Source organism: Lutjanus erythropterus, chromosome 9, assembly GCF_056507025.1.
Source record: "Lutjanus erythropterus isolate fLutEry1 chromosome 9, fLutEry1.hap2, whole genome shotgun sequence".
Classification (NCBI taxonomy): Eukaryota; Metazoa; Chordata; class Actinopteri; order Lutjaniformes; family Lutjanidae; genus Lutjanus; species Lutjanus erythropterus.
The window spans coordinates 34,707,501-34,825,541 of record NC_139325.1 but is presented as its reverse complement, the minus strand read 5'-3'; the positions used below and the strand labels follow the sequence as shown (position 1 = coordinate 34,825,541).

The 118,041-nt window shown below is 42.0% G+C and overlaps 9 protein-coding genes and 1 long non-coding RNA gene across 17 annotated transcripts in view; 3 read left to right on the top strand and 7 right to left on the bottom strand.

The window, feature by feature from the left end:
* Positions 1-404: 404 nt before the first annotated feature.
* LOC146321989 (thioredoxin-interacting protein-like) lies at positions 405-6,401 on the bottom strand. Of its 2 annotated transcripts, none has more exons than XM_084727368.1 (7): positions 5,567-6,401; positions 4,371-4,446; positions 4,075-4,282; positions 2,557-2,802; positions 2,296-2,442; positions 1,594-1,905; positions 405-727 (listed from the first exon to the last, which is right to left on the bottom strand). In XM_084727368.1, exons 1-7 carry the CDS (start codon positions 5,835-5,837, stop codon positions 680-682), a joined length of 1,308 nt encoding a protein of 435 aa, XP_084583494.1. In that variant the 5' UTR covers positions 5,838-6,401; the 3' UTR covers positions 405-679. The 2 variants fall into 2 exon arrangements, with proteins under 2 accessions (XP_084583494.1, XP_084583493.1); XM_084727367.1 differs by having other exon boundaries at positions 2,557-2,769; positions 4,135-4,282; positions 5,567-6,392.
* Positions 6,402-8,576: 2,175 nt separating this feature from the next.
* Positions 8,577-19,739, bottom strand: bnipl (BCL2 interacting protein like). Of its 3 annotated transcripts, none has more exons than XM_084727371.1 (10): positions 19,394-19,739; positions 15,266-15,346; positions 14,364-14,431; positions 13,757-14,011; positions 12,964-13,152; positions 10,629-10,731; positions 9,793-9,924; positions 9,547-9,633; positions 9,035-9,133; positions 8,577-8,891 (listed from the first exon to the last, which is right to left on the bottom strand). In XM_084727371.1, exons 1-10 carry the CDS (start codon positions 19,423-19,425, stop codon positions 8,867-8,869), a joined length of 1,071 nt encoding a protein of 356 aa, XP_084583497.1. In that variant the 5' UTR covers positions 19,426-19,739; the 3' UTR covers positions 8,577-8,866. The 3 variants fall into 3 exon arrangements, with proteins under 3 accessions (XP_084583497.1, XP_084583498.1, XP_084583499.1); XM_084727372.1 differs by lacking the exon at positions 19,394-19,739 and adding an exon at positions 16,834-17,354; XM_084727373.1 differs by lacking the exon at positions 19,394-19,739 and adding an exon at positions 16,452-16,496.
* A 1,689-nt stretch (positions 19,740-21,428) lies between these two features.
* prune1 (prune exopolyphosphatase 1) lies at positions 21,429-28,572 on the bottom strand. 2 transcript variants are annotated; one of them, XM_084727363.1, is made up of 10 exons: positions 28,334-28,572; positions 27,122-27,555; positions 26,892-26,999; positions 26,614-26,816; positions 26,305-26,489; positions 26,044-26,202; positions 25,008-25,099; positions 23,956-24,114; positions 23,781-23,871; positions 21,429-21,993 (listed from the first exon to the last, which is right to left on the bottom strand). In XM_084727363.1, exons 2-10 carry the CDS (start codon positions 27,146-27,148, stop codon positions 21,743-21,745), a joined length of 1,275 nt encoding a protein of 424 aa, XP_084583489.1. In that variant the 5' UTR covers positions 27,149-27,555; positions 28,334-28,572; the 3' UTR covers positions 21,429-21,742. The 2 variants fall into 2 exon arrangements, with proteins under 2 accessions (XP_084583489.1, XP_084583488.1); XM_084727362.1 differs by lacking the exon at positions 27,122-27,555 and having other exon boundaries at positions 28,334-28,571.
* Positions 28,573-29,973: 1,401 nt separating this feature from the next.
* myo1eb (myosin IEb) lies at positions 29,974-52,804 on the bottom strand. Its single transcript, XM_084727340.1, has 27 exons — positions 52,539-52,804; positions 47,748-47,885; positions 47,057-47,146; positions 46,081-46,175; positions 45,730-45,817; positions 44,351-44,440; positions 44,104-44,235; positions 43,795-43,929; positions 43,583-43,715; positions 43,021-43,217; positions 42,764-42,844; positions 41,741-41,827; positions 41,407-41,493; positions 41,050-41,217; positions 40,809-40,894; positions 40,647-40,728; positions 39,755-39,960; positions 39,532-39,676; positions 38,215-38,329; positions 37,943-38,112; positions 36,186-36,331; positions 35,461-35,607; positions 34,049-34,206; positions 33,597-33,671; positions 33,328-33,517; positions 32,002-32,177; positions 29,974-31,711 (listed from the first exon to the last, which is right to left on the bottom strand). Exons 1-27 carry the CDS (start codon positions 52,539-52,541, stop codon positions 31,635-31,637), a joined length of 3,297 nt encoding a protein of 1,098 aa, XP_084583466.1. The 5' UTR covers positions 52,542-52,804; the 3' UTR covers positions 29,974-31,634.
* Positions 52,805-54,572: 1,768 nt separating this feature from the next.
* pi4kb (phosphatidylinositol 4-kinase, catalytic, beta) lies at positions 54,573-65,671 on the bottom strand. 2 transcript variants are annotated; one of them, XM_084727343.1, is made up of 13 exons: positions 65,524-65,671; positions 63,479-64,153; positions 62,310-62,675; positions 61,265-61,309; positions 60,339-60,566; positions 59,584-59,811; positions 58,944-59,053; positions 58,635-58,739; positions 58,185-58,308; positions 57,066-57,331; positions 56,844-56,976; positions 55,911-56,031; positions 54,573-55,322 (listed from the first exon to the last, which is right to left on the bottom strand). In XM_084727343.1, the coding sequence occupies exons 2-13, from the start codon at positions 64,124-64,126 to the stop codon at positions 55,141-55,143; spliced, it is 2,556 nt and encodes an 851-aa protein (XP_084583469.1). In that variant the 5' UTR covers positions 64,127-64,153; positions 65,524-65,671; the 3' UTR covers positions 54,573-55,140. The 2 variants fall into 2 exon arrangements, with proteins under 2 accessions (XP_084583469.1, XP_084583468.1); XM_084727342.1 differs by lacking the exon at positions 61,265-61,309.
* Positions 65,672-66,055: 384 nt separating this feature from the next.
* Positions 66,056-66,724, top strand: LOC146321984 (uncharacterized). The gene is made up of 2 exons (XR_014771415.1): positions 66,056-66,559; positions 66,612-66,724. It is a non-coding gene; the product is annotated as an uncharacterized LOC146321984 (long non-coding RNA).
* selenbp1 (selenium binding protein 1) lies at positions 66,612-80,495 on the bottom strand. Its single transcript, XM_084727324.1, has 12 exons — positions 80,392-80,495; positions 76,897-76,950; positions 76,397-76,509; positions 75,896-76,081; positions 72,621-72,741; positions 72,263-72,445; positions 69,773-69,954; positions 69,524-69,602; positions 69,004-69,125; positions 68,829-68,921; positions 68,496-68,614; positions 66,612-67,589 (listed from the first exon to the last, which is right to left on the bottom strand). The coding sequence occupies exons 1-12, from the start codon at positions 80,393-80,395 to the stop codon at positions 67,427-67,429; spliced, it is 1,419 nt and encodes a 472-aa protein (XP_084583450.1). The 5' UTR covers positions 80,396-80,495; the 3' UTR covers positions 66,612-67,426.
* Positions 80,496-84,315: 3,820 nt separating this feature from the next.
* pogzb (pogo transposable element derived with ZNF domain b) lies at positions 84,316-99,376 on the bottom strand. Of its 3 annotated transcripts, none has more exons than XM_084727320.1 (18): positions 99,236-99,376; positions 99,019-99,096; positions 96,769-97,016; positions 96,470-96,554; positions 96,190-96,372; positions 95,966-96,106; positions 94,740-94,971; positions 94,402-94,571; positions 94,177-94,277; positions 93,951-94,097; positions 92,706-92,840; positions 92,366-92,565; positions 91,669-91,818; positions 91,355-91,417; positions 91,112-91,230; positions 87,658-89,295; positions 87,355-87,391; positions 84,316-87,144 (listed from the first exon to the last, which is right to left on the bottom strand). In XM_084727320.1, the coding sequence occupies exons 1-18, from the start codon at positions 99,348-99,350 to the stop codon at positions 85,209-85,211; spliced, it is 5,778 nt and encodes a 1,925-aa protein (XP_084583446.1). In that variant the 5' UTR covers positions 99,351-99,376; the 3' UTR covers positions 84,316-85,208. The 3 variants fall into 3 exon arrangements, with proteins under 3 accessions (XP_084583446.1, XP_084583447.1, XP_084583448.1); XM_084727321.1 differs by having other exon boundaries at positions 94,740-94,947; XM_084727322.1 differs by having other exon boundaries at positions 94,740-94,947; positions 95,993-96,106.
* A 4,699-nt stretch (positions 99,377-104,075) lies between these two features.
* Positions 104,076-110,919, top strand: crdhl (cone RDH-like). The gene is made up of 7 exons (XM_084727323.1): positions 104,076-104,263; positions 106,111-106,245; positions 106,834-107,025; positions 107,110-107,271; positions 107,362-107,481; positions 108,529-108,733; positions 109,701-110,919. The coding sequence occupies exons 1-7, from the start codon at positions 104,113-104,115 to the stop codon at positions 109,804-109,806; spliced, it is 1,071 nt and encodes a 356-aa protein (XP_084583449.1). The 5' UTR covers positions 104,076-104,112; the 3' UTR covers positions 109,807-110,919.
* A 1,960-nt stretch (positions 110,920-112,879) lies between these two features.
* Positions 112,880-118,041, top strand: part of LOC146321980 (pleckstrin homology domain-containing family O member 1-like) — a 13,202-nt gene continuing 8,040 nt past the window's right edge. Inside the window, exons 1-2 of the mRNA XM_084727319.1 lie at positions 112,880-113,185; positions 114,781-114,927. Of these exons, the coding sequence (XP_084583445.1) occupies positions 113,159-113,185; positions 114,781-114,927 (174 nt within the window). The 5' untranslated portion in view covers positions 112,880-113,158. The remainder of the gene's footprint in view (positions 113,186-114,780; positions 114,928-118,041) is intronic.

Here is a 118,041-nt window from a genome sequence, read left to right as displayed (position 1 = left end):
TTATCAGCAGTTTAATGTAGGAACTATTTAATTTCTAACAGAATAAAAGTAGTTCCAGTAGAAAGAAAAGTACATGACTTTACTGTTCTTGTACTTGAAGTAAACTTTTATAAACTAAAATGCTGGACAGTTCAGTCCCAGTAAGTATTTAAGAACACTCACAAATAATCAAGTACACTGATATTAGTATACTTCCTTTATAAAATACACTTTACAGTTGTGTTCTTGAAGTACACTTCTTTATTCTGTGATGACACCCACCTGTCAATCAAAGCAGTTTTTTTCTGTAGCAGACTCTAAACTTGTTTATCTGACTGGTGGAGCCTCATGTGGACGTTAGAGGAACTGCAGCTTTACTGCTGCGTTTAGTTACAGTGGGATAAAACACGCTGACGGCAACAAGATTTAAAATCGCGTTAAACAGATTTATTGTTTGAGTATAAAAATAAACAACTGCTCTTATTTACATCATATACAAACTGTCGCCTCTGCATCTATAAAAAACAAACAAACATGAATATATGTATAAAAAAAACCTCTCTTCTTCTGTTTTAAGTGCCACAACATGCTGAGTCATTGTCAGAAAACTGCTGAATCCGTGTCACGGAGCTCGTTGCTGCGGTCCGAAGGAGATCAGCTTCGGCAGGTTTCAGCTCCGTCGAGGGACAGGACGTCCTCCTCAGAAGACTTGAACCACCTGAGGAGGGTTACCAGAGTCCTGATCCACCTGAAGACAAGAAGAAGGAGACAAAGCTGAAGGTTAGATGATAAAAGTCCGTCTGTTGTTGTTTGATCTGATATCAGGTCGTCTTCTCATCTCACTCAGTGTTTTTGTTCTGATTATTCTTTCTTTCTTTCTTCTTATGTTTCTCTGCTCAAAGTGTTTGTTGTGAGACGCAGTTTCACCAAAATCCTCAGGTTGGTTGTAAATTCCAGCTACGACTCAGGCAACAAAAATGACACTCGCTGACCTGAAGGTGGCGCTGTAACAAACAAGTTTATGTTTTTGTAATTATCTTGAAAACTGTTTGAATCAGAATTCTTTCACCATTTTAATTCATGTGCATCTTTTCTCTGTTAGTCTTCTGCTTTAAAAATGTTTCTCAGTTTAATGAAAATCCTACTTTCATCAACTCCTCTCAGATCATTGGTCCTTTACTCATCTAAAGTTATCAAAGGAATTTTGATTCATCGATCAGTTTGGACTTTATGAGCTGATCAGTTTGTACTGAAATGACTCATTTTATAAAATGTGTAGAAGTAACTGTAATGTAACATGAACATATTAAAGCGCAGTGTGTTTCACCTCTAGAGGGCGCCACAAATGTAAAAAGTTTTATATCTTCTAATTGGCTCCATGTTTTCATGAGAAAATTGTTTTGCATGATCTCTGTTCAGGACTCAGTTGATTAATTTTGGTAATAATTGATCAAAGTGGGCGGGATTTATTACAACAAATGTCGTCAACACATCAGCTGAACTGTGAGTAATGTTCGTCTCACTGTGACCTGTACTTGTTTCATATAAACATCCAGATATTTGTCATCCGTCTGTCAGATGGACTGAACCCGACTACTTTGTGGCATCTCTCACCTCGCTGTAGGCGGGGGGAGGGGGATAGTACACTTGGGGCGCCCTCATGAAGAGGCCACCGTCTTCGTCGTCATCGTCCTCGCCGCCGTCGTAGTCGTGCAGCAGTGGGGTGCGGGGCCCGTCGACCCGCAGGTCCCTGTGGATGTTGCTGTAGCTGGGCGGGGCCGAGGGGAAGGACGACCAGCTGCCCAGGGACTCGGCCTGGCTGCTCATGCTGCTCGTCCTGCTGCCGACGCCGCTGAACGGGATCGTGCCGATGACCAGGGGAAGCTCCAGAGCCAGCCGCTCGCTGCCCGGGATGTGCAGGTAGATCTGCGGGGGAGGGGACGAGGGCGGGGTTAATAATAAGATAATAATCGTCTCATTAATTATTTTTTATCTTGTGTTTCCTGATTGATCGCAGGACGAGCCCGCAGACATATGCTGTAAAAGAAGACATTTGAGGACGCCATCTTGGACTCTGATCAACATTTTCTGACATTTTATGGATCAAATAACTGATCGATTAGTGGAAAAATTATTGCCAGATTGATCACTAGTTGATAAATAGGTCAAAACATGTGAGAACAGGTGGAGCACATGGACCACCTGTTCTCACGTTTGGGCCTATTTTTCAATTGACAAGATCGATTAATTGATTGACTATTGACAGAGAAATGCTCATTAGTAGGTAGATCACTGCTGATGTCATCTGTGACTCACCCTGAGGGCGTAGTCCACCTTGATGATGTCACAGCCGAGCAGCGACGGCTTCAGTTTGGGGACTCTGATGGTTTTCCCCTGCCACATGTCGCACATCCCCGAGATGATGTGGTTCCCTCGAACCGCAGACAGCTTCTCACAGAGCTCCTGGACACCACAGAGGACAGAGGATACATGTCAGAGGACAGAGGACACATAACACAGGACAGAGCCTCCGTTCCAGCCACAGACAGGTTTGGTGGACAGGAAACGGTGTGTCACCTTGGTGCGTCCGTTGGCGACGTATGAGTGTTTGGCGATGATGGCGGCCTTGGGAACCACGATACGTGAGCAGGTGTTCTCGAACTTGGCATTGATGTTGATGTCTTCGCCCTCGCAGAAACCCTTCCTGTCGATCTGAGCACTGATGGTCACCTGACCGTCAGGGATGAACATACAGGTGACCTTCTTCTGTTTGGACGCTGCAGCTGGAGCCTGATGGAGGACAGAGACAGACAGAGACAGCTGCTCAGTAACTGCTCACAACACAGCAAGTTGTAAAATAGAATTAAACTATTTTTTATAATTGATTGATCGTTAAAGTAATTTTTCATGCAAACTGTCAGAAATTTCTCCCTTCATTTATTATCACATTAAACTGATTTTTTTTTTGTGTTTCAGACAAAAGGAGACATTTAAAGATGGACATTTTTTCACTATTTAATGACATTTTATAGACGCTGCAGCCTGAGATTTAACCTGATGATTAAGTGTAGTGTTTGATATTACTGATAATAAATAAAATGTTTGACAGTAAAAACTGTCCACAGGCAATTTAATCTGCACAGTGAACAAAAAAAAACTACGTTTCCACACTGAAACGTTTGGGGTATGAACAGTATGTATGTGTGTGTGTAGAATTCTTCAAGTTAACATGTTCAGCATCAATAAACTGTTTCAGTCAGATCGATTTGATTGATTGATTTACGTGTTTTGACCTCCAAGTTGAAAAAAAGACAAACTAAATTAAACTAAACCTAAAGTTATCCTGTCAAACAATGGAAAAAAATCTTTCTGATTATTTTTCCGTTAGTCAGATAATCAATGAATCAGCACAGATCAGCTGCTGTGGGATCTCTGCAGCATGCTGACACATCATGGTGACAAATCTCTGACAGGAAAAATAAGTTCATGAACGCTGACGCAGCAGCTGAAACTGACGACTCAAGAAAATAAATCTAAAAAAATGATGATTCTGCAAATATGTGTGTTAATAAGATAATAAGTGTGATCATGTGTTGTTTTCCCTTCCTGTCGGACAGGAAACAGATGTTATAGAAGACAAACATCACTCTCTGCAAACCAAACTTGAGTTGTTGTGTGACTCCAGTGTTTTAAAGGGTTCGTTCAGATTCACTGAAATCTCACAACAACACAAACACACTAACAGATGGAGGCAGCAGCAGACCAACAACTCCTGTGTTCTCTGAGATAAAATCACTGATTTTATGAATGGAGTTTGGTTGGTTTGTAGAGAGTGATGTTTGTCTTATATAACGGTGGTTTCCTGTCAGAAAAGTCTGTCTGACAGAAAGATAAAGAGGTGAAAATATTCTAAATATAGTGTACACCTATACTGGTGTGTAAAATCTGTGTTCCTGCTGACCCTGTCCACAGCAGGAACACAGATTAACTTCCTCCACTGGTTCTCCTGCTGCTTCTCCAAACTGACCTTCATCTACCGAAGGTAAAACACTGACTGTGGAGAAGAACCTCATAGAACCACACTGCAGAAAACACAGACTGTCCCTTTAAAGTGTTGGGGTGTGTGTGTGTGTGTGTGTGTGTTTGTTTTAGTACCAGCAGGTCGGGTCGGTTGACATCCAGCGGCTCCTCCACATCAAACTCCCTCTCACACTGCAAAGCATGCTGGGAAGGCCTGTCCAGCACCGCCTGCACGTAGTAACGGACGTAACCGAACTTTCCTTTGTAGGACGACACGAGACGCCTGAAAGCAGAGCGGAGGGTCAGCTCCCGTGATCTGATCTATAATCAATAAGTGATGGGTCGTGTGTAATCAATGGGCCTCAACTCACCCAGGTGAAGGCAGCTCGAAGCCAAACTGGAAGCAGTAAGTTTTACCAGCCTGCAGCAGGAAGCAGCCGTCTGAGTCTGAGGACAGAGACACACGCAGGACACGAGTCACATGACCTGCTGCTGTCCTCCATCATCCTTCACATCATACATCACTTTGTTCTTACATCATTTTAATTATGATTTCATGTCTGCTATTACGACATTAAATTAGAAAATACTGGATTCTGATTAGTCAATTAGAGAAGGGCTGTTATTTCTGGATGACAGACCGTTGCTATGGAAACAGTTCTGACAGAGACTCTGAGAGAGCAATAAAATCATTTTTAAATGAATAAAATCATTTAAAATTAATGTTCTGTGTCAAATAACTGATTTTTTGTAGTAGTCATATAATTAGGCAAGGTGATCATTTATAGATAAAAAATTAATCGATTAGTTGAGCAAATAACTGTTACTGGAAAGACATGAAAAAGAGGTCCAATCAGGAGGAGCGATCAGTGCGCTCCACATTTCCACATGTTGGGACTATTTTTGAAATAATAAGACTGTGATCAATTTTTCAACATTTTCTGACATTTTATGGATCAAACAACTGACGTTGAAAACAAGTGGAGGACTGTTTTCATGTTTGGACCTATTTTTCAAATAATAAGATTGTGACAGGATTAATTTTTCAGCATTTTTAAAATGTTAAAAATTATTTGAAGTTGTGAATTCTTTCTGACTCAGGTTTAGAAATTAAAAACAGTAAACTAAAATAAATTAGATATATTTCATATTTATAAATCCTTAAAAAACATACTTTTGCTCAAACAAAGGAATTATAGTGCTGATTTGATCATTCAAATTTTTTTCTTTTGGTACTTTGTCCCACTTCTCCAGAATGAGTGATAATTGATATATTTTTAAAGAAATTTTGGTTTCATATAAACATTTATTTTGCTCTATTTGCGTTGTTTGTTTTTTAAGCTATTAATAATTATTAAAAACATCACTGATTGTAAAATACTTACATATATTTTTCTCTAAAGTCTACATTCTAGGTAATTAATTGAGAAACTGATCAACAGATTAATCAATAAAGAAAACTACTGTCAAAGGACAGACTTGATAAATGGGTCCAAACATGCTGATCCTGACAGGGTTAATAGATTATTGATTGATAGATGATGATGTTAAGGCTCCTTCTGTGTACCTTTACTCAGCACCTCCTCCAGCCGCAGATCCTCCTCATACTTCAGGTACTCCACCTCTTGGCTGCGGGTCTTGCGGTTCTTCCCACCGCGGTAGTCGACGCGGGCGCAGCCGGCGGCGGTGACTCTGAGGCGGGTCACCCTGCAGGGCTGAGCCGCCTCCAGCTCCACGGAGCCGGACAGTTTGTCCCCGCTGCTGTAGAACGACCTGCTGGGGTCCGAGAACCGCAACTGGAACACCGCGAGGTTCTTCACCGGAGACACGACCATCATGGGACCGGGACTGGGACTGGGGCCGTTACTGGAACTGAGTACTATAAAAAACAAAGTGTAATCTCATGCATTTATTAAACATAAATCAGATTTAGACGGACGTTAAACGGAGCTTTAACGTGTCTGTTAGTCGGTGGTGTCGGTGTTTGTCTCAGTACAACAGCCTGAGGACAGTTTTATACCGGTGTCCCGGTGTCCCGTTACCTTTCAGCAAGCAGCATGTGCTCGTAGTGTGGACATACTGAACCTCTGGATGACGGGACTCTCTGATTGGTCAGCACGAACTGTTTGGGTGAAGGCAGCCAATTAGAGAGCGGAGAGGACGCGTGGACAGCTCGTGCCGCGGGGAGGCGGGGCTTGTCGCTGGCGGGCCATAAATGAGAGGCAGCAGTGAACAGTAGAGTCATCAGAGTGAGAATAGAAACAGATTTACTGTACAGCTGCTGGTCGACAACAATAACACACTGTCAGGGACAAGTGGACACACTATTAATAAAAATATCTGGTATTCATATCTGTTTGTGTGTCACATGTATCTGAGAAATTAACTCAGATTAATTCTCCAATTTGTTTCTCTCTTCCAGACAGTTTGACATTCATTTAATTCTTAACACTTTACTGTGATGCCTGAAGACAGCAGCACTGAAAACTAATGTTAGCATTAAAAACTAATGTTGGCACTGAAAACTAATGTTAGCATTAAAAACTAATGTTGGCACTGAAAACTAATGTTAGCATTAAAAACTGTTAGCATTAAAAACTAATGTCAGCACTGAAAACTAATATTAGCATTAAAAACTAATGTTAGCACTAAAAAGTACTGTTAGCATTAAAAACTAATGTTAGCACTAAAAAGTAATGTTAGCATTAAAAACTAATATTAGCACTGAAAAATAATGTTAGCACTGAAAACTAATGTTAGCATTGAAAACTAATGTTAGCATTAAAAACTAATGTTAGCATTGGAAAGTAATGTTAGCATTTAAAAAAAAAAAAAAATCTTGATCAGACCAAAATGGTGTCGATGTTGACATATGATCCAAAAGCCAATGGTGCATCTATGTCTATGACCTATGACCTGTTAGCTTTAGCCTCAGTCTGTTAGCATGATACCATGACCTGTTAGCCAATGGGGACATTTTCAACCAGCTACTGGGAATGAGACTCAACAATTAACTGTCTTTGTGGTGTGTTTACAAACAGCTCGGACAAATCGTACTGATTCTGCCTTTAAGCATGAAAGTTAATTCTTTATTTTGGAAATTGTGGTTAAATGTAGTTTGTAGAACGATTCTCGCCTGCGGCACATTTGCTGCGTGTCATCCCCTCTCTCTCTCCCTCCCCCTTTCCTGCCATGTTTTCAGCTTTCCTATCTGAATAAAGGCAAAAAGCCCCAAAAATGATCTTTAAAAAAGTGTCCAAATATCTGAAATCTGAAAAAATATAAAGTCTTAATCTGAAGAGCTGAGAAAACAAAATATTAAAACATATTCAAGATTCACTGAGAGAGGAGGATTTAAAAACATTTTTTAAAAACTACTCTAAAATAAATGTGAGCATGAATGAATGAACTCTGGAGGATTGTGAGGACTGTTGTGAGGACAGAGCGTCCTCTGCTGGACTGATGAGGAGCTGCTCTCACCTCAGTCATCAGACAGAGACGTTCACTCTGATCCTGAGTTCAATAATCTGACTGCATTAACCTGAGAAAAGTCAGTGAGTTTACAGGATTTCAGATGCATCCAACACAAACCTGTATCTCTCTAAGATAAAGCTGAATTTTACTGAACTGTAGTGAAGTGATCACCCTGATTCTTCCTGGTTTTAAAAACATTCCTGAATGAAGAGAAACTGACCTGGAAACAGCTGCTGTCACACCAGAACATGTTGTGACGTAAAGAGCAGCTTAGATTTTACAGGTTTTGTTGTTGGCATTATTATTAAAAAAATTATTAAATTAAAAACATAAAAAAAATGTTAGCATTAAAAACATTAACGTAAACCAAAACATGTCATTTTTGTACTTAAAGGATAAATTTTCACCAAAAAATGGAATTATTGTTTTTTGGTAGGACATGATTTGTCCCAGTTCTTAAGAATGAGTGACATAAAGATGTGAGTTCAGAAGATCTGGATGGCCCCCTGGTGGCTGGCTGCAGTTTAGGTTATAAGCCCCACCCCCTCCATGTTAGCAGATGGGACATGGACCAAACTAAAAAACAGTAACATCAAGTTGTTACGTCGTTCTTTTCACGCTGATGTTTGTTCAAGTGTTTATTTTTCTCATCAGTTTGGTTTTAATTAGTTTTAGAGTGAAGAGTGAAGTTAAGACTGAAGTGAAGTGGAAAAACAAGCAGGTGTGGTTTAGTGAAGAAAGTTTGATTGGTGCTTTTATTACAGGTACATGTTAACGCGACAGGTTTGTTCAGTGTGCTGGTACGTTTAAAAAACCTTCGACTTCTGTACACAAATACAAATTGAGACGGAGGTGAAGAAGAAACCCAAACTCCAAGACTTTCAATATTTACATGATTCAGCAGTTTGGACAGTGTTGCATTCAGGGTCCCTGCGTGTATCTACAGTCCTGAATCAGTTTCAGTTTTCTGCAGCAGCTTCACATCAGATTTAAAATGAGACGTTTGTTCCCACCCACATGTGTGAGGACTGCTGGGAAATTAGCAGCACTTCAACATTTCAACCACGTTTAGCTCAGAAACAGCTTGTTGCATGTGATTTGAAGAGGAGGAGGAGGAGGAGGAAGGTGGTTCGAGGGCCTCACAGATCATCATGAGTCAAACAAGAGTGGTGACGGGAGCAGAACGAAAATTAAACTCTGCACTTTAAAGAAGTGAGTGTGAAGCTGCAGGAGAACCAGGCGTTGAAAAGTCCCTCCCCTGATTCAAAGACAGAATAAATAAAGCTTGTTTCTGTACAGAAGGAGGTCAAAGGTCATCAGGCTGAGATGCTCATGGTGACCTTTGACCTTTATGGTGCATCCAGTCAGTGACCTCGGTGACAGTCTGTGATCGTCATCTGTTCAACTTCTCATCAAAGCTGCACAAACACAAGAGACAAGAGACGGTCAATGTAACCCAACAGGAGCTGTGAAGAGTGGAGTGAAGTGAGCGATAGAACAGAGAGAGCTGGAGTCAACGATCAGTAGAACTCCAGTAGAGTCAGTACAATGAGGTTCTTACTGGCGTATAGCGTCTGGGATCTGCAGTCTGTCTGTGGGAATGAACTGGGACAGCTGCTGCAGACTCTGGATGAACCGAATCTTCCTGCTGAACTTCTCACTGTGGACAACAGAAACTTTATGACGACATTCTGCTGAGTTTCACGCTAATCGCTTGGTGTTAGCTGGTTGCTAACAGATTAGCCCCCTTAACATTTTCACAGGTGTTGCGGCTGTGGAGCCACCTCTGGACACGGGTCATAGTTTGCAGTGTTTGCTGGTGACTGCTCACCTGTTACCAGGTGTAACTGGACAGGTGTTTGCTGGTGACTGGGCTGCTCAGGTGTTTCCATCTGATAAACTAATTCTTTAAAGCTGGTTGGCAGGTTGCTGCTCAGGTGTCTGCAGTAGTTGTTGGTTCATTTCCAGGTGGTTGCCGACTGGTTGCTATGGTTACCTAGATAAACAGGTGTGTGTGTGTGTGTGTGTGTGTGTGTGTGTGTGTGTGTGTGTGTGTGTGTGTGTGTGGCTGACCTGATGAAGGGTTTGACCAGAGTGATGAGGGCTTTGATGTACCAGGCAGGATGGACGACCAGCAACCCCTTCAGGTCCTTCTTCAGCCTGAACACACAGGACACACAAATAACACCTGCGTTGCCATGGAAACCAGGTGTGCTCTCTGATAACTTCTCTCTCTACTGACATTTCCAGGCTAAAACATCAGGTGGTGGCTGATAGCTCCACCCCCCTGCGCTGTCCTGGTGAATGAAGCTATCGTACCTGCGGTCGATGGAGGTGTAGCACTGATGGAGCCATTTGATGGCCGGCAGTTTGTTTCTGGGAGCCATGGCACACAGGTAGACCAGCAGGTAGTTCTCTGAGACCATCAGGTCCAACGTTCCCACAATGTACCTGCAGGAGGACACACACACACACACAAACAAAGTGTCAGAGGTCACTGCGTAGAGTTCAGATGTCCTCCAGGAAACACATGGTGAAGCACCTACTGCAATCAGATCCAACCAGCCGAGATGAGTAAAGTTTTTATTGTGTGACATCAGTTTTCTTTAAGATGCTGAGAGAACGTATAGAAATATACCTTCAACTACAAACACAGTACAGAACATCAGAACATCAGACACACATTAGACAACTGTCAGCGTCTTTCTGTCCTCATCCCAACAAATAAACTAACTACAGCAGTGTGATGGTCCTGTAACTGAGCTTCCTGGGTTCTACAGGGTTCTCCTGGGTTCTCCTGGGTTCAACTGTATAAACTAAATAAGGAAACAATAAACAGGACAATAAGTCTAAACTTCTCCATTTATACATTATTTATTTATTTAGAACATTTTGTTTTTTATTTGGAATATTTTGTTATTCATGTATTTTGGACATTTTATTATTTATTTAGAACATTTTAGAACCTCATGTTCATTATTTTTTACAGACAGAGTTTTTGAGGTGTTCTGAACGTTGTTTTCAGACCAGCACTCGTTCTTTCTGTGTTCACACACGTGAACGATCCAGTTTAATCTTAGAATCTAGTTTTTCATGTGTCACTCAGGAGCATCATGTGCTTATAAAAATGTTCCTCATCAAACAAACAAACTCACCTGAACAGGTTCTCCATGACGTAGTCATAGTCCTCCACCGTGTTCTCCGGCAGGTAGCAGGACGTGAACAGGATGATGGCGTTCATCTCATCTCCATAGTAACCTGACAACCAATCGGACACACAGAGGAGAGTCACAGTTTGACTTCATGAGCCACAAAAGACTTGATTTTAGTTCCAACAACAAGAACTTGTAATAAAGTAATAAATGTAGTTCCAGCTGTTTGAACAGAGACGAGCCAATCACAACATGTCATTTTAACATCACTACACTGAGAACGTTTGTCACAATAAAAGACTCCTGAATTAGACTTCCTGTTTTTGTTGTACAGACTGTGGACATGTTTGTTGTGTTTGTTGTGTTTGTGTGATGAAGTGATGAAGTCACAGTCAGTGTGTGCTGTGATCTGAGCTGCTGACTCGGACACAGTTTGATGAGTTTTATTTACTTTCTGTTTAGTTTGAATGATGTTTGTTTCATGACGATCTGTGAGGTATAATGAATAATTAATAATAAAAAGTTCAGCAGCTCAGACACTCTGCTGCTTCTAAAATCTTGTATTTTCCTTCATTTTATACACAATATTATACACTATTTTTTATTTACAGTCTCTCAATGGGTTTTATTTTCTATCTTATTCATTCTATTTGTGTATTTAACTTATTGTTTAATCTTACTTTTACCAGTATTATTAAGTGGGTTTTGTCCCTGTGAAGATGTATTATATTCTATGTTCTTCACATGTGGGTTTAATTATGTTCATTTTGTCTTTTCATGTGAAGAACTTGGTGCATTCAGTTTCTTTGGGCTGCACTTCTTGTCTGAAAGATGCTCTACAAATGATGTTTATTATTATTATCAATAAAATCCAAAATAATATCTGAGACAGCAGTGGGCTTAATATGTATAAAATCATTATTTGTAGGTTATTTTAAATTAGAAGATGGCTGACCTGAATCCAAACCCCTAAATTTCAACTAAAATTAGGTTTTTTTTCTTTTAAAGAAAAAAGATCTTTTTGATTTTTTTGAAAGTGAAGCTGAAAAATAAAACATTTTGTATTTTTTTTTGTAAATCATGAATCTTTTTGTAAAAATGTTTGCATGTCACAACAGAATCAGAGTAAGTTTGAGTTTGGCTGACTGTCATGTTACATCACATGCAGCTCGTATGCAGCTGTGCGTCTGCAGCAGCCAAAATACGTTGATCAGAACGGCAGCAGATTGTGTGTATTTGCACCAGATGTGAGTTCTGTTTTCTGCTACAGCCACAAAATAAACTTTACACAGTCAACATTTAAACAACGATGTTCTACACATTATCTGATTTTATCGTGTGTGTGTGTGTTCCCTGTATTTTTCCTGGCTGAGAATAAACATGAATGTGTTTCTTTCCTGTGTTTTTTCATGGAGGTTCTGGTTAAATTTGAAAGTATATAACTGCTGTTTACTCAGGTGACTTGACTGCAGGATAACATTCAGGTGTTTTCGGCCAAGACGTTGGGATTCTGTCTTCAGGTTGTCTCCAGTTGCGTCCTGCTCACAGCACATCCTGCTTGTCGTCATCACATAGTCGAGTTTGTTCGGTTGAGAAATGGACGACGAAAGACTGACTGCAAAGAGCTCTACGACTTTCAGAACCGACTTTATGAGGAGAACTGTAAAAAAGATGCCATGCGGTGCTGCTGCCTTCACTGTCGGAGCTTCTTGTTTGAATATCATTGAACATTTTCAAAACTAACATCAAAACACAGCTCACTGGGAAGGTTACTTTTTAAATGCAACACAGATCACTTTTTAAAGATGTTATGTGAATAATGTAACTAATGTAATTAGCAAACTTTTGTGTGTTATTGTAGAAAATGTAGCTTTTTATGTGTAAAACTGTTCAGAATTAGTTAAACAAGCTGATCAGCATTCCTGAAATCGGCTCTCAGTTATCTAAAACTGTCAGAAGTGAAACAGTCCCCATCGAAGATGTTTGACTGGTGACAGGATTGTTTCAGTAATGACAGAGGAAACAATTAATCCTTGATTTGGTAGAAATAAGTATGTTTCACTCAAATCCAAAGTATTTTAAAAGTAGTAAACCTCACGTCTAAAATCGGCACTGCTGAGGAGTGAGAGACGGTTAGTTTAGAACTAAAACAGCTGAACTATGAATCCTTTTGTAAAAAGTAAATAAATAACGTTTGTACATCATGATTTAAACAAATGAATCTGAGTCCTTGTATCAGACCCCTGGGGGGTCCATGGACCAGTATTTGAGAACCTCAGGTACAGTTAAGTTTTCTCTGATTGGATGGAACAGTGTGCTCTTCTCAGTGACCTCTGACCTCCGTGTGACAGGACCTGCAGGTACGGCTCCAGGACGCTCATGTTGACGTGATATTCATGTCCGGAGATGCAGAACCTCCTCCAACGGCGCCCCCTGCTGTCCACCTGGTCCAGCTCCATCAGGCCCTCTGACTGCTCCACTGGGCTCCTGGCCACGGCCCCGGCCCTCGCCATCCTGGGGAGGTCATCTGTCAGAGAGAGGTCAAAGGTCAGGTTTATGTCCTGTGGATCAGGGTTCAGTCCAACTCCATGCAGACGACTCACAGCTCAGAAATGAGTGATCAGGGTTAAAGTCACAGTCCTTCGGATTTCAGACCTGATTGACTGAACCACACCTGTGGTTAAAATCAGAATATCAGCTGGTTTAATGCTGCCTTCAAGCAGTGTCAGAATAATGGGAAAAATGAGCTCTCAACCAGGAATATTCACAGAAAGTCTGCCAAAACTTTGGCAGACAGCTACTGAGTTGTTGTTTGGATAAACTGTTGAAATTATGACTCTTTATAATATAATAATTATTAATCTGAAAAATTTATAAATTTGACTTTATCTCATATTTATGACGTTTTATATCATCATTTGGACTTTTTATATCATCATTTTGACTCACCATGGGGATATTTTATTCTTTTACCGATGTGCTTCTATAGTTTACAGTGCAGCCAAACAATCTACAGAGGTCAGCTGATAAAAACTGGAGCCTCCATCTGATTTGGACGCTGACAGTAGTTTTACGCAGTAAAAGCAGCTGTTTGTGATGCTGAGCAGCAGGACGTGTGCAGCCTGTCTCACCCTCCCACTCCAGCTCGTGCGTGCTGTCCGGCAGAGTTCCCGTCTCACTGCCCGACGGCGTCTCCAGGGCCTCCAGGTTGATGTCGAGTGACAGCGTCTCATCCGGTGTCGCCGACAGCGCGGCGGCGGAAAAGCCGTCGTTGCTCGGGTCCTGAGAGTCTCTGCGGCTCAGAGTGAGATTGAGAGACGGCGCCACCAGACGCTTCTTGGTTCCACTCCCAACTGTTCCAGATAGGGCGAGGCTGGTGGGCGGGGCTGAGGGGAGGTGAGGGGTTAGGGTGACACAAGCAGAGGACAGAGTGATGAGGTAAGGTCAAAGGTCACACAGAGACGGTTGTCAGGTTTACTTCATGGTCAGGTTTGGTTCTAGTTCCATTATGTTGCAGAGAAGTCAGACATCAGTACGGCTGAAATCTCCAAAACTCTGCAGCTGAAACCAAAACTACGAGGATGATAAACAGAACTACAGGCGAGAGGAGGAATATGGAGTTTCAATTTGGGGTGAACTGTCCCTCTAATTCAAATGGGCTGAATGAAATCCCAGCATGCATCAGTTAAAGACTGAAACAGACGTCAGAAAAACAAAAAAAGGAGTTCTGAGGGTCACCTGGCCGCTGCTCGCTGCCTGACGGGCTTTCTGCCTCCTCTGGATTCCCACAATCCTCTGGGAGAGGCCTGAAACATGAAATATGAGAGTCAGCAGTTTGTTTTAAAGGATTATTACACAGATTTTACATTACAAAATGTCAAAGAGACACAAGAACTGAGGAGGCAGCACAGAGACGTTTTCATCTCTGATCACCGTCAGAACGGATCAGAAGAACACAGAGTTTATGTTTCTGAGATCAGAGGAGACACATTCAGAGCAACAGAGTGTGTGTGTGTGAGAGAGAGTGTGTGTGTGTGTGAGAGAGAGTGTTTTCACCTTGCAGCTACAGAAGCTGAGGTAAGAACAAACAGTTTTTTTGCTGCTTCAGTCTGATGATGAGTGATCTCGTGTGTCCAGACCCTCCAGGATCTTACAGACTGTTTTTGGGACTGTTGAAGCTTAAAACGTCTGATTTCACTGCAGTTTTTCTAAAAACAAAATGTGTGTTGGGATGTTTTTAGTAATGGATTTGCAGGACAAAGTGAAAACTGAAAAAAAAAAAAAGTTGAGATTTGTTCATATAATTCTTTAAAACTCAAAAGTAACCTGATCCAGAACAAAACACTGTGTTCTGTTTGTTCTTCCTAAATTTACCAAAAAGACTCATTATCACAAAAATCTGCTTCATTTGTAAATGAAGAAAGTCACCTGGGCTTTTTTTCACAAAGAAGAAAAATCTTTTTGGAGCTCAAAGTCAAAAACAAAATGATAAAATATGAAGGTGGACAGAACGTTGATAAATGTCACTAAACATAAACTCTGTGTTCTCTTCAGTACAGGTGGTCCTGGAGGGACTGAAGAACCCGCTGTGTGTTCTGACAGAACATAAACAGGAACATGTTGTCGTTCAGTGTGTTCACCTGGGGAAGCCGTCGTCCTGCCACTCCTCCCTCAGCTCCATGTCCTGGATGTTGGGGGGACCCGAGGCCCCTACAGGAGCCCTGCAGGGACAAACACAATAAAAATCACCACCTGAACAGCACATTGATCAGGAGGCTCTCAGAGGATGATAACTAAAGCTGCAACGTGGAGGACAGAGAATTATTTTAAAAATGACTTTTCAGTTTTCAGTCAAACTTTATCAGGATGAAGCTTCTTCAACATGAAGATCTGCTGCTTTTCTTTCTTTTAACAAGAGACGAACTGAACAAACGGGTGAGTGAACTCAAACCTGCAAATATCATCATCAGCAGTTTGATCTCCAACTGACAGAAAAATATCTGATTCAAAGAAGAAAATCTGTGCATGGGACAGAAAGTCATGATGTCAGAGTGTGGTGAGACCTGATTGGTCCACAGAGTTCAACCAGCCAGTTTAAATAATGTCTGTCTCATTATACGACCTGATGAAGGTCGTCATACCGAAACTGAAATGTTGTTACTGATTAAATTTCACAGCGTGAGTCTGTTTGTCCTGGAAAACATCAGATGGAAAAGAAGATAAAGTTCTCAGTTCAAGTAAAAGTGCATCATCAGTTCATCACGTTTCATGTGTCAAATATTCGTCTGTAATAATACATGAAGTAAAGGACACGTCTGAACTACTAAAGTACACACATGGAGTAAATCTACTTAGCAGAGGTGGGAAGTAACAGATACTCAGTTACTGTACTTCAGTAGAGTTTTCAGGTATCTGAGTATTTATTTTTCTGACAACTTTTAACTTTTACTCCTTACGAACTGAAAACAAAACGATGTAAAGACATAACCATACAAAAAAAACGTAAGACAATGAAACATACACGACAAAACAGAAACGATGTGAGTAAAAAAATGATATAAAAGACGTAACAAGACAAAAATACGGTAAAAGATATAAGACAAAAAACGCAACAAGAACAAAAAAGATGTAAAAGACGTAACAAGATGAAAATGACATAAGAGACATGAGAATGTGAGACAGAGACTGAGACTCTGTGGTGGAGAAAAGCTTCAGGTTCAGTTGTCTTTGGACAGAAACAGTCAGTAGAAATGTCCTTCAGAGGACAACTTTTTACTTTCATTCTTTGAGGATATTTCAGAGCCTGAACTTTTTCACTTTTACCACCTGTGTTACTCAGCTGAGTGATCAGAGCTCAGTTTTCATGTTTTCATCACAGGAACCTGAAGGACTCTCAGACCGACAGTCAGCAGACTGGAACTGGAACAACTGCTGAATCAACACACTGAACACAACACAGGTGGATTACTACACCTGAGAGGACGCTGCGTTCACTGACATCCAGATTCAGTCTGACCTCTACGTGTTTATAATCCTCAATCTTAATTTAAACATCATCAGATTATTATTTAAATTTGTCCCCACAACACCATGAATACCACACACACACACACACACACACACACCAAACTCCATTCACTTTTCTGTCATTTTAATCTTCTTCCTGCTTTTCCTGTTCAACAGAAGTATGCAGTCGCATGACTCTCACCTGTCATCTGTTGGCAGGTAACACGCTTCACTTCAGCATACAGTCGATCCAGCGAGCAGCTCGTCAGTCCAAAAAAATCTGAATCTGATCAGACTGAACAAACTTGCCTGACTGCTCTGATTCACACAGACGCACCTGAGCAGGTGAGGAGGGGCGGGGCTCCATTGGTCCTCTGTTTGTTGTTACTGAAGCAGAGACGCGTTATCTGACACACCCACCCAGGTAACCACACCTGTGTGTCTGTTCAGGTGAGAGGGGTTTATGTTTCACTGTGGTGCCTTCAGGGTCTGACTGGGAAAATACACAACTCATATCTGTCCAGGTCAGGGTTTTTCAGCAGGTTCCAGGTGTCCTTGAGGTGCTTGAGGATCCCAGGGTTTGTTAGAGGCACTAAGAAGTTCTTCAAGGACCTCTCAAAGAGGTTCCAGGTGTGCCTTAAGGAGACCTGAAATGAATATGGAGTTCTTGCCAGGCTTCTTTAGCAGGGTCCAGAGGGGGTTGAGGCGGTTTTAAAGTTCTTGAAAAGAAAAACTCTAAGAGTGCTCGCTGAGATTCCAGGGGTGCTGGAAGGGGATCCAAGATGTACACTGGGGCCTCTTAACAAGGGTTTAAGGGGTTTGTTAGATGGTTCCAGGATGAACTGACAAGGATCCAGAAGTGCTTGAAGAGGTTCCAGGGTTCCTGAGAGTAACTCTGAGGTTCTTAGAGGAGGTTCCACTGTTGGTTGAATAGGTTTCAAAGTTCTTACAGACAGTCCAGGGGTGTGTAAGGAGGCCTAGAGAGTGCGGAGGAGTACCAGGTGTTCTTCAGGGTATTACAGGTGTGACTGGAGTGTTTCCAGGGGAGTTTAAGGATGATTCAAGGATAATCCAGGTGTGCTTGGAGAGGATCATTTCACTCCTGTTCCTATAGATCTGCACCATTAGTCCATTAAATGATTCATCGTCGTTTTTCTCACCAGTCGACACATCTGTAATAGTTTGTTGAGATAATTTTCTTTTCCTCTGATTTGTCATTATTTGGTTGCGTGAAAATTAAATGTTTACAATGGATGATATTAAATTATTAATTATTAATTAATTAACTATTATTCACTACTATATTTTACTTTTTGTGATACAGTATTTGGGGCGATTTATGAAACAGGTTGAAGTTAATTTTCTAAACTAAACATCATTAGTTGCTAAAACATTTTCAAAACAAGTTTCAGTTGGGTATAAAACTCAGAAATTTATTGCAGTCAGCTGCCTTGAAATTTTGAGTTTTGTCAACTTTTTGACAGTTTTTTAACATAGACATATATACACAGACGCCACATTGAGCGCTGAATCATACGTTGACATCGGCGCCATGTTGGATGTGGCAAGAGTGAACAGAGAAGATGCCTCATTCATTCATGCAGAGTGGCAACACATGGACAAAGCTGTGCAAGACCATTCACACACACACACACACACACACACACACACACACACACTATAGTTGTATAGTTGCACAGATATATGTATGTATATATGTTCATCAGTCACTGAATATCAAAATGATTAATCAAAATCAGTTAAATGTAAACGTTCGTGCTCTTAAAATCACTTTGTAGAAAGGCGCTTTATGATGTTTGGTCCATTTCCTTGCATTAGTTTACGGGGCAGATCTGCCACATCCAATATGGCTGACACGCTGACGTATCGCAGCAACGGGCCAACCCGCTCAGTGAGGCATCTATGTTTATATGTCTATGTTTTTTACAGTGTAAATTGTGTCTGAATAACCTGACCTGACCAGTTAACTGCTAACATTAGCAGCGCTGTGTCTCAGCTTACATCACGTTTACGTGCTCAGAGAACGCGTTCAGTGAGCTGCGTCTTACGTTGTTGCACATTGTTCATCTTATTACATCTTTTAGGGTTTTCTTCTGTCTTGTTGCGTCTTAACGTTGTATTTTGTCTTGTTTCACCTTTTCTTTTTGTATTTAAGGTCTTTTGTCTTAATAATTCACCTCAAAGTCATTCAAACTAAAGTGACGAGCCTGTTTAGAAAATGTGAGGAGGAGAAAGTTCAGATATTTATGTTCAAATTTCAAAAAAATAAATCCTCAAGTAAGTACAGATACCTAAAAACTCTACTTAAATTCCCTGGTGGGAACAATGATAATCAGATTCAGAGGTAATATGATAACAAGTGGATAAATTTATATAATCTGACGTTTACATTCAGTCTTCTGACGGGAACGTGATGTTGATATGAGTTTGACTCATCTGTATGAGATGAGCTGTGGTTGCCATGGTAACAGCAGCTTCCTGTGTGAGAACCTGAACTCAGGTTCATACAACACCTGATCTGGTCTGATCCAGGAGACAGGAAGTCAGCTCACATCACTTCCTGCTGACCAGAGACATTCAAACAGCGACCCCTTCACTGACCATCGGGAAGAAAGAACACCAAAAACACTGAAACTAAACTTCCTCTTTCTGCTGCAACAGGAAAGACACACACACACAAACACACACACAAACACACACACACACAGAAATGTGTGTGATGTGTGAATTATTAACTGTACCTGTCGTCGGTGTGTCTGGCGGGGGAACTCATGATGTCACAGTGATGTCACGGCGTGTTCTGACCAGCATGTGTGAGTGTCCAGACGTCCGTGAGTCTCCCTCTCTCCCTCTTCTCTCTCTCTCTCTTACTCTCTCTCTCTCTGTGGGAGTTCCCACTCTGGCTCAATGGGACTCGCCCTCTCTCTCTCTGTCCAACAGGTTCGGCTGCATTTCACCACAGAGCTGCTCTCTGATTGGTTGACGCTCACCTGCTCTGTGCAGACAGGTGAGGCAGCAGGTCAGCTTCACTCTAACTTTATTAATAGGAACCAATCAGCTGCTGAGGCTATTTAAAGCAGGATGAAGTGCTGGGAGTCCTCAGGGTCCTACTGCCTACCCCTAATATACATACATATATATACATACATATACATATTTATGTATACATACATATATACACACACACACATACATATATATATATATATATATATATATATATATATATATATATATATATATATATAAATTCCCCCCAAACAGTTTTTAGGAGTTCTGAGGAGGTTTGAGAGAGCTGCTTCAGCGCCTGTAGACAACAGATGAGCTCACAAAAAAAACAACAAAATACAACAACAAAAAACTTAACACTTAAAAATAAAGAAAACAAACTCATCGGTTCCTCTTGTCATTTCCTGTTGCTGCAAACGCATCACTTCCTGTCTATTTCACAATAAAATCTCTCCACTGGTTCACAGTCTGTTCCTTAAAAGACTTATTGTGAAACATCAACAGGAAGTGTCGAATTTGGAGCGAGTCTGTAGAGGAAGTGACATCTCATGCAGATGTCATGTGACTTGTAACTGTAACCTGCAACTATTATTTCAAAGGACGAACACTGCACCTCAGTGGATCATCAGGTCAGACACAGACACACATGATCCAGATAATAACAACAATTTTAATGCTAATAATAACAATGCTAACAACAACAATAATAATAATAATAATAATGATAATAAAAACTGTGATATTTTTTTCCCAGTTTGGTGTCACTGAAGCAGATCCTAACTTTTGGCATCTCTAACTGTCTGATCTCAGGTTGGGAAATCTTAAACAGTCAACCCAACATGTCTTATCAACTTTTATTGTTACTTAGCAACCAACACTTTTTTTCTCACCTCACTGAGCAAAAACAGTTTTGTAGCCGTTGGTTTTTTAAACATACCTACAAATACATTGACATATATACAAAAAAATGGAGCAACTGAACTTGAAGACAGCTGAGCTGGAGGTGTCGTAACATCTGTAGAGAAATCCACAGATGTTTTCTTTCGGTGAATTTACAACAACCAACGTTAACTCAGGAGATAAAAGACAGAAAGTGGACAGAGACAGCAGACACAGTGTCCACCATGTCCACTGTGTCAAAGAGATAAAAGAGCAGCCATACAGATTAAACAAGGAAGCTAACACTACTGTTAGCTACTGTCAATTAACACTGCCATTAGCTACTGTTAGCTAACACTACTGTTAGCTACTGTCAATTAACACTACCATTAGCTACTGTTAGCTAACACTACTGTTAGCTACTGTCAATTAACACTACCATTAGATACTGTTAGCTAACACTACTGTTAGCTTCTCCTACAGGTATGACAGTTAAAGAACAGTTGAAGTTCAAAGAGTTTATTTCTGATTTTGAGAAGTTAACATGTTTATGTGTAATATAGTTAATATCTGTAATGACTTTTTTCCTTAAACAGACCATAACTCTAATCACCATGGTTACCAAACAGTTAAAACAGGAGCTGACAGTCGGAACGTTTCTGTATTTAAGGTGTTCACACTGATCCAGATCAGGCGTGAACTCCACGTTCTCTCTGCAGTATTTTAGATAAAAACTGAACAGTTTGGTGTAGAGACGCTTCTGACTGAAGATTCAGGCTCAGTTCAGTCTGTTCAACACATTTAGTGACTGTTTCACACAACAAACTGATTAATTAAAGAAAACTTTTAAATCAAATATTTTTCTGTGAAGACAAAAACAAATCCAACTTCAATTTTTGTAAACTTTATTTAGTTGACAGTTTTTACACTGTTTCAGATTGTCTCTGAGTTTGCAGAGGAAGTTTTATTTTGAAGGGCTGACCTCCAGCTGCTCCTCCAGCTGCTGTTTTTGATCAGATAATAAAACTGTGTCTGGTTCTTTCTGTCTTGACTGCAGGAAGTGATGTCAGACTGGACATGATTAAAGTTCCTCTGTGTGTCTGTGGTACCTTCATCGTCCTCGCTCTCTCTGACGGACGGACAGACACACAGACGTACGTCTTCGCAGGCATCCTGATGACTGACGGCACAGAGGTCAGAGGTCAGTTCGCTGCTCTGTCGGCCATCTTGCTGAACTTCTCCTCCAGGTCATGGGCGCTGATGTGCGGCAGGCCGTCGTCCAGAGGACAGCCCTCCACCAGACTGTTCATCGGAGTCGGAGGGACCCGAGACTCCTCCTCCTCCTCCTCCATGTCTCCAAGGCGACCGTCTCCCAGGCAACTGTCTCCCTCCCGCTCCTTCAGGAAGTCCTTAACGATGGGGAGGAGCTTCTTACGAGACGCCAGAGAGTTTCCTTTAAACAGAGACACCAAATTCATTAATGATGTGTTTTTATTATGATGTTGGATTCTCTCGTTTTTCTATCCCAGATCACAATGATCTGTTTTTTCAGATAATTGTCAGACAGGATCACATCAAAATCAGATCAGAATCAGATCAGAATCACAGAATCTGGATCTGCAGTCATCGGCTTTGCCTCCATCTGTCAGTCACAGTAATATTTCATTAACAGACGGAAAAACAGAAGTGTCAGTTTGCATATTATTATTATTATTACTGTTATTATTTTTATTTTATATTATTGTTATTGTTATTACCATTATATATTTTACTAATTAATCAAACATCTTTCTGGATTAAAAGAATGTCAAACAGAACACATACTGTTTTTTTTTTTTTAAATCGATTTAACGACCCTCAGTAAAACAATGATTCCTAAAACTTTTTATTTTCTTTAACATGAACATTTCTCTAACTGAAAATATGAGTTTATTGATTAATGGTTTAACACAGATTGGGCAGTTTTACATGCTGTGTGTTACTTTAACATGCAATCATTGAATAAAAGAATGATTAAATTTGTGTGATGTGTCCAACGTGTCTCTAATCCACCTTCAATCCTGATGAGTCCATTTGCCCACTGGGATCAACATTATCCTGATTTTTAATATTCGAGTCCAGAACGGATCAGGATCACATCTCCTGGTTTTCAAATACCAAAATTCTGAGACTTGATCCTGTCTGGATCCTCCTGATGTGAATTAAAAGTTTTGAAATACTGCCCCCTGGTGTTCTGGAGTAGGATCAGATTGTTGTTGTGTTTGAATGATGTGTCAGCAGACTGAGTAACTAGTTTATTGATCATTTTGTTTTTGTCTCTCCACTGCAGTAATGTGCTTTTTTTTGGCTTCAGTTCATGTTGTTGTGAAGGTTTGGAGATGCTGTGGGATTGTGGGTAAGGAGAGATCTCCTTACAGAGAGATGGAGGGAGGAGAAAGGGACAGTGAGGTTGAGGACACCGTCCAACAAATGTGCAGATCCAGAGCGCATCAAAGTGGTTGATAGAGCCAGTTAATATATTTATTAATTTTGATGTAAGCATTATCGCCCCCTGCTGGTCAGGCCTCACTGGGAAACGCCTGCAGGATACTGAACGCTCACTAAAAGGAAGTGAAGGAAAGACAGAAAAGAAAGAAAGGAAGACGGCAGGAGAGAAAGAATAATTCAAACAAAAACAATGGTGCTCCACAGCGGGCGAAGCTGCTTTGACTCCTGATGAGTCTGAAACAAAAACATTTCAAAAGGTCCAAATAAAACAAAGACAAACCATCATATAATCATAAAAATATTTATGTATATATTCCCTCTATGTGTCGTGACACTCACTGACCTGTTGGAGCATCAAGTTTTAGTAATTATCTCAAAAACAGCTAGGAGCCAAAGTTTGTCATAACTTGACTCCTGAGCGTCTGGTCGTCTGATCTGAACCTGTTTGGACCCGTTAGAACCTGCTGCTGTTAAAACGTTTCCAGTTGCTGTTAATGTGCTGGTGAACCTAAATTCAGCTCCACACAACGTCACCAAGAGTTTCTTCAGACAGTAGCAGTGCTGCGTTGAACACGCCGTGGTGAACACATGAGCGCTGCAACGCCACTTCAAATACGGCGGCATTTACACACACGTCACTGCTGATTGGAGAACTTCAGTGGTACACCCACCAAACCAGAGGGCACGTACATCAAAGCGAGTTACACCCCGTTCTGAGAAAACGTGTCATTCCGTCTGGACTGTGAAGTTTACCTTGCTGATAGGCTCTGATGTGAGGGTGGGGGCTGCTGATTGGACAGAGGCTGAGGGCGGGGTTACGGGCCTGTTCCAGGCAGAGGCTCACCTGTTGAGGAAGGACATCTGAGTTGTCATGGCAACACAAACTGATAAAAAACAACATCGGTGAGCGTGGGTGTGCAGTGTGTACCTCGTCCCTGCAGATGGCGCTGTGGCTGAAGACGGCAAGCTCTCTGATTGGCTCTTTGCTTTCAGTGAAGGAGATGGTCATCAGCAGCAGGAGGTCGAATCCAAACTTCAGACAGAAAGCTGAAAGCTCCACCTCCAACTCCACCCTCTGCAGGAAGTCCTGACACACACACACACACACACACACACACACACACACACACACACACACACACACTGCATTCAGTGATGTCCTATACTTCCCAAAATGCCCTGTGAGCTGATCTTAAAGGTAAAATCTGTCACACAGAACACACGAGTTCTCCTGTTGCAAGACCTGTTGTTCCTCTTGCACCAGTGATGTCACAGTGATGTCACAGTGATGTCTGTGTTGGATTTCTTGTCTCCTCCTCTGGGTAGCCAGGGGGCATTAGGTGAACATTTTTGTCACGTAACTCTAAGCTCTGACGAACACAGCAACAGCTACAGGCTGTAGGGTCGAGACACGCCCTCATGGGCACACGCACTGCATCCTGGGACATGTAGGCAGTGCTGCGTAGCTCAGTGAGCACATCTACCGTCAGCACTGACTGGACGGACACATGAGAAGAAGTAAAATTGCCCTATAAGGCTGCTGCCTGAGCTGTGCCTGTCAGACAGAGTTCTGGGCTGCAGCTTTCTGTCGCCACCTGCTGTCCCACCAACGTCACTGCAGCTGATCTGAGCTCACAGCTGATTGGTCAGCAGCAGTGTGTGGTACAGGATAGTACAGTGTAGCACAGTGTGTAGTACAGTGCGTAGTACAGTACATGATACAGTGTGTAGCACAGTGTGAAGTACAGTGTGTAGTACAATGTAGTACAGTGTGTAGTACAGTGTGTGGTACAGGATAGTACAGTGTAGCACAGTGTGTAGTACAGTGTGTAGTACAGTGTAGTACAGTGTAGTACAGTATGCAGTACAGTGTGTAGTACAGTGTAGTACAGTGTGTAGCACAGTGTGTAGTATACTGTGTAGTACAATGTAGTACAGTGTGTAGTACAGTGTATAGTACAGTGTATAATACTGACTGACCTGCAGGTTGATGTACAGAACAGAGACGGCGAGATTCAAACTTCCTGAAACAGATTTCATGTCCTTCAACAGCATCTGTTCAGTATTCAGACCTGAGGACAAAATACTGCAATTAACACTAAAGGTAATACAACTCATACCCCAAATACTGCAAATAATCCTACAATACTTCAGTCATTATCTTGAAAATACTGTCATCAACACTAAAAGATAACACCATGCTAAATACTATTGATGAGTTTGTGTTTCTGTCCTGATCAAGTTGTCTTTAAAATAACAAATTTAAATTCTGTATGAAAGTAAAATCACATATTGTGATGATACTGAGAGTTCTTGTCCATTTGATCCAAAGGTACTTCCATGTACTGCAGTAAAGAGCTCAGCAATGAGGTTCAAGAATAGAAATAGAGACTAGAGGATTTAGATTATTAGTCATAATGTCGTCACCATCACAGGTGAAATGGTGGTTTATCCTCCTGTAGACAACACGTCTGTCTGATATCAACCTTGTTTTAAGAAAAATGCATTTTACTTGTGACATCATGGAGAAGTACTACACTGCCCACCATCCTAAAGTGTGACAGTGACATCTCTGATTGGTGGAGCTCACTGTTACCATAGAAATATTCAGTGAACCCACAAATGTGTAGCTCTCAGTGTAACTCTGATTTAACCCCGTCTGTCCTGTCCTGACTGTTAACTCTGTGAGCGAGGCGGCTAACAGTTTAGCCTGAAGCCTCGTTTTGATCTGCTGATAAAGTTACTGCATCACACTATTCATACAAACTCAACACTTCCTGTTTCCATTTCAAATTAAAAGTCCTGTGGACGCTTTCATTTCTTAAAAAGGCTTTTATTGTGAAATATGTGCTGAAATGTGTAGAAAACTTCCACTTTCCACTAAAGTCCACTTTAATTCATGGTTCTCTTTATGTTCTACTCAAGAGCAGCTGCAACACCTAGTGGTAAAGTTCAGTATTACACGAGCCCGACCCTCCTGCAGTAACACTTGAAACCACAGATTTCTGGGACTCACCTGAGACGTCAAACTTGGCGTCCTGCAGAGTCTGGAAGAGAGCGCCTCTCGGTGGCAGAGCAGGGAAACGACTCTCCAACGCTGCAGCAAACTGAGCATCTTTAGGCGTCACTTTACCTGCTGAGGGCGCCATGTCGACACAGTCCAGCACCACCGCCGCTACACACAGTACACGCACAGTACATAGTGTAGAGTACACCTAGATTACACACAGTTCACACACTACAAACAGAGTGTATTCAGGTGTGTTATGGTGTTTACCATAAAGCAGTTCAGCGACCTGCTGGTCCAGGATTTCCGGAGCTTTCTGGATGATGCGTTCTGTTACCAAGGTAGCACAGGATCCCACTGTCTCCACGGTAACAGGACAGGACAGGGAGGGTTCTCTCTCCAACAGGTGATGATCGATCACCTCTACCACTGCCCCCTCCAGGTCACTGTCTGAACTGACAGACAGATACAGGCTGATGAGAGAGATGTGGCTACCTGTCAGATGTTTGTGGCTGCTTGTCAAGTGTATTTAGCTACATGTCAGATGTTTGTGGCTACTTGTCAAGTGTTTGTGGCTACCTGGGCAGGACATTGTGGTCAACCAGCGTGAGCCGCAGCCGGCCAGCTCGCTGCAGTGCTCGCAGGTCAATCTGGTCTCTGAAGAGCAGCAGATCTGGAGACAAACCGACCTGTCTCAGCAGGAAGACGTTATCTGAACGCAGCACCAGGTCTGACTGACGGATGTTCAGCAGAGGGAGAGCGAGGATCTCACTCTGTACAGTCTGAGAGAGAGAGACACATTGATCCAGAGATCAACTCTGTGGACAAACACCAGCTCTGATTGGTCAGAGGCTCACCTTGGACAGGAAGTAGGCGTAGGTCAGAGCACACACCATTGAGTCCACATCACAGGCTTCATTCCCCAGAACAACATGGAATCCTGAACCAGCTTGATCCCTGTTCAGCTGGACGACATTTAAAGTTTTAAATATTATACAACAAAACACTGTATATTAAAACATTGTTTTTTTTAAACAAAGTGTGTGTGCTCATGTTCAGGAAGTGACAGAGGTCTGAAATATGTCACCTGTAGATTCAGTGATGTTGGGTTCATCCACTCTGATGGAGACACGCTCAAAGGACCCTTTAATTTTTACTACATAACAACCCTGATTATTGATCATCAAGACATATTTGATCAACTGATTTGGGCTCCTACTACTATTGTCAAAACTATCTATGTAACGGTAAATATCAATACTGAATATTGGAATGCTTTTAATACTAATTTTTCACAGTATTGATACTCCAGTATCCTCTCACTGACTCATTGTACTGTGTTCTTCTCATCACTTGTCTCTACAGCTGCAGTTAACCATTATTTTCATCGTCAGTTGATCTGTCAAATATTTTGTGGATCAATCAATTAATAGTTGTTTGGTATTGATCAGTGTTTCCCAAAGTCCAAGATGACCTCCTCAAATGTCTTGTTTTGTCCACAACTCACAGATATTCAGTTTACTGTCAGAGAGGAGTAAAGAAACCAGAAAATATTCCCATTTAAGAAGCTGAAATCAGAGAATTAGGACTTTTTGTTCTTAAAGAGATTACTCAAACCAATTAATCAATGATAAAAATAGGTGGCAATTAATAATTAATAATTGCAGCTCTACAGGTACCATTTTCACTAAATCTTGTCATGATGTAGCCTAACCTTAATTTATCCATGAAATTGATACTGTGTTGTAATGAAACTGGAAATTCCAGTATGTGAGAACGTTAACTGGTGACAGCTAAACACTGGAACAATTTTCATATTTTATGAATTTAAAGAATTTGTTTTGACCGTCAGTCAAATCAGAGTGGTCATTTTCACCCAAAAAAATGGGGCGGGGCGTGACGCAGAAGTACAGTGCAATATTTAAGTTGAATAAACTTTATGAACATCTGACGAAAAACATGTAAGAGAAAACTGCCTAAACATGTTTTTTTCTCCTCGTTAATTTGAAAATGTTTGATTGTTTTGTTCTCTAACCACAACTTTACTTTGAAAGATGTAAATGACCGGAAGTCAGTAACGTAGCAACATCCTTACCCTGTAAACAACAGTTTAAAATTGTCTGAGCTAACATGCTAACACAGCCTGCCAAGCTAGCTGAGGCTAACTGCAGCTGATAAAACACACATCCAACCTCTGTGTGTGTGTGTGTGTGTGTGTGTGTGTGTGTGTGTGTGTGTGTGTGTGTGTGTGTGTGTGTGTGTGTGTGTCTGTGTGTGTGTCTGTGTGTGTGTGTGTTACCTGCACAGCTTGGCGGCAGCTCGACAGAAACTCCTCCATCTTCTGTTAGCTGTTAGCCGTTACTCGCTAACTCCGCCGCTCCTCTAACCGGTTAACGGCTCCGGTAAACGGTGACAGCCGACAGGCTCACTGTCTCTCTCTCTCTCTGTCTCTCTGTCTCTGTCTCTCTTTCTCTCTCACACACACACACATAGATACAACGTGTGACAGTCACCGTGAACGCATGACTGTTGAGACTGACTGCGGGTAAGAGGTCAGGACGCGTTCAAGGTACTCTGAAAACGTCGTAGAAACGCGTTGTCACTGCTGGTAAACAATCAGACCAGGGATCTGCAACCTCAGACTCCAGAGCCGGATATGGCTCGTTAGCTCTTCTCCAGTGGCTCCTTGAGGCTTTGGCATTAAATTATATTGAAATGAATAATGGTTATTTTTAAAAACATTTTCATTGTAATTTATAATTGTCGGCCTATGAAATAGTTGAGATGACTCAAAATTTCAAGGCAACATACTGCAATACATGTTTGAGTCAACTCAAACTCTCAAGTTTTGAAAAAAAAATAGCCAAATACTTATCTTTAGTTGAGATAATTAATTTTTCTTCTTTAGATAAACTTAAATCTTTGAGTTTTAGAAACTCAAAAATTTTGTTGTTTGTAAAACTCAAAGATTAAAGTGTACCTAAGGAAGAAAAGTCAATTATCTCAACTAAAGTTTGTTTCAAACCATAAGAGTTTGAGTTGGCCTCAAAACTCAAAAATCTACTGCAGTCATCTTGCATTTACGACACCAAATTTAAAAAAAATAATAATATTTTGCCACCTAAAATGTGCATCATAGCCTGCATCTGTGGCTCGGGTCAGTGCCTTTTCCTCTAAATTTTGATGGTGGTTTGTCTTCTTGATTTCTTCTCTTTTCTATGGATGCCAAAGAAGTCTTAAGGGCAAAGAGAGTTGTGGCTCCAGACAGATTTCTTTTTGCTCTTTTTGGCCCAAAATGGCTCTTGTGGTCGTAAAGGTTGCAGACCCCTGAATCAGACGGATCCAGAAAATGTCTGAAACAGTATGGAAGCCCATTTCTACCAAATAAAGAGAAAATATCTCTGTAGTAATTCATACTTATGAGATAAAAGTCATAATTATAAGATTAAAGTCATCATCATAAGATAGACAAAAGAGGTCTATATAAATTATAGTGCAGGATGATGACAAAAAAAATGTTTTATTATTTAGAGAATTAATTTTTAACTCAACTAAACGATCTGCATTGTTGCAAGGCAAAGTTGAAGTAAATAAAGTCGTTTTATAAGAAATGTCATCATTCTTCAGAATTAAAGTCATAATTTTATTTGAAAAAGTCACAAAAGGACGTTTTAGTTGGCCTACTTAATTGAAGAGAAAATTGTTTATCATTATTATTAGTATTATTATTATTATCATCATCATCATCATCATCATCATCATCATTATTATTATTATTATTATTATTTAATCTAAAAGTAAAACTTCATTCTGTAAATGTCAGATTCTTTCTTCTCAACAGTGGCTCTGAATACTGAGTGAAAAAATACGGATCACATAATCACATGCTTAAATTGAAAGAATGCCACATTTCCGTTGGCATATGAAGGCAGCACGATCCTCTGGGTAATGTAGTTTCCTTTATTCCAGTCATCGGCGTGTTTTCCAGCCATAAAATGTTTTAGATAACAACCAGCTGCTCATTTCAGGCCATATTAAATTTGTTATTTTCAGGACAGATTAAAAAGTCAGTTTTATAAACAGGTAATTGCAGTTTAAGACATTTGATGAAAAAATATTCAACTTGAGTGAAAAATTTACGTCTATCACGGGACATTTGCTGAGTGTGGTGTGTCAAAGGCCGGGGTGGGGCTGATGCACACATCCAATAGACAGCTGCTGAGAGCCACAGGGCTCTGGGCAGCTAACAGTAGCCACACTAACTGCAGTCTAACCAAAGCTAGCAGCTAACATATAGCAGCTACACAAACAGCAGGTTAACCAAAGCTAGCAGCTAACAGTCACCACACTAACAGCAGGCAAACCAAAGCTAGCAGCTAGCATATAGTAGCCACACTAAAAGCAGGCTAACTAAAGGTAGCAGCTAACACATGATAGCCATACTAATATCAGGTTAACTACAGCTGGCAGCTAACAGTAGCCACACTAGAAGCAGGCTAAGTAAAGCTAGCAGCTAACACATGATAGCCATACTAACATTAGGCAAACCAAAGCTAGCAGCTAACAATATTCACACTAACAGCAGGCTAACCAAAGCTAGCAGCTAACAGTAGCCACACTAGCATCAGGCTAACAAAAGCTAGTAGCTAACATATAGTAGCCACGCTAACAACAGGCTAACTAAAGCTAGCAGCTAACATTCATGTTCAGACGTCCATACAAGACAAACAGACATAAAAAATAGACAGGACTTGTTTGAGAATAAAAATGGCTACAGAAAAATATTTCATAGTAAAAAATAGTTTAATCACATGTATATTTTATTTTATTTTTCCTCCTAATTTTTATCCATGTTTCAATCAGAGAGCTAAAACCCACAGATTTTTCAGCTGTGACATTCAGTCACATTTTATACGTTCAGAAGAATAAAAGAGATTTATTTTAGATTTTAAAGTTCCAGTGTGACATTTAGTTTCTGCTCATCATCTCGTTCCTTCTCTTCTCCAACACTGCAGACAGTTTAACAGCTCATATCTCTTTAGATGATATTTGTTTGCTTTGTTGTTTGTTGTTTATTCTATCAACACTTTCATATTGCGGCTGTAATAAACACTGTAACCTGTAGGAGGCACTGGACACTGAAATTCTTAATCTTGTTTCCATGGTAACACTATGTAAAGTTTGATCTAAGTGCTGCCTTAAAACCACCACAGATAATAAGACGCACTGAAATCACAAGGAGACGTTTAAACTGACGCTACACAGCGTTATGGGGACACTTAACCGAACTGTATGCAACAGTCATCTGACTGTGTACAGTGTCATGGGGACTTTTAACTAAACTGTAAACAGCATTATGGAGACACAGACACTTTAGGTCCAAGAGTCAGCAGGTAGGACCACCAGACCCTGACCTCTGACAAATGGGGACGATGCAGACTGACAGCTGTTGTCACTCTGACTGAAATATATGTGTTTGTTTATGGATAAACGAATCATTCATCAGCTTCCGGTTTCATGTCAGCTGATGCCCGGTGACCTCTGACCCCAGCTGCAACTGCAGGTCGGTGACCTCTGACCTATTCGGAGGGATCGGAGGTCTAGATCTTCTCCACATAGTTTCCAGGGAACATCCCCTCTCTGCCACGCAACCGACCAAACCACCATCCAGACGGATCTGCAGAACATACAGAAACAGAGGCTGACTCCAGGGACAAAACAAGAGCTGTGATTGGTCCATTTGGTCTGCTTTTTGACATAAAAGCAAAATCTGCAGTATGCCAAAAATACCTGCAGGTCAGACTTTTTTGGAAAAAAATCTCCAGTATGTATGTTAGCTAAGATTCTAATTCCACAGACTGACAGGACAAGCTGCAGTAGTAGCAGTAGTATTAACAGTAGCAGTAACAGTACTAGTACTAGCAGTAGTGGCAGTAACAGCAGTACTGACAGCAGTGTTAGCAGTACCTTCAGTGAGTATCTCGATGACATCATCAGTGTTGAAGCTGAGCTCATCAGTGTCCTGGGCATCGTAGGCGTACAGAGCTCTGCACTGTGGAGACCGAGGCTTCGGTTTGGGAGCCGGTTTGGGTCGACCTGCTCCAGGAACAGGCTTCACCTCCTTCGACCGCCGCCGCTGAAGCCTGCAGGCAACACACAGGGATTACAGTACCGTTTACAGTGATGAAGAGAACAGTGTGGAGAACCGTAACCACATATAACACTGTTCTTTAGAGCTCTGATATGACTGCAGAGCTGCTGGTTCCAGCCCCAGGACAGCTGGGTCTGCTGTTGACATGCTCATTATGAGGACGTTGAACCTGACCAGACAGCCTTACAGGGACATTTAACCTGACTGTGTGCAGCGTTACAGAGACATTTAACCTGACTGTGTGCAGCGTTACAGGAACATTTAACCTGACTGTGTGCAGCATTACAGAGACATTTAACCTGACTGTGTACAGCGTTACAGTGACACGGTGTTACAGGGACATTTAACCTGACTGTGTGCCGCGTTACAGTGACACAGCATTACAGGGACATTTAACCTGACTGTGTGCAGCGTTACAGAGACATTTAACCTGACTGTGTGCAGCGTTACAGAGACATTTAACCTGACTGTGTGCAGCGTTACAGTGACACGGTGTTACAGGGACATTTAACCTGACTGTGTGCAGCGTTACAGGGACACAGCGTTACAGGGACATTTAACCTGACTGTGTGCAGCGTTACAGGGACACAGCGTTACAGGGACATTTAACCTGACTGTGTGCAGCGTTACAGGGACATTTAACCTGACTGTGTGCAGCGTTACAGGGACACAGCGTTACAGGGACATTTAACCTGACTGTGTGCAGTGTTACAGGGACACAGCGTTACAGGGACATTTAACCTGACTGTGTGCAGCGTTACAGGGACACAGCGTTACAGGGACATTTAACCTGACTGTGTGCAGTGTTACAGGGACATTTAACCTGACTGTGTGCAGTGTTACAGGGACACGGCGTTACAGGGACATTTTCAATCCAGGGATCAGCAGGTAGTTACTGGTTAAACTGGTAACATAATGTGACTGTAATACTGGTTACACTGGTTACTGGTTATACTAGCTACATCACCATTAGTGGTTATACTGGTTATACTGGTGACACTGGTCATACTGTTTATATTAATATTACCAGTTGTACTGGTTATACTGGTTAGACCGATGACACTGGCTACTTTTGTATGACACTAATGTTACTGGTCATACTGGTTATAGTACTGTTATATTACTGGTTTTACTGCTCTCACCCAGCGGCGCCCTGGTCAGGCACGGCCATGAAGCCCATGTCATGGTGTTGGGGGGACCGGTTGTCACGGCGATGCTGGCTCTGAAGGCGGGTCAGACTGGGCTGCTCCATGCTGGACTGCTGCCTCAACAGGGAGCCTCTGGAGGAGGTGGAGCCTCCTCTGGGAGCCCCGCCCCCTCTGGAGCGTGGAGCTGAAGAAAAAGAAAAATTAAAAACCAAAACTTGCTCAGATAGTGACGCTCTGACATCTGAAGGGTTCTTCTCTGGTACCTGAGTTGTAATGGCTGGTGGGCGGAGCCTGGTTTCCCATGTAACGACTCTTACGGTTGTCCTTCCTCGTCGGTCCTACAAATTAGGAAGGACCAAGGTTATGGTAGTGAACTAAAACTGAAAGAATATTGTGTACTTACAAAATAAACTAAAATATTAAATCATAATTTTAAATAATGAAACAAAAATACACAAAAAATGACAACCCCTCCCCACCCCCATATTATTAAAAAAGTTAAACTGAAACCAAAACTACTAACTAAGCTAAAACTGAACTTTTTTTTAAACAGTAAAAACTAAACTGAACTGAGCAAAACCTCTGAAAACTAACTGAAACTAAACTGAAATAAAAACTAAAATTAAAAACTAAAGAAAAATAAAAACTAATGAACTATAAAACTCTGGTGAAGACAAGCACACGGAAACATGTGGCCGGTCCTGTCAGAACTTACTGGAGTTTTTGGGCAGACCCGGTCCGATGGAGACCTGTAGAACCTTTCCACTGGGCTTCAGGATGGCTTCGTCCCCCTGGCCCACCTGGAACTGGATCTGTCTGGACCCTGAGGAGCTGAACGGACCCCAGCCGCCCTTCTTCACCTTAAACTCCAGGCTGGAGGACAGAGACACAACATTTTATTTAATTAGTTTAAGAAAAACATCATAGCTGTCTGATGTGTTTTTAGGGTCTGTGTCTTTTTTCTTTCATGGAAAGGATTTATTAAATCAGGATTTATTTGGTGATGTGCATCAAAATCCAAGTGGTGGCTGACTACACCGGGTTGTCACGAATAATGGTTCACTGTCCTTAAATCACTTCTTGAATCACTGGAAGTGCTGTTGCCTTTGAGTAACACAACATGACATTATAACAGTGAGATTGTTCAAATATGATAACAACAACACTGAAGTATAAATGTGTTAAAGAGGATTTTCACCTGTTGAAATTAAACTTTGCCCCAAAACAAGTGCTGTGATGGAAAAACAGGTCATATAAAAAGCAACATACAGCAAACTAAATTCAACTTCATATTACATATAAAACCTGTGTGGGGATTTCATTGGCCATATGAAGCACCAGTCATCAGCACAGTCTGTTCTGATTGGCTGCATTTTATGCAGGACTCCAATTGGCTATTATAGGCTGTGGACAGGACACGGAAGCTCCTATTGGCTCAAACGAGGCACACAGGAGAGAGTTAAGACTTCTGCTGGCTCTTTGTTGCAGTTTGTGGATATTTATCCTATGTTTTTGGACTGAACATGTAAATAAACATAAATATGTATATATTAATATGAAAATGACAATATGAACATGTTAATATGAAAATGGAATTATGATTATGTAAATATGAATATGTCAATATGAATATGTTTTTGTCAGAATATTATCAACCGGTGGATTACAGGAGTCCTGACAGTAAGTTCCCTTCGTGTTGTAATTGTTTGCTGGTTGGTGGAGCTGATTGTTCCTGCTGCTGTGATTGTATCTGACACCACACAAGAATCTCAGCTTTCTAACAGTACGTCTCATTAGTAAACTCAACTCAAACTTTATTTATATAGCACATTTCATACACAAGGCAACACAATGTGCTTTACATTAAACAAGTGTAAAGTACTTTTTTATTTTGATATATGCAGAATTTTTGTTGGAATATTTTTGATCTTTTGGTTACTTTGTTTTCGAAATGGTTGTCATCATTGGAAACACAAGAATTTCAGTTTTCTAACAGTATGTACATCAATTTAGTCAACAACATTTAAATATGCAAACATTAGGTAAGTTATAAGGCATCAGATGAAGGAAATACTTGTATGTATTTTTTTTATATTTTAGTAAAACAAAAGTAGTTATGGTACTCACAGGTTGTTGAATTTAAGCGGCAGTTTCTTCTGAGTTTTCTCCTGGTAACGTTTGACCAGCAGACTGAGGAACTCTGTCTTAAAGACACTCTGAAGAACGCTGTCGTACTCCTCCTCGTGGATGATGAAGATGTCGTCCTGCAGAGTGCTGACAGAGAGACAGACAGGTAGAGAGAGAGACAGGCATGAACATGAAGTCAGACAGACAGAGAGACAATCAGACAGATGTAGAAAGACAAGAGCCCTTTCCATATGTCCTGGTCCTGGTTCTAGTTCTGCTTCTGTTCTTAGTTCTAGTACCAATTACAAATCTAATTTAAGCTCAGGTCAAATCAATTTTATTAGCATGGCAATTTTCATGCAGAGCAGGTCTCACTAGTACTCTTTCTAATATTATTTACTGAGACCCAACAATTCTCAGTTGGTCCTGGTTGTAGTTCTAGTTGTGGTCAGGCCCTTTTCCATCAAATTAGCTCTGGTTCTTGAACTGGTTCCATTCAAGATTCTTAGAACCTTGGTGTTACCCAGTCAAACCAAGCCTGCAATTCCAGTTTTGAGTGGAACAATTGTAATCAAGGATGTCTTCAACAGAGGGCGCTGCACAAAAACCTTTAAAATATGACATGCCCACTTTGATTCCCAAAGAAAACCTGCTATTTCTTGATTCTGGTTTGAGTTCTAGCTGCGGTTTTATTTGTGGTTCTAATTCTGGTCCTGGTGGTGTACCTCAGGGAAACAGACTGGATCTTGTTGAGCTCAATCTTCCTCTTGAGAACCTCCTGGATCTGACCCTTATCTGGACCCTGCTTCACCTTCTCTCGACCAATCAGGTACAGGAACTTCGGGGTCAGGATGAGGTCTCGCTTCACGGTCTGTGGAAAAACAGACCCACAACCAGAGAGTTCAGTCAGAACCTGGATCTGGTGAATGGTGAATTCCCCCACTTTAACCATCCCCCTTGTTTCAGAGTCTCTCTCTCAGTTTGAGGCACCAATCAGAGAGCTGCATGGGAATAACATAAAACCTCATAAAAAACTATTAGCAGAGCAGAAAACAAAGGACACATCAGTGTGTTGTTCTTGGCATGGTGGTTGTGGAAGACTCGTGATCATATTACGCAGGCCAGATCTTTAATTTGATATGTTGGGATTAGGGTGAGGTACCAAAACCTGGTCCCAGTTCCTATTTGACCAGTATTTACTTGATCAAATCACAACATATATTGCGGAGTTTCAGTGCCACATGCTAGAGCTGCAGATTGAGATAATTGCCCTCCAGTGTGGATGTTATAAACACATGATCAACCCAGTAGTTAACATTACAGCTCTGGGAGAAAGAAGCCTTCTGTTTACGAACAGTTACCTTAAACAGGAAAAAACAGTAGGCAGGACGTCCAACAAATCTACAACAAAACCAGTTCATGTAAAGCAGGGATGCATCTGATGATGCATGGGACAGACTCGAAAGCAGAGTGATGTACTCTGTTTGACTGCTTGTTTGACCCCATGTCAAACAGATGAGCTGGCACTGTGGCCGTCCTTGACCCCGGTGATGGCCCTGTGTGGACATCAGCGTATCACAAGTCCATGCAACCACTGCATTAAAACAAACTGTAATACGTCTGTGCATGTGTAGAATCCATCTTCCAGGCAGACTCCAGAAAGTAGTCTAAAATGAACTACTATGTGTCTGTTTGGGAGTATAATCCAGGCTTAAACTTCATTGATGCTTCACCATACTGCTTCCTGGACCAATCTGAATCTTGTCTTACTGAATGATGGCGAAATCATTTTGGTTCTGCACTTCCTCCCTGGTTGAACTTCGCCTGCAGTCAATCCTTTGGGGTTGTTCGAGTCCTGATGCTGCAGAATTTCTCTCATGACATAGAGATACTGTGGGAGGGCAGCTACAGTGTGTTCCTCCTTCTGTAGAGATCTAAGCTTCTAAAGCTACAAGGGAGATCCAGCCACCAGTGAAGGGAGCTGCTGATCATTCTCTCCATCATCTCCACAGCTGTCAGTGGTACCATATAGACCAGAAGAGGTCATATGACATGACGCTATTTTGGTTCAAAGTTCATTCATTTTGGCACAAAGTTTTGCCTGCCTCTTCCACACTGGTGATCTGAACCTCAAATTCCTGGATGGTTGACTGATCAACAGGTGTATCTCAAAGACTGAAGGTCTGATTTACTTGGCCTGAAGCTCCTCTTTGCTCAAGTAATGAAACAATTGGCTCAATAAACCCAATAAACCATGTTCTCTGACCTGGCCAGCATAAATCTCATGATATATTTGTGAAACATGGTCATTACAGCTTAAGTTTTGACATACAATGATATTCTGAGATGAGTTCTAGCACTCTTCCATTTTCCATGATGGTAAACACTGATGACCTGGAGGAGGAAGGGCAACTGTTTGAAATGAGACAAAAGATCAGTAAGATTTATTGTGGGACTGTAGGTTGTTTCTGGTGTTTTTTACCCTGAATCTTCGGTCAAATTTCACCACGACGTCTGCAAAGTCGATCCTCTCTCGGCGGCCGACGAACTGCCTGATCTCTGGATGGTTGTCTGTCCCGATGTAGTCACCCACAAAGTTCCTGTTGATGCTGTTCCTGCGGCGCTCCTTCTTGTTCAGCAGGACATCAGAGGCTGGAAACAGAACATCACTCAGCACTGAAGACATCAAGTCCGAGACCCACAACACAAGCCAAATGGTGCTTCATTAACCCACTTCTGTGATGGCAGTCTTACCTTCCTCCCTCATCTTGACGTACTTGCGGACAGCGATGTGTTTACGCCACGCCTTCTGGATGACCCGAGCATAACCGTTATACTTCCTCTCCCTCATCTCCTCCAACAAGAAGAGCTGCAGCGAAGAAACAACACAGAGATGAACCTCAGTTAGTGTCTGCAGATGAGAGCATCTTGTACACATCTAGTCCCTCCAGAACATTGTCTGGACCTCCCTGCAACACAGTTTCAAGTCTTCATCCAGAACTCACCTCAGTCACCTGCCCCCTCAACATCTTGGCATGGGATTGGTCAGAACTTGAATTTGTCATCCCCTACAAATACCTGGTATCTGGCTCAACAGTTCACTCTCTCTCTTTTAAATGCACATCAAGACGCTGCTCTCGAAGTCGGAGCAAGAATTGGTTTTCTGCACTGTAACAAAGCATCTTTCAACCACTCTGCAAAGCACACCCTGGTAAAGATGGCAACTGACCCTTCAATTTCTCCTGGTTCCTGTGCTTAGATCTGCTCTGTACTCGGGTCATCCACATGGAGAAGCAAGCCACATTTAAAGATATTGCTGGGGGACCCATAAAAATGACGTATATTCACATCTTAAATTGGCAAATATTAGCAAAATTCTTGCTAACTAGCTAGCTAATCTAAATCAATCATTAGCTGACATTAGCTCACTTAAGGCGTCACTTTTACAGGAAAAGGAGAAAATCAAAAAACAGGGCGGGACTTAGCAAGGGTCACTTCTTCCAGTGTTGGATTGTGATGATACACTCTACAGGTCTGCCTCCAAAAATCTTTTCAATAAACCGTACAAAGCTTTGTCGCCGGTGTCCCTGTCACTCATCACTGTAACCTGTCATTTCTAATCAAATGGCTATCTTTCCAACATTAACTACAATTTATGTTTTATACGTTTCAGTTGTATGGTCATTCCTAATGTCTGCCCTTCCATTGGCTGTTTCTCATTCCAGTTTGTTGCTCCCAGCCACTTGAACCAGTTTAAAAGATGCTAAATCTACACCCTCATTCTGTTAACTCACTACAAGTGACAGTGTCTGATCACAGCCCCTGCTTCTGAATTTCCTGTCTGGAACACATGATAGATGTCTGTTGTTGTCTATACTGAACATATTGTGATGATGTGATACTGGTCTCTTGCACTAGCTGTATCTTTGTTTTACTGTCTTGTATTGACTTGCCTCCTGTCACTGCCTCTCGCTCAGGTCGTCACTGTAGACGAAAACTGACAATTTGACAACAGGAACTTTATTTTGAAAGTCCCTAAGTCCCTTCCTGTGTGTGTTCAGTATTTCGTACCGACTCTGGGGCTTTGATGAAGACTTTGGTCTTGCCCAGCTGGAACTGGTCCTGGTCCATGTGGACGGAGTTGAGGAGATGCAGGACTCCCTGGCGCTGCTCGCCCCTCCACTGAGGCCAGGTCTCCTTCGTCAGGATGGCGTACCTGCGGGACACACGTATCTGTTAGCGTACAAGAAGCAGCAGGACAGTTGAAATGATATGACTCTGTTTGACCTCTGACCTCTGCAGGAACTTGTTGAAGACCCGTCTGTAGGCGTATCCGGCTCGGCGGACCCTGATGTTTTCTCGGAGGCCAAGGTATTCCACCTGGTGTTTGACCCGGTTGTCCTCCCAGTCCCGGGGACGTTTGGTCTCGTTGGGTTTGATGCAGCGGATGTAGTGAGGGGTGCATTTCATCAGAGTCTGGACCAGACTGTTGGCTTGTTTCTAAAGGGGGGATCAATCCTGTCACAATCTTGTCAGATGAAAAATACTTGTTACAGGAAAGACCTAGAAAATAGACTTACGTCCATGTGCTCCACGTTTGGACCTATTTTTCAAGTCTTTCCTGTAACTATTATTTTCATTATCAATTAATTTGTCGATCATCTTGATTAATCGATTAGTTGTTTGGTCCATAAAACTTCTGAAAATGGTGAAAAATTCCAATCTGTGTTTTCCACATTTTACTTTTGTACTTTGAGGACATTTCAGAGCCTGAACTTCACACTTTTACTGCAGTAAACAAGTTAAGTCAGTATTTCTACTCTTCTCTGTCTTTCAAACATGCTGTTTTTGTAGATTTATACATGATCACTGATGCACATGCTTTAATTTTGGCTCGTTTCAGGTCATGTGACCACTGTTCCTACAGTGACAAGTTTACACATATTAGTCAACTATAACTGACCACATGATCAAATGTTGGACTGACTCGATGAACGGATGCTGATGTGACACACTGATAGGCTTGTTAGCGCCCCCTGCTGGCTGCAGAATTAATTACAGCCTCAGTGTGAACAGACATTATCCTGATCATTCAGTCCAACCTGCAGTAGAGCTAAACATGAACAGTTTGTCCTAAAGGTGGCGCTACAGGAGTGATCACCTGTTAATCATCAGGTCTCTCTCACCTTGATCTTACTGCTGGCGGTGCTCGGACGCCCTCTCTTCTCAGCCTCCAGGTTCTCAGGGAACAGAGCTCTGATGAACGGACTGACCACAAACACACCGCAGACAGGTTTCATTGTGAGGTCATCACTAGGTCATCACAAACAAACACACAGAGTACTTACAACTCACTGCCCTGCATGAGCTCGATGATGTCATTAAACAACACGTCCCTGTTCCTCTCGCAGAACCCGTCAACATCATACGACACCTGAACACACAGACAGACAGGTGAACAGGTAAACAGCTGAACACCTGAGCAGGTGTGTAGTTGTATAGGAGCACAGGAGGCTTACAGGTGTACAGTTCTACCTGTACAGGTGTACAGGTAGACAGATGTAAAGGTAGACAGGTGTACAGGTGTACCTTCCCAGCATAGTGGTGGATGATGAATCCTCTGTTCCAGCTGCTGAAGTGTTCATGTGATCCGATCTGTCCCTGAAGTTTCTGCAGCAGCGTCTGATCGGCTCCTTCACCTTTAGCGTGCATCGTAGCGCACACATCGTCCAGGATGCTCATCAGCCCTGGAGGATTCTGGGAAACAGACACAGATGATTGAGTCAGAGATGATGTCATGTTTACACACAAACAAAGCTGATTTTGATGTTCAGTCATTGATAAACATCATTATTGATTATCTTGTTTTTAACAAACTGAATTTTTCACACTGTGGAACAACAAATATGTGTTGTTGTTTTTCTGCTCACTGATTGGTTGACTCACCACTTTGGACTCGATGAGGTCACAGACCACCTTGTTGTTGAAATAGTCAATGGGCGTCCATTTGATCCCCTCTTGAACATATTCTTCCTGCAGAGACACAAGAACACATTCAGCTTCTTATTTAAATATTTTACTTTTGTGACAGAAACAAAAACTGATAGGAAACAGAAAAGGAGACGCCGTGTCTTGTGACGGCCCCAGGGCCTTGGTCCTTCAGTGGTACTGTGCGTGTGCTCTGTGTCTTGCAAGTCTTCAGTCGGGTGGAGCTTGCACGTCATCAAGTAACTATAAAAAATGTGTAACATGGTCATGTCACACTGTGATGATGTCGCACCTGTTCAGCCTTCAGTGTGAGCTCGATGAAAATCTGCTGCAGCTTCTCGTTGACAAAGTTGATGCAAAACTGCTCAAAGCCGTTTCTCTGAAACAGAAGAGACAGAAGTTACTCAACACATAATCAGACTCATGTAGTCAATCAATCAATCAAAAAATTACTTTAATGATTAATTTCTTGCCTTCAACCTGCTCCTTCTACTTCTACTAAATTCCTACATTTCCCAGAATACCATTCAACAACCCTCAAAGGAGGAGCAGGAACCTGTGTGTGTGTGTGTGTGTGTGTGTGTGTGTGTGTGTGTGAGCTTAAACAAGAATTAATAGTATTTTGTAAGTTTGTGAAATAAAGTTTAAAAGTAATCAAATGAGTGACTTCAGTGTCATATGTAGCGTGGGAATCTGAGTTTGATAGTCAAACAGACACACCAAATCAATACATTCTAAAGTATTTAGATGATACAGGCTGACCCTCAGCTGCACCAAAGTGCCGTGGACAAAGTGTTTGAGTGGAGTGATGATAATGCTCTTGAGATAAAGATAATATTATAATTATATGCTGCATGCATTTACCCACAAACCGAGGAACACAAGCATCACTGCAGTGAAATGGAAACAGTACTATATTAATAACTGAAAGCTGCTTCTCGAATCATTAAAGTAAATCAATAAAAAACACTTAGACATCAACACAACACAATAAAGAAATCACCTGGGAAGCTCACACTGCTCAACAACATTTAAAAGATTTTAAACATTTCCATGTGTGCATTTATCAGACTGGTAACTTCAGGTTTTTGAGGAGCCCTAAATCTTTTTATAAACTCAGCTAAAGTGAATTTGTTCATAAATGTTTCAGACTTCACAAACATGAGAACTTTTTCTCACTTTTTCATGGGCGTTGTCTGATGGTTGAGACTGTTTTGACTGTTCAGAATCAGGTTGATGTTCAGTGTTAGAAAACTTATCATGTCAGTGAGGCTCAAGTTTAAATGTGTGTGTGTGTGTGTGTGGGCATTTATACCTGGAAGATCTCAAAGCCATAGATGTCCAGGACGCCGATGTTGAGCTCCTCCTGGTCTTTCTGCATGGCTTTATTAATACACTGTCACACACACACACACACACACACACACACACACACACACACACACACACACACACACACACACACACACACATTAATAAAGAATAAACTGAATTGTAAAAGAAGGAGTGTGTGTTTGTGTGTGTGTGTGTGTGTGTGTGTGTGTGTGTGTGTGTGTGTGCGTGTGGACTGACGTCGACGAGGAAGTCGAACAGGCGGGTGTACAGGGCTTTGGACAGGGCGTCTCTGGAGAAACAGGCCTGCTCGGTGTTCAGGGTGACGGAGATGGACTCTGTCTTGCCTCCCCACTTACTGTCCATGACCCTGCTGGTCAGTTTACTGCAGAGACCATCCTGAGAGATTCCTAACAGGAAGGCTGGGAACGCCAGGACTGACAGAGGACACATACAGACAGTTTGACCATCAACAAATCAAAATCAGCTTTATTAAAGTCCCTCTTTATGTTTCTGTGCTGAGTCCTGGCAGAGGGATTCATCCTCTAGGTTAGATGTTGACCAATTTCACTCTCAACCAAAGTCAGAAAATATTTGTCTGCATCTGAAGCAGTGATCCATCATGAGAAGAGAGGACAGGATCAGGAGTGAAAGACATAAGGAGTGAGGATGAGGAGAAGGATGGATGGTCATCAGAGGTGGTGAATGATATCCCTGGAAGTTTAGTTATGTGACCCCACATTATTCACCCCTCGTATTAAACAGTATGGTGCTGTATTGTGTATATTGTGTAGTATCTCACAGTCCTGGCTTTCGACCACAGCATAGTTGTTTTCCTCTCTGAAGCCGATGTTTCCCAGATGAAGAATTCCTGCAACAAGCTGAAGAACTGAATCCTGATCCTCCAAAGACAGACCCACTACTGACATCGCCCCCTGAAAGACAGACAGACAGTCAGTCAGTCAGTCAGTCAATCAGTCAGTCAGCCAGACGGACAGACAGCCAGACACTGACCATAGTATCAGAGAACTCCTTCTTGTCGTTGACGTCCTCTACGGTGTAGGTTCCCGATTGGTTGAGGTAGAAGTAGTAGTCAGGGGTTGTGACCCCGAGGTTTTCCCTCTGCTCCCTACTTGCCCCTTCCAACAGCTGATGACAAAGGTCAAAGGTCACAGAGAGGTCAGGGGCAGTATGTCTATTAAAGACTTTTGCTTGTTTTACACAAATGAGCGCAGGTTCGGAGAGTAAAGTACTTGTTGCAGTACATATCTCAGTGCCTGGTAGTGAATACTGCAGTATTAATTGTGGTACATATCTTAGTACCTGGTAGTAGATGTGAAAGTTTCTCTCTCCAGGATTCTGTGAAACTACTCGACTTTTCTCCAACAGAAAGTTGGAGATCTTTCCTCCATCAGGAGCTCCACCTCGACTGAACTGAATCTCAAAGTATTTACCCTGACAGGAGGAGGAGCACACAGCGTACATGTGTTAGTACTAAACTGTATACTAGTACTGTACTATATGTTTTAAACGGCACCAATAACCATGTCATTATTGTATTTATACTCACAAATCTGCTGGAGTTGTTGTTTCGGACAGTCTTGGCGTTACCAAAGGCCTCCAGCAGAGGGTTGGACTGCAGGATGATGTCTTTAACATGCTACACACACACACACACACACACACACACACACACACACACACACACACACACACACACACACACAAGTCATCAGGAGGAGCCGCAGTAACCATGGCAACAGTATCAATGCAATAACAGTGGGGATGCACCAATCCAGATCTTCTTCTCTTGATTCAACACCAGGTGTCCAACACCTGAACTCAGTGTTTCCGTTGAGACGTTCCCCCTTCGATATTTAGAACGTGCATTTTAACCATAAAACCTGGAGAATAGATTAAACTTTGTCTTTATCTGCTCTAATACGAGCTGCTCATGTTAGCATGTTCAGCTAATTAGCTTACTAGCTGCAGTAGCATTAGCTCCATACAAAGTAGTGCTGGATTTGCCGCGTCTGTTCCCAGGAGTCACACTGGGATCAGCTCTGTCGGGGTTTGAGGAGGAGGATGTGGCCTCTCTCAAACTCTATTTATTTTTTATTGATGCTTCTTTATATTTTCACCGTCCACTTTGCTGCTGAAACGCTGAGGACATCCCTGTTGTGGGACAAATAAAACTGTGTCAGATGGAAACGATAAGATAAGATAAATAATTAAAAAAAAAAAAAAAAAGATATGATACCTTTAAGATAAGATAACTTTATTGATTTCACAGCTGGAAACTTCTCACTCATTAGCATTAGCATTAGCTTACATTAGTGAGCTACATTTGTGAATTGGTGGAATCTAAAGATGTGAAATCACTGTTAATCACTGTAAACTGCACGTGTGCAGTGAGACAAGAACATATGACAAGCATAGCAACAGTAACTAAAGAGGGCAGAGCTAAGGAGGGAGCTTGAATCCTATGTTTTCCTTTACATTAATAAAGATATTTCAAATACAAATAGACGCCGAAAGACTTTGGTTTGATGCTCAAAATCTCTTGGGGGAAAACTGCCGCTTAACACGTGTGCTGTGCTGATTCTGATCTGCTTTACTGGATTTGCACATTAGAGCTGCAACAATTAATCGAATAATCGATCATTAATTGATTATTAGATTAATCACCAACTATTTTGATGATCGATTGATTGGTTTGAGTCAGTGTTTAAGAAGTAAAAATAAAACTTCTCTGATTCTACCTGTGAGTATTTTATGGTTTCTGAGGATGTTCTCAAACACTGACCAACATTTTGCACCATTTTCTGACATTTTATGGGCCAAACAACAAATTAATTGATAATGAAAATAATCAGAAAAGGCTTGAAAAATACCAGTAATTTGAGCAGTACTTTGAGCAGTACTTTGAGCAGTACTGTGTGTACTGACCTGGACTCTGTCTCCTCCTCCGGACACTTTGGACACGTAGCTCATGATGTATTTGGCGGCGACAGTTTTTCCGGCTCCACTCTCACCGCTGACAGACAGGAAACAGACTGAAGACTCTGTTCATTTGACTCTCAGCTGACTTTAAATAAAGTTTAATCTGCTCATCTGTCATTCTGCAGCGCTGCTGTCAGTTTATATTAAAGGACAAGTTCACAGATTTTATTAAAATCTATGAAAACACAAACAGTCAGGTGTTTAATCATTCTGTTCACCCTCACAGAACCCTTCAGTATCATTCAGTCATCAATATTTAAACACTGAAGGCTGTCAGGGGCTCAAAGTCCCGCCTACCTGATGATGACACACTGGTTCTCGCTGTCAATCATCATGTTTCTGTACATGTTGTCAGCCAGAGCGTAGATGTGGGGGGGGTTCTCGTACTGAGCCTGGAGGAGGAGGAGGAGGAGGAGGGTTAATAAAGTTAGAAAGTCAAGTTATATTGATCACGGTTACTGTGATCAGTCAGTTATATTGATTAAAGAGTTTAGGAATTCTTCCCAACCTGAGAGACAGGGAGGATTTTAACACCAAAAAATCTAAGATTCAGAAACTTTGTTTCCTGGACTGTGGTGATTTTTAAAAATTTAATATCATAAAATAATAAATCCAATGCAACAGCATCTTTATGTTGAGTGTGTTTCATTTTACTGTCAATAAAAAAGAAATTAAAAAATGTAAAGGTTTAGTCAATTGTCAGGAAAGAATAAAGAATAACTTGTCCCTAAATCTGTGACATAAACTAATATTCAGCGTTTTTTTTCTTTTTTTTTTGTTCTGCTCCAAAAAGAAGAGAAAAAGAGTCACATGGCAGATTTTACAAAAAATGCACAGTCTGGAAAAGGGACTTAAAAAACTAAACAGTGTTAAAAAACACTTAAAAAAAGACAGGTGATTGGATGAAGCGTCCGTCTATCACGTCTAACTTCAACCAATCAGATCAAACTCTTGTTGCAGCCAGTTGGAACAACCAACCTGTTGCAGTCCTCTGGTGAAGTGTCTGACAGTGTGTGTGTGTGCGCGCGTGTGCATGTGTGTGTGTGTGTGTGTGTGTGTGTGTGTGTGTGTGTGTGTGTGTGTGCGCGCATGTGTGTGTGTGTGTGTGTGCGTGTGTGTGTGTGTGTGTGTGTGTGTGTGTGTGTGTGTGTGTGCGCATGCGTGTGTGTGTGCGTGTGTGTGTGTGTGTGTGTGTGTGCGTGTAAGTGTGCGTGTGTGCGTGTGTGTGTGTATGTGCGCATGTGTGTGTGTGTGTGTGTGTGTGTGGTCTCACCGCTCCCTGGTAGAGCTCCACCTCTCTGTCAGTGAAATATGGAAGCTGTTTGAACGGATTCACAGAGATCAGAACTGGACCGATGTACGTCTGCAGGAAAGACCAGGTCAAGGACCAGAACCACGATCTGAACCACCCAAAACACTGGAACCAGAACCACAAGGATCAGGAACCACATTCAGACCACTAGAACCAGAATTGGAGTCCCAGCAGCTCCTCGTGAATCCTTCAGTCTCAGTAACGACTAACTCGTCTCAAACCACAGATTTACTGAATCAGTGTTTCCCAAAGTGTAGCATGGGATAAGTTAGCATGAGGCTAAATTAGTATAAGGACTAATTAAGCACAAGGCTAAGTTACTATGGAGCTAAGGTAGAATGGGGCTAAGTTAGCACATTGCTAAATTAAAATGGGGCTAAGTTAACATGGGGCTAAATTAACACAAGGTTAAGTTAGCACAAGGCTACATTAGCACAAGGCTAAGTTATCATAAGTTTGAACTAAATAACTCAGCATAATGAGTACTTTTACTTTAGGGTACTTAAGTAAATTTTGTTGTTGATACTTTTTTAAACCGTTACTTGAGTAGAAATGTGATTGCAGTACTTTTACCTGTAACAAAGTACTTTTACTGTGTAGTATTACTGTCATACTGTTACTGCAGTACTTCTTCAGTACTGTATGAGGATACAAATATGTAGTCGTCCATGTATCTCTTCTTCAGGTTCTCCGTGATGGCTTCCTCGTTGATTTTGGACAGCAGCACCATGTCGTCCACGCCACTCACCTTCACATTCTGAGCCTGCCAATGGTATCGCTCCTTGCTACCCTGAGGGGGCGGGGCATAGAGACAGACAGAGTCAGGATTGGTTCAACATATTCCTCACCTCTGACCTCTGACCTGCTGTGAGGAAACATAACAACAGTTCATTTAAAACATCTGCCTGTAACCATGGTGACCTGTCAGCCAATCATCAGCTGTCAGCATCATCTGGAGGAATTTCAAAATAAGAGCATCTGAAGAGGTCCCTAAATGCCTCATGATTTGATACACAGAATATTTGATTTATTATTCCATCAATAACAGAACGAGATTGTGATTGATCAGATTTACAGCTGCACTTCAGTCACATCTGGTTTTCTTCTATATGTTCTCTCTCTTCCTGTTCTGCTGTGGCAGAGAACTGTGTGGAGAACATCAGATTTTGTACTGAGCATTCTTTAAAACATGTTAATACTCTGCTTTATTAAATACTCTGTTCTTCCTGAAGAACAGACCGTTTCTATGGATACAGTTCTGATCAGAGACTCTGGAGGAGCAATAAAATCAATTTTAAATCCATTATTTTATGTCAGATGTGGCAGGATAATGTTCAGTGAGCAGGTCACTGATGAGAAATAAAGCATGAGAGGATAACGCAGGACGCCAACGTGAAGCGATCTGGAAACTGAAAGGAACAATTCAACTTTTTAAATAATGTTTGAATAAAGAAGAAAGAACACTTCACACACCTGATCAATAATTCATCAAGTTCACAGAAGAAGATGAAGGACAGCAGAGTACAACTCCAAGTATTTCCATTTTCTTCTTTATATTTTTTTCTTTATACTTCTACTGCGCTACAGAGTCAGAAACAGATACTACATTTCTATTGATTTAATAACTTCAGTTCATTAATATTAAACTGTGACGTGTAATTACAGATTCAACGACTCAAGTCATTAAAATGAGCTCCAACTCCTAAACTGATGAACACTTGAATGCATCAATGTGTGAGTACTTTTACTTTTGGTATGAGTATATCTTCATGCTGATACTTCTGTACTTTTATTTCAAGGATCAGTCTGTAGGATTCAGTGACATCTAGTGGTGAAACAGCAGATTGTAACCAACTCGTCTGCTGAGCCTGAAGAGAACCTGAGAAACAATAAAGTCCGTGTTTGGTTTGTCCCTTCAGGGCTCCTGTAGAAACATGACGGTTCAACATGAAGAGCAGCTGCTTATAATAATAATAATAATAATAATAATAATAATAATAATAATAATAATAATAATCCTGAAGTGTGATTGGTTATCTGTCCAATGAGAAGCAGAACATCTGTTCAGACTAATCAGTTTTAAAGGTTCATTGTTTTTAATGGAGCCACTTCTATTTGTTTTTAATCAGGTGACTTTGATTTATTAATAATTTGACATCACAGGGTTGTTTGGTGACGTCTAATGAGAAGTTAGTCGTAGTTTCATAAAAACAGAAAACATGAAGAGAAAAACTCTTGATAATGAGTAAATAAATAATATGAATAAAACTATTTCTCATGGTGGCGTCTCACCTGGTGCCTCTCTGTTGTGATTGATTGGACTAATTATCTTTTAAATAAATGTTTAAATACAGGACTGTTAGAAACTGGGACAGGGACGTGTCCATCATAAAGTGTGGACACGCCCCTGTCAGATTGTCTCCTCAGGTCGTCTTCTCTGATCCCGTCCTGAATTCCCAGAATTCCTGTGGTCATGTGGGATCATGTTGAGGAGGCGACGCCTCAACATGTCGACACACAGAGCTGTAGTGTGTGTGTGTGTGTGATAATGAAAACAGAACGATGGTTCCTTTGGACAGTTTTCTTTAGTTTTCCTGATGATGTGACGTCAGTTAAATCAGCACCAAATCATCTGAGGACACCTCTGAGTTCATGTCTCTGTGAAACAGTCTCTGTAACTGAGAGACGGGACAAGCATGAGCCAATCAGACGCAGAGTTCCCAAAGTGCTGGCGGATAGTTTGAAGGATTTGTTTTAGGGGACGGAATTTGTCTGTGCTGGGAGACAAGTGGACAAAGTTCTGATGTAGAGAAGTGAACCTTCAGTCTCACCTGGACTCACCTCACTCAAACACATGACATCACTTCCTGTCTGTCAGTCATGCTTCTTCATATCAAATCAGGATATTCTAATACCTTACCTTTACCTTTAGCTAATATGTGAGGAAATTTTCTGATAGTTTATAATCAAAGGAAACATTTCACACATCTATTAAACAAGACAGGTGTGTTGGAGAGAAGAGCAAAAAGTTGCAGAAGGACTCGAGCAGACTGACGCCGTCTAACCTGCAGACTGACTGACGTCGTCTAACCTGCAGACTGACGCTGTCTAACCTGCAGACTGACGCCGTCTAACCGGCAGACTGACGCGGTCTAACCTGCAGACTGACTGACGCCGTCTAACCTGCAGACTGACTGATGCGGTCTAACCTCCAGACTGACGCAGTCTAACCTGCAGACTGACTGACGCGGCCTAACCTGCAGACTGACTGACGCCCTCTAACCTCCAGACTGACGCGGTCTAAACTGCAGACTAATGCCATCTAATCCACAGACTGATGCCATCTAATCTGCAGACTGACTCCGTCTAACCTGCAGACTGACTGATGCCGTCTGACCTGCAGACTGACGCTGTCTAACCTGCAGACTGACTGCTACCGTCTAACCTGCAGACTGATGCCGTCTAACCTGCAGACTGACTGACGCTGTCTAACCTGCAGACTGATGCCGTCTAACCTGCAGACTGACGTTGTCTAACCTGTAGACTGACTGATGCTGTCTACCTGCAGAATGACGCCGTCTAACCTGCAGACTGACTGCTACCGTCTAACCTGCAGACTGATGCCATCTAACCTGCAGACTGACTGACGCCGTCCAACCTGCAGACTGACACTGTCTAACCTGCAGACTGACGCCTTCTAACCTGCAGACTGATGCCATCTAACCTGCAGACTGACTGACGCCATCCAACCTGCAGACTGACGCCATCTAACCTGCAGACTGACACTGTCCAACCTGCAGACTGACGCTGTCTAACCTGCAGACTGACACTGTCCAACCTGCAGCATGTCATCATTTATTTAACAAACCTTCATCAGAACACTGACTGAAACATTGCAAATAAAAGATATACTGCAAGTTAGATGGTGTGCCCGAGTCCTTTTGCAACAGTTTATAATCAAAATGATTCATCAAGACAATAATCAATAGATTACTGATCATTTTTATGATCAATAATCTATTGATCAATCTATTGAGAGTTCACACAACACACTGACAGATTCACAGGACCTGACGCAAAAATTTGTTCTGTGGCCAAAATAAAACTAATCCAGTGCAGTACTGAAGTAATCAGAGTACTGCAGTACTCTCAGTACCGAAGAGTACTGCAGGTTTCTATGCCTCAACATGACTTTATTTGTTTGACGTTTCATGGGAACAGAAACTAAATAAATCAGATTATTGATGTAAAATCTTCCTCAGTTCAGACTTTATTTCATATAAGAAACACACATGTAGTTCAGCTGTAGCCTTGGGGCCCCTCAGGGCCCCTCAGGGCCCCTCAAGGCCCATAATCCAGCCCTCAAACTGAACATCAAAATGTACTTTAGTATATAAAGTTAGCTTTCACATTAATGTGTATTATTTGTTCCTATAAACACAATTTACAGTAAAATATATAAACATGAGCAGGTCTGCAGGCTGCTGTGAAGAATTAAACTTTAATTTTATATTTAATAAAATTGATTCTGAAGATGAGAAATGAACAATTATCATAAAACAATCTAAACTAAAAAAGAGATTAAAAAGAAAACTAAAGAAATAAAAGGTCAAAACAGAATAAACAGAATTATTAAATCAATACAAATAAAATAAAATAAAATAATAAAAACAAAGAAACAAACAGAAAAGTTTAATAATGAATTTTGAATATAGTTACTGGAACATTTGTCCCTCCTGACTTCCTGTACACGGGGTTTCCATGGCAACGGGAAGGAATAAATACAAAAATACTTTATTTAAACTTCAGCTTTTGTTTGTTTGTTTTTCAATTAAATATTTGATATGTGTTATTTTTATTTATATACACATGCCGCTAATTTTATTATTATTTTTTATTCTATTTTATTTCATGTCATGTTGGTTTATTCTGTTTTTTTATTTGTGTTGTTTTTACTAATTCAATTTTTAATTTACTCAGTGTTTTATAGTTATGGTACAAATACGTTATATATTTTTAAATATTTTATTATTTATTTTTATCAAACTTAATTTTTCCATTATGTTTAAAACAGAAAAAAAAAGAAAAAAGTGAAAAAAACAAGTTTTAGTTCGAACAGCAATGAACTGATCCAGGATCTGATCCTCACAGCAAATTAAATTAGGTAAAATACAGAAAAAACAGAGCTGACAGTTAAGTTGGTTCTTTAAAGAGAACAGAACTCTGAGGTTCTGCAGACGAACCAGCAGACTGTTCGAAGGGTGGAGGTGGACGGAACATTTCAACTGTTTAACTGCAGCTGTAATCAGTGATTTCTGGCAGACGTGTTGCCATGGAAACCCTCAGCGACGGTAAAAGAAGTGTTCTGCAGGAGCAGAACCAGAGCAGAACCGGAACAGAACCTGTGTTTTCTGAAGGCGGTGACAGAGAACAGAGAACTCACCATGTCTGCTCTCACTTCCTGCTTCTGGAACAGTTGAGAAATCTTCAGTCAGTCTCAGGTGATCCAGGTGATCCAGGTGAGCTCAGACGGACCCGGATCAGGTGAGTCCGGTTCAGGTGAGTCTGGATCGGGTCAGTGGATCAGGATCAAACTGGTTCTGATCATTTTCTTTTTCTTCCTTTTCTCTGGTTCCTGCCTGTTTTTCTTCCTTCTGTCTTCAGTCTCTCAACTCTCTGCAGGTGTGGGCAGGTAGAGCCCCGCCCCCTCCGCCTCCCCATCCGGTGGAACTCTGGGTAATGAGGTCCTGACAGTAAGCAGCCGGGGTTCTGCTGCCTCCCAGTGTCCAACATTAAGTGCACTTTAATTTTTTTTCAGTACAGATGGTGCATTCACTGTCTTACACTTTTATTAAATGTTCGTGTTTATCGACTTCACATGATGTTTATATGAGAAGTTATATAAGTATAAGTTAAGAGTTGTATATATTTAAAAACATTTATTTATTCATTTTTAATTTATAATACTCAGTTTTCTCTTTCTATTTTTAAATATAATGTCATTTATTTCTTCTTATGGCTTTAATTTTCCTGATTCTTTTCATCGTTTATTTCTGTCTTTGTATTTCTTGAGGGGCCAAAATGTCGATCGACTGGTTTTGGGTGGTCCCAAAAATAAATAAAAAAACAAATAAAACTTCAATAAATAAATACATATTTAAATAAATATTTACAGGAATAAATGAACACATAAATGGAAATTAAATGACAATGTTCATAATTCTTCTTTTATATCATGTTATTTTTATATTATCTTTATATTTGCACATTAATTTTCTTATTCTTTCACAGATTTATTGTTTGTTTGTTTTTTGTTTGTTTTTGTTTTTATGACCCTGGTGGATTGATTGATTATTGATCACTGTCTTGTGCTCTCTTCTGTTTTTTTCATTTTTGTCAAACTGAAAACGATAAATGTAAAAATGATTTAATCAGAAATGATTATGATTGAAGTTTTTGTGAACATTTTGAGCTTCTCTTCAGATTTTCTCTGTTGTGAAAAAACTGAACAAAAAGATTTACATGCTGAACTTTGACTTTCAGTCCTTGAACGCCTCGCTGCTGCTGAAGAGCAGGGTGCATGATGGGAGTTTTAGTGTGAGTTTAAAGGTCAATCAGGTGAAACTGAAGTTTGTGATGAAGAGCAGAAAGTCAAACAAAGTAATCCTCACGATAGTGAAGTATCATATCGATTGATAATTATTGATCATGTAGTTTGTGATCAGTGGTGGAAAGAGCAGTGAACATCTGTACTCAAGTACAAGTACTGTTACATTACAAAAATATTACTCAATTACAAGTAAAAGTGGAACATATTTTTCTGCCTGTTTGAAGACTTTTTCTAATATTTATCTTGTGAATCACAGTTTTAGTTTAGAGTCTGACGACTGTGAGATTCTTTAAAAAAACAAAACGGAGCAGAGCCGCCTGACGTTCTAAAGGTTCCTGAATGATTCCTTTTTTTCAATCTTATAAAATCATATCATATTTCAGATTACAGTATAAATACTCTGATGAACAGACGTTAGAACAGTTTGTCTCTGCAGGTTTCAGTCATGTGACTCATGTTGGTTTAATTCTGTTACGACATGATTGTTTTTTAATAACAACTTCATATCCAATCAATTTTAAAGACCTGTGGACTTTTAAAGACATTTCAAGGCCTTAAATTCAGACATCAGACTGGACACTTTATAGACTTTTTATAGATTTTTAAAGACCGTCGGTCTGTGAACGCACCACGCCAGCTGTCAGAAATACTCTCCTCCTCAGCTCCAGGTTGTCAGGACAGGATGTACCGGACGTGGTGGACGGACTCACAGACGAGCTAACAGGTTAGCTGCACTGTTAATGTTAGCTGCTTTTCCTGCTGTGTCTATGGCAGCCAATCAGCAGCTCAGTATGAACATGTGTTCAGTACCTGACTCCATGTTTTTAACCTTCAAATAAAACAACAAAATAATGTTTGACACGAGTCTGTAGGAGGCGCTGCAGGTCGACACTGGTTTGTTTTAATGGGTCAGAAGACAAACTGGTTCACAGTCAGTTAGTTAAAACATGAAAAACACGGACTGGTCCTTTAAAGACTCTGCAGCTTCAATTTCCTGTTAAAAAAAAAAAAAAACTGTCCACCTGCTCAGTGTTCACATTTCAAACTAAAACTGGGCTGCTCTCTGATTGGCTAAGAGTCCGGCTGAGCAGCCAATCAGGGACATGTGCCCAAATATGGAAAAAGGAGAAAAAAGCAACAGAAGAAGAAGAGGAGGAGAACTGAAAGCAAACAAGATGAACGGAAAGAAAAGACGACAAAATGACAAAAAGATACAACTGACAGAAACAGAAGAAGTAAACTGGAATAAGAAAATAAAAAGAAGAAGAAGAAGAAGAGGAGGAGGAGGAGGAGCAGAGCGAGGCTCGTGGTCTCTGCAGTCCAGTTATAAAAGCAGGAGGATCATCAGCCTCCTCAGTCTGTTTGTTCACCGCTCTCACACACACACACGCACACACACACACGCACACACACGCACACACAGACAGACAGGAGGTCACATGATGCCGTTGGTGAGGTACTGGAAGCCGTCGTACAGTTTGGTGGTCAGTGACCTCATGGATCCGTCCACCAGCTGGTCGACCAGCAGCTGCAGCTGCTCCTCCGTCAGACTCATGTGGAAACGCTCCTTCAGCCCCCGCATGGTGCTGGATCCATGGAAACAGGGCAGCTGGGAGCCTGACGGCATAAAACCAGAGGAGACACGTTAGAAGTGGAGAAAGGAAAGAAGCAAAGTGAGCAGGTGAGACTCCAACAAATAAAAAACCCTGAAGGCTCACAGGAGGAATGTGAAGAATTATTAATGAATCTCTCCTCATGATTCAGATTTTATTTCTCTGTCATCCTCACCAAAACTCAACAAGTAGCCCAGTTCAGACGTAAACATGATGGACAGGTTACATTTAGGAGAGGATCTCTTTGTTTGGTTTGATTTTTCCCTGAAATATAACTGGTAATTAACTCTTTCTCTGCCACTGAAGACATATTCTGTCAGCTGCTGTGGTAGGAGGCGCTGTGACAGATCATCTGTCAAAAAACTGTCACTGGAAGAAGAAGAAGAGAACTGCTGGAATTGAACAGCAGAAGAAGAAGAAGTTGCAGCATGAAATCATTGGTGCTCAGCTGCAGCGGGTCAGAAAGGACCAGGACCCAGACACAGAGTGAGGCTGCTGCTCACACCGCGGCCGAGACAGAGAGCTGTGTCTGTGTGTGTGTGTGTGTGTGTGTGTGTGTGTGTGTGTGTGTGTGTGTGTGTGTGTGTGTCACCTTGCTGCATGATCTCGACGATCTGCAGGACTCTGTCCATGTGTTTCCTGGCCGCAATCAAACCCTGAAGCATCAACATCTTATAGTAGTTAAACATATCGCCGTCTGGACCGTCCATCACCTGAGACACACACACACACACACACACACACAGAGTAAATACACATCATTCTACCGCGCTTTTTGTTCCCCAAGTATAAAAAAAATCCAAATAAACGTAGCCGGATGTTGGAGTTTCCTGAATAATTATTTTCTCAAATAATCGATTTGTCATTTGGTCCATAAAATATCAGAAAATGTTAAAAAATTGATTCTGTCACAATCTTGTCAATTGAAAAATAGATCCACGTTTGAACTAATGATCAGTCTGGTAATAATCTTTCCACTAATCTGATTCCTTCTGCTTTGGTATGACCCAATATTTTTTTGGTATGACCCAATATTTTTTGGTATGACCCAATATTTTTTGGTTCGCTCTGCAAAGGCAGAATACAGGAACTTCCAAATAAGGTCAAAGGTCAAATCTGCGGTCAGGATTAATACCTAGAAACAATAACCTGATATAAAGACATAAAGCTGACACATATCTAACTACTTTGGCTCAACAACAAGAAAACTTTAATGTCTTTTTTCTCAGTTCTGTTCTCTGAGAAGTTCCTGCCCTTTTCCTGTGGAGGGCAGACAGTGAGTCTGAAGAAAATGACAGAAAGAGGAGAGGGACTTAAATAAATATGTTTTCTTTCAAATTAAACATCACAAGATAAGAGTTGTGTCCTAATAATTTTGTTTTGATTCAAACAGAACATCGTTATCTGTTTGATGTGGACACTAGAACTCCCTCAGCAACCAACAGAACCTCTTAAGGGCACCATAGAACCTCTGACAAATAAGATAAAAAGATAAAAATAAAAGCCCTCAGCTGGGTGAACTCACGTCTACAAACTCTGTGGTGAGTTTGAAGGCGGACGTTTCGAAGCCGAGGTTTTTGGGCGAGCTGGACAGGATGAACCCGAAGTCGATGTGGATGATGTGACCGTCGGCGTCCAATAGGATGTTCCCATTGTGCCTGAGAGGACAATTGAGGACGACAGGTGAGAACATCAGCAGGTTAAAAACATGCTTTTATATTTGAGAGCTGTGATGTCACATTCTCACCTGTCTTTGACCTGCAACAGGTAACAGATGAGACTGTATCCGGCGCAGCTCTGGACGAAGTTCCTCTGAGCGGACAGGAAGGCCTCGGTGGTCGGAGCGCCGTGTTCCTGCAGGAAGTAGTCGAGCAGAGACAGCTGACTCTGTTTCTTCACCTGGTGGAGGGAGACGGCGTTCACCACCGGCTCGATCATCCCGCTGTCCGACGACAACACCAGGATCTTATAGGGCTTTATCCAGAGGGGGACGCGCTCCTGCTCCCAGATCGACTGCAGGATGAGGACGAGAACGTCAGTCAGGTTTCTGTTTTTCTCCCTGAACGAGTTTAAACTGCTCAGATAAAAAAAACAAGGATCAGCAGGAGGAGAGAAGAAGCAAACAGTCCCTTCAGGAGTTCATGTTGGATTCTTGCAGCCTGATTTCACAGAAGTTTGTCTCTTATGATGCCTGCAACAATGTTCCTGATGGGTTTTTTTTTTTGCAATGAAATTAGAAGAGTGAAAGTGAAAATTGAGAAGGAAAATCTGCATTTTTTTGTACAGTTCATTGAAAATCAAAGGTTCAGAAAGGTTCAGGGTTTACAAAACAATAACAAACCTGCTGCTCTTCTCAGGACAAATTTAAAAGATAATTACAAGAAACAATGAAAATGTAAAAATTAGTCAGTTGTTTGTGCAGGGAACTGCTGTGATTGGTGGAACTCACAGGAAGCTACGCTGATTGGTCAAATTAGTGGAAAGGTTTCAGTGATTGGACAAAAACTGAAAGGTCATGCAGAATTAACCGACATCCCAACTTCCTGGAGGGACTGAAAGAACAAGCAGACAGATGTGAGAGAGAGAAAATGATGATGATGATGATGATGATGATGATGATGATGAGGAGGAGGAGGAGGAGGAGGAGGAGGAGGAGGAGGAGGAAATGAAGGTAGTGAAGGACAGATTTGAGGAGATAAACAAAAGGAAAGATAAGGAGCAAGAAGGGGAGGAATCACGAGGAAGAAAATGAAGACAAAGAGGAAGAAAGAGGGTGAAGACCAGGGTCAAAAGGAGGAGGAAGTGAAAGAGGAGAGTGGCTCTCAGTGTGTTTTGATCATGTGATCTTGTGATGTCACAGCGTTACCTTGAGCTGCTGCAGCACCTGGAAGGCGAGCAGCTCCTGTCGCAGGTCGTCTCCACATTTAACGATGACAGACAGCAGCCGCCAGTTAGGAAGGTGACCGTAAGGAGAACCTTCTCTGATCCTCCTGCAGGGACACGAGTCCAGAAACATCAACTACAGCCTGAAACACAAACTACAGCCTGAAACATCAACTACAGCCTGAAACACAAACTACAGCCTGAAACATCAACTACAGCCTGAAACATCAACTACAGCCTGAAACACGAAACTACAGCCTGAGAAACAAACTACAGCCTGAAACACAAACTACAGCCAGAGACACAAACTACAGCCTGAAACACAAACTATAGCCTGACCCATAAACTAAATATAAACTACAGAAATAAAAGTGTAATATAAATGAACTACAGTCAGACATATGCAGCCAAATATAACCTGAGCTTCACCTACCGGACCTTCTCCTCCCACGGCTCCTTCAGGGCCACAGCTGACGGGTCCTCAGGGTCCCGTTTAAAGGTGGTGGGGGCCTGAGCCAGCTGTTCTGACAGACGCCGCCTGAAACACACACAGTCATCATCAGCTGTTTGATGAGGTGGAGGCGCATCGTGCAGCTCAGATTCATACACTGACTGTTAGTGACTGACAGCTGGAGACAGGAAGTCTGTCTGTCAATGACATTTAAGGACGTCTGTAGAACGTCATCCTGTAGAACGTCATCCTGCAGAACGTCATGTGATGTGTCTGTGTGTGTTTATAGACCTGATGTCTCCAGCAGCGATGAACACCGGCTCTTTGCTCTCCAGACTGGTGATGCTGTCTACAGAGAACTGACTGATGTTGTCACAGCTGTTGGTGTGGATCTCTGGGAGCTGCAGAAAGAAGAGACGGACAGACGGTCAGTTCTGACTACCGGCTCTACGTCTCTGAGTGCTGGTCAGTCATCTGTCCTGTGTCTCCTCAAACAAGGTTTCTAGCAACATTTTAACGTGTATTTGCCCTTAAAGTGCATATTTTCATTTCATTTACACTCCAAAAAAGGGCATTTGTCTTCTCATGATGTCCTCTTGGACTTTGATCAACATTTTCTGACATGGACAAAACAACTAATTAATTATTGGAAAAAATATGGCCAGATTGATCACTAGTTGAAAAATGGTCCAAACATGTGAAGACGTGGACGTCTGTGTGCTCCACGTTTCCACGTTTAGACCATTTTTCAATTGACAAGATTGTGACAGGATGTAACATAAGAGACCCCTAGTGGCAGGACGTGCATACTGTTCATCTTTAAAAAAGCTTTTACATCATAATCTGCATATTTTTGTTATTGTAAATATTTATTTTATTTTGGAAAATTTAATGAACATCCTGTGATAATGATGACCTCACGTCGTCTCACCTCCACCTGCAGCTCTCCGATGTCGTCTACAGACCAGGCCTCGTCATCGTTGTCGTAGTTGGGAACAGTGGAGAAGCTGCCTGCTCTCTGCTCCGGTGTCATGCCGCAGTCTGGCAGGTTCTCCACGGAACGTGTGCTCCTGATCCGGTTCTCCGGGATCCGGATCGGAACACTGGATGTCTCAAAGTTCTCACACTCCAAAACCTCCACGTAAATCAAGTACGGAGCCTGAGGGGAAACACAGGTCGACAATTTTCAACATTCTCTGACATTTTTTAGACCAAACAGCGACTCGATTGATTGACAAAATAGACAGACAAACTAATCAATAACGAAAATAATTGTTAGCCTAGTCGCCTAGCTGACTCGTCGCCTAATCAGTGACTGTATGTTGATGTGAGTGAAACAGGATCAGGAGGGGAGTGGAACATTAAATGGTGGTCATGTCATAACTGATCAGTGCCGCTAAAAGACGAAGAGTTATTGATGGGTGGATGTCATGATGTTATTGGTTGAACCAATAACAAAGGGGCATCCACCCTTAATCTGTTAACCTCAGACATCATGTGTTTGACACGTGGACACTTTCAGGTGAGAAATATTTGATGAAACTGATGTGAAATCATGTCTTTCTTTTGTTTTTATAATATTTAAACAGATTCATTGATCCTTGATGGACATCAGAGATGCTGACAGGAAGTGATGTAACCTCTGTGGCTGTACAGTATATACTGTATATGTGTGTGTGTTCTCACCTTGTCTTTGGAGTTCAACACCACGGCCTGCGTGTGCGGCACTCGGACCACGTGGTGGTCGAAGGCGGCGGTCGGCAGCCACACTCGAGCCGGCAGTTTGTGGTTGAGCAGCGACAGTTCTGAGATCAGCCGCTGCGTCTTCTGCTCTTTGGTCGGCAGGGTCGCCAAACGCTTCCCGATCCCCATCAGAGACTTGATGAACTCCCTCTGAGGAGCCAGGCGCACCGGCTGCAGGACGGACAGACAGATGGACAGACAGGATGTTGTCAGAGCATGTTTTGGTTGAAGTCTCTGCTGGTGTCTCTGGACAGACAGAAGGTTTAATGTTTCTATGTTTTGAACTTCAAAACATTTGAGTTTCCTGTTGACCATCAGTCTGTCGATCAGACAGTTAAGACTGACATGTTTATCTGCACTGACACCTGAGGAATTATACGTATTTAAATATTTGTAAAATTTGTGCTTCCTTTTGTTCAACAAACATTTAGTGGACTGTGAAAACCAGCTGTAATTAAGACACACAGTGAATCCCACAAATCAACAAGTAGAAACCAAATGAGAACAAATCCTGGATATGAACAAAAAGAAGAGTTTTGTATTTTGGTTCCAACATGAGGCCCAGAGTCAGTCAGTCAGTCAATGAAAAGAGACACAATGACAGGATCATCACTGTGTCCTGATTGGTTCACCCACATCATGAAACAGCTGATTGGATGAGACAGACAGAGAATTACTGGAGTAGACGGTGAAGTCCGCAGACCTGCAGCTCATTTAACGTTTTGATTTGATCTCAATCTGAGTTGAACGTCTGGGACTTCACCTCACACTGAACCACAACCACAGCCCACAGCCTCCATCCATCACACACTTCATTTCCCACAATACACCCTGTAGGGAGGAGAGGAACGTGACACTGGTGAACTTACGGGACCAGTCTCAAACTCCAGACTGTCCGAGCTGGAGCTGCTGTCCTGAGGAGGTCAGAGGTCACAGAGGTCAGAAGACGTGGACTCACAATCAGCAGCAGGTTGATCCTTCAGCTCGTTAATAACTTCAAATTCTACAGTTCAGACCCGCGTTTACGAAAAGGTTCACAGAACGAGAACGAAGGGACACGAGTCCAGAATGAAAATAAGATATTTAATGTTCAAACTGACTGACTTTAACTTGTTCTGTAAATATACACTCATTAGGAATCTGATGTCTGCAACATGTTTCAATAAGGTTCTCACAGGAGCAACAAAAGAACGTGAAAACTGTGGAACGCTCCAAAAACAGCTGTTTAGAACAGCGGTTAACATGACTGTATATTTACACAAAACAATAAAGTTTATCAGTTTGAACATCAGATATCTTGTCTTTGTGCTGTACTGAGTTGAATATAGGTGGAAAAGAACGCCGGGACGATATGGACATATGTTGCTGTAATATTGAGGGACAGTCAACAGAAATCGTGTGAACGTTCAGCCTCATCTGAAGCCTGATAAATAACGAGCGCAGCAGGCTGATGTGAGACATCGTGTTAGTTTTTGTGGAGCCTCATCCTGCAGCAGCTCAGCTGGTTTTGTTGTTAAATTAAAGTTCCTCAGCTGATGGATGTAAACGTCCTGACAGACCTGCCCTGTGCTACACTCACTATTGTACTTATATTTACATACTTTGTGTTTTCTACTAAATAAAAGCCCACCCCTGCATCCCATCCGCTTTGGAATCAGGGTTGTATTATGAAATTTTACATTCCTATTAATTTGACTGTTTTTTAATGTTAACATCTGTTTGTGTGTCATCAGAACATAAAAGACATGTAGTTTGTTCCTTTTATGGTTCAGCAGTTTGAACCACTTTTCCCAGTAAAATATCTAAACACAAATGTTTTTATTTACTTGTTTTGTTCAGATGCACCCTGCTGTGGTTTGAATCAGTGGAGGATGTTTGTTGCAGTAAACAGGAAGCTGACGGTGGTTGTGTTACCTCGTCCTGGCTGCTCTCCACCTTTGGGTTACTGGCTGTTCTCTTCAAGTTGCTGCTCAGACTGATGCTGACCGTGGCGTCTGATTTGGAGCGTTGGTGCGTGCGTTTGGAGGGCGACAGGCCGTGTTCCCCTCCCAGGGGCCCAGGGCCGGCGGCAGGGGACGTCACGGGACAGAAAGGCGTGAGAGTCAGGGGGTCCCTGCGAGCTCGAGGCCCCGCGGGTTTGAGTTCATCGGACAGGATGAGCTTCCTCAGTTTGGTTCCTCGAGAGTGTCGCTGGGTGGAGATGTGCATGTCGGAGGAGTACGCTCCCAGCAGCCACGCGCACGTCAGGCTGAAGGAGATACTCTGTCTGCAGCGGTGAACCTGCAAGACAACACACAGGGTGTAAACACACAACTCACACTAACTTAGAAGAACTTTATCGATAAAAACTTTTCAAACAGGACAGAGACAGAAAAGAGAGGGAGGGAAACAAAACAAACCTAAGACCTGTTGAGACGGCGTTCACAGAGTCTGTTGGTCAGTGGAGCTCGACTGATACTAATACTGATATCAGGGAGTTCAAATGTTCTGATATCAATCAACTGGCTGATATTCTAAATTAAATAAATCTTGTCACAATCTTGACAATTGAAAAATTGGTAAGTAAATATCAGATCTGATCTGTGTGTCCAGGGATCACTGACCTATCTGCTACCCATCTGTTGCTATGGTGACGACACAGGCATCAGTAAGTACATACGCTGATGATGCAGCTTTCCATCACAGAGGCTTGACAAATTCAGACCCATCGTCCTTCCAAACAATCGTTTCTGATTGGTTGATATGACTTTCTGGGCAGCAGCATGTGGTTGCTTGGGACTTTTTAGAGTATGGTTGTTATGGTGATCAGTTCTGCCATATATGCTGTAAACTTTATAAACCTTTGAAGGTTGTACTGTTTGGCGTTGTTTTAACCTGTTGTTAAGTGGTTGCTAGGAGAACTGTAGTGGTTGCTAAGTTTTCCAGGCAGTGCGAGGGATTTAGTAGGTCGTTGCTGTGTGGCTGAATTTAACAGAAGCCTGCTACACGCAGGAGAATGAACATTCACATTAAACAGTGGACAGGAGAATCATCTGACTGAATGTACTGCCATTAACCCCGCCCTCTGCCCTAGCCACACCCACCACGTATGGCTTGATGGCGTCCCCGACGTCCTCGTCCATGTGGATGTACATGTTGAGCAGCTGCGGCAGGTAGAAGTCCACCTCCTCGTGGGGGAAGCTGAAGAGGCGGTTCCCGATGTATGCCTGGACGCCAGGCTCCTTCGAGTTGTGCAGGTAGGAGATCGCCATGGAGACGTCAAACAGCTTGGACTCAAACAGGCGGAGCAGCCACGACTGTTTGGAGGGGTTGTGTCTCTGCCGCCGCCGGGCGCTCTTCACCGAGCCGGGGGCCAGGCCCTCGGGGTCGTCCTCTTCACGGATCTTTAAAGGCTTCACCGTGACGTTCAGTGTGGCGGCGGTGGCAGGGGGCTCCGGGTCCAGCTCCTCCCCGTTCTGCAGGCCAGTGACATCACCGTCCACCTGCTTCAGCTTCACCTTCTGCAGCACCTCCTGACATGCCCGGTGGGCCACCTCGGCGTCAATGACGAGGCTGAGCTCACCGACACCCTCACTGATGACACCCAGTGGGGGGGTGACGGCCTGGGGGGGGCCGCAGGAGGACGAGGGAGTGGAGGGGAGAGACAGGGACGGTGAGGGAGAGGGGGAGGACGAGATGGAGAGGGATGGGGAGGGGCAGGGGGAAAGCTCCGGCTCTGTGTCCTCCATCATGGCCGCTGGAAGCTTCGCCCTCCTCCACTGAAACACAGACACAGATCAAAGGTCATCAGAGGTCAAAGGTCATCAGAGGTCAGAGGAGGAGGAGACAGGAAGACGTGAGGCTTAAACATTTTATTATTTGATTGAAGAGAAAATTAATTTCAATCAATTTACATAATCAGTTGAAAAGATGACATTGATGTTAGTAATATAAACAGGATAGAACAGGAAATGACATCACTTTACTATAAGGCATCCTTTAAAACCAAGAAAAGACAACACGTATCTGAGACAACATATCAGCCAGCACTAGCTGCACAATATCACAGCCCATAATGTGTCATTTATATTATCATTTATTATTTACATAATGAAATTACAACAGATAAACATCATATGTCAATGTGTATATATAAATATAACTTAACTATAAAAATTCATTAAACAGTCTGTCCTTTGTTTGAGTTGTCATGGTGACGTCACTTAGATTTGTAAATCATCACCTGAGCTTTTCTGACGCTCAGCTGTGCACAAACTGCAGCTTACACCAGCTTATTTTCAATGTGAAATCATTGGTTATCTTATCAGGATCAGACAAGGGAAGCGGGTTATTACCAGCTCTCCTATTGGCTGAAAAAAATCCATACCGTGCGTCCCAAAATTAGTGTATGTGACCATGTTGTCGGTGTTAGCTCCTCCTGGCTAACACTCACACACAACAGTAGAATTAACTTCAGTTTGTGTTGAGTCACTGTGAACAATAAAGTTAACTTTATTCATGACTGATCACAGCCGCAAAGTGTGTGTGTGTGTGTGTGAGAGAGAGAGTGAGAGAGACATTACAGCTGCAGTTTAAACACATTAATGATCAATGATCTTCCTGCTAGCCAACAGTCAGCTGATGTTAGCTTAGCACCAAGCTAACGCACACTGAAGGCGACAGAGACAGAGCTTACAGCTGGATTTAGCTTTGATTTAAGGAGAAGCCTGCTGTCTTAGCATTAGCATTAGCTCACGCTCTCTGTTTACAGTTCACTTAGTTGGGGGTTCTGTTAGCTTAGCTTCCAGTAGATTATCTGACGCAGTTACCGTTAACCAGCTAACTAAACACTACATCGTGTTGGAGCTGTTAGCTCACAGATTACAACGGAGCTAACATTAGCTAGAGGCTAACAGACCTCTGCGTTCACTCCCCACTGCTGTTAGCTGTTAGCTCGTGTTTCGGGATTTAACCCGGCTCGGTTAGTGTTAACGTTAGCATTAGCATTAGATATGAGGCCAACTGTTGCTAACTCGGCTCAGCTGTTTTTAAAGCTGCATGCTAAGCTAACGTTAGCTCTGTCGCAGTTGCCTGTATTCTCTCCAGTTACAGTGACGTGTGTATGTCTGTACAGGTGAGTGAGTCTCACCTGGTCACCAATTAAAGGCTCTGAACTGATGTTTTATTTCCACTGAGTCTCCTCCATTGATCTTCTCTGATCTTCATCACAACAACAGACCACAGACAGCAGGGGGCGCTGCTGCTGCTGCTGCTGTTTCTTCTTCTGCTGCTGTTTACTGTCAGTGAGCTGCAGCTCTGCCCCCTGCTGGACTGAACTGGATCACACTTACTGTCCGGTACTGTTTGTGTTCTCATATTCTATTCTATTCTATTCTATTCTATTCTATTCTACATTTATTTGTCCCCCACCCCCTTTTCTTTTTCTTATTCTGGGGATTTTTATAAATATTAATGTATTTATGGCTGTAAGAAACCAATAAAATATGATGGGTAAATAAAATAAAATAAAATTTCACAAACCACATGAGCTGTTGTTAAGAAGTGAATGGTTATTTTGCTGTTTACTGACTTCCCGTCTGTTTATGTTTTTTTAAGTAAATAAAAGACTTTAAAATGGACGTATTTTCATTAAACATTTAACAACAATAATCTGCAGGTGACAGAAGGACACAGACGACAGATCAAATGGAGCTTTATTTAAACTTAATGAGTTTACAGTTTGACCAGCAGGAGGCGCTGCAGTAGACAGAAAACATCCTGCACATGTGACCTAAGTGGAAGGCTGATATCTGATTGGTCGGTCTGTTTCACCCTCACAGGAATGTCGAATATGATAATGACTGACAGAACAGTGAAACAAAACAAAACATTTATAATTATATTCTGGTTAATAATATGACACTGAGTGATTAGTGGCAATAATCAATCAAACTGTTTGATAAATGAGGACAAACAGTCGTTTCAGATTAAAAATGTTGAAGATATTCAGTTAACTGTCAGAGAAGTGTAAATGGACCAGAAAATATCCACATTTAAGAAGCTGAAATCAGATATTTTTTAAATTAAAAAAATCGCTAAAAATTATGAATTTATTATCAAAATAGTTGGCGATTGATTTAATAGTCGATCAATAATTAATCAATTGTTGCATCTCTAATTATTTTGTTCTTTTCATTCTTTAAGTCACCTGAACACAGGAGAGCAAAGTTTCTGAAGGTTTTAAAAATCTTTGTTTTTGGTCTCAGGTTAGTGAGTTCTGAAGTGTCTCTGGACTGTGGTCCCACTCTTAGAAACAAGGGTTCCAAAAGGGTTCTATCTGAAGAGCTGAGGTTCTACCTTGAACCACTTGCCTCTAAAGAACCCATTTTGGAAAAACTAGTCCTTCAAGAACTGTTCAAATCCTTTAAGAAACTCTCTCATCAAGGGTTCTCTGCACCATAAAAGGGTTCTCAGTAGAACCCCCCAACTGTGTTTGAGATGAAAGTATTGGAATATAAAAATGTTCTTGGTAGAACCCCCTGACTGTGTTCTGGAGAAAAACCGTTGGAATATAAAAAAGGTTCCCAGTAGAACCCTTGACTGTGTTCTACATGCAACCCTTGGGATTTAAAATGGTTCTCTGTAGAACCCCCTGACTGTGTTCTAGATAAAACCCTTGGAATATAAAAAGGTGCTCAGTCAAACTGGCTTGGTTTTGTACCTGAGAACATGGTACAGTTTTAGACGGAACCCCCAGAGAAAGCTCTGGGTGGAACCCTTACACCATTTATTTTGATTGTTCTGTTAATGCAGATTTTGTTCCGTTGATCTGGGAGAAGAGCTGAAATGAATTCGCTATCTGTTCTATTGCTCTTTAATTTCATGTTGATTGTTCCTGTTCTGCATGTGTGAGGCAGCTGTCAGAACCTGAAAGGTTTTACAGATAAAGTTTAATGGACAGATTGATATTGATATTGATAATCCAGAGTGATTGATCGGTTCAGAAGAGATGTGATACAGCGTTCAGCTCCTCCTCAGTGTTTCCTGACGGTTCACAGCCAGATGTCAGACGTACAGTCTCCTCCGGGGTACCTGAGCTCGTGGGCCAGAACGGGACCACCGGGTTCTTTACCGAAATCCACCAGGAAGTTCTCATTGAGGGACAGACCGCCATCAACAGAGTCCACATCGATCTGCATCATCACTGAGCCCTCCCTGGACAGACAGACAGAATAATATATAATTAGATAGATAACTTGTTTCTTCCCAGCTAACGTTACTGTTTGATAGTGATACATGATCCAACAGGAAAGACGTACATTCATTCTGAAATATCAACGCACATCTTGGACACATTTATTTAATCCTGGAGGTAAAACACGCCAGATGTAATCAAGCTAACGTAGGCTAATGTTAGCATTAGCTGTCCTGCTGTCTCTGGTTCAGTCAGTAATGTTCTGTCACATTCTGCTCTCTAGAACACAGTTTTCTGTGTTGTGTTCATACAGATTACAGTCGACACTAAAGTGCTATTTAGTCTGAGGAGGAAAATTGTTATTTTGTTCTAAGCTAACATACTGCTAACCCTGTTTTAGCTGCTTGGTTTACATATGAAAGCGAACATTAACGTTAGCCTACAGTAGCTTGATTAAATCTGTCCAACATGTGTGTTTCAGAATTGAATTAATTAATTCACTGTTATATCATGTAACTATCAAACTGTGACATTAGCTAGGAAGTGACTGAATGCTAAAGTTAGCTGTCGTGTAACTAATGTGTTATCAAAGATGTAGTTTTATCTTGAAATATGTCCTGATGTACCTCCAGATTTTCTCTATCATTGTGTCTTCAGTTGCTGATCAGTCAGGAAATAGTGACATGATAATGATTGATCAGATTCTTTATGTTTATACAACTTACATCCTGGAACATGAGTGTGACATCAAAGGAAAATGTCCGCCATGTGAATATGGTGAAGTTGGTGAGATCAATATTTTCTGAGGTGGTATGTACTGTAAAAGGTTTAAGAACCGGTTTCATATTTTTTAAGATACCCAGCTCTACAGAGTAGTACTGCAGTAGTACTGCAGTAGTATTATGTGTAATTCTGTGAGTACTGACTTGATCATGTCGGGGTAGAACTGTTTGTCCCAGCCACTGTAGAGAGACGTCGTCACATAAAGTCTCCGTCCGTCTAAACTGAGCTGTAACATCTGAGGACCTCCAGGGACACGCTTCCCCTGAGAGACAGACAGGTGGACAGGAAGCCAGACAGATCAATAATCAATCAGAAAGTTCAATAAATAGATAATAAATGATAAACTATCATCACTGGCTACACAGAACAAGTGCTAATGTTAGCTACACATAGCTAACTAAATAAATAATAACTCTCAGCAGAGGATAGAAGACAGGATGTTGGACAAACAGACAGGTACGTCCTGCCTGTGGTACCTGGATGACACGTGGGCGGGGCTGCGGCTGGTTCTCAGGGTCTTCCAGGACTCTGACTGGTCCATCACTGATGATACTTCCTCCCAGAAACACCTGGAAAAGAGGCAGACAGGTCAGCTGTCACACTCTGAGTGTTCACCTGAGCTTCACCGGACAGATGTTGTAATGTTCACACCTGGCCGACCAGTCGTGGCTTCCTCCTGTCTGTGATGTCATACTGCCTGATGTCACCGTGCAGCCAATTACTGAAGTACAGGAAACGGTCGTCCAGTGAGATCAGGATGTCTGTGATGAGACCTGCAGATAGACAGACAGACAGGTAAGCTGTCAGCAGACGTGGGGAGTAATGGATTACATGTAATGGTATTACATAATTAGGATACAAAAAGGGCAACCATTTCATTACTGTTAGAGAAAAAAGAGTGAAAAATAAGGGCTACTTTCTATTTCATTATATTTTAAAATACATTTCAAAATAAAGAACAATAGCTACACAGACCAGCCGCTAACATTAGCTACACTGAAAAGTATGTTGAGACTGCAGGTGGTGATACTGGTGATCAGCAGAGGTAATTTTATTTAAGTAACATTGTGCTATTCACACTTCAAACATAAAGTAAACTGACTGACACTTATCCTGGTCTGGTGCTTGGGAAACCTGACAGACAGACAGACAGACAGACAGACAGACTCACCAGGCATCTCTGGCAGAGCCCATCCCTCAACCTTCTTACTGGGAACACTGATCACCTTCTCCGCAGCCCAGTCACCTTTCTGACATGACACAGGGAAAAAAACACAACAGTCTGTAGTCATGAATGCTAAATGCTAAAGCTAAATGCTAACATCAGCAGGCTACAACGTACTCAGTGACAATGCTAGCTACAGACTTATGTTTAGAACCCTGTGGTACTGAATCATGTTTAGAACTCTGTGGTACTGACTGGTGTCTTGTAGAACCTGAAGACTGTTCCACGCAGAGCACATCCCACGTAGCCCTCAGTAGCGCTGGGGTCATGGAGGAACCGGATCTCCAGGGGAATAGCGCCCTCCTCACCCAGATCGAGGGTCTGCAGCTTCCTGTGGGTGGTCCAGTCCCAAATATGGAGGCGTTGCCCATAGTGACCTGAGTATGAATTGGTATGAGCTGATTTGGACTGGTGTAAAGTGATGAAAACTGGTATGAGCCTACATGAACTGGTATAAGCTGGTTTGAACTGGCATTAACTAGTATGGACTGATATGAGCCTACATGAACTGGTTAGAACCAGTTTGAACTGGAAGAGCTGAGGTTTGATTTCTGTCCAGGAAGTGTGTCGCAGCTGTCTGAGCATGTGCACAGCTATGTTCTTTCCTGCATCACAAGAAGTTCTCAAACCTGTTCTCAGTGAAAGGATATCCTATATCTATGCTAGGTGCTAAGTAGAACCATGAAGGATTCATTGGGTTATCCCCACAGGAAAACCATTATTGGTTCCTGGTAGGACCTTTTACAAATGTTCATCTTGGAAGCCTTTTAGGGAGATCTATCTAGAATCCAACATAAAGGTTTATACCTAGAACAATCTGTGATATGTTTCATCCTGAACACCCTATGTGAGTTTCTACAAAGAACCCTTCTATGGTGCAATGGTTCCACCCAGAACCTTCTCTGCTAAGAGTGCTAACAAGAACCCACCCAAAGGGTTCTACTAAGAAAACTTTCATTTTATAATACAGAGAATACTTAATGAAAGAGTTCTTCAAGAATTTCAACAATCTTTGAAAAAGTATTTCTTCCAAAAAGGGTTCTTAGGATGAAAAGGGTTCTTAATGGAACTTATGGTCTCACAATAAACCCTTTCATCAAAAAAGGGTTCTTTAGAAGCAAATGGTTCCCAGTCCAACCTCAGCCATTCCATCAAGAGACCTGTTTGAACCCTTATTTTTAAGAGTGTGAAATTGGAACATAGAACCCTGTTGCTGCATTCAAATGGAACACCTGAACTTGTAATTACGACACAGAAGTTGTGAACAGAACGTCATGATCTCTGAGCTATCAGAAGACTTCCGATTCCCGATGTTGTGAACATGATACGGGGGTGCGTTCCAATGGGCTCATCTTGTAAACACAGCCCCATTAGAATGCACCAACAGACTCAAGTCTTACTGGGATCTAGAACCCTGTGGTACTGACTGGAATCCTGCTGGTAGCAGAACTGGAACAGGCATAGGAACCTAGAACCCAGTTACACGGATTGGAGTCTTACTGGGATTATACCATCGATCGAGCCTGGTGTTAATGACTGAAGTCTTCCAGCTCAATTCCATCCGGCACATCAGTGCCGTGTTACGTCTGCGCCACATCAGCTGGAGCTGATGGTAGTCATTCTAGACGATGTAGCCAGAAGCAGCTCTCTGCTCCGCTCTGCTTGAAATACATACCGAGTGTACAGACTGGCACAAAGGGCAAGCAAAGAGGACCAAATCAACAAAATCTGACCAAGTCTCCACTACTGAAACTCTGCTGGTGGGACCTTCAAAAAAGGCCATATCAAGAAGATGGTTCAATACAGAACCTCCCACTGTTAATCAGTGGGTAGTCATAATTAAAGATATTCAAACTATGGAATTAACAACTTTCAGTCTCAGATTACAAAAGGACGAAGGTCATGCCCTCTGGAAAAATGAAACACCTACATCGCAAGAAGAGGTGATAACCTACTCTAAAAAAAACAATGATCATAATGCTATTATCACTGACGACCTACTCGCAACCCCAAGGTTCCCTCATGTTTTATTCCTATGAACGTATGCATGTGTATGTTTGCAATTAGATATATATACATGAATATGTACATGTTTATTCGGACACATGGGTGTATGTGAATATGTGCATGTACGTGTTCAGAAGCACAGGCATGTATATGTAAATATCTCCCTTTTGCTTATTTTTTCTTTTCTCGTTTCAGTGCGTGTTTCTTTTGTATTAATAAGGACACTACATGGTTAGCATTTGAATTATTTTGTCATATCACATTGTAACCATACTCATTTTTATTCATTGCACTGATGTTGGCCAAGTCTTGTACAAAAAACTTGAAAAATAAAGATAAAAAAAAAAAAAAAAAGATTTACTGGGATCTAGAACCCTGTGTGACTGACTGAAGTCTTACTGGGATCAAAAACTAGTGCCTTGTGTTACCGGCTAAAGATTTATTGTGATCAAGAACCCAGTTATACTGGTTGGAGTGTTACTGGAATCAAATAAAAGAACCTGATGTTTCGGACTTGCGTCTTGATGGAATATGAAATTTGTGTGCTGACTGGAATCAGGATCAAAACCTAGAATCTGGAGGGATAACTGGGATAATGGCGTAGATGACATATCTGAGTGATGATAAAACATTTGAAAGACTGAGAGGAGAAGACTGAAATGTCTTGTCCCGACTCACCCTCTTTGATGTGGGCCGGATTAAAACCGTCCACCAGAGCTTTGGGCGCTCCCCACTCAGTACTGATCATCACGTTGTGTCGTGGCTGGTACCAGAAGTCATATCCAAAGGGCGCTGCTTCACCCGGGTGCTCCCAGTTACCGATCACCTCGAATGTCTCACCGTCCAGCAGGACAAAACCGCCTAAGAGGGTGACAACAGCTGTGACACTGTCCACTAGAGGACACTACAGGAGTAATAAAGAGTAGCTAGTCACAATTTGTCCACTGTTTCTTTGAGGTTCTTTTACTTTGGTATTAATAATCAAATCCTCACAGCTTTCTGTTCATGTGACTTTCTGATCCGCTCGTTGTCTCACCTTTGCCATTGCCGGATGGGTCTCCCATACAGCTGATCATGATCTGACCGCTGCCCAGACAGTGGGTGGTGTGAGGGTTCGCCAGGCCACACTTAAAGTACAGATCAATAGGTTCCACCATCTGAAGACACAACATAACAGAACCACAAGTCAGTGACTCTACCGTCTCACTCTCAGCTTCATCAGAGCAGTTTGACAAAGGAAGAAAGTTTTTATCTATAAACAGAAGATAAGTGCAGGCATTGTTGGTGTATATTTTCACTACTTTTAACTTTGATTATATTTTCAATTCTTTATTCTTAATTATGTTTGATCCAATCAGTCTTTGACATCCTCCTCAGCCCATCCAACCTCTTCTGATGGGCCCTGGCACAAACACCTGCTTGCCCGCTGTGCCAGAGTAAAGAATCGCTGGAGCATGTCCTAAGCCATTGCCCAAAAACCCTGGGAGAGGGACCACGATCAGCTGAGGTCATGAGCAAAAGGATCTCAGTCAGTGGGCAGCAACAACCAGCAAGACATTTCATCACATTTGTCAAGGCCGGGGAGAAGCCACAACAATGAACAAGTCAGATGGGGGGGGCTTCTGGCAACAGCAAGTTGCCTGAAGGTCGACCTTGGGAGACAGCTAAAATTCCCAGAAAAGACTGCAGTGACAATGCTCAGGCCAGACATGGTTCTGGTCTTGGAGGCAACCAAGCAACTCCTCCTGGAGTTGATGCTGCCCTGGGAAGAGTGGATGGAGGAGGCTTTTGAGAGGAACAGGGCCAAGTACAAATGCTGAAGCAGGAAATCTAAGACCTGTTGCAATCCTTGGACCACACATGCTACGTAGACACAAGACGGGACTTGATCAACCCCGGCTGGGTGACGGTGTCTGATGTTGAAAGACTTGAAACACCCGATGACCCCGAGGTTACATCACTGATTATGTGTCTAAGTTGCATGGTAAGGTGTGTGTTTATTTCTAATATTTTACATTTCTAATATTGTCTGTATGGGGACTATGTATCAAAATTAGCCTTTCTGGCTAACGCTGGCATCTTTTCAGAAAGAGGTTTCTGACAAATAAAGTAATAAACCAAAACTAAACTAAAAACTTAATAAAAACATTGATCTGTTCATGTTCTGCTGCTCATTTTGATTGGAGTAGGAACAAAAACTTGGAGTCAATTCTGACTTGATTTCTGATTTTTTATCTTGCCTCCAATTGTCTTTGCCAAATGGACAAGTCATACTATCCACGTCCACCTGAGAGTTCATATACACTGCCATACTCCTTGCTTTTTTAGACGTTTGGACACACAGATGATGTACGTCTGTGCGCTTCACCTGTTTTCACATGTTTGGATCTATTTTTCAATTAGTGATCAATCTGGCAATAATATTTCTACTAATCGATTAGTTGTCAGAAAATGTTGATCAAAGTCCAAGATGACATCCTCAAATGTCTTGTTTTGTCCACAACTGACAAATATTCAGTTTACTGTCAGAGAGGAGGAAAGAAGCCAGAAAATATTCACATTTAAGAAGGTGAAATCAGAGAATTTGGACTTTTTTTTGTCACCTGTCATAATTCACCTGTTCACCTGTGGAATATTCCAAACAGGTGTTTTTGGAGCGTTCCACTGCTTTCTTTTGTTGCTCTTGTCACAACAGAATGACTGTAAATTTAGAAAAACAATAAAGGTTATAGGTTTGAACATTAAATATCTTGTCTTTGTTCTGTATTTAACAGAATACAAGTCAAAAAGTGTTTGCAAATCACACTGTCCCAACCTTTTTTGGATTGGTGTTGTAGGACAGGAACCCTGTAACACCAACATCAGGCTAACCACAAGACTAACAAAAAACTCCCAGAACTCAGAACCCAGAACTCTCTGTTACTGACTGGAGTTTTCCCTGGATAGTAACCAAGAACCCTGAGGTTCTGACTGAAGATGAGGTCAGGGTAGCAGCAGTAAGGTAACTCAAAGGTGTTCCTATACGGCAGGTGTGAACCAGGTGTCCTCCCTGTTGGACATTCCAGAATATGTCCACATGTAGTACCTCACACATCCAGGGAAACTCATGTCCCAGAGACCAGAACCTCAGCTAAGGACTGGACCAGAGATCCACTGCTGGATCCAGAGCTTCAGCGTCAGGATCAGCTCCCGCTGTGTGATGATCCCACGCTCCATTTTACCCTCACTGATAAACAGGAACCAGAGATGCTGAAACTCCTTCACTTCACTCAGGGCAGTAATTTAACTTCAACCTGACAGGAACAATCCGCCATTTTTCCAGGAAAGGGAAGAACACAACTAGTAACCCTCTGGTCCACCTCTCCCCTCCAGTGGTTTGTTAAAGTCTCTGAGGAGAAGTGAGTGTTTAATGACCACACAGTGAGTCAGCAGACCGCCCAACATGTTTGTATTCTGATTATTCATCAACAGACTCACTGACGCCAGCCAAGCTTTCATTTCCCACATCGCCAACAAGTTCATCGTCCTCCAAACATTTCAAGTGTTTTAAAGAACAGCTGTGAAAGTAATCATCATCCAGTCTGAACTCAGGATGAACCTTCCTCCTCTTCCTCCTCCTCCTCAAAACAACAGGCTCTGCTTTTCTTCCCCTTTTTCCTCTCAGAGTTCAGTTTTCAGTTATGAGACCCCACTGAACCCCCCAGTGCTCTCAACTCTCTGTGCATCCACAGGATCTGCAGGACACGACTCCGAGATGAAGATGCTTCATTGATCCATTTTTCTAAACAAATGTGCTACTAATCAAATCACAACAGCACCAACAATTACTCAACAAGATGAAAACAACGTAACAAGATGAACAATTAGTGGATAAGATACAAAAGACATAAGACAAAAAAAACAATGATGCAACAAAGAAGAAAAATGACAAAAAAGACATAAAAAGACAAAAAATGATGCAATAAGATGAAAAACAATGTAAAAGATGTAACAAGACGGAAAAATGATATAAATGCTAAAACAGATGTAAGAAGATGTAACGATGTAAAAAACAAACAACAACATAAAAGCTGTCAGAATGTGAGACAGACAGAAAGGGGACTATCTGTTGGACACAAGCTGAGGCTCAGTTCACTTTGAACAGCAGAAATGTCAGTCAGTAGAAATGTCCATCAGGGGACGACTTTTTACTTTTAAACTTTGAGGACATTTCAGAGCCTGAACTTTTTCACTTTTACTGCAGTAAAGAAGTTGAATCACAACTCACAGTGTCAGTGAGCCGTGTCCCCGTCGTTTGGCTGTTTTTTGTACCTTGTGTATCTGTGGCGCTCGGGGATTCGTCCCGACATCGAGCACATAGATTCTGGAGGAGATGAGCGATGGGAGAATCAGACGATTTCTTTTTTTGGAGGCATCGCCGAAGCAGCTGCTGCAGGCGTTCCAGCCGGAGTGATGCAGCTCGTCGCGGAGGTTCGGCATCGGCAGCCGGTGGATGACCTGCCAGAGCAGAGGTCAAAGGTCACAATTGATCAGAGGTTAAAATGTTATTCAGGCTTCATTTATTTATACAGACAAATGAGAAGAGTTAACAGTGAAGACTGTAGAACAGATCCAACGGGTAAGAGACAGAAAAAACAAAAACCTGAAGCAGGAAGAAGAAAAAGAAAAAATGTCAGGTGAGCCGAGACAAGTCCAGCAGGAGGAGAGATGCTACGAATCAACAGCTTCACTGATTCCTTTAAGATGATGAGCAGCAGAAAAAGAAGAAGAAGGTCTGGAGGAGCCAACAGCTGATTGGTTGACTCATTCTACCTGACAGTAGGTGGAGGATTTGGGGTCAACGTCAACAGTGGCGAGGTAGTCTGGTTTCAGGGTGTCAGTGTTCCGGTAGATGCAGGGCACGTAGACGATCTCCTCTCGAGGACCTTCAACAAGAAAAACTGTTCAAACTCTGTCATTTCAGAGAGTCTGCTGGCCAACAAATATTCAAACACAACAGTCACCTGACACTTTTCAACAGATCAATAACACAAACAATATCAAACACTCAGATCAGCTGGCGGCACCATGTGACCACAACAGGAGGAGAGTCAGGAGAAGAGCAGGACTGTATGGAACAGGACTCTGTAAGAGTCTTACAGAGATATATACACACATATACATATATATATATATATGTATATATATATATATATATATATATGTATATATATATATATATATATATATATATATATATATATATATATATATATATATATATATATATATATGTGCACGCTATATATGTATATATGTACACGCTCACCCACCCTTCATGGCGTCCAGTGGGCTGCGGTACCCTGGTCCACATCCTGAACAGCTGGCTGATAAAACAAAGCATATGAAAGGTCATGGAACACTCACAGGTCACACAGGTTAAAGGTCACAGAGGTCAGAGGTCAGTGTATTACAGGTGGGAGAAGCTCACTGCTGATGTTTCTTCCTCTTAATAAAACAAAAACTCATAAATATGCAGATTAGATAAAGTGAGTTGGCAGCTCGCCCTCTCATCCGTCCTCAGTCCATCTTTCATTTGTCACACTGATGCATTCTGGGAAACACAGCAGGAGCATGGATGGATATGTGAAGTGGGCTGCTGGGCCTCCTGTCTCCTCGACTGACAGAGAGAGTGTGTCTGTTTGACTTCCACAAAGAAATGTTAACACGGGCCCCTGGACCCCTGACACCTGGGGCCCCTGGACCACTGACACCTGGGGCCCCTGGACCCCTGACACCTGGGGCCCCTGGACCCCTGGACCCAGTCTGCTGTTCAGTAATCCATCCATGATCAGTAATGTAGATACCTGTAATTAAATAGTTTATTACTCCATCATGAAAATAAACCCACAGGGGACCCAAGAGAACCAGAGACACAGAGACACAGAGAACCAGAGAACCATCAGGTTATGATTCTTTGAAGCTGTTGTGGGAGCACAATCTGCAGGTGACATTTAGTCCTGTAGTCTGGGACAAGATCTGCTGTGAGGTTTTCCCTAAACTAACTAACTTTAAATGTTTTCACTGAACTTATTACACACCTGTTCACCTCCAGAGAATGTTCTCCAATCTTGAATAATAAATGTAAAATATACAAAGGTACATTTATCCACTCATTTTGGTCATGAGACCACATCCAGACCTTCTGGAAGGGGGTTCACTGTGTAATCCAAGAGGTTACTGGTAAACAGTTTACACTGACTCCTTCTTTCTGTCTTCTAAACCACACTTTAGACAATTTTTTTTACACGGATACTAAATCTCTGTTAATAATTCCTTTGTTTCTGGCTAAAAAATGTATCTTGCTACGGTGGTAAACTCCCCAGGTCCCTGCAGTCGACATGTGGATATCACAGATTTTCTTTCTACAGAAACTATAACTCACCATCTGTCCCTGGAAAATGAGGGCTGACTGCCCTTTCACTTATTTCATATGTGCTACTCATTTACTTGTCTTACACATATATGTGTGTGTGTGTGTCTGTTTTCTATTTGTTTCTATTTGTTTGAGCTCATAAAATGGAAAAGCCAATAAAAAGAGTAATAAAAAAAAAATCAGTTGACACAACAAGAAAAACCTGCAACACCCCATGTGGTTCAGTTTCAGGGCAAACTGCATGCTGCTGCTTGTGATGGACGTTGTTTTCTTGGACGTCTGTTGATTAACCACTCTGCATGTCTGTCCAAACTGTCAAACTTTAAACTCTCCTCCACCGTTCTTGAATAGTTTCAGACATACGTGGGCTGATGTACCCTGATGATGTGTTCACTGGCACCCACAGCCAGTCTGGGGAGACAAGGGGAAAAGACCCACTTCTAGGTTCAGGCTTAAAAACAGGCTGGAAATAACATGTTTTTTAGTCAACTTGGCTTGTCTCATATAACAGAGGCTTCCTGTCAGAAAAGTCTGTCTGACAGCAGCTAAAGTGGTGAAAATATTTTAAATATAGTGCATACTTAAACTAGATGCTTAATGAGATAACATTCATTTAAAGCCATGTTTGCAGAGTTTTAAAAGTAGAAGTTTTCAGCCTCAGATTTAAGGACAGGAAGTTCACAGTTTACAGTTTGTGTAATTTTCTTCTGTTCCAGCTGGAAGCATCGCTCACAACTTTTTTAATCAATCAGAGATCAGACTAAGACCATTTCAAACTTTAAAAACAAATGAAAACTTTCACTCAGTAATGAGGAGTCTATGAACTAATGTAACCTCCCGCACCGGGGTTATATAACACACACACACACACACACTCTGCCACTTAAAGGAACAGACCGCAGTTTTTTGTGCCTTTTTTTTCCAACTTTTCTAAAGTCAAATTTAAGCACTTTCAATGTGCATTTTCAAGTTTTTCAGGACCAAGTAAAAATATGAAAAAAAATGTACATAGAAATTATTTTTGCGAGATACAGAAACAATAAATAACATATGGAGTCATGTTGACAGTACAGTGGTGTAACTGTGGGGTCGATTGATTGGGATTGATTATTGATGAATTAGTATAGATTAGGGGTAGGGCTGGACAAGCGTGTTGTTTCTTCCTGCTTTTTTTTCAGACATAAAAAGTTAATTTATGTTTCTCATTTTAAGTCTGTTTGTTTGTTTCTGTTCTGTTTTTTTTTTTTTAATAAATAAAATCAAATCCTCCAGCTGTGCCCCCATGTTTCCTCTGGGTACCAAACGGAGGTTCAGCGTCTCCTAGATTTTGGTTTAGGCACCAAAACTACTCGGTCAGCTTCAGGAAATGATGGTTTGTTGCTGCTGTGTGGGTGTAAATAGTCACAGGTCTCTTCCACTCTGGGTGCAAATAGCATCTGTGGTAATCATTCAGTGCATATTGGGAATATTAAATTATAAAATAGATTTATTTCAAAAACTCAGCAAAGAATCACTCAGCAATGAATGAAATCATAGAGGAAATGAATCCAGGTTACTTTAGACCCTCGCTGTGCTCCTCATCTTTGGACCTGATTTCCAAGTGACAGGATTGTGTCAAGATTAATTAATCAATTAATCAAAAAAAATAATCGATAGATTAACAGACAATGAAAATAATTGATAGCTGCAGCTCAACAGTAAAGATGTAAAAACGTTTGTTTGAGGTGTGAAGCTGCAGAAACACCGAGAAACATTTCTGCAACTGAACATGAAGAATCAACAAAGTTTCTGATAATCAGTGACCAACATCAGCCAGAGAGAAAACACACAATGTTACATGGAAAGGTACACAAACACTGTATACACAAACACTCACACTGATAATAATGTAAAAAAAAAATCAGAGATCAGATAACTGAGCAGAGCTGAGGAGGAAAAACTCAACTAAACTAACAATATTTAGTTTTTCTTGCAGAGAAATTCAGGGGGTCTTTTTTTCTCACAGCTGGTTTGAAATACTTTGTTTGCAGGAAACTTTCCATTTCTGTTTCATCAGCAGCAACGACAAACTCAAGTGCAGCCAGACAAAACAAACAGAGAGTTAAACTGTGAGCTCAGACTTTAACTGTTAAACTTCACGGACTGCACCTTTAGTTTTCCCTGCTGGGCTGCAGGGAGCCTCTGCTGCAGCAGAAAGAGCTTTTCACTGCAGGAACCAGAACAAAGGTCACAACACACACTGCAGCTCTGCCCCAACCAAACTCCATGAGAAAAACGTGCGATTCAAGCAGCTGAGACAAACAGAGGCTGCAGAGCATTGAGTGACTGAATGACTGAATGACTGAATGACTGAGTGATGAAGGGATGATTAAATGAAGGGATGAAGACTCACCCATGTTGTCTCTGAGTTCCTGGTCTGATCAGATCCTGCAGGTCCTGCTGTTCAGACAGTCTGGACTCTCTCAGACCACAGTCCACTGTGAACACAACTGAGAGGGCGGAGTTTAACTGCTGCCATATATGAGCACAGCCAATCAGAGAATAAGGGTGGGGCTTATATGCATGTTAACCCTGTAAAGGCTAGATGCAACTTTACTGTCCAATCAGACATCATGTTATAAAACTATATAAAACCTTTATGAGATTCTGAATGAATGAATGCTTCTCCTCTTTGAACAAAGATCCCTGTGTGTGTGTGTGTGTGTGTGTGTGTGTGTGTGTGTGTGTTCAGTCCATTTTTTAATAAGTTTAATTAGAAGCTGATTCCTTTGTTTTGATTTTGCTGTTTGATTTTATTTCATTTAAAGTTTTAACTTTTTAAACTTTAATTACTCATTTATGTTTTTAATTTTTTACTGTAGTGTTTATTTTTTGTTTTTTTCCTCATACTTTATTTTTTTATTTTCTGGTGGATAAATATAAGAAGTAAAAATGAGTTTATAAAAGGTTATAACCAGTTTAATCCTGATGCCTGTATATGAGCTACATGTTATCTGTTTCTCATCACACCAGTGTGTTACCAGCCGAGTGCACGGAGCGCTTTAACTAATTAGTTAACAAGGACAGAGAGCCATGAATTCAAACAGCTCTGATCATGAATGCACTTCATACAGTTACTTGTGTCTTTACTTTCTAAATCAGAAACACACAACGTGATGTCTGACAGAAGCTTTGTGTGGAAACACTGCAGCAGCTGCACTGGAGGGATAAAATGCGCCGGACTGAGGTTTGCTGCCACAGTTTTCCAAATTCCAGGTGAAGCCCAAAGCTTCAAGAACACTGGATTTATTCTTTATCCAAAACACTTCTGTGTGAAATCCTGCAACGTGTGATGGATTCACCTTCAGGAGTCAGCTGTGACAAAAAGTGCCTCAATGAAGAAAGGCAACAAAATCTCCTGAAAAATCCACCTGAAGCCTCACACCAAGTGACTGAGAACTTTTGAAGTTTTTCTTTTTAACTTTCAATGATCATTAACTTTATTAAGTCGACTGTGTTGAACATTGAAGCGCGCATGGTGCGATCCCTCTGCTGCGCTCAGCAGCCTCTGAACGCCAACAGAATATAGAATCTGTCTCAACTCAATAACATGACTTTGAAAACACCAAATGACTTGTTTTAGTAAATTTCACTAATTTAAAATATGAATTGTACAATCTCACTTCCATGAGACTGTTCAGTCAGACGGTGTCAGATCACAGGCTGAACTTGGCATTTCATCCACAGCGCATGCAGCTTGAACTTGAGTGCAGCTGTGAGTCGGTACCCATGGTGACAGAGGGTCATAAGTGACGACTGAAAGACCATGTTTTTGAGTCTATACGTTGTTTTTAAAGAAAATGTTGCAAATTATTTAAATTATAAAACAAATTTAACTGTAATCTATTATGTTTACTGAATGTGATTAAATTACAGTCATTAATCAAAATGTTGGTGATAACAAAGCGGTCACTTCTGAATATTGTTTTCATGATGTCTGGTAGAGATCTGAACTCTGATAGTTCTGTAATTTCATTACATGTAATTAGTTACTCCCAAAAATGATTTGATGACTGGAGTGAGGAGTCAACATAGATTATATATTGGTTTTATATAGATTTTTATTACATATATTTAGATTCAGATTTACATGGATTTTTCAGGGTTTTTCAAAAAATTAGGAATGATTGCAACCCTGAGAGGTTCTTCAGCACACAGTTATAAATGTGCAGAAAGTATTTTAGACTGATGGATCCTGAAGTGTGGGAAATTCAAAACAAGGTCACACACACACAATCTACCACATGACCTCCTCCAGGTGATAAAAATACTGAAGCAGAACGTGTAAAAGAAGAAACATGTTGAACTGGATTGATTCAGTTTGTGTTGCAGTTTGATCTGTCTTGCAGATATGAGAGATGTGATGATAAAACATCTGGAATGTCGCTCTGTTCGTTTCTACTGCAGAGTTCAACTCAATCAGTCGAGTCAAGGTTCACACAGGACAAGGATCATCAGAGAGATAGGACCAACAGAAAAAAACCACGTCTGTCTCTGAATATTAAACATTTCAGTTGTGTAGGTTTTCATCCTTTGGTAACTTTGTCAAATTTAATTTAATTCTTTGATTATTTCTGGTTATTTCTCATTAACCTAAACAGTTTGATGGTTGGGCTGAGTATCATGGCCATAATGTCATTTTTGTCATTACACCTTTTATGAACTTTTCACCTTGTTACACATTTTCATCATGTTTGTCTTGTTACATCTTATATGTTGTTTTTTTCTTGTTACCTTATTTTTGTTGTTAGATTTTGTTACGTCATCCTTGTCTCTTCCCGTCTGTCCTGTGTGATGTCCTCTGATGGATCCTCCAGCCAATTGTCTTTTCTGTCTTATTGTTTCGTCCATTCAGGTTGAAATCAGTCTTGATGTTGGAAGGCGGCGCACAATGATGCAAAATAACAATAATCAATAATTCACCTCAGAGTCATTGAAACTACATTAACGAGCCTGTTCAGAAAATAAGAGAAAGTTCAGATATTTGAGTTCAGATGTCAGAAAAAGTAAGTACTTAAGTACAGTAACTACAGACAATAAAAACATTCTCAGATTAATTTAGTATTTATGGTATTTTGAACTTGTATTTGTATTAACCGCATTAGTAGTTTTAGTGTCCGGACAGCAGCTGGAGGGTAAATGTGGCTCATCTCTGATGAATAAATGAAATAAAACTACAAATTAATTAAAAGGATCCAAATGTGAAGATGTTTTGTATTTTATTTATGAGGAACAGCATCTAAAGTCTCCTGTACATCAGCACCAAGACAACATGAGTTCTGTAGGAGTCACGATCAGGTTCACACACAGAAAAGACAAAAATATTGATCTGTACAGTAAAAAAAAAAAAAAAAAAGAAAGAGAGAAAGAAAGAAAACACAGGAAAGATCTCCAACACCATCATCTCATCAGGTCACAACTGTCCTCAGAACAGGATTAATTCATACGTACAAAAGGCTCCAGATCAGCCAATCAGCTTCCAGAGCTTGTTCAGTGACCATCTGTGACTGTATAACAAAAAAGTTATCCACGAGTAGGATGCAACCAACAATTATTTTTTAGTATTAATTTATAAGTTGATCAGTTTCTCCATTAATCAGTTATTTGGTCCATAAAATGTCATAAAATGGTGAAAAATTAATCCTGTCACAATCTTGTGATATATGTCTGTGTGCTCCACCTGTTTTCACGTTTGGACATATCCTCATATGTCATTTTACTGTCAGAGACGAGTAAAGAAACCAGAAAACATTCACATTTATGCTGAAATCTGACTTTTTTTCATATTTTATCGTGTATCATACAATATGGAATCCGTCCTGGTCTTGGTCATAACTCCTGGCTGTGGCCGTCAGCTGATTGGCTGGTCTGGAGGCAGAGCTTTCACTTGGACCGTCCTCTGAACTTAAAGGTTGAGACAAAGCCAGGAAAACACCACAAAATCATCATAGACTGCCGTCACTAAAGCAGCTCAAACCTGACATGTCATAGTGCGTTTAGGCAGAAACAAACAGCTTGTTGTGGCCAATCAGGGTTTAGATTTTACATCTTGTGATGAGTTCATGGCTTCATGTTGAAAAATTAACTCAGTCCAGCTGGTTTCTGCAAAGGCGGCACATGATTAAAGTCCCCGACAAACAGCAAACCGACAAGGCCGCAGTGTGACAAGCTGCAGTTCCTCTCATGTCCACTAGGTGCTGCTGTATCTGTTAAAGTGAAGTGAATGGAAAAACCTCCAGCTTCTCTCCACAAATACAAAATCAGTTGAGTTTGTATACAACAGGTTCAGTCCTCAGCAGGTCACTGAGCTGCTTCTGTCGATCTGAGGGCAGATCTTCCATTTCATTGCTCCACCTGGACCAGATCATTTACTACAAATTACCTCATCTACTGTATTCAAACACAAACTGTCACATTTGGCCAAAGCTTTACAGCAGATTTGTGGCAGGCTGGAGCTTTAAGTCCACACCAAGAAGTAGAGTTGGGCATCGAGAACCAATTCTAAATATGAATCAGTTCCAAAGGAAAAGTTTGAATCTTCTTGTCGATTCCTTCACAAATTTCACTTGTGCTAGTTTGAAATTAAACCGTGTACTGCAAACACCCATACCATATATGATATATAATCAGCGTTTCACAAAACTCGCAGGACGACGCTCAAAGAAACAGAAGATTATTTTAAGACAAATCAGAATACCAAACTCTACCGATGAAAGTGTGTTTATGAGTGACTTTGCCTGGACTGACAGGTATTGCAGCATTTCACACTCCGCTCAGCCGGTTGCTTCTTGCATCTCACATCAGAGTTCAACTTGGTCGTGACTAGAAGGAAACTGTTGATTTGCAAAACTCTCATGAGGTTTGTACACATTGTTTCTTCGTTGTGCACATTATGTTTTATAATATAATAATGTTGTGGTTTAGATCTGGTTTATGGACAGAATACACCTGGATACAGTTAGTGAAAGATCATGGTTTGGGTGACAAAGACAACTCTCTCTGGGGTTCCCTTCTAGACACGACCATTAGACTCTATCACCCAACTGCAAAAACTTCCTGTATTTTCAGTTAATTGCAGGGACGATATCCAGCGGTTAGAGTCCCTTCACACACCTGACGGGGACAACGCGGCCAGGTATTTTTTACAGTCTGCGGAGCTTCATTGTCTGTTCAGCTTTCGTCCATCCTTTCGTCCTCAACCCCTTCAGTCCTGCTCTTTACCGTTATCTTCCACTCATCCCCAACCTCCTCTCCTATCACTATCCTTGTCTCTCGTCTCTCCTTGCTCATCTCCTTCCTTTCCTCCACTGTCTCCTTTCCTTCTTCCTCACTGTCCTCTTCTAGCTTGTTAATTTCCTCTTCCTTGTCCTCCTCCGTCTCCCTGCTGTCCCTTTCTGTCTCTTTCTTGTCTTCCACATCTTTGATTGTGTCCTTTCCATCCCTTTCCGTGTCCTCCAGTCTACCTCCCTCCCCTTCTTCCTCCATCTCCTTTTTGTCCCCCTTTGCCTCTTTCCCTGTCTCTTCCATGTCCTCTTTAAACCCCTTCTCTTCTTCTTCTTTGTCTCCCTGCTTGTCCTCACCTTCTCCTTGTTCCAGGTCCTCCTCTGTGTCCTCTTTGTTTTCCAGCTCCAACAGCTCAGGAGCTTCCTCTCCTAGCAGGGTCTCTGTCAGGGTCTTGAGGAGTTCAGCCTGGACCTCCTCTGGTTTCTGACTTGTCAAATTCTCCTCCTCGTTCTTCTCCTCCATGTTCTCATTCTCTTCTTTCTGCTCTGGCAGAAGACCTGTGAGGTGGAAAGACCTCTTCCAAAGGTGTGGGAGTTTGTTCAGGTGTGTCAGGGCCTCGACGACCCAATCAACCAGCAGCTGGGCCACATTCGCTTGGAGCCGGTGAGGTGACACCTCCTCCAACTCCTTCGGGTCTTCAGCAGTGAACTTTGCCCAGCGTGACAGCAGGAAGCGCTGCAAAACTGGCTTCAAGCAAACCTCAAGGGGCTGCAGATGGACGGAACAGCCTCCAGGAATCACTGCGGGAAGAGTACCCGATCCACTGACGGAAGTAAGGAACGATTCCCCCAAGTGTTCCCGGTGTCGGTCCAAGACCAGCATCGATTTACTGTGCTGAGTTGGACCGGACACATGCCGCAGCCAAACCTTGTTAGTCCAGAGATCCAAGGCTTCTTCTACTAACAGACTCTCTGGGCCAGCCTCCAGCAGGATGAACTCTGGCAGGGCCTTCTCAGCCAGCTGCCTGTTCGCCAGCACCAGAGACGGCAGCATGACGCCATCAGCCAGTATCGTCAGATACACAGTGACCAGAGGTAAAGACCCAGTGAGCTCCAGGGCCTCTGAGCAGCGAGACTTGTCCTGAACTAACCTCAAATCCACAAATAGACACAATTCGTCCATCGCAGCCACAGTGCTCTCTGACAGCTTGTTGACCTGGATGACCTTCTGTGTAAATTCCCTGAAGGTCTTGCTCTTGGCTTCCAGGGAAGGTGGCAGGGTGCGAGCCAGTGTGGCCTCCCTGCCAATGCTCTGCACGCCGAGCCGATGCTCCAGCATGAAGCTCACCGCCCAGTCGTAGGAGATGCGGAAAGAGTCACTGAAGCCACCCTTCTTCTTCAGCGTTGAGGCTTTGTGGAAGAGGTTGCTCTCAGTAATCGGAAGCTGCTGCTCACGCATGGTCAGCACCCAGGCCACCATACGGTCCCAGCCATCAGTCTTCTGTTCCTGTTCAGTCTGCTTCAAACGCTTCCTGGCCTCCTTCAGCCAGGACCGTATGACCTGCGTGTCGGTTGAAAAAACTCTAGAGGCTTGTTGGAGTCCATCACACAGAGCAAACAGGGCAATCCTCAGCTGACGGGCAGTGAGGAAATCATCACGATCTTTAGAGGAAGACAACATGGTTGCTGGTTGGGTGTGACCGTTTGTTGCTGACGGCAGGTGAGACATTGGACGTTTGTCTTCTTCTTCCTTAATATCTTCAGATTCATCATCAATGTCATCCAGGTCATCCAGTCTCTCATCGTCAGAAAAGTCAAAGTCCTCCACAGGGGCCATTGCCCCATCCACGCTGTCCTTCACCTCCTTCACCTCGATGGCTCCACTGCAGCACAGAGAATGACATGTAAAACTGTTAATATTATTACTTAGACGAAAGAAACACAAAGAAATTGTGTTTCATTCAACTCAACTTGTTTTGTTCAAATCTTTCAATGACATTAAAGACAAAGCTTTACGTTACAAAATTAACGGCAAATCAAACATATTAGAGAACAAAATGTTTCTATGTGAATATATCCAGAGAAATGATTACCTTATTCTGTCCTTGAGGAATCCAGCTTTTGTTGATCCTGTTAAAAACATCAAACATGCATCTTTAATTGTGCAGTCTTTTTATTGGATGTCAAAGGTTAACAGGAAACAGAGGAGAGAGAGGGGTATGACATGCAAAAGAGTTCACTGGCTGCAATCGACTGGCAGCATTGTGGTGGTCATGAACTATAACCATTCAGCTCCCAAGGTACTCTGAACTGTGCAAAGTTTAACATTAATACACCAGCTTCTTGGTTACAGAGCTGACCACAACCTTTTGAATTTAACTGCATAAAACACTGACCTTTGTTTAGAGGCGACAGGCCATGAAACTCCCAGAAGCAGTTTGGCTGTTTACACAGGTTGGCTTTACAAATGAGGCAGCCGTACACACTCTCATGGCGGATGTTCTTCAAGTTGCAGTTCTTGCACCTCTTGGAGATATTGCTGATCTTTGACATCCTGTGTCTTTGTTTCAGTGGTTCATCTGCCACCTCGCCCCTCGTCCCACGGGAGCTGGCGATCTCCATGGTCTCAAAGTATTTCTGAGCACACTTGGCGAGCTGGTTGCCCAAACGTTTGCGAAAGTTGACCTGGGTGAAAAGGCCATCCTGCACCCAGGCAGGAGGGTTCTCTCTGCGACTCTCCCGCAGCACAATAAACGCGTTGACGATGCTCAGGTTGACCAGAAACCAAAAGAGGCTACGCCAATGTCGGTCCTGCGGGATCCCTCCCAATGGGTTGCAGGCCAGCAGTTGCTTGCAGATGTCGACGCCTCGCATGTTCTCCTGCAGGAGGCGGAAGGCCATGGGGCGGTCAATGGGATCTAGTTGACCCACTTTGGTCTGAGACCTCCTCCAAACAGTGTCCTGTTCACCTGGAGCTGCATTAGTCGACAGGCAGCCCATCTCTTTGGTGTCCCTCCAGCGGGTGGCCAGCAGAGGGCCATACTGCCTCTGCAGGAAGTCCCCGGGTTTCTCCAGCTGGCCCTCCTCCCACAGCTCTCTGGGCAGGGTGGGGTTTGGTGGAGGGAAGGAGCTGGAGGCATAGATGCCCTGTTCCAGAAGCTTCTGCATAAGTGGGACAGACGTAAGAGAACTTGCCAAAAACAGATGGTGGTGTTTGTCCTCCAGACCCTTCACCAGCTCTGGAACCACGGTGAAGCCCGGCTCTGGGCCCTCCTTCTCCCCCACCTGGATGAAGAAGCGGTGGCAGTAGCCAGACTTGGAGTCACAGAGCAGCCACACCTGAGGCTGTGTCTTTGGGTTTCCCTTGGTGTGGCAGCTCTCCTCCTCCAGACAAGGCAGCAGTGCCCTGTCGATGGTCAGGCAGCAGTTCGGCTGGTAGGTGTTCCACATGGCTCCGCCCAGGATGTCCAGCATCGGCCTGAAGATGTGCAGCGAGTCACTGGACTTGCTGGTGCCACGATACTCATCTGTGGTGAAGCTGCCCATGCGGATGTTGGCAGCGATCTGCTGAAAGCGTTTGTAGCTCATGGCTCGGTAGAAGGTGTAGCTGTTGTCGTAGTGACTCCAGGACCAGTAGTGTGACTGGTCGGGGAGGTTCTGGATCCCCATCAGAATAACCAGGCCGATGAAACCTTTAATCTCATGGATGGTGACGGGGACCCAGTCCATGCAGCAGGAGCCCAGGTACTGGCAGGTTTTGGCATGGGCATTGGTCTCTTTGGTGATGAGCTCCATGAGTGCTGAAGGGAAGAGCAGGTTGAAGAAGTCGATGGCGTCACTGTTCTTGGACAGGAAATGATGAGGCCCGCTGCTCTCCATGAAGGAGACAATGGTGAACTTGGTGCTTTCACTCTCTGACGGATCTTTCCAGCTATCTGCTGACCTCCAGGACTGATCAGACAAGTCCTTGTCCTGGACTGGTTCAGAGTGCTGCTCTTCACTGTGGTAGAACTGGATGTCCGGTTCAACGTACGCTGAAAAGAAGATAACTTTTTTTCAGCATCTTACACAGTCATGTCATTACTTCTAGAAACATCAAAATAAAATGAACCAGTGTCCCTCAAAAACCAAAATATATCAAAACATCTGTAGACACTAATCTGTATGTTCAGTAACTTTCAAATACTTCATACTCACAGGAAGTAGAAGTGCTGAGGGAGCTGCAGAACCTCCTGGTGGCCAAGGTAGGCCATATTTGTATTGTTGGAAGATAATTTGCCTCAATGCCATTTAGTAATTGAGTTACTCGAGGAATGGTTTCACCCCTACTTTTCACCACCAAAATATATTCAGTTCAACCTTGAGTCCAAGTGGACAACAACAATCCACTGTCCCAAAAATCACCAACTCTGGTTTAGTCCAAATAAATACTTAATTCACAGCGTAAAAGAGCACGGAGCATGCAGTGCAGGTGATGCTGGACAGCAGCTGCAGCCTCGGGAGAGAAACTCTGCCGGTTCACTGATTTTATAACTGAACTACAGGGGGATGCTCACGTTGAATTTCTGACTGTGAGAAAACCTGATGTTTTCACATCACAGATGATGAAAGACATTAAAACCGGAGTCTAACTGTTAGAACACACTCATATAGGCTGATATAAGAATTTATTGTGGCACACTGAACTGTAAAAAAAAAAACAAAAAGGGCCGAATTATTAAATATTCATACAGGACGAACAAATCTGATTCAACTAAAGAAAATCTTAGTCAGGCACAGCCCTGCTGTAATTTTTGGTGATAAACATTTTAAGTGATGAACTTTACTCGCTGATTCTGCTCTGATTTGGCAGAAGATCGTGTTCTTGGTGTGTAAACACATCGTACCAGATACAAGTCTCTCCCTCTGCTGTTTACACTTCCTTTATTTCCTCTGCTTCATGCTGTCAGAGAGCGGGCAGAGACTCTGAACCTTCAGCTGGGTTAGTTTTATTTATTTTGGCTCCGGCTAAAGCCAGAAGCTGGATGCTGCCAGGTCTGTGGAAACCTCCAGACCTCCTCAGGAGGATGAGTTCGATTTAAGGAGGACAGCTGCTTTTTATTTACACTGAGCAGAAAGGAAAGATGTGACAGAACAGCAGGAAACTGAAGTCAGATCAACATGAAGTTCACTTTACTGATATCTTATCTGCAGATGCTTTTACAGCTTTTATCTTCTGTCCTTTGTCCCAGTTTCTTATCTGAGTTAATATTCTGACACAAAGAGCAGTTAAAGTTTGCCTGAGTATCACCTCAACATGCCTGTGAATCAGATATATTTACTTTGAAAACTCAGAAATAAACGATTTTACTTCAGTTTCATGTCTGTTTTTTCTTAAAAGAAAGACTTTAATGATACACAACTTTTTAGCACACAGTGTCTGTAGCTTGTGTTCAGGGTGGATCTCCATCCTCTTTAGGATATGGAGTGATGGTGCACTGCAGCCTCTTGTGGCCAAAATGAGTACTACAACAACAAATACTTAACTACCCAAACGTTTTCACCTGTTTTCTTTAAGGGTAATGTCAGTATGTTAAGATCTGGATTTTTTTCATGTGAAGACAACAGTTTGTGAATGTCCTCCTTCTAAAAGATCATCTATGATTTTATATGACTCATTACCAAACACTAACTCATTCAGAGAACACTGAACATAATCCAGTGTTAGTGTTAGCTCCATAAACAAATGTGATGTTTGCAGTTTACATTTTTACAGCTGATTTATTAAAACCTTCGTTCAGCTGAGTGAAACGTGGTGGAACATGACACCATCGTGTCAGTGTGTGTCAGTGTGTGTGTGTGTTGTGTTACCCCGGCTGTGACAGGTGGCGCTGTTGTGCTCCGGGTTCATCAGCAGGTGATCGGCCATCTGATCTGCAGTCTGACTTCTGAAGTCACAGTCAGAGTTGGAACACTGCAGCTGGAACACACTGAGGAGAACACGGGGAGAACACACACAGATCACACACATTAACACAGGTTAACACAATACACACACACACACACACACACACACACACACACACACGTATTTTCCTGCAGTTTGGTTCTCACCATGGAGGAGGTCGTCTGTGCAGTGGAACCACTTGGTCTTTGGATCGCTGCGGCACGTGATGACTGAAACAACAACCAATCACACCAATCAATCAATCAATCAATCATTTAACAATCAATATGTTTGAGGAAAAGTTTAAGGAAAATGTTCCTTCAGTATTCTTTGACTGTTCCTGCAGTGTACTCTGAGTGTTCTGCTGCGTTCTCTGAGGGTTCTGTAGTGTTCTCTGAGTGTTCTGCTGCATTCTCTGAGTGTTCTGCTGCGTTCTCTGAGTGTTCTGCAGTGTTCTCTGTGTGTTCTGCTGTGTTCTCACTGGATCATGTGGGCAGCGTAGGCTCTGGAGCAGCAGCTGCTGTAGGGACACAGCAGACACTGGACGTGAGTCGGGTAGTGAGCAGAGAAGTCGGAGGCGTCGGTTCCACACTCCAAACACACCAGATGTTCTCCGTCATATGAGGAACTCCTGCAGGAGAAGAACAGAGAAGTTCAACATCAGAACGTCAGAACATGAACTGAAAACATTTGAAACTGTCAGCTGGTCAGTCACAGAAGAACGTCCTGAACTGCTCCACGTGTCAGTGGGAAACGTTTCTGTTTCCTTCCAGTCAGCTGCCAACATGGACGACCAGAGACTAATCACAGGTCTGAGGTTGTGTTCACACTACAGGAGTCTTCAGGCTGAAGAATCAGAGGAAAACACTGAAGAATCCAGAGAACCCTGTTCTGTGATCTTGGTCGATTAATGTGACAGGATCCATTTTTAAAACTTCCCAAACTGTTTGAGGACTCATCAGACCGCCAAGATAATTTTCAAACAGTTGAAAATCACTCAGCCTTGCTGTAAATATGTACTTTAGCATGTTAGCATGAGAATAGCAGCGAGCTAACCATCCTGTAGAAAACCATAAATACTTTGTCCTCTTCTTCCTGTTTCAGCAGCACTGCAACGCAGCACAAACCAGCACTTCCTGTCGTGTGGCGCCCCCCTCAGGAGAACCTGGCACTCTGACCTGTTCACTCTGCGGCCGCCCAACTGTCTCTTTGTCGGAGATCGAGGTGATTTGGAGAGTCCGGGGCTCCTCTGGGTCGGAGACTTCTGCTGCTCTGTCTTGATGTTGATTGGCTGGATGAGGGAGGAGTAGCTGTGGAAGCGCCGGCTTGCTGATGATGTCACTGGTGGCCTGATCTTCCCGTAGGTCCTGATGGTCACCTGGAGACACACGGACTAATGAGAACTGAAGGGTCGGGACCTGAGTTATAAAAATGATATGAAGCTGCTGGAACTCAAAAGAAGACAGTGAGTGAGACTGTCCCTGAGGGGGTGGAGCTGAGGACAGGGAGACAGCTGACCTTTGACCCTGGTGGCAGTCCCTCCAGCCGAGCCGGTCGACGGAAGCTGCGATGGTTTTCCAGTTTATGCTGCATCTTATCTTTGAGGAAGACAAACTGAAGACGGCACCTGTTACAGTGGAAGGCCTGATTAAACTGAGACACAGAGACAGAGGGACAGAGGAGGTTTTACTGATTATTGATCAACTAATCACAACATTTATCAAAAATTATCAACAGATTACTCATCTCAAACAATTCAATGGAGGATGTTCAGTTCCACATCGACTCCACAGACTGGGATCTGCACGATTAATCGATTAGATGACTGAACGTCTTTGCTAGTCGGTACCAGAAATACTAGTCGGTTTGACTAATTATTGATATTTTATTCATCTATGACGGTAGTTAATTATTGCCAATAAGATGTTATGCAACCGCCCACCACCGCTCTGTGTGTTAACACCTAGAGGTTGTAATTCAGCAAAGGAAAGTAATAGTAACTGTAATCTTGTCATCTAATAAGTTACTTTTAAAGACCCTGGACATTTGGTTTGAAATAGAAAAAAGTCATAAGTGATATTTACTATGAACATCTTAAAGGAACAGTTCTGAGCAAAAATGAGTCCTGCTGTCCAAATAGTGAACTGGAGCCATAAACAAGTTGTAATCCTCTGTAATATACGATCTGTCGTTGAAGCGAGTTGTTTCCCTTCGTCCTGTCCTCCTCAGACTGCAGGGACACTGCAGGAACTGCAAGGACACTGCAGGAAGACTACAGAACTGCAGGGACACTGCGGGGACACTGCAGGAAGACTGCAGGAAAAATTGTACACTATATTTAGAATATAATATTTAAATATTCTATATTTAGAATATTTTCACCTCTTTATCTTTCTGTCAGACAGACTTTTTGGACAGGAATATATATTATTATATCAGACAAATATCACTCTCTACAAACCAGTGAACACAGGAGTTGTTGGTCTGCTGCTGCCTCCACCTGTTAGTCTGTTTGTGTTGTTGTGAGACTTCAGTGTTTTAACATGTTAGTTTGGATCTGAACTAATGAATGAATTTTATGAATGGAGTTTGGTTGGTTTGTAGAGAGACATATTTTTCTTATATAACTGTTTTAATTGAGTGATTTATTTAATTAATTAAAAAATTTTCTTAATAAATGTTCCAGCATAATAATTTGCGTGTGTGTGTGTCTGTGTGTGTGTGTGTGGGTGTGTGTGTGTGTGTGTGTGTTGGGGGGGTTACCTGGTGTCGCAGCAGGTGCTGCTGGAAGCTGGCGGGGTTTCTGGTCACCTTGAGGCAGAACACACACAGCAGGAAGCGAGAGTCTCTGTGGAAACTGGCAAAGTGCTGCAGGACGTCCGAGTAGAAGGACGAGCGATATGAACACACCTGCAGGACACACCTGGGTTAACGAGACCTGAGGACGAAACACTGCGCCAGGTCAGCGATGACAGGTGGTCACACTCACCTGGCAGATGTAGGGCATCTCTCCTGGTTTGTGATTGGACTTCATGTGGTTCAAGAAGGCCGGCTCGTTCTCAAACGCCCACTCACATATCCGACACATACCTGAGAGACAGAGAGACAGGTGAGTCCCAGGTGAAGTCATAATACAGACAGATGAGTCCCAGTTAAAGTTCAGGTGCACATGTGTTTTGTGTTGTTCAGGTGTGTGAGCAGGTGTGGTTCTTACAGGTGGACAGGACAGGGCCGTGCACCTGGTCCTGGTGGCTCTGTAGCTGAGCTGGAGACGAGAACTGTCGGTAACAGAACCTGCAGCACCTCCTCTCATCACCTCCTTCTCCTCCTCCTCCTCCTCCTCCTCCAACCAGCTCTGAATGCTGGACCATGTGCTGCATCAACCTGTGCGCGCGCACCCACACACACACACACACGTGCATGCACGCACATGCACACAGGTGAACATACAGACCCCTACATGTGCATCCAGACAATCAAGGTGCGCCCAGGTGTTCAGTTGTTCATATGCTCAGGTGTGTTCAGGTGTGTTCAGGTACTTGCTGGTCTCACCTCAGGTTGTTCTCAGCCAGGTGTGAGCAGATCTGGCAGGTGAAGGTGGAGGTTTTGATCCCCAGCGGTTGTGGCTTCCTCAGACTCAGGTCACCCTCAAAAGTCCCGTAGTAGAACTCCTCCACACTCATCACCACTCTGGGGGGTTCGGAGGTCGCCGCTGAGGTCAGACTGGACGTTGTTAGAACGGAGGGAGTGTGGCCAGGAGCTGCCGGACCAGGTGACACAGAAACTGTGAGAGTGGTAACCATGGCAATACAATGTAAACACATTGACAAAATGACATAAGACGATGTAACAGGATGAAAACGATGTACAAGACACAGAAAGACAAAAACAATGTAAAAGACATAAGATGAAAGATTAAAGATGTAACAAGTGAAAAGCAACATGAGACAAATATGATGTAACAAACAAAAACGAAGAACAAGATGTAACATGAGATGTAACAAGAGAATTTTCTGACCATGATTACAAAGCAACATAGTCCTGCAGGATGGCAGTTTATCATGACTGCCATATTAATTATGTTTTATTGGACTTAACTGAAGCAAACCTAGCTTAGCAAACATACTCATTAGTGTAAGGTAGCTCCTATAAGGAACAGGGCAGTGTGTAATGTGTGTGTAAGTGAAACAGAGTGAGCAGCAGACTGTCAGTGCTGCTCTCAGCTGAGCAGGAACTTAAATAGTCAGTCAGTCGTCAGTGTGGCAGTAATTTCAGGTTACAGTGAGTCAGTTAATAAATGCTGCAGATTCTCAGCAACAAGAAAAATCTTGTCTGTTGTTTCAAAGCGCTGGAAAAGTGACAGGGTTAAACTGAGCAGGAAAGGGCACTAAGCTAATGGTAACGCTAAGCTAATGCTAGCATTGTTTGTATCCCTTTCAGACGTTTTGTAATAAGTCGTGAAGTGCAGTGTCTATTTGAGCTACTTTTACTGCAGTAAGCACGTTGAATCAGTACTTTTACTCAAGTGTCTGTACTTCTACTGCAGTTAAGACTGAGAGGTCTGTATGTTAATTCTAATACTAGTTTTTTTTTACTGAACATTAATCAAAAAGAACCAATAATCTGTAACAATAAGGTCCTGAGGATTACATCCTATCAAAGACTGACGTCCTTGTGCATGTTTTATTTTGTAAAACTGGTAATTTAAAACATTATTTCGATACAAAACAACACAAAAGAAGTAAAACATTTTAGAAGAGAGGTGTCAGTATCGGTACCAGTATTGATCATCAGTCGACTCGTACCACTGCTGAACTGAGTGATTCTGGTGACTCCGTTGGCTGAGCCAGAGGGGAGGGCAGGGCAGCCTGCCAGCTTCACAGAGTTGGCCCCGCCCACCTGTGTCATCTGAAGGTTAACTGGAAAAAGAGAAGGGATCAATAAATCTCAAAGTATCAACCTGATCGGTTCCAATCAGATGTACATGTCCAGCGTGACTGACCGGGTCCTGGTGTGCTGGTGCGAATGGTTAGTGTGGCAGGGAGCTGCATGGCGGTGAAGGCGGAGCCGGGCTGGGCAGGGCCTCTGGAGGGGGCGGAGCCTGGTCTGGTCTGAACCGCCTGGCCCTGGGGGAGAACTGGAGACATGCCCACACTCGGCCGTACCAACTGACCCAACGATGGGGCTGTTGGGACAGGACAGAGCAATGATCAACGATCAGATCGGCGGTGATCAATAATCACATTTCTTAGTGGTCTTATTGATTATTGATGGCGTCATACACTGGATCAGAGTGAGAGGCTGCACCGTCTGTCCGGGCTGCAGGTTCAGCAGCAGAGGAGCCCCATTGTTCATCACTGGGAAACCCTGAATGAGAAACACAAGCATATGACATCACAGTGACATCACAGACACTTGACAGGACCAGAGTAAACATCTTTCAGGCTGACTGCTTCCATCTTTCATCTAATTTTCTTTTTTCATGACGCAGAATCCAACCGTCTCTTCCACCTGAATGTGATGACACAACGCATTGTGGATAAAACCTGAACTGACAGAAGGGTGCGTTTGTGTTCTCTACCTGTGCAGTGGTAAGCAGTATGGGCGGGGTGTTTCCGGTGCCAGGGGCCGCTGGGAGGAGAAACGTTCCGCCTGCCGTCTGTGTCAAGATGAGAGGGGGAGGAGCCTGAGCCATCAGGGGAGGGGCTGCGGCGGGTGTGGAAGGGGCAGGGAGGCGGGAGACAGGGGAGGAGGAGGTGAAGATGGAGGAGGGAGGAGGAGGAGGAGGAGGCATCACAGAGGAGGAGACGATCTGAACAGGAGAGGAAGCTGAGGCACAAAAACAAAGACGAAGGAGAATCAAATCAAACGTTTCTGCACAATGATGACACAGTTATTGATCAATTCATCAAGTCATCAATTCAAATATGATGAACTTCTGTTCCACACGTCTGATCTTCAGTTTGCTCATCTGTTCTCTGTTGGTTATGAATTCTTCTTCTTTGGAAGTTCAGCGGAGGCTGCTGCTGCTGCAGGCGGCCGCTGTCAGTGTTTGATTCCACATGTAGCAGAGTTTTCAACATGCAGAGCATTGCAACGTCAATATCGCCATTGATCATGTGAATTTTCAAATTACAGAAACACAGAAAGGCCCAAAATTATTTTCGCAGTATACGAGGTGTGTCAGAAAAGTAACAGAACTGGGGTCACAAAAAATTGCACTCCTGGAAGGATTCTCCCAGGATTCTCAGCAGCTCCATCGTCACGGCCATCTTGATGACTTTCACGTCCGGAAAACGTGTCCCCTCGATGACCCCCTTGAGCTTGGGGAAAAGGAAAAAATCACATGGATCCAGGTCAGGTGAGTAGGGAGGTTGCTTCAGCACGGCAATGTTTTTCTCGGCCAGGAACTCCCAGATGCTCAGGGCATCGTGAGCCGGCGCACTGTCGTGGTGAAGCAGCCATGACTTGTTTTGCCACAACTCTCGCTTCTTCTCGTGCACTGAACAAAGCAAACGCCGCAGGCTCTCTTAGTAGACATGCTAGTTGATCGTCTGGCCCTGTGGCAAGAACGCAATGTGGACGATGCCCTTCACATCGAAGAACGCAACCAACATCAGTTTGGCTTTGGACTTCAACTGTCTTGGTTTCTTCGGCCTCGGCGACTCCAGACTCTTCCACCGGAGGCTCTAGCGCTTGGTCTCTGGGTCATACTCGAAGATCCATGACTCATCACTGGTAATGACTCTCCCCAGCAAGTCTGGTTCAGTTTCAAGATGCTCGAGGATGTCCTGACACACCTGCTGGTCATTGTTCTTCCAGACGCTGTCACGATTCTAGCTCACTTGCGATCAGTCGAACAGTTAGCCAGTGATTGCAACGCTCCACCTGCCTCACGCGCTCAATGTTGGCCTCATTCCTGCTCCTTGAAGCCCTTCTGCCCCTGGGGTCGTCTTCCACGTCCTCACGTCCCTCTTTGAACCTCTTGTGCCACTCGAAAACCCGTGAGCATGACATCGTCTCATCTCCGTACACTTGCTGCAGTATTCCGAGTGCTTCTGACGGAGTTTTCCCAGCCGAACCAGAAACTTCAGGTTGGTTTGTTGCTCTGTGCCCATCGCTTGACGGCCTGAAATTAAGGAGCTGTTAACAAAAGCACGTGAAAAAACATACAATGACCGCAGAGAGCTGAGACTGCAGTTATAGAGTCAGGCTGATGCAACCCACTAATCCATACCTCACTCATAGCTCACACAGCACACTAAGTCCTGTTACTGTTCTGACACATCTCGTAATTTTACGTATGGACAGTGAAGGTTTATATAATGGCATACTGGAATCTAAATTCCTCTGGCAGCTGTTACTGCACTCTTGACACGTTGAGTCTAAAAGGGAACCTTTGATTTGCAAAACTCTCGTGAGATTTGAACCCGCTGTTTCTGGTAAAATAATCAAACTCCCGTGATCTTTCATGGGTCTGAGGTTTCATTCTAGACACTAGTCGCTCACCGTTTCTGTCAAAGTCATGGCATTTTACTCCAGGAATCATTTCAGCAGTTCAAAGTATACTGGATGGTATTATTATGGTGCACTTTTATTATATATAATTATTATTATTATATGTATTATATATTATGTTATTATTATCCATTATTATAATTATTGAATCCCACGTTGTTGTTGTTTTTTTTTGTTGATCTGAAAAATGATCCGATCTGTGACTAAAAACCGTGATTTGATCTGACCTGTGACTTCTGTGATCCCTTGTGATTCAAACAAAGCCTCTGACACTGACACTGACACACACACACACACACACACACACATATACCTGTTGGAGCAGGTGTGCGGGACTGGGTCTGAGGGGGCGGAGTCTCAGAGGCTGGAAGAGGAGACAGAGAATCCTCCACTAAAGAGGCAGACAGACAGGTGTTAGTCCACAGGACTGTGTGCGTTTGTGTGTGTGTGTTTGTGTGTGTGTGTGTGTGTGTGTGTGTGTGTGTGTGTGCGTGTGTGTGTGTGTGCGCGTTTGTGTGTGTGGTCCTCACCTGGTTCGCAGTAGTTGTCCATGAAGTCCATCTCGTCCTCCTCCACACTGTCGTCCACCTGTTGCCATGGCTCCAGCTCCTCCTCCTCACACTCCATAAACAACTCTGTATCCATGTTGCTATGGAAACCATAAACAACTGTCACGACTACTGCTGCTTTCACAAAATATGAACAGTGAGATTTTTGATCAATAATCATCAGTCATGTGGATTTAATGGCCGAGTGATTGAAGTGATTGACAAACAGAACAGCTAGAACAGGAAATGACATCACTGCAACTGTCACACGTATGGATGTTTGACATAAACTGGACACAAAGATGGCGCTCAGTCCATCCAATCAGAGCTACTCGCCAGACTCAAACTCCAAAGAGAGTTTTCTATCTTCCATGTGCAGCAGTGTTTCCCCTGCTGGCCCCGCCCACCCACCTCAGACGATGTCACAGATTTTTAAATCTCAGCGTAAGGCAATTTTCTGGATCAAAACTTAATCACAGAAAAAATTGGTGCTTTCGAGATGAGCCAGGCCTGCGCAGAATCGATGACCGGCGATCGCCACACAGTGCAGCATAGAGGCAGGCGCCGCAGCCGCTCTCCAATGACTGCAAACGCCTGGCTGTCACCTGATCAACGAGCTGACAGGCTCTAATTGGCTCTTAAGTTTAACAACAAACCCACATGTTGTATAAAATACTGATTTTCTTTGTAATTGTAAAATTTAACGCTGGCTATATAGTCTGATGTTCTGCAATGAAGTTTTAACAATCAGATATTTAATGTCTGATAATAATAAAAAGGTTTTGTATACGTCTCATCAAACCAACAGTTACAAAGCAGATAAAAGAACATGTGACAGTAGGAGGAACTCTTCTATTTCAACTTCAATCAGCGATCAAGAACACACTGTGAACGCAGTCCAGAGAACTACAGGCAGCCTACAGGTAATCCAACAGGATGTTTGTGTCACTTCCTGTTTATTCTCTGAAGGCTGATGGGAAATGTCCACCTTGACCGCATATTGGTTTGTCTCCTCAGAGCTCTGGTCTTCCTGCTGAATTATAAACACGTCAGTTTAAGCTGCTGTGTTGTTGAAACTGATCACTGTTCATTGTTCACAGACTCACAACAGGCCGACTTTATTCCACACAGAAAATCAATAAAGAATCAGATCAATAAGCAGAACTGATAATGGTGCTGGTATCAATGAAACCTTCATCATCATCATCACATTCATTATCAACCCTCCAGCAGGTGACAAACTGATCTCAGTTCAGTGTCCCTTTAGTTCTGGAGCTTTCAGTCACTTCACATGAGCTTCACTGAGACACGGACCTACAGACATTCAAACAACGTTCACAGAACAAACACATATGTGAACCTCGACCTGACAACATTTGTATATTTACACTTTCGAACAACAGAGCTCACAGGCTCCGCCCACTTTCTCCACTCAGGAAGTGAATCTCCCATCATTCACTGTACTAATGTTCAGAAAATCCTCCTATAAAGAGATTTAACTCTGGAACCGAACCAGCCTTAAAAATTTTGTTCAGAGCAAAAACACCAAAGATGAAAAGATAAAGAGTGAAAGGAACTACAGATCCCAGAATCCACTAGCTACCCAACCAGCCTGCCTGCTAGTGGAACTACAAATTCCCAACATTCCTGGGTAACAGATCCATGGTAACAGTGAGCTCCATCTACCAGAGCTGTCGCTGTTACACTTCAGGATTGTGGGTAGTGTAGTGCTTCTTGTGTTGTGTATTTATTTAGATTTATATACTTAATTATACTTTAAAATGTTGAAACAGAATTCAACAACATTTTTAACAATTAACATATTCCTCAATTTCAAATTGGTACTCAACCCCGTCTGACAGGAGCGATACTTTTTAATTCAGGAAAACAAAGGTTTTCTGTTCTTACATTTATTTTATTGTCACATTTTGTAACATAATGTCACTAAAAACACTGTAATTATTTCTATTATTACTTTATTTTGCGTGGGTAAATACTTGTGTTGTCTTTCTGTTTTAGAAACTACTGTTACTGTTGACGTTTTAAATAAAGTTTTACACAGAACAAACGCAGCAGGGTGCAGTGTCTCGCTGCGGTCGCAGGGGGCGCTCCTCCTCCTTTGTGTTTCTGTCCCCGCAAGAGGAAACTTTCAGTCCGGGCGGGTCCACAACCATCACAGAGTGCAGTTAAGCCGGTCCACGCTGTACCCGGGTCTCTGTGCACCCGGACCCGGACTGAAAGACAGTCCAGCACGCAGCCGCGGTTCGTTTGGAGACTGTCTGCCTGCACCGCCCCTCCGGGCAGCAGTTACACACCAAGCGCTCCCTAAACGTACCTGCGGGGCGGGCAGGACGGGCCTGCATGTTACCCCGAGCCGGACCGGGCTGAGCGTTGCGGGTCTCACCTGGTACGGGAGCTGCGGGAGCTGCGGAGCAGGACCGCGGAGACGGACGGGTTCGCACGGTTCTTCTTCAGGCGCGCTTCGGTTCGTCAGGAGGCGGAGAGGTGGGGGCGGGACTTCCTGCTGCTAACAGTGTCGGAGCCGCAGATTGGCCTGCAGTGGGTGTACGTCACTTCCCTCTCAGACAGCGCGGTATCTGATTGGTCGGTGTGAACTTGAGTCCGTCCAGCCGCAGACAGCTGCGGGTTTTCAGGCTGGAGGCGCTGAACGGCTCCGGTGAACCGACCGACCGCGGAAACAAACGCAAACTAACTAACAAACATAACAGAAAGTCAGCATGTCGGGCGAGAAGCGCCAAACGCACAACACACTGCCAGGGGAGGACGCCATCTTGTTTTTGTTAGTTTACGAAGGGGCGGGGCTTATGGGATGACGTCAGGAGCAGAAACACAAAAACTGAAAATTTTTCTAGTCTTACTACTGATTAAATGTTAATTAATTAAGGAAGCTAAAGTTCACCAAGACAATTTCAGTTCAGTAACAAAACAGAAAAGATTGACAAAACTTAATTTACCGTTTCAGAGTCCGTGTGATTATAGATTTGTATTTTTCATTAGTTTTTACTCTTATTTTGTTAATTCATGTTTTTAGTTCAGTTTAGTTTCAGTTTATTTGCCTGTTTCAGTTTAGTTTTTATTGTTTAAAAATGTTTAATTTTAGTTTAGTTTGTGTTGTTATTTTTAAAATTGTTATGTGTTTTTTTGTCAGAACAGGTGTTACAGTAAACACAGGTGACTCACATAGACGTCTCAGTCTCAGTGATGCATCAATGTCTCCTCATGTTGTTATGTTGACTCATTGGAATGAATCGAATAAAAGACTCAAACTTAAGACATTTCTTGTATATTTTTATGTTATTGTAGTTTGTTTTGTAAGTACACACGATATCGTTCATTCATGCTAAGTTTTTATTTTTATTTTTTCAGTTAACTAAAATGTTTTTTCACACCCACAGTTAAGTTTTAGTTCACTATAATAACCTGAAAACTAAACTACAAGCTGCATTACTTCTATGAACTGATCAATCAATCAGTCAATCAATCAATCAATCAATACTGTGTGAGCCAGAGCTCGGACATTATGCAACAATCAAAAATTTTCCAACTGACTTCAGTTTAATTTCTTCTCTAAAAGCAAACAAATCAACAACAGCTACCATTAGCATTCAGTCACTTCCTAGCTAATGTTACAGTTTGTCAGTGTGACATGATGCATCACAAAATAAGAATCTTGGACACATTTATTTGAGTCTGAAAGTAAAACACACTGGACGTAGTCAAGCTTATGTAGGCTAACATTAGCTGTCCTACTGTCTCTTGTCTGAAGAGGCTATGTAACGTTAAGCTAAGCAGCTAAAACTACTGTAATTTGGCATTTTTTTCTCCTCAGACTTATAAGTCTTTAATGTTGCTGTAATCTGTATGAACATGACAGAAATCTGTGTTCCTGTAAGAAAAACACCACTGAACCAGAGACAGCAGGACAGCTAACGCTAACGTTAGCCTGCATTAGCTTGATCACATTCAGTGTGTTTTACCTCCAGGCTTAAATAAATGTGTCCAAGATATGTGAAGATGTTTACTGACGATTACATTATAAATGATTTCCAATACAGTTACTAATCAGCTGTTCAAAAATATAGTCAGTTATCTAATCCAGATAGAAGTCACAATATTAAAGTAATGTAACTTGATTACTTTATGATACTTTTGGATTACCTCAGAAAGTGCAAGCAATGTTGAGAAGGTCTCTGCACACCTGAAATGTCTGACAGGTGCGTCGGAAGAAAAAGTTCAATTTGAAAAAAAGTTAGCAGACTCCCGCACACTGTCTCGCTTTCTAGTGATTTATTGAATATCCGACGTTTCGGTCCAAACGACCTTCATCAGGTATACTGGCAGACCTCAGAACAAAGTATGGTGATATTGTTTTAGCCTAATGTTTGTTGTCGGTTTATTAATTGTGAGTCCAGCTATTCCTGCAAGGAAGTGACTGAATGGTAACATTAGCCGTTAGTTGTTGTTTCACCTGATGTCCCTTCAGATTTTCTCTATTATTGTGTTTTCAGTTCGTGATTAATCAGGAACCAGTTAAATTAAAATAACTGATTAGATTCTCTACGCTTCTCTATGAGTGTGATGTCAGAGGAAAATGGCCGCCGTGTGAATATAGTGAATTGTCACTAATCTCAGAGTGTTTTTCATGGTAAAGCTGACATGTTGGACATGTTCAATCCTTCCTGTCCATGTTCTCTTTACCTGATCTGAGAGCAGTTCTGTGTGCTGGATAATCTGCTCTAATCTGAGTTAATCTGCCCACCACCCTGTGTTCTCTGTCCCCTCCCCCCGTTCTCTGTCCCGTTTCAGTCTCTCTGCTCAGTCTGTTCTGACCTGCAGGAATGAAGGCTGCAGGTCCGGGAGGATTCCTGGTGCTGCCGTGGCCCGGCGGTGGCGGTGGCGGCAGCTCGGACCCAGAGACAGAGCTGGGGGAGGAGGGCCGGGGCGGTCTGCTGCTGAGGTGTGGAGCTCTGCTGGGAGTCACGCTTTTCTGTAAGACTTTACTTCATCATCACTAAAGCTCCAACACTGAGTTTATAAAATGGTCTATAAATGGTCTCAGTTTAATTGTGACGCCTCTGTATGAGCTACATCGTGTCTGTTTCGATATGTTTGTTGTCCTTAAATCACATGAAACCAGCCTGTGTTTACACACAAAGTTACAGGCAGTCCTACAATCAGACAATTAAAATGAAGCAGGAGCAGATTTTTATTTACAACATTTTATTTTTGTGGTTATATTTTGTAGTTATTATGGTGGAAGCACTACTGCATCTGTCCACAGGGGGCTCCAAAATCAACACGACATCAAACTTACTAAACGTACACAAACGTACTATAGCAGCTTTAACAGTCAGCAAAGGTTTTACTGTGTCATGCAGCAATAAACAAGTTGTCGGTGCAATGAAATTATTAGTTCACTCTGTGTCAGTTATTCTATTTACACATTTAAAAGTGTATAGAAATGAAGTTTAATAGATAAAAAAGAAGAAAGGATGAGAATAAAATGATAAACAGCTGTGCTTAAATCTGTGCAAAAAGATGAACGAGGTTCATCTTTTCATCTTCATCTTTTGTTTAATCTTTTTACATTTTTTTTGTCTTGTTACATCTTATGTGTTTTCATCTTATTATGTATTTTATGTTGTTTTATTTATATCATAAAATTACTAATTAAAACCAAACCGAAAATGACAGAAACATTTATTTGATGTTTTTAGTTTCACTCATGTCCCATCTGCTAACATGGAGGGGGCGGGGCTTATGAGCTATACTGCAGCCAGCCACCAGGGGGCCATCCAGATGTTCTGGACTCCCTGTTGGGGAGCTGACATGTTGTCCAATTTTATATATGTATATGTGTCCACTTTATTAGGTACAGCTGTGATATTTAAGCCAACAGCTCTGTTATAATTCAACCTTCACAGAGATAAAAAATATAATAATAATAAAGTTCCTCTCACTGCACTGAGCACAGAGCTAAAAACAGAACCCTCTTAGCTGCAGGCTAACAGAGCTGGAGTGGGCTTGTAGACCCGCCGAGGCCTTGCTGGCCCTGTTGCAGGGCGGGATAGTCCAGGACTAACAACCTGCAGTGTTTAAAAAAGAAAAGCTCTACAGTGATGTTCAGACTTTGTTCACACTGTCAGAAGTTTGATGCAGCTATGAGTGAGATGTATGATCCATCTGATCAAAGATCAGTTCTAATCAGAGTTAATCAGAGTTAATCAGAGTTCTGTTCCATAATTAAAAACTAATCTCCTTTTAGTAAATCCAACTTTACTGATGTGAACTGAAACCGAGTAAAACACACATTCTTTGTGTTTTATCAGCAGAGGTTGTAAGTGGGAAACATAATGTATTCATGTCTCAAATAAAAAAAAAATCTAACTTTTTGATTTTATAGCTACTTAAATAATCTTATATTTAATGCAACAAAAAACATTTAACATTTCCTACATGTGTTATTTTAGAATATTGGTTTTTATGTGTCTGAAGTCTTCAGCTGCAAAACAGCAATTTAATAAAAAACATTTAATCAGCAGGAGGTTCGCCCTTTACAAGGTTTAACAGACAAGAGGTTAATTTTTAATATAATTTACAGCAGAACTGAAAAGTAAAATCAAAAACCCTCAAAATTCTCTCAAACAAGTGATAAATACATGAATAAATAAATGAATTAATAAAAATATATCCACATGTTCATCACATTTTCACATATACTGATCTAAGTCTAACTCTGTGTGTGTGTGTGTGTGTGTGTGTGTGTGTGTGTGTGTGTGTGTGTGTGTCTGTGTGTGTGTGTGTGTGTGTCTGTGTGTGTGTGTGTGTGTGTGCAGGTGTGGCAGTATTGAGGAAGTGGATTGCAGGTGGAGTGTGTCACTGTTCTGTCCGTCTGGACGGGAAGACGGTTCTGATCACTGGAGCGAACACCGGCATCGGCAAAGAAACGAGCAGAGACCTGGCACGCAGAGGTCACACTGTGTGTGTGTGTGTGTGTGTGTGTGTGCGCGCGCGTGAGAGAGGGAGAGAGAGAGAGAGAGAGAGAGAGAGAGAGAGAGAGAGAGAGAGAGAGAGAGAGCCTACATTTGTTTCTCATTGACAACATAACATCTCACCATCACGTCCACCAAACTTCACTCAAAATTGTGCTGATTATGGACCACATGCTGCATTTTTAACACACACACACACACACACACACACACACACACACACACACACACACACACACACACACACACAGACTCAGACAGTATGATGTCATCAGAGGTCAGGTGTCAAACTAACACTCAGTAAATCTCAGAGATGCTGTAACCATCTGAGCCGATTACAAGGATTAAAACTTCCTGTGTGTCGAATCAAACACACCCTGTCACCACACAGATGTACAAATCAAACGTACCCTGTCACCACCAGAGCCCAGGAATAAGTCAGGCGGTGAAAAGGTGTGTTAGATTTGTAGTTCTTGGTGGCCCCCTTCAGGGGCCCAGTTGGTGACAAAGTGCGTTTGATTAGTAATTGTGGGTGGTGACATGGTGTGTTTGATTCACTGACCACAGGGGCCCGGGTGGTGATGGCGTGCAGGGACCTGACCCGGGCGGAACAGGCGGCGGAGGAGATCCGGCGTTCGACAGGAAATGGTAACGTGGTGATCAGACACCTGGACCTGTCCTCCATTTACTCTGTCAGACAGTTCGCCAAAGACTTCCTGGACAGTGAAGACAGACTGGACATCCTCATCAACAACGCAGGTGAGATCACCTGTTTGTCTGTGTGTCTGTCCCCCTGTCTGTCTGTCTGCTTACCTGTCTCTCTGTCCACCTGTCTGTCTCCAGGCGTGATGATGTGTCCAAAATGGCTGACAGAGGACGGGTTTGAGACTCAGCTGGCTGTCAATCATCTGGGTCACTTCCTGCTAACCAATATGCTGCTACCAAAACTGAAGAGCTCCGCCCCCAGCCGAGTGGTCACCGTGTCGTCCATCGCCCACCGGGGCGGTATGTCCACTGACCTGTGACCTCTGGTCTCTTTGTTGTTGTTTTGATTCAGTGTTTAGGTTATTTTGTTATGTTCCTGTGGTTCTTCAGGTTGGATCGACTTTGATGACTTGTTCTTCAGCAGAAGGCCGTACAGTTCTTTGGAGAGCTACAGACAGAGCAAACTGGCCAACGTCCTGTTCTCCAGAGAACTCGCTCGACGACTCAAAGGTTCCCATAAACACCAGTTTAATAAAATAAAACAACATTTACATAATTATGTAAACACATACATGTTTACACACGAAATAACTCTGTTGGTCATATTTTTTGTTTGAGTTTAGTTACTAAGTTACTTCTGATAGCTAATATGAGCTAAATACAAGCTAACCAGCCAACTGATGCACATTAATCATGAGCTAACTAGCATTCTGCTAACAGTGGCTAACTTCAGGTGTGATGTGTCTTTTACATGACCTCCAGCAACATCATTGATCTTAAAGTGCTTCTGCTCTCCATTAACAAAATAAAACAAAGTAGCAGCCATGAACTGTGTGCAAAAAAAATGTCATGAATTGACCCTCCCTAAGTCCCACCCCATTTCAGTATTTGCTCCAAGAGCAGTTGAGCAATATTAGCTAATCTACACATGTTGTTAACTAGCTTGTTACATATTATAGCTAATGTTAGAAAAATGCTGGATAAGTAGCTGCATGATCTACAGCAATCATTAGCTGGCTAATTGCATCTGATAGCTAATGGTAGCAGAAGACTAGTTTACTAGCTAGCTAATCCAGATTAATAATTAGCATTATCTTAGCGTTTTGCTAATACATATGTATTTTACAGTGGACCATCTTGTGGTTTTCTTTTCAACACAGACCTGAGCACAGGGCAGATTTTGCAGTTCTGCTGGTACAAAGTTTGCTCAACTGTTATTGGAGCACAGAAAAAAGGGGTGGGGCTTAGGAAGGGTAAACTGTCTTTGAATTATGAGTAACTGCAAAACAAGATCAAAGATTAGACATTAAAATAGAAATGAATATTAACATAATTAATCATGTAATATGGTAGATTTCATCACCGTCATGACATTTTTAAATCGAGATATCACAATATTCTATATATTGTTTTACATTCCGACTAAACTCCACAACATTCAGAGGTGCCACAAACAATGAATGACACTCAGAGCTGGAACATGATTGGCTGTTAAGATGAATTACCTGTAACCAGACAGCAGTACACCTGTGGTTCTGACCTCAGTGTCTCCTTCAGGCTCTGGCGTGTCGTCGTTCTGTCTCCACCCGGGCGTGATCCGGACAGAGTTGGGTCGTCATGTTCAGAGCTGGGTCCCCGGGCTGGGGGCGCTGCTGAGCCTCCCGTCACTGCTGCTCATGAAGACGCCTCATCAGGGCAGTCAGACCACCGTGTACTGCGCCGTGACGCCGGGGCTGGAGGAGCGGTCCGGATGCTACTTCAGGTAGGAGGCGGGGCTGGAGTATGGGAGTGGGGTCAAGGATGTTTGTGGATGTGTAGGATGTGTTCAACGTCTTTATAATCTTCTATAATCTATAAATTTACATTCAAACTTTACTGAGAAGACAATGACAGAGAAAATCTGGAGGGACATCAGGACATATTTCAAGATAAAGCTACAAGATTTAACATCACCTTAGCTACTGTGAGACAACGGCTATTGTTAGCATTTATCACTTGCTACGTTCCTACATTACTATTCGATAATGTTATATGATACGATACCAAATTAATTCAATTAATTCAGAAACATCTCCACACATCTTGGACATCTTTATTTAAGCCTGGAAGTAAAACACACCGGATGTAATCAAGCTAATGTAGGCTAACATTAGCATTAGCTTTCCTGCTGTCTCTGATTCATTCAGTAACGTTCTGTGACGTTATGCTCACTAGAACGCAGATTTCTGTGTTGTGTTCATACAGATTACAATTAAGTGTTACTAACACTTGAGCAGTGAGTGTTTTATGTGTCAGTAATGATATCAGTAACGTTAGCTAGGAAGTGGATAAATGCTAGTGTTAGCTGTTGTCTCACAGAAGCTAATGTGTTGTCAAATCTGTAGTCAGATTTTCACAACTCTTAGAAATAAGGGTTCCAAAAGGGTTCTTTAAGGAGAACTGAGGTTATATCCAGAGCCATTTTTTGAAGATGGTGTCTGTCAAAGGTTCTTTTTAAGACTAAGTGTTCCATTAAGAACCCTTTTCATCCAAAGAACCCATTCTGGATGAAAGAGTTCTTCAGAGATAGTTAAAATTCTTGAAGACCTCTTTCATCAAGGGTCCTTTGTACCATAATATAAAAACGTTCTCAGTAGAACCACCTGAGTAGGTTCTAGATGTGTGATGTGTGTAGATGTGTTTACAGTCTATGATCAGTGTTCATTTCAGTCTCTGTGTGTTGCGTTCAGTGACTGTGCGGAGAAGGAAGCTGCTCCAGAGGGGCAGGATGACGAGGTGGCGAGGAAGCTGTGGGAGGAGAGCGCCCGATTGGTCGGATTAAAGGACACGTGCTGACCTCTGTCCTCAGACCTGACGTATCCACAGACCTTAGCGTCCCCATCAGGTCACACAAGGAGCGTCAGTGACTGACAGCTGACAGGAGCCAATCAGAGGTGTCCCTGAGTTCAGGGTGGAACAAACAACAGTAATGTAATGATTAATAATCAGTAATACCAACTGAGTACATCAAAAAATGAAGTTTTATTACTGTCTCTTTGTAAGTTATAATTATTATTATGAGATTAAACATTAGAGTTGAAAGAATTGTTTCAGATTTTTTTTCCCATAAAAACATGGAAATAAAACGTTCCTGAACAGCTGAGAATGTAAATGAATGAATTTCATGAAAATTCAAACTGATGTTGTGAAAAATGGCGCCATCTGTTGTCAGAGGACGTGATTATTATTAAATTGAGACAAACATGTTGTCTGATTGGACGGTGTTTTACTGTTGACCTTTGACCTGTGGTTTTTTTAAAGGTTAAAGTTTAAATAAAGGTTGGACTGAGCAGCATTCAAACATCTACACATTCCATTAATGTTCTCTGTAAGTTCTCCTCAGGTTCCCACTATGTTTCCAAAGAAAGAAACAGAAAACATAAATGGAAAAAACAGGAAAACAGATGAAGACGTAATGGACCCTTCATAAGCCCCGCCCCTTTCCACACTGTTGAAAACAAAACCACATTTGGAAAATGGTTGTTGTGATTATTTTTGCTGACAAATAAAACAGTTAAAATCCTGATGATATTTGAGATATTTGAGGTTTCTACCTTTTTCAGCTAGCAAATGTCTTACTAACATTAGCTATAGGATGAAACTAGCTAGCTAACAAATGAAGTAAGTCATCTAGCTAGTTAGCTAAGATTTTACTAACATTAGCTAGCAGATGTAATTAACCAGCTAACAATATATGCAAATTAACTAATCTTACTCAAGTGTTATTGGAGCACAGAAATAAAGGGGGCAGAGTTTATGGAGGGTCAAGTCATGTCAATGTTTTGTTCATGTTTAGATCATGTGACTGCTACTTTAAATTTAAAGAAAAAATGACTTTCATACAAATAAAAATGCTACATGTCAGATTTGTTAATTAATAAAATACATTTGTTCAAGTTGTTATTTTAATATTGTGAGAAATATTGTGGTGTCTCAGCACTGAGTTTTTTTTACGTCCCATAATATATAATGAAAATAAAGTGTAAAACACAGTGAATAAGTTGGATTTAAGTTGTCAGTTGTATTGATCACAGAAAGGTGACTGATATGTGATCAGCTGCTGCTCAGCTGAAACAGTTTTAACTGTTTACTGTTGACATGTTGAAAATGTTCCAAATGTTTCAGTGGTGTTCCTGCAGGAACTGACCTGAGATCAGTTGTGTTTGTGCTGACAGACCAGCAGGTGGCAGCAGAGTCACAGGTGACGTCACACAGGTGAGACTCAGGAGGAGAACCTCTCTTTATGACCAGAGACTCTCTGGTCACAGTGCATTCAGATAAAGTCAGAAAATAAAACTGGGCAGTAGAAAGAAACTATAAACTCATTCATTTTCTGTAACCGCTTATTCCGTAAGGGTCGCAGGGGGTGGAGTCTATCCCAGCTGACATTGGGTGAGAGGCGGGGTTCACCCTGGACAAGTCACCAGTTCATCACAGGGCTGACACACAGAGACAGACAACCACTCACACTCACATTCACACCTACGGGCAATTTAGAGTCACCAATCAACCTAGCATGCATGTCTTTGGACTGTGGGAGGAAGCCGGAGAACCCAGAGAGAACCCACGCAGACATGAGGAGAACATGCAAACTCCACACAGAAAGGTCCTGATCCAACCAGCTGGGGGATTCTTGCTGTGAGGCAGCAGTGATAACCACTTCACCACCGTGACACCAAAACTATAAACTATTTAAAAAATTAAAATGAAAACTGTCAAATGGTCTGAGTCATGTTGACTGTGTTTTACAGTGTAGCTCAGTGTGTCCTGATAAAGAATCAGCTGCTGCTGTGTGTGCGTGTGTGTGTGTGTGTGTGTGTGTGTGTGTGTGTGTGTGCATGTGTGTGCATGTGTGTGTGTGCGCATGCGTGTGTGTCTGGATGTTGGCAGATGTTTCCAGGCTGATCTGATCTGGAGTCAGTTTCACTCTGAGCTCAGATCATCAAACTGGGTCAGTGTGAGAGACAGAGCTGATCTGCAGATTATCTACTGACACGCTTCATAAAGACACAACACAAACACAACAGCAACAACTACAACTTCTACTACAATAACAACAACAACAACAGCAACAGCAACAGCAGAGTCCTGCAGATCGATTGTTAAATTAATCACAAACTATTTTGATAATCAACGTTTTTCAGGAAAAAAAAGTCAAAATTCTGTGATTTCAGCTTCTTAAATTGGAATATTGTTTCTTTATTTCTCAACTAAACTGATGAACAATTTTCACCATTCTCTGACATTTTATAGACCAAATAACTGATGGGAAAATGGTTGATAGATTTGATAGAAACAATCGTTCCAGGAAAGACTTAAAAAATAAGTAAAGATGTGGAGCGCACAGACAGACGACTTGTTTTTATGGATTTTTTTTTAAGTGGATTCAACTGAATCTCAATAGAAAATGATTTACAAATTGTTGCATTCTGTTTTATTCTCCTTATTTTCTTATGTTCATTTTCTTTCTATATGTTCTTGTACGATGAATTTTTTCAACTTACTGTTATTTTTCATACTTATTTCTATTTTCTTATCATTTCTATTCACTTATTTTTATTCCTGAATAGGAACAACCAACCTCCCCCCAAGAATCAATAAAGTATTTTATTATTTTAATCACCATTATTATTATTATTATTATTATTATTATTATTATTATTAATAGTAGTAGTAGTATGATAACTTATTTATTTATGATTTGTTTGTTTGTTATTTCAAGTATTTAAATATTTGAATATTATTTTTATTTCTGCGTGTTAAGTCTCGTCTGGGTCGGTGTGTCCTACAGGGGGCGCTGTTGGGCTGCCGAGGAGCCGCTGAGCCAGCAGGGAGTCCGGAGGAGGAGGAGGAGGAGGAGGAGGAGTAATCAGACACCGACTCCTGGTCTTGGCTCCCGGCCGGTCAGAGCGCAGCGGAACCCGGCGGCAGCAGCACGGAGCAGCGGGGAGACGAGCAGAGACATACCGGGGATCAGCAGCTGAGAAGCGGCGGAGCTGAGGCGGAGGCTCCGGAGCTCCCGGCCCGACTTTAACACAGTTTTGACCCGCTTTGAGCGCCCTCTGTCCCGGCTCGGTCCGCGGAGGAATAACGGAGTTTATCCCCGGAGTTACGGTGAAGAGGGAGGAGCAGCCTGACAACCGGCAGCATGAAGAAGAACAGCTCCGGGAAACGGGTGAGTGTCACCGGGACACACTGCGGACACGGTCCGGTAGAAACGTTACACCGAGAGCTCGAGGAACAAAAGCCCCAGGATTAGTTTAAAGCCTTTACTTTGAAGGAAACGAGAGCCGCGAGCTGGATGAACACTCCACTTCCGCTTTTCACAATAAGAGCGTCACTAATGGTGATTTGGTGAAGAAAAAAAAAGATTTGAAAAACAAGGTCAGAAACATGATCAAAGTAAAATATTTTCAAGTTAAGTCAAAATTTACAGGCAGTTTATTGGACACCTAAACAAAACAAGTGAGTGTCCCACAAAAGGTGACCATAATGTTTATATTCTAATTATGTATTTGTAGAAATAACTTTTTTTTATACCACATGATATCCTAATATGGCAGCTACAGACCAACCAATCAAAAGATTATTTTATTCCACAGTTACAACCTGATTAATCAATTATCAAATGATTGGTCAGAAAAATGAAACTGTCACAATCTCAATTGAAAAAAACAGGTGGAGCAAACAGACGTACATCAAACCTGCTTCACGTTTGAATCTATTTTTCAACTAATGATCAATCTGCCAATAATCTTTTCCACTAATCAGTTAGTTCTTTGATCAGCAAACACACACCAGGTTCACATCGGCTCGATCTGGTTTCACACCAGTTTTATTGCTGATGATGATTCTGAAGAGTCCTGCTGTGTGTGTGTGTGTGTGTCTGTGTGTGTGTGTGTGTGTGAGTGTGTGTGAGCAGAATAAAAGGCTGCAGCTCTTCATTCACTCTCAGACGTTTCAGTCTTTTGTCATTCAGATTCAGTCACATTCCTGCAGCCTCGTCGTCTCCAAACACAACAGATCAACTACACACACACACACACACACACACACACACACACACACACACACACACAGAACTCATACTGCTGATGCTCAGACAAGGGAAGTAACTAAGTACAAATACTTAGTTACTGTACTTCAGTGGAGTTTTCATGTATCTGTACTTGAGTATTTACTGAATGTAACTTGTTACTGTAGTTTTTGTTCTGTTGATACCATCAGATGTTCGTGTCATATTTTTAAAACATGGTATTGAAAAAGTATTGATACTTTGATACTTTTGGCAAAGTTTTATATAAACTATCACAATATTAATTTTGTTCTGATCAATCAGACCTGCTGCAAGTTATGAAATAAACTAAAACTAATGATTATTCTCATTATCAATGAATCGATTAGTTGTTTTATTAATTAAATGTCAGAAAATCAAAGATGACGTCCTCAAATATGTCACAGATATTCAGTTTACTGTCAGAGACGAGTGAAGACGCCAGAAAATATTCACATATCAGAAACTGAAATCAGAGAATTTGGACTCAAAATGGTTAAATCAATTATAATTCGGTGATTAATTCAATAGTTTGACAATTAATCAATGAATCGACGAGTCGTTGCTGTTTGTTGTGAAGTTTATTCCTGGAGAGACGTTTAAGGAATTTAGTGAAGAGTAAAAACTAAAATCTGTCCGATCACAGGCTGAGTTCGTTACAGTGACGAGACTGTTGTAAATGAAGGCTCACCTGTTCACCTGTGTGGTGTGTTCAGGGCCCGCAGGACTCGGCACCGCAGCACATTCAGCCCGATAAGGTCGGTTGGATCAGGAAGTTCTGCGGGAAAGGAATCTTCAGAGAGATCTGGAAGAACCGCTTCGTGGTTCTGAGGGGAGATCAGCTGTTCATCTGCGAGAAAGAGGTGAGTCAGAGGGGGGCGGGGCCAACAGGTGAGTCACACCTGCCACTCTGTCAACTCATTGATTATAGACCGATTACCGATCAACAGCACAGACGTCGTTAACTGATGGAACAGATTTAAAGGGACAGTGAAGCACGCAGTGATGTTCTGCAGTAATTAAAGGTTCTATCAGGATGTTCTGTTGTAGATAAAGATTGTATTGGGATGTTCTGGATGTTCTGTGATAGATAAAGGTTCTGTGAAGATGTTCTATAGTAGATAAAGTTTCTATGAGGACGTTCTGTGATAGATAAAGGTTCTGTGGAGACGTTCTATAGTAGATAAAGTTTCTATGAGGACGTTCTGTGATAGATAAATGTTCTGTGGAGACGTTCTATTGTAGATAAAATTTCTATGAGGACGTTCTGTGATAGATAAAGGTTCTGTGAAGACGTTCTATAGTAGATAAAGTTTCTATGAAGAAGTTCTGTGATAAATAAATGTTCTGAGGATGCTTTGTGATGATAAAGGTTCTGTGAAGATGTTCTGTGATAGATAAAGGTTCTGTGAGGATGCTCTGTAGTAGATAAAGGTTCTATGAGGACGTTCTGTGCTGTGTTTGCTGCTGTAGTGAAACCGGAGCTCTCTGTGTGTCTGCAGTTCAAACTGAAACTCGACTCCGGCAGAACGATGCTGTAGAAAGTCGAGGAGAAACTTTCTGTTTCCAGTCAGAACCAAAACGACAACAGAACACTGAGGAACACAAGTTCTACACAGAATTTCTTCAGAAATGACACAATTCGATTAATGAATCCTGTCACAATCTTGTCCGTTACAAAATAGATCCAAACGTTCAGATGATATTTTTCAAATCTTTCCTGTAAAGATGAATTCTCTTGAATCTATTGATCATATTTTTCCATTAATCAATTAGTTGTTTGGTCCATAAAATGTCAGAGAATTATATAAATTGTTGGTGATTCATTTAAGTTTTATTTAATTTGATTTTTTTTTTTTTTTTTTTTTTTTGTTGTTCAGCTTCTTACTCTTTTTCTTTCTTTTATGGATTTAAATTTTAAAAATGACATTTTAAATATTTATTTTAGTTTTATTCATGAGTTTATGTGAGAGGAACCACGTATCATAAATATAAACGTCAGCGATTAAGATCTGATGCGTCACACAGAGCTACATGTTAGCTTAAAGCTAATTTCTATCTTTACTTCTTTCTATCTCTACTATCTTCTATCTTTTCTTTTATTTCGCCTTTTTTTCCAGTTACCTGCCAGGGGACTACAGACGTTAATTAGCATTCTTGCTAACTCTGGCATATTTATATCATTTGTTCTACACTGATGTTCATTAATTGGTTCCAATTTTAAATCAACAGATAAATAAACAAATAAATAAATAAACAGTTTGTGGAATTAAAACTAATTATTACTAATGATTCTTTATTCTGCTTAACATTTTTTTCTACTATCGTGGAACAAAAAAAAAATCAAGGATTGTTTTGATATCAGTGTGATATTGATTTGATATTGGTGTGATATTGATTTGATATTGTGGATTTAATGGAAAAAGCCAACAGTCACCCTGAGTTGAGGTTCTTTTTGTTCTCAGAACAGAAGTCAGTGAGATCCTTTAAAGTTCTGTGTGTTTTGTGAGTCACGTTCAGATGAAATCGTTTATTTCAGTCAGCTGGCTGTTTTAGTCACTGTGCTGCGTTCAGGTTCCTCTTTTTAAAACAGAGATGTGAGCATCGACTCAGCTGCAGGGAAACAGAGTTCAGAGCTTTTTATGGAAGTTTGTCAGTCTGTCGTCTCACCAATCATATGTCAGCTGTCACATGACGCACTGAAGCTTCATGAAAACTGTCTCACAACCAAATTAGGACGTCTGTGTGTGTGTGTGTGTTTGTGTGTGTGTGTGTGTGTGTGTGTGACTTCTTCTGTGGTGGATGTTTGATTCGTGTAAGGCTCCTCCTGTCAGCAGCTCCACTTCCTGTTGCACCAGGAATAGAAACTGTGTGTGACACCAGAGAAACCACACACACACACACACACACACACACACACACACACACACACACACACACACACGCACACGCACTCTGACCACATCTGTTTTAGACTGAACAGAAATGAAACTTCCTCGGAGAGTTGATACTTCTTCTTCTTCACTTGTAGTTTTGTTTCTTTTACATCTGATTATTGATTATTTTCTTCATTATTTCATGACTATTTAATTTTATTGAAAAGGAAAGAGTCCAAGGTGACGTCGTCTTTATAATCCAAAAGTTTTTTGGGAGATAAAAACAGAAAACATTCACAGTTAAGAAGCAGATTCAGTTGATTAAATGAAGTGATTGATTTCTGATTATTGATGAATAATAAATGTGGATGAATATATTTTTGCTCTGTTGTGATTATCCACAAAGTCACAGAAAAGTTTCAGGTTCATTTTAGTCACAATCAAAACAGTAAATTTGACTTTAGATAGTGAAACTAAAGAGAATCAATCAGTTTGTGTTTCAGTAGAAACACGTCAGAAACCACAGCTGCAGCAACTAATCAATTATTAATCAATTGTTGAATTAATTTCCGGTTATTGTGATAATCAGTTAATGGTTAAGTCTTTTCCCCCTCTGATTTCAGCTTCTTAAATGTGAATATTTTCTGTTTTATTTCCTCCTCTCTGACAGTAAACTGAAGATCTTTGAGACATTTGAGGATGTCATCTTGGACATTTTTCACTGTTCTCAGACATTTTAGGACCAAATAACTAATCGATCAAGAAAATTATTGACAGATTAACTGCTGATTAAAGAAATCGTTACAGAAAAGATAAGAATACGCATCAACATGTAACAGCTGTGTTGGTAGTTTGTGAAAGTGTACACAATTTACACCTGAAACGTTCAAAATAAAACATCAGTTAACTAAACCCTTCAAAATAAAGCATCTCTGTCAACTGAAACCTTCAAAATAAGATGTCTCTATCCATCAAACCTCAACAGTCTCATGGTCAGAAACTCAGTAGGCTGTGAAAGTTATGTCAGGAATATTGACAAGTGGAGCAGCCAATCAGAGTGCAGCACTCTAAAACAGGAAGAGATTCTACAGTCAGTCAGTC

Excerpts from the sequence above, each read along its gene's own strand:
- pogzb (XM_084727320.1), bottom strand. The coding sequence starts at position 99,350 with ATGGATACAGAGTTGTTTATGGAGTGTGAGGAGGAGGAGCTGGAGCCA. Across the intron at positions 94,278-94,401 it reads CGGCCCTGTCCTGTCCACCT|GTATGTGTCGGATATGTGAG; the intron begins GTAAGAACCACA and ends TCTGTCTCTCAG. Across the intron at positions 87,392-87,657 it reads CCTGTCGCCTCTAAACAAAG|GATCAACAAAAGCTGGATTC; the intron begins GTCAGTGTTTTA and ends TGTTTTTAACAG.
- prune1 (XM_084727362.1), bottom strand. The coding sequence starts at position 28,372 with ATGGAGGAGTTTCTGTCGAGCTGCCGCCAAGCTGTGCAG. Across the intron at positions 27,000-28,333 it reads GCTGCCGCCAAGCTGTGCAG|CTGAACAGGGATCAAGCTGG; the intron begins GTAACACACACA and ends AATGTCGTCCAG. Across the intron at positions 24,115-25,007 it reads TTCTGTACATCAACCTGCAG|GACTTCCTGCAGAGGGTGGA; the intron begins GTCAGTCAGTAT and ends TGTGTGTGTCAG.
- selenbp1 (XM_084727324.1), bottom strand. Across the intron at positions 69,955-72,262 it reads TCCGGCCCACATCAAAGAGG|GTCACTATGGGCAACGCCTC; the intron begins GTGAGTCGGGAC and ends ATTCATACTCAG. Across the intron at positions 68,922-69,003 it reads AGCCACGACTGGTCGGCCAG|GTGTTTCTGGGAGGAAGTAT; the intron begins GTGTGAACATTA and ends CCTCTTTTCCAG.
- LOC146321989 (XM_084727368.1), bottom strand. The coding sequence starts at position 5,837 with ATGATGGTCGTGTCTCCGGTGAAGAACCTCGCGGTGTTCCAGTTGCGG. Across the intron at positions 4,447-5,566 it reads GGAGGAGGTGCTGAGTAAAG|ACTCAGACGGCTGCTTCCTG; the intron begins GTACACAGAAGG and ends CTCTGTCCTCAG. Across the intron at positions 2,443-2,556 it reads TCGCCAACGGACGCACCAAG|GAGCTCTGTGAGAAGCTGTC; the intron begins GTGACACACCGT and ends TGTGGTGTCCAG.
- bnipl (XM_084727371.1), bottom strand. The coding sequence starts at position 19,425 with ATGAGTTCCCCCGCCAGACACACCGACGACAG. Across the intron at positions 10,732-12,963 it reads GCAGGTCCTGTCACACGGAG|GTTACTATGGAGATGAGATG; the intron begins GTCAGAGGTCAC and ends ATTGGTTGTCAG. Across the intron at positions 8,892-9,034 it reads ATCCCAGACGCTATACGCCA|CTTTGATGAGAAGTTGAACA; the intron begins GTAAGAACCTCA and ends GTGTTTGTGCAG.
- crdhl (XM_084727323.1), top strand. The coding sequence starts at position 104,113 with ATGAAGGCTGCAGGTCCGGGAGGATTCCTGGTGCTGCCGTGGCCCGGC. Across the intron at positions 104,264-106,110 it reads GCTGGGAGTCACGCTTTTCT|GTGTGGCAGTATTGAGGAAG; the intron begins GTAAGACTTTAC and ends GTGTGTGTGCAG. Across the intron at positions 107,272-107,361 it reads GTCCATCGCCCACCGGGGCG|GTTGGATCGACTTTGATGAC; the intron begins GTATGTCCACTG and ends GTGGTTCTTCAG.
- myo1eb (XM_084727340.1), bottom strand. Across the intron at positions 45,818-46,080 it reads AACCAGTGTGTCATCATCAG|CGGTGAGAGTGGAGCCGGAA; the intron begins GTAGGCGGGACT and ends CCTGTCTGTCAG. Across the intron at positions 35,608-36,185 it reads ATCCAGTCTGTTTCCCTGAG|CACTCTGCAGGACGACATCT; the intron begins GTACACCACCAG and ends TCTCTCTGTCAG.
- pi4kb (XM_084727343.1), bottom strand. The coding sequence starts at position 64,126 with ATGATGGAGGACACAGAGCCGGAGCTTTCCCCCTGCCCCTCCCCATCC. Across the intron at positions 59,054-59,583 it reads TCGGAGAGCTGCAGGTGGAG|CTCCCAGAGATCCACACCAA; the intron begins GTGAGACGACGT and ends TTCTTTCTGCAG. Across the intron at positions 58,740-58,943 it reads ATCGCTGCTGGAGACATCAG|GCGGCGTCTGTCAGAACAGC; the intron begins GTCTATAAACAC and ends TGTGTGTTTCAG.